Source organism: Schistocerca serialis, chromosome 2 (genome assembly GCF_023864345.2).
Source record: "Schistocerca serialis cubense isolate TAMUIC-IGC-003099 chromosome 2, iqSchSeri2.2, whole genome shotgun sequence".
Lineage (NCBI taxonomy): Eukaryota > Metazoa > Arthropoda > Insecta > Orthoptera > Acrididae > Schistocerca > Schistocerca serialis.
Genome location: NC_064639.1, coordinates 648,396,496 through 648,540,674, shown reverse-complemented (window position 1 = coordinate 648,540,674; position 144,179 = coordinate 648,396,496). Strand labels below are relative to the sequence as shown.

The window sequence follows — 144,179 nt, the reverse complement described above, 5'->3', positions numbered from 1 at the left end:
ATCGGTTCTCCCTTCTATTCCAGTCTCGTATTGTTCGTGGAAAGAAGGATTGTCGGTATGCTTCTGTGTGGGCTCTAATCTCTCTAATTTTATCCTCATGGTCACTTCGCGAGATATACGTAGGAGGGAGCAGTATACCACTTGACTCTTCGGTGAAGTTATGTCCTCGAAACTTTAACAAAACCCCGTACCGAGCTACTGAGCGTCTCTCCTGCAGAGTCTTCCACTGTAGTTTACCTATCATCTCCGTAACGCTTTCGCGATTACTAAATGATCCTGTAGCGAAGCGCGCTGCTCTCCGTTGGATCTTCTCTATCTGTTCTATCAACTCTATCTGGTACGGATCCCACACTGCTGAGCAGTATTCAAGCAGTGGGCGAACAAGCGTACTGTAACCTACTTCCATTGTTTTCAGATTGCATTTCCTTAGGATTCTTCCAATGAATCTGTCTGGCATCTGCTTTACCGACGATCAACTTTATATGATGATTCCATTTTAAATCACTCCGAATGCGTACTCACAGGTAATTTATGGAATTAACTGCTTCCAGTTGCTGACCTGCTATTTTGGAGCTAAATGATAAGGGATCTATCTTTCTATGTAGTCGCAGCACATTACACTTGTCTACGTTGAGATTCAATTGCCATTCCCTGCACCATGCGTCAATTCGCTGCAGATCCTCCTGCATTTCATTACAATTATCCATTGTTGCAACCTCTCGATATACCACAGCATCATCTGCAAAAAGCCTCAGTGAGCTTCCGATGTCATCCACAAGGTCATTTATGTATATTATGAATAGCAACTCCCCTGCGGCACACCTCAACTCACTCTTACCTCGGAAGACTTCTTTCCATTGAGAATGACATGCTGCGTTCTGTTATCTAGGAACTCTTCAATCCAATCACACAACTGGTCTGAGAGTCCATATGCTCTTACTTTGTTCATTAAACGACCGTGGGGAACTGTATCGAACGCCTTGCGGAAGTCAAGAAACACGGCATCTGTCTGTGAACCCGTGTCTATGGCCCTCTGAGTCTCGTGGACGAATAGCGCGAGCTGGGTTTCACACCCATGCTGATTCCTACAGAGTAGATTTCTAGTCTCCAGAAAACTCATTATACTCGAACATAATACGTTAGAGATACAAGTCTATAGTTCTGTACATCTGTTCGACGTCCCTTCTTGAAAACGAGGATGACCTATGCCTTTTTCCAATCCTTTGGAACGCTACGCTCAACTAGAGACCTACGGTACACCGCTGCAAGAAGGTGGGCAAGTTCCTTCGCGTACTCTGTGTAAAATCGAACTGGTATCCCATCAGGTCCAGCGGCCTTTCCTCTTTTGAGCGATTTTAATTGTTTCTGTATCCCTCTGTCGTCTATTTCGATATCTACCTTTTTGTCATCTGTGCGACAACCTAGAGAAGGAACTACAGTGCAGTCTTCCTCTGTGAAACAGCTATTGAAAAAGACATTTAGTATTTCGGCTTTTAGTCTGTCATCCTCTGTTTCAGTACCATTTTGGTCACAGAGTGTCTGGACATTTTGTTTTGATCCACCTACCGCTTTGACATAAGACCAAAATTTCTTAGGATTTTCTGCCAAGTCAGTACATAGAACTTTACTTTCAAATTCATTGAACGCCTCTCGCATAGTCCTCCTCACACTACATTTCGCTTCGCGTAATTTTTGTTTGTCTGCAAGGTTTTGGCTTTGTTTATGTTTGCTGTGAAGTTCCCTTTGCTTCCGCAGCAGTTTTCTAACTCGGTTGTTGTACCACGGTGGCTCTTTTCCATCTCTTACGATCTTGCTTGCCACATACTCATCTAACGCATATTGTACGATGGTTTTAAACTTTGTCCACTGATCCTCAACACTATCTGTACTTGAGACAAAACTTTTGTGTTGAGGCGTCAGGTACTCTGTAATCTGCTTCTCGTCACTTTTGCTAAACAAAAAAATCTTCCTACCTGTATTAATATTTCTATTTACGGCTGAAATCATCGATGCAGTAACGCTTTATCATCGCTGATTCCCTGTTCTGCGTTAACTGTTTCAAATAGTTCAGGTCTGTTTGTCACCAGAAGGTCTAATATGTTATCGCCACGAGTCGGTTCTCTGTTTAACTTCAAATGGTTCAAATGGCTCTGAGCACTATGCGACTTAACTTCTGAGGTCATCAGTCGCCTAGAACTTACAACTAATTAAACCTAACTAACCTAAGGACATCACACACATCCATGCCCGAGGCAGGATTCGAACCTGCGACCGTAGCGGTCGCTCGGTTCCAGACTGTAGCGCCCAGAACCGCACGGCCACTCCGGCCGGCTCTGTTTAACTGCTCAAGGTAGTTTTCAGATAAAGCACTTAAGAAAATTTCACTGGATTCTTTGTCCCTGCCACCCGTTATGAACGTTTGAGTCTCCCAGTCTATATCCGGCAAATTAAAATCTCAACCCAGAACTATAACATGGTGGGCAAATCTACTGGAAATATTTTCCAAATTATCCTTCAGGTGCTCAGCCACAACAGCTGCTGAGCCAGGGAGCCTATAGAGACATCCAATTACCATGTCTGACCTGCTTTAACCGTGACCTTCACCCAAATTATTTCACATTTCGGATCTCCGTCAATTTCCTTCGATACTATTGCACTTCTTGTTGCTATAAACACGCCTCCCCCTTCACTGTCCAGCCTGTCTCTGCGGTATACATTCTGATCTGAGTTTAGGATTTCATTACTGTTTACGTCTGGTTTCAGCCAACTTTCTGTCCCTAGTACTATGGGCGTTGTGACCGTTTATTAATAAGAGCAATTCTGGGACCTTTCTATAGACGCTCCTGCAGTTTACTATTAGCACATTAATATTGTTATTCCCTGTTGCATTTTGCCTACTCCTACCTTGCCGCGTCTCAGGATGCGTCTTGTCGGGCCTAGGGAGGAAATTGTCTAACCTAAAAAACCCACATGTGCACTCCACACATTCTCCGCTACCCTTGTAGCCGCTTCCGGCGTGTAGTGCACTCCTGACCTATTCAGGGGGCCCTACATTTCTCCATCCCATAGCGGAGGTCGAGAAATTTGCACCCCAGATCTCCGCAGAATCGTCTGAGCCTCTGGTTTAAGCCTTCCACTCGGCTCCAAAACAGAGGACCGTGATCGGTTCTGGGAACGATACTACAAATAGTTAGCTCTGATTCCACCCCAGGAGTGAGGCTTCCCGCCTTCACCAATTCCGCCAACCGCCTGTACAAACGGAGGATGACCTCCGAACCCAGACGGCAGAAGTCATTTGTGCCGACATGAGCAACAATTTGCAGTCGGGTGCACCCAGTGCTCTCTATCGCCGCCGGCTGGGCCTCCTCCACATCTCGGATGAGACCCCCCGGCAAGCAGCCAGAGTGAACACTGGCCTTCTTCCCCGACCTTTCCGCTATTTCCCTATGGGGCTCCATCACCCGCCTAACGTTGGAGCTCCCAATAACTAATAAACCCCTCCCCCCGTGTGCCTGCTCGGACATTGCTGAAGGAGCGGCCACATGTCCACTCACAGGCAGAGCGGGCGATGCCACACGGCCAGCCTCCACATTGACCGCAATATCTTTTCTTGCGGGAGTGCTCGTGCTGCAAGTTACACAGAAGGACTTCTGTGGAGCTTGAAAGACAGAAAATGAGGTAGAGGCGTAGGTAATGCTGTGGGGACAGGTCGCGAGTCGTGGCTGGGTCAGTCTTTAGAGCACTTGCACTTGTCCGTCAAAGGCAGATGTCCCCCGTTCCAGTCTCTGTCCGGCACACAGTTTTAACCTTCGAGTAAGTTTCATATCAGTGCACACTCCGATGTTGAGTGAATAACTCATTCTGGAAACTGTAAGTCGCTTGTGTTCTCGTACTGACACTGATTAGAGCTACTGTTTCTGCCGGAGATTTCCATCTGGATTCTCAATTTTACAGCGTGTACACACCCAAATCCCCAGCACATTTAATCGTATATTTGTTCTGTTGTATTGAATATGCAGAATAACTAAAATTACGTTATATGCTACCACAAATGGTACTGCAATCTTAATGGCCAGCGGTGTATTAATGTTTCCAGATAATCCCCAAATTTACTTCAGGAATGTGTATGTGGACGAAGAATAATTTGTAAACGCCATTCATCGCATAGAGGATTTCAAAGTGGTAGATATAGATTCCACCTTCTAACAACCCTACCACAACAAGGGTCAAAATTTTAATAACGATTGTGGTGTTGCTCACGCTCCTAAATACTGCATTTTCGGGCAACAACAGTCATATTCTGTGGTAGTTGTCATTAGAGCACAGTTAGTAAAGTCATTTCATGTAATAGTAAAAAAACTAGGCACTCATCTTTTTGTGTTTCCCAAGCTGGTCTCGTCGTAAAATCATGGCTCAATCGTTGAAAATCTTGGTGGTTATGATTCCAAGCTCGGATGCAAAGAGGCCTAGATTTTATTCTGCTATATTCAAAAGTTATGTAGATGCGCTTCACAAACCATCCTTGAAGATTACACTTTTGCTGGACAATGGTGATGAAAAAAAAATAATCAGCACTCCGAAATTAAGTTACACTTCCTTTTAATTGCTTTTATTGCAATATCACTTAAACACAAAACATCACTTGACAATACAAAACATACTTGAAAACATCTCTCTCACAGTCGCTGTTAAAGTTAACATTTTATAAGCGGACTACGTTATGCGTCTTTCCAACATGACGTCCAACACTTGACTTTCTCAAGGTGCGACGCTCTAACAACTCAACAACTAACTAACTGACTATTAATCGCTTACGCGCCCTAAAATCAGAGTTACAAGTAAGTCAAAGATCATAGTGACAAACGAAAGAATACACATAAGAATAATATCATTGCAATATAAACATATTGATGTATCACAAATGAAAGCCGGCCGCGGTGGCCGTGCGGTTCTGGCGCTGCAGTTCGGAACCGCTGGACTGCTACGGTCGCCGGTTCGAATCCTGCCTCGGGCATGGGTGTGTGTGATGTCCTTAGGTTAGTTAGGTTTAAGTAGTTCCAAGTTCTAGGGGACCTAAGATGTTGAGTCCCATAGTGCTCAGAGCCATTTGAACAATATCACAAATGAAATCAAATCTGAATGTTGTCTCAGAAATATGTTAACTACTTTACAGAAACACAGTAGAATATACCTGGTATCGAGAGCTGCCGTAATGGTTCAAGTAACATTACAAGCTTATACGCTAAACGTTGTTTTTTCTTCGTAGCCAAACATGTTTCGCCACCTCTGTGCCATAATCAGTGGATTTCGGAACATGTTTTAGGTTATAGCTAACAAAATAAGGCCTAAAGACAGTTTCTGTTCGTTTTTGTTCTTATCTCGATTTTACGTTACACGGTTTTGCAGGACGATCTATATGGTGTCCTCCACTGATAGCTTGTCCTCTGGAAACCAAACGATGTAAATGCCAGTTTTATCAGCGAGTTAACGAATCCATTGATGTTTAAAAAACTTGGTTTTGGTATGGTAAAATGTTTTGAGCATATATTTTTGGTTACTGCTCACGTTTTGTTGTGACAGATCTTTCTTCTTTCTCATTCGGAGACCACTGTGTACCCACATTAAAAACGCTTCGTATAATATTGGTTTCACAAACGCCTTTTCACTCCGCAAACCGCGGTGCAAACGATGTTGTGGTGCGTCCTATCCCCGTTGGCGTTCATTTGTTCCCGAGTGAGTTTGGCACCAAATTTTAATTTTGCTTACTTTTATCTCTCTTATTCCGTGTGCGTATGTGCGTATGTGTGTGTGTGTGTGTGTGTGTGTGTGTGTGTGTGTGTGTGAGAGAGAGAGAGAGAGAGAGAGAGAGAGAGCTGTTTCAGCTATTTGCGTTGTCTTTTCTGCAAACTTTCTTTAATATGTGAAACAGTGTGCCTTTATAGAGCGTAATGCATTCATTTAAAACTTGTTTGCCCTATGCTATTGTTTCTGTATGTGGAAGTTTTCTTCTATCTGGTGGTATGGACTGTAGCTGTATTTCAGTATTTTTAAATCTGTTGCTGTAGCAACTGGGTGGTGGTCATGAGCTATTAGGTTGTCAGCAAATGTGCTCTGGGTGCTGTTACTTTTTAGGGCTATGAGGTGTTCCGAGTATCTACTTCTAAAATTCCTACATGTTAGTCCTACGTATACTGATTGGCAAGTGCTGCATTTTGAGTTCATATATTCCTGATCTTTTTAATTTATTTGTGTGTGTCTTCTAAGTACTGAGTTTTTTCTTGTTGTGTTGTCTGTCCCGCATCCTATTTGAAGTCCTTGTTTTCTTTTTATTTTTTTAAAAATATGTTGCCTATTCCGTGCAACGTTTTGTTATTGTTAGTGAGGAGATGCCATTTTGTGTTAAACGTGTGCTGTAGCACTATTGTGTCTCATATGCTGTACTGTTTTTGTGTTGTGTTCTATGTTGTGTAAGGTTTAGTGGGTGATTAGTAAGTTCGTTTCTTTTCGGTTTACCAATTTTTTTGTTTAATTTCTATGCCATATGGTTCTTGCAACCATTTTCCACTGCTATTTGTTTTATTGTGTTGAGCTCCTGTGTGTAATTCTGTTTGCTTATGGTGTTACGTTCAATCTGTCGAGCATGAATCTGAAGTTTACTTGAGTTCCACTGTTCTTCGATAGATTGTGAATGGTGGTGCTCGTGGTTGCCGGTTTTCTAAATCTTATGAAGTCATGCTAAGTGAATATTTGGGTGTAAGTTGTTTATTTCAATGTGTAGCTGTTCTATGTGTGTGTGTGTGTTGGGGAGGGGGGGGGAGGGGTTCCCCAGTCAGACATATTATGCAATCGACATAACGGTACCAGTATATAACGTTCAGTGACGAAGCGTGAATTTTTGTAGGGTAGGTTGAGAATCACGAATTTCGAAGAAAGAAAAAATATCCTGAAACAAAAACACTGTGAAAGTGACGTAATTACCTATTTCTACTAGCATTGAAACCACTACAGAAATTGTTATAAATAAATACATTAAAATATTAAACACGTACACATTAATAAAATTGTAACACATAGTAACTCACCATTACATATTTTCTTTTTAGAAATTAGTTCTATCCTCCTGTTCTTTTTCTTCGACAACATGAAATATGAAGTCCTCCTATTTGATTGAAGATTTCACAGTTCCCTTCTCTACAGCCAAACTCAACCAGTTTGACCGTCTGTTATTTGCCACTGTGTTGTGAAAGTAGGTTTCAACTTATTTTAATACACTGGTGCTTCTTTCGCAAGACGACAACGGTTGCTGGATATGCAAGAACTAACAACAGTAATTTCATACATTTAGAGAAGATGTTTTTTAATCCATTGTTTATAAGTGATTTAATGAAGTCCTGAGGCTGTAGACGTTTATCCTGTGTGCTGTAACGAAACGTAAGTTCTCCTTCCAGTATTTTACTATCAAAGGAAGGATATTTTGAAGCAGCATTTCAACTTCACGTATGCGGAAATTGTTTGATTTATTATATCCTTAGAACTTTTACTCATTTACGATTTCTGTAAAGCTTGTTTCACGGAAGTCCTGGAACCAAGTTTCCATGTTTATTACTAAAAAACTACACTCCGCCCGAACAGGCCGTGAAGGCCCAACGGTACCGACCGCCGTGTCATCCTCAGCCCGCAGGCGTCACCGGGTGCGGATATGGTCAGCATATCGCTCTCCCGGCCGTATGTCAGTATACACAGTTACTACTACTGTGTCAATTATTTCGAATATTAGCCTTCTCAGTTTTTGTGTACTTGCTTCTGTCCGTTAAAATTAATTCCCGATACTCCTACTGTAATTATTAGGCTCTTAGCTTCACTACGTACTTCACATCTTAGTCTTTCAACAGTCTTAACGCAGTTTTTAATTTCGAGCCTACAGCGTGTTATGTCCACAGTTTTACTTTGCAAAATGTCGAACAAGATACTTGTTATGTACAGCTGCAGTATAAAGGAAAGAGTTTGATTATCCAGTATACTATTTAGTTTAGTTGCTTGATGTAAAGAATTATCATCCCACCCTTCAATGTTTATCACATCATTAGATGTTGCTCTCAGATTTTTAGTGAAGAATAATAGTTTGTACAGCGCTTGAATGAAAATTCCACGTTGTTTCACCAGGACTTGGTAGTTTAAATCCTCTTTCCCTCAGAAGTTCACTTCATTCACTGGAACGGCTAAAGAAATCCTGATAGATTTGCCTCAAAAATTTTTACGTGCGTAATTTTTTTACAGTCGCAGAGTAGGACCAAGTTCAATTGATGTGCGTAGCAGTGGATAAAGAGAGCATGAGGATATGTTCGTTACACAACAGAATGGACACCATAATTTTTCGCTGCCATTACACTGCCGCTGTCATATGTTTGCGATACTAATTTGTTTTTATTAATATTCCAACTTCTTAGAACTTGCAATGAAACAGTGGCTATGCCTTGCGCACTCCGGTCTATGGATACGTCTATCGAATGCTAAATGATCTTTCATGCATGGTTCTTCTTGTGCTAATAAATCTAAAAGTTCTAAATAATTTCCTTCATTTACTGACACATCAGATTCGTCAAGACCTTGAAGAGCTAACTCTTCCTGTGCTAAAAAGCAGATTGTCGAAATTAGCGTCCTCATAATATTTATGTTTCAATCAGCCTTCGAATTATATTTCAAATCATCCAGGAGTGTTGCTCTGAAAGAGCTTACCGAGCTGACTGCATTTAAAACTGCTGTGGTATGTGAAATGGAACATTCTTGCTCTTCAGCTGTCGAAAGGAAATTTTGAAGAATCTCTTCGTCTACTCCCCACTTACGCCTTTCAAAACCGTCATTACCCATTCCAAATAGTACAAAGTAATAAAAAAAAAGAGTGTTCCCTTCAACGCTGCCACTTAATCACGGTTTTGAATTGTACCATTGTGTTTGGAAACGTCTTACAGATTTTCTATAAGATTTTTTAATTAGACAGCCTTGGCATCGGCTTTCGTTCTTTCACAAGAGTTTATCTTCCACAGAAGGGCGAGCGAAGAATGCGGGATTTTCCATTAAAAAATTCACTGCAGGGTTTTTCTATTTAAAAATTCAATGATCTTGTGGTGAAATAACCACGTTCATGGCAGTCTGAGATTACAAGATAATGATTTCAGTATTAGACAATTTACAGTTTTCCTCTTGACTACACAATGACAAAACAAATTGTCGATGACACCTGACACGTGAAAGGTCACACCGAAACATAGTTCACAATCATTTAATCACTGCCAATGCTTACTGCAATTTACCCACAGATTTCGTATTCCTGGTTTCACCACAAGCACGTTTAGCGTTGTTGATATGAAAACCTACCGACATGTTACAGAATTACCAACGTATGAAATAAGTAAGGCTAATAAATTTTGATCTGAGAATCAACGAAGATACATAGGCTTTCTGTAATGACATCTGATATTGCTTTGTGTGACATGTGTGTGTTGACGCTGTGTTATGGTCCTTTTTCCAGTAGAATGATTTCTTGTTTGGTGAGATTAACATTAGTTAGTTTGGTGATTCTATCATGGAACTGATGTTTTTGATTATCATGACTCTTTGCAGCGGATGTGCTTGTGGTGTTTATGATTCTGTTTAGTTCTCTGATTGATCATTCCTGTTGTTCTTGCCTTATTTACTTTACCTGTGCCTTTTCTGGCTGTGTTAATTATTCAATCTGTGGTGACATTGCGAATTTACTGGCAAATTCTAATTTCGTTAGTGAGCAATTGTTTTTCAGTTGATAGTTCCTTAATTTCATATTTTAACAACATAATCTCCGCCTTGGAGCAGGTGACATGCTATTCACAGAGCTCTTTGTATAGTCTGGAAGTCCGAGTTGGACAAGTTTTATTAAACAGTATGTTGAGGTTATCTTCTGAAGTTTCATTAAGGTGTTTATTTACTGTAGAGGTTTGAGAGATAATGCATGGCTGGGCGACGAAATATTCATCTTTTGGATTTGCAGCTCTTGTACCTTATCCGTGTCTGCAGTTAAAATTATTGGATATAAGTTCCGTCTTTAATACAGTACACTGTTTTTCTTCTTATCCAAACATGTTTCGGCACCTCTGTGACACCATCAGTGGGTTTTGTTTATTGAAAAACTGTAAAAAGGGAACACATTTTAGGTTGTAACTGATTTAACGAAATGAGGCCTAAAGACAGATTTTGTTTGTTTTTGTTCTCACCTTTGTTTTTTCATTATCTGGTTTTGCAGGACCATATGTATGGTACCCGGTACTGATAGCTTGTGACCTGCAAACCAAACAATGTAAATGGGAATCCAGTCAGCGAGTTAACACATCCCTAGATTTAAAAAAAAAACGTGATTTTGGCGTGACAAAATGATTTGCGTGTATATTTTTCTTATTACTCACGTTTTGTTAAGTCACATCCTTCTTCTATCTTGTTCTGAGAGCAATGCACACACGCACGCACACACACACACACACACACACACACACACACACACACACACACACACACAGACACACACACACACACACATTAAATATACTTTGTAAAATTTTGGTTTAACAAACGCCTTTTCAATTCGCAAAACGCGCTGTAAGCGATCTTGTTGTATGTCCTGCCCCCGTCGGTGTTCACTCGTTCCTGAGTGAGTTCTCCAATAATTTTAACTGTAGACACGGAAAACGTATAAGATATTCAAACTCAAAAGATTAATAGAAGATCTCCATTTGGTTTTGTCAAGCCATATAAGACTCCGCAACCATCTCGCTCTTCGTCCTTGTCGCTGGTTTGTGTGAAAAGTAAGATTCATGGCTCTGAGGACTTTCTTTGCGATGAAATATTTTACTGTTTCCAGCTGTTACTTTTGATGCTGACGTCTTCAAATGAAAGAAAGACCACAACAGCAACGATAATTCAAATAAAATGGTACGTAGTCGAAGTTTTGATCCAGTTTCCTACATTAGCTAAACACGAAAACATAGTCCCCAAAAGCTTAACTCCGAACTTTCGACAGAGATGTTTGAAAGGTCAGACATGATGTGTCAGTTTCGCAGAGCACAATCACCGATAGTTCAGAGTGTGATTACCAGTGATTTTATGGCGATAATAACAATTTGTCCCGTGATTTCATTAGAAACTAGGGCTGAGGAGTTCGAGGTATCCGAACTAGGCTCTACGACGTACTTGGTCGTGGAAAGGCGCTGACTCTTCACGCGTTGCACTGCATGAGGCCGATTTTCGTTCACGTACTGAACCACAAGTGTTGGAGCGTTTTTATCTCCAGACTGGAATTAACAGCTCCATCTCCGACGTATGACCACTACTGCCAGAGTTCGTCGTGAAAAGACAAAGGCATGCCTTGTGATATTCGTGGCTGTGGCCGCCAGTATTTTATTTTCCTGGAAGCTCGCGTTCATGAGGCCTGATACACGTGAAGTACCATATGATACAGAAGTGAAGTGAGGTACAAGCAACAGATCGTATAATATATACCAGTCCCGTGGGAGAGCCCGCCAATTGTACTGGATTTGCTTCTGATTCGTGGCCGTGTTCGGGTACTAGGCACCAAAACGCCTAATTTCTCTAATTAATTATTTACATACTTTTCATTGTATTTAAGCCAGTTTTAGTATGACAACATCTCATTGTTACCCTACGAGTCTATCGTGTTTGTTTCTAAAATTTCGCTAGTTCTGAGCAACATAAGAGTAACGATATTGCAACCGAAGTGCTTCGGACACCTTCGGTTCGCTTCGGCGCATCTGGGAGACGAAGTACTTCGGCTGCACTAGTCACTCTGATTCGGGCGTTCTAGAGGGACGGACTGGTTGTAACTGTGTCTCGGTCGTTCTGGAGAGGCGGATATGACGTATTCTATGTCGAAAGTTGAATGGAAAAGTTACCGTACAATTAAGAAAGCTATGTCAAGTGTTGTAAAAACAATGTAAAATGTGTAAATATTTAAATAATAACCAAACAGGAAATATAAATGAGACTTGTCGCCTACTTCATTGTCAGTACTACGGATCTTGCCCTCTGTAGACAGATTAGATTAGATTAATACTAGTTCCATGGATCATGAATACGATATTTCGTAATTATGTGGAACGAGTCAAATTTTCCAATACATGACGTAATTAGGTTAATTTAACTACATACTTAAGTTAATATAACAACTTTTTTATTTTTTGTGTTTTTTTATTTTTTATTTTTTTTATTTTTTTGTTTTTTTCTTTTTTTCTTAATTTGTATCTAAAAATTCCTCTATGGAGTAGAAGGAGTTGTCATTCAGAAATTCTTTTAATTTCTTCTTAAATACTTGTTGGTTATTTGTAAGACTTTTGATACTATTTCGTAAGTGACCAAAGACTTTATTGGCAGTATAATTCACCCCTTTCTGTGCCAAAGTTAGATTTAATCTTGAATAGTGAAGATCATCCTTTCTCCTAGTATTGTAGTTATGCACACTGCTATTACTTTTGAATTGGGTTAAGCTAATTTACTAAGATGTTTATCACCAAAATTTGCAATGACCCTTATTGCATAAATAGCTGAACTCAAACGTTTCAGCAGGTCATAAATGTGTTTCTTCCAATTTAATCTCTCATCAATGGACACACCTAAAAATTTGGAATATTCTACCTTAGCTATATGCTTCTGATTAAGGTCTTTATTTATTAATGGCGTCATACCATTCACTGTACAGAACTGTATGTACTGTGTCTTATCAAAATTCAATGAGAGTCCGTTTACAAGGAACCACTTAGTAATTTTCTGAAAGACAGTATTGACAATTGCATCAGTTAATTCTTGTTTGTCAGGTGTGACTACTATACTTGTATCATCAACAAAGAGAACTAACTTTGCCTCTCCATGAATATAGAATGGCAAGTCATTAATATATATTAAGAACAACAAAGGACCCAAGACTGACCATTGTCGAACCCTATTCTTGATAGTTCCCCAGTTTGAGTAATGTGCTGATCTTTGCATATTATGAGAACTGCTTATTTCAACTTTCTGCACTCTTCCAGTTAGGTACGAATTAAACCATTTGTGCACTGTCCCACTCATACCACTGTACTTGAGCTTGTCTAGCAGAATTTCATGATTTACACAATCAAAAGCCTTTGAGAGATCACAAAAAATCCCAATGGGTGGTGTTCGGTTATTCAGATCATTCAAAATTTGATTGGTGAAAGAATATATGGCATTTTCTGTTGAAAAACCTTTCTGGAAACCAAACTGACATTTTGTTAGTACTTCACTTTTACAAATATATGAAGCTACTCTTAAATACATTACTTTCTCAAAATTTTTGGATAAAGCTGTTAGAAGGGAGATTGGACGGTAACTGTTGACATCAGATCGATCCCCCTTTTTATGCAAAGGTATAACAATAGCATATTTCGGTCTATCAGGGAAAATGCCCTGTTCCAGAGAGCTATTACACAGGTGGCTGAGAATCTTACTTATCTGTTGAGAACAAGATTTTAGTATTTTGCTGGAAATGCCATCAATTCCATGTGAGTTTTTGCTTTTAAGCATGTTTATTATTTTCCTAATTTTAGAGGGAGAAGTGGGTGAGATTTCAATTGTATCAAATTGCATAGGTATGGCCTCTTCCATTAACAGCTTAGCATCTTCTAATGAACACCTGGATCCTACTATATCCACAACATTTAGAAAATGATTATTAAAAATATTTTCAACTTCTGACTTTTTGTTCGTAATGTTTTCATTCAATTTGATGGCAACACTGTCTTCCTGTGCTCTTGGTTGAACTGTTTCTCTTTTAATAATATTCCAAATTGTTTTAATTTTATTATCAGAGTTGCTGATTTCATACATGATACACATACTTTTGGATTTTTTAATAACTTTTCTTAATATAACACAGTAGTTTTTATAATGTTTGATAGTTTCTGGGTCACTACTCTTTCTTGCTGTCAGATACATTTCCCTTTTCCGGTTACAAGATATTTTTATACCCTTAGTAAGCCATGGTTTGTTACAAGGTTTATTACGATTATATTTAACTATTTTCTTGGGGAAGTAGTTTTCAAATGCATTTACAAAAATGTCATGAAAGAAAATTATATTTTAAATTGGCATCAGGTTCACGGTACACCTCATCCCAGTCTAACTGCTGTATGCTTTCCCTGAAATTTGTAATTGTTAAATCGTTGACTGAATGTACTACTTTGGAGGACTGTTTAGTATTGCTGAATGGAGCTATGTCATATATTGTAACTAGCTGTGCACCATGATCAGAAAGACCATTCTCAACAGGCTGAGCATTTATCTGGTTAAACTTATCTTGGTCTATAAAGAAGTTGTCTATCAGTGAGCTGCTATCCTTTACCACCCGAGTAGGAAAATCAATAATGGGTGTCAAATTGAAAGAACCGTGTAATACTTCAAGGTCATTTTTCTTATTACCCTCTTTCAGAGAATCTATACTGAAGTCCCCACAAATAATAATTTACTTCCCCCTGTCTGACAGATAGCACAACAAGGAGTCCAAAGTTGTCAGAAATAGATGAAAATTTCCTGATGGGGACCTATATACTGTTACAATTATAAATGTACCTTTATTTAATTTAAGCTCACAGGCACATGCTCCTATATGTTTCTCTACACAAAACTTTTTTGTTTCTATACTTTTTGCACAATGATAACTTTTGACATACATGGCAACTCCTCCTTTCTCCATATTTTCTCTCATTACATGTGCAGAGAGCTTATATCCACTTACATTTACCTTATCCATATCAGTAACAATCAGTAAGAATACAGAGAATAACCTAAGGAAGTGGCATTCCGCAAAAAGCCCGATCACAGGTTCAAGTTACGAGCGTATCAGCCTCCACCGAAGAAGTTCCCACGGCCGACGAGCAGTCTTCTGCACTGGGGACACAACTTTAGAAGACGATAGGTTTTTGGAAAGAACAGTTAGAGAATCTTATTCAGTCTCTCCATACCCCAGATCTGACTTCCAAAGCACTCATAATTTATAGTCTGTATGTGCGTCTACCTAAGGTTGTACGATCCCAAGCAAATAAGTTTTAATGAATATATTTCTTTCTCGGCGTTGTTACACATTAATTCAGACACCTGTTCTTCACTAAATCATCATGGATCTGGAGGTTAATAAGGGAACCGCAGGAGATGATGAAGGTCCTCCGATGATCAATAATCCGGGCCTGTGGGTGGCGTCCTTGTTGTCGTGCCTTAGATACTTGACTGGCCATATAATCAATTTCTCCATAAAGAGAAATTCGCTTGAAAACTTGTGCTGACCAAGCATGAATGCTGGGCAATCAGAAAATTTTGCCAGTGGGCTGTGAATCGAACGGTATTACTTCACAGGGGCCAGAAAGGCATCCTTGTGTGTGAACGTCACTGCTGACATCTCTTCACCTTCGTAACTCGCTTCAAAAGTGGCGGCGGCAACGCAACGTAAATTTTGAACGCACTGCAACATCTTTGTGCCAATATCACGATAGGAAATGATGGTTCGCAATCGCTTTGCTGACTCTAATTCGAGGAGAGAGTATGATCGTTAAATCTGGCAACTTGCTATCTAGGTTCACCTTTTGTCGCTGTAACTTGCCATATGTCTGAAAATTCAGTTGCTGCGAAGTAATTAAATTAGTATAGCATCGGGACTGACTAAGACTGTTGATAAGCTGACCAGCCCTGTCATGGCAAAACAGGATTCGTCTTTAGCAATAGTATTCGGCAGCCACTTTTCTTCTGGCGCATGTATGGGTCGGACACATCTGGGAAGAGTTCTGTTTTCTTTCAGAGCTACAGCGATTGAAGTGCTGTTCAGCCATACAGCATTGCATCTAAATAGAACTGTGCTATGTTTATATGTTCTGTAGCACTGCTTTTTCTTTCCGCTCATGAACAATGCGTCATACGAGAATGCGCAGTTTTTCACTGCGTACGTAGCACAGCAGACACTCTTTGCTTTGCAGGAACCTCATATATCTGTCAGTCTGTGGCGCCTTGAGATATGAAGGCACCGCCAATGAGAATTTTATTTTTCTTCACCGTAATCAGTCATATCGTCACAGTCTGTCAAGTGATGTCAAACGTCTAGCGGCTGCTTTTGTTCTGATAATAAGCCCGATAAAGGAGGTGCCTCTTAATAAGTAATTCCTCTGCGTGACGTGAGTTGAGCAAGAATTTCAGACGCAGTCACGCCGGGATTTGCCATCCTTTGAAGAATTGTCTGTAAACAGTGCTTCACAGCTTCAGTATAACTAAAGAACAAATTCTCCAATTATAAGCTAACACTCAATAGCGTTGTCATTAAATTAAAATTATCACCTCTTAACGTGTCATTTAGTATAATCAACCATTTATTATTCATGTGATCAATATAAGTATTGAAAAGTTTGGGGGACAGTGGCAGCCTTGTCTCGCATCTTGATTATCATTTGCAGGTCCTGTCACCCTCTCTTTCCGGGATTATCCTTATATTGTTAAGTTCGCGGGCGGAATGACTCTATCTTCTTAATGAGATATGCTGGAACTCCCATTTTCTTTAGTGATTCGCACAGCTGTTTCCGCTCTATCTTGCAAACATCTTTTCGTAGCCGATAAAAACATAATAAGTTGTTGCCCCCCATGAACCATGGACCTTGCCGTTGGTGGGGAGGCTTGCGTGCCCCAGCGATACAGATAGCCCTACCGTAAGTGCAACCACAACGGAGGGGTATCTGTTTAGAGGCCAGACAAACGTGTGGTTCCTGAAGAGGGGCAGCAGCCTTTTCAGTAGTTGCAGGGGCAACAGTCTGGATGATTGACTGATCTGGCCTTGTAACATTAACCAAAACGGCCTTGCTCCGCTGGTACTGCGAACGGCTGAAATCAAGGGGAAACTATAGCCGTAATTTTTCCCGAGGGCATGCAGCTTTATTGTACGGTTAAATGGTGATAACGTCCTCTGGGTTAAAATATTACGGAAGTAAAATAGTCCCCCATTCGGATCTCCGAGCGGGGACTACTAAAGAGGAAGTCGTTACCAGGAGAAAGATAACTGGCGTTCTACGGAACGGAGCGTGGAATGTCAGACAAATATAAGGATGTAGATAGTTATCTCACTAGGGGTAGGATAGATACTACCTACAGGAAAATTAAATACACCTTTGGAGAAAAGTGGGCCACTTGTATGAGTATCAGGAGCTCAGATGGAAACCCAGTTCTAAGCAAAGAAGGAAAAGCAGAAAGGTGGAAGGAGTATATAGAGGGTCTAGACAAGGGCGATGTACTTGATGACAATATTATGGAAATGGAAGAGGATGTAGATGAAGATGAAATGGGAGATATGATATTGCGTGAAGAGTTTGACACAGCACTGAAAGACCTGAGTCGAAACAAGGCCCCGGGAGTAGACAACATTCCTTTAGAACTACTGACAGCCTTGGGAGAGCCAGTCCTGACAAAACTCTACCATCTGGTGAGGAAAATGTATGAGACAGGCGAAATACCCTCAGACTTCAAGAATAATATAATAATTCCAATCCCAAGGAAATCAGGTATTGACAGATGTAAAAATTACGTAACTATCAGTTTAATGAGTCACGGCTGCAAAATACTAACGCGAATTCTTTACAGACGAATGGAAAAACTAGTAGAAGCCGACCTCGGGGAAGATCAGTTTAGATTCCTTAGAAATATTGGAAAACGTGAGGCAATACTGACCCTACGGCTTATCTTAGAAGATAGGTTAAGGGAAGGCAAACCTACGTTTCTAGCATTTGTAGACGTAGAAAAAGATTTTGACTATGTTGACTGGAATACTCTCTTTCAAATTCTGAAGGTGGCAGGGGCAAAATACGGGAGCGAAAGGCTATTTACAATTTGTACAGAAACTAGATGGCAGTTATAAGAGTCGAGGGACATGAAAGGGAAGCAGTGGTTGGGTAGGGAGTGAGACAGTTTTGTAGTCTCTCCCCGATGTTATTCAAACTGTATATTGTGTAACCAGTGAAGGAAACAAAAGAAAAATTCGGAGTAGGTATTAAAATCCAGAGAGAAGAAATAAAAACTTTGAGGTTCGCCGATAACATTGTAATTCTGTCAGAGACAGCAAAGGTCTAGGAAGAGCTGTTGAACGGAATGGACAGTGTCTTGAAATGAGGATATAAAATGAACATCAGCAAAAACAAAACGAGGATAATAGAATGTAATGGAGTTAAGTCGGGTGACGCTGAGGGAATTAGATTAGGAAATGAGACACTTAAGGTAGTAAAGGAGTTTTGATATTTGGGGAGCAAAATAACTGATGATGGTCGAAGTAGATAGGATATAAAATATAGACTGGCAATGGCAAGGAAATTGTTTCTGAAGAAGAGAAATTTATTAACATCGTGTATAGATTTAAGTGTCAGGAAGTCGTTTCTCAAAGTATTTGTATCGAGTGTACCTATGCATGGAAGTGAAACATGGACGATAAATAATTTGGACAAGAAGAGAATAGACGTTTCAGAAATGTGGTGCTACAGAAAGATGATGAAAAATAGATGGGTAGATCACATAACTAATGACGAGGTACCGCATAGAATTTTGAGGAACAGAAATTTGTGGCACAATTTGACTAGAAGAAGGGATTGGTTGGTAGGACATGTTCTGAGGCATCAAGGGATCACCAATTTAGTATTGGAGGGCACCGTAGAGGGTAAAAATCGTAGAGGGAGACCAAGAGATGAATACACTAAGCAGATTCAGAAGGATGTGGGTTGCAGTAGGTGCTGGGAGATGAATAACCTTGCGCAGGATAGAGTAGCATGGAGACTGAAGACCACAACAACAACAAGTTGGTAATCTAAATTCTTTCATTTTCATAAGTACATGAGCCAAAGCGAAAAGGCAGGCACAACATGATGTACCACCGATTGAACTGCTGCAGTCGTTAGCACACTGTACTCACACTCGGGGGGATGACGGCTGAAAACCGCGTCCGGCCATCCTGGTTTTCCATGGTTCCCTAAATCGCTTAAGGCAACTGCCGGGATGATTCCTTTGAAGGGGCACGGCCAACTTCCTTCCCCATCCTTCCCTAACGCGACGGTACCGATTACCTCCCTGTTTGGTCGCTTCCTCCAAATCAACCAACCAACCCTGATCTCTCTTCTGTAAAACCGTGCTGTACCTCTAACATACGTGCTTCCACTAGTGAGATTAAACTCTTAATTATAATATTAGTATGCAGCTCTAACAGTATTTTAACAGAATTATTTCTCGGTAGCTTATGTATTGTGATGTATCACTTTACCTGAAAAAAATGTCACACCAAAGCTTTATCCACTAGTTTCGCACAAGTCTGCTCAGCCAGGAAACACTCATAAAAACTGAAAGCCTATAGTTAAGTTAATCAAATACTTACTTAATAGGCTCAAGTTTTCGTTTTTCGTTTCTTGGGTCACATTTTCAGTTCATCCAGTCTTATCAGATCTACAGAGTCAGTGGTATTGGTGTTTAATTCTGGTTGTTCTTCATTGACAGTCCGTAAGCATTTAAAGTACTTAAACCAATCAGTTTCTAATTTTATATTAACTTGTAAAATATGTTGTAGTCCGTCAAGTTACCTTCCATTAGGAATGTGGAAGCACTCAACTACTGTGACATGACTTTCAAAATGACCGAGCACAGTAGTCAGTCGTCCTTTTCTTACACGTTTTATTAAGCAAATTTAGATTTCGGTTACTGCCTAGCAATTATCAAAGCACTATTCAATCAGTGCATGTCCTAGTGTGGTGTGAAACGTTCTCGATTTTTAGCAATTTAGGTGTCCCCTGACCGCATCCAAACGCTGCGCTGGGTAAGGACAGGGGTGAAGCTGCCACAGTTTAGCTTCCCACCCAGCTCATTTTATTTCAGTCTTGTTCTGTTCTAGACATATTGCCTTTTCTACGGCTTCAAGATCTGTCCTCACCTTGTGGTAGTTTAGATCCGTCTCGGATATTTTATTTCCCCGGTAGGACATACCTCAAAGCCTTCGAGTATCGCTCACCAAAGATAATAATTCCAACATAGCATTCGGCACAGAGAGTTGGCTGAAACCAGGAATTAACGGCGTCAAAATTCTAATGTCAGATTGATATACACTCCTGGAAATGGAAAAATGGCTCTGAGCACTATGGGACTCAACTGCTGAGGTCATTCGTCCCCTAGAACTTAGAGCTAGTTAAACCTAACTGACCTAAGGACATCACAAACATCCATGCCCGAGGCGGGATTCGAACCTGCGACCGTAGCGGTCTTGCGGTTACAGACTGCAGCGCCTTTAACCGCACGGCCACTTCGGCCGGCGGAAATGGAAAAAAGAACACATTGACACCGGTGTGTCGGACCCACCATACTTGCTCCGGACACTGCGAGAGGGCTGTACAAGCAATGATCACACGCACGGCACAGCGGACACACCAGGAACCGCGGTGTTGGCCGTCGAATGGCTCTAGCTGCGCAGCATTTGTGCACCGCCGCCGTCAGTGTCAGCCAGTTTGCCGTGGCATACGGAGCTCCATCGCAGTCTTTAACACTGGTAGCATGCCGCGACAGCGTGGACGTGAACCGTATGTGCAGTTGACGGACTTTGAGCGAGGGCGTATAGTGGGCATGCGGGAGGCCGGGTGGACGTACCGCCGAATTGCTCAACACGTGGGGCGTGAGGTCTCCACAGTACATCGATGTTGTCGCCAGTGGTCGGCGGAAGGTGCACGTGCCCGTCGACCTGGGACCGGACCGCAGCGACGCACGGATGCACGCCAAGACCGTAGGATCCTACTCAGTGCCGTAGGGGACCGCACCGCCACTTCCCAGCAGATTAGGGACACTGTTGCTCCTGGGGTATCGGCGAGGACCATTCGCAACCGTCTCCATGAAGCTGGGCTACGGTCCCGCACACCGTTAGGCCGTCTCCCGCTCACGCCCCAACATCGTGCAGCCCGCCTCCAGTGGTGTCGCGACAGGCGTGAATGGAGGGACGAATGGAGACGTGTCGTCTTCAGCGATGAGAGTCGCTTCTGCCTTGGTGCCAATGATGGTCGTATGCGTGTTTGGCGCCGTGCAGGTGAGCGCCACAATCAGGACTGCATACGACCGAGGCACACAGGGCCAACACCCGGCATCATGGTGTGGGGAGCGATCTCCTACACTGGCCGTACACCACTGGTGATCGTCGAGGGGACACTGAATAGTGCACGGTACATCCAAACCGTCATCGAACCCATCGTTCTACCATTCCTAGACCGGCAAGGGAACTTGCTGTTCCAACAGGACAATGCACGTCCGCATGTATCCCGTGCCACCCAACGTGCTCTAGAAGGTGTAAGTCAACTACCCTGGCCAGCAAGATCTCCGGATCTGTCCCCCATTGAGCATGTTTGGGACTGGATGAAGCGTCGTCTCACGTGGTCTGCACGTTCAGCACGAACGCTGGTCCAACTGAGGCGCCAGGTGGAAATGGCATGGCAAGCCGTTCCACAGGACTACATCCAGCATCTCTACGATCGTCTCCATGGGAGAATAACAGCCTGCATTGCTGCGAAAGGTGGATATGCACTGTACTAGTGCCGACATTGTGCATGCTCTGTTGCCTGTGTCTATGTGCCTGTGGTTCTGTCAGTGTGATCATGTGATGTATCTGACCCCAGGAATGTGTCAATAAAGTTTCCCCTTCCTGGGGCAATGAATTCACGGTGTTCTTATTTCAATTTCCATGAGTGTATATAGGGTCTTTCACACTTCCCTGAAAGTCGTAGTCAGGAAAGAGCGACTTACGAGGTTAAGTGTTACGTAGGAACCCATATCCGAAAACGGTTCGCTTCCATGTTACAAGGAAAACAACATCTACTTAATCGTGCGTTATTATGCTCCTTACGCAGTTCGCCTGATAATGTAGGCTACCCACATTGATGAATGGTACGTTGACGCGATGTCACGTGATGTCCTCTATTCCCATCTGCCCTGTTTTCATGCTTCCTGGTTATGCGTCAGTTGACATTATTGTGACTAGTACTGCACTACGATGCTCCAAGAAAGCGGCACACTGTTGCACTGACGACGAAGTGCTTCAAGTTGAAGAGAACCCATCGACGAGTAGCCGAGCCATTGCACTAGACTTGCATGCGTCTCCCTCATCTGTCTGGCGTGTTCTGCATGAACAGCAAATCCACCGGTATCACCCTCAGGACGTACACGCCACGCTCCCGACGGCTCTTGTGACACGTGTCAATTTCTGTCCTGGTGTTTTACTCCATTGTCAGGATTGTCCAGTTTCCTAGGCAAATTTTGTTCACCAAAGAAGCACATTTCAAAACAGAAGATGTTTTGAACCCTCGCAATAGCCACATTGGGCATCAGAAAAGCCACAAAGCCACATGTACACGAAGATTTTAGCACACCTTCGCCGTCAGTGTCTGTGCGGCTATCTTCGATGGTAGCGTGATTGGCATGTACATCCTTCCTCCCCATCTGATGGCTGGTACTTGAAATTCTTACAGCAATTGCTGGTGAATTTTTCGGAAGATGTGCCACTGGACTTTCGGCAGGAACTGTGGTTTCAACATGATGAAGCGCCAGTCCATTTTCCAGTTCCTTCTGTACGTAACTTAAGCGGACTGGTGGATCGGTCGAGGTGGACCACATGCTTGACCACCAACAACTCCACGTTTAGCGCCTCTAGACTTTTTCTGGTGGGGCAAAACAAAGAGTCCCATGTCGAGTTGGTGGGAGATCAGGTTGCAAGGATCTGGCTGTGGCAGAAGTGATTAACTGTACACCACGCATGTTGGTCGGAGTTTATACGAACTTACTGCACATATTCACTGTGTGCACAAAACTTTGTGCTCGTCATATCGAACAGTACTGGTACATCACAGTAAATAGTCTTGATGCATCTGGCATTTACAAAATTACCTGCAGCCAATGTAATAAATATTATATCGGCCATACAGGCAGAAATTTCAGAACCCGATTTAAAGAACATTTAGACTCCTACAGGCTTGATAAATGTAACAAATCAGCAGTAGCAACTCACATTACAGACACAGGCCACCCTTTGAAAATCGAAGCCAACCCCGAAATTTTACACAAAATAGGAAAAAGTAAAAGAATGGATATCATGGAAGAAATGGAAATTTTCATACATAACACATGGTCAGACAGAGATTCCGAAATCAGATACTGGATTGTAAGGCGTACCCTGCAGCAGATATAGACTCAGATCACAATATAGTAGTGATGAAAAGTAGGCTGAAGTTCAAGACATTAGTCAGGAAGAATCAATACGCAAAGAAGTGGTATACGGAAGTACTAAGCAATGATGGAAATAAAAGAAAGGTTCAGGAGTGGAATTAAAATACAAGGTGAAAGGATATCAATGATACGATTCGCTGATGACATTGCTATCCTGAGTGAAAGTGAAGAAGAATTAAATGATCTGCTGAATGGAATGGACAGTCTAATGGGTACACAATATGGTTTGAGAGTAAATCGGAGAAAGGCGAAGGTAATGAGAAGTAGTAGAAATGAGAACAGCGAGGAACTTAACATCAGGATTGATGGTCACGAAGTCAATGAAATTAAGGAATTCTGCTACCTAGGCAGTAAAATAACCAATGACGGACGGAGCAAGGAGGACATCAAAAGCAGACTCGCTATGGCAAAAAAGGCATTTCTGGCCAAGTGAAGTCTACTAATATCAAATACCGGCTTTAATTTGAGGAAGAAATTTCTGAGGATGTACGTCTGGAGTACAGCATTGTATGGTAGTGAAACATGGACTGTGGGAAAACCGGAACAGAAGAGAATCGAAGCATTTGAGATGTGGTGCTATAGACGAATGTTGCAAATTAAGTGGACTGATAAGGTAAGGAATGAGGAGGTTCTACGCAGAATCGGAGAGGAAAGGAATATGTGGAAAACACTGATAAGGAGAAGGGACAGGATGATAGGACATCTGCTAAGACATGAGAGAATGACTTCCATGGTACTAGAGGGAGCTGTAGAGGGCAAAAACTGTAGAGGAAGACTGAGATTGGAATACGTCAAGCAAATAATTGAGGACGTAGGTTGCAAGTGCTACTCTGAGATGAAGAGGTTAGCACAGGAAAGGAATTAGTGGCGGGCCGCATCAAACCAGTCAGTAGACTGACGACCAAAAACACAAAGCATGGAGATAACATTCTTAATGAAATAACCGTATTCAAAAACTCAAAATTCTTCATCAGTCTTAAGCCAGTTCTAACTCACGAAGTGTCAATGTAAATAATCGGCTATAACCAAGAATATCGATACAAAACCTCGATAATCGATAGAGATTCACATGCTACAGTCCACCATCTTGTGTTGTGTGTATAACATCGAAGCAATTTGTGCAGTGGCATTCAGTGAAAAAATATAATGTGCAATAGTGTAATGTCAATCAACATCTCCGCCATTACACCAGTGATACAAGTGAAGCAGCAATAAGATGTAACTGTAAGTGGTTAACTGTCATATAAAAGCCTTTCACACTATTTTCGTAACACATAACTGATGCAAATCTATCTGCATCCGATACAGGCTGTGATATACATAGTGAACAACAAAGAAGGAAAATAGCAGAAGACATCCCTGACTTCGATTTCTAGATATACACTTATCCTTCCTCCCCCACAAATGCCACACCAGCAGCTACCATAAAAAATAAAAAACAAAGTTTTCTAGATCAATCTAATTTAAAACTGTTTAATTTTAAATAACATTTCTCGATGTATGTGCAAACGCTTGAAAATGAACAAAACATGTTCGAAACGCGTTGCATTATGTTAGACTAAGCATAAAATAAAAAGTGACTGGTAGCAGAAACTTGAATTAAAAAAATAAAAATATTTTTCGTTTCTGAGAATGGAGGATGTAAGAATGGAGGATACAAATTGCAGAAGAAACAAATGTAAGTTTGTCATGCCAGTCGTCACTGAATAATAGAGACACAAGTATGTACAATATTAATTTTAATTACCTACTATCAAGGAATACATCATTATTTTCTGTTTGGATAATTTGGGATTTGGATCTGATACCCAAAACCGGTCATCAGATAAATAAAACGAAATGAACTTCGCAACTTTGGCTGTTTTCTACATCTAAAAAATGTTCTTCGTGGTGGTACATTTCTGGCTAGAAAATCCTATTCTTCGGTGTAATCTTCGTTTAGTTTTATTGCCTTGCGCAACTTTAATGTGAAAGCCTGTATGCGTCTCTGACAAGTTTTTGCTGTATAATTGGTGCAATGCTTCCCCGTGATATTCTCCATTGGGCCAAAGGGTTCGAAGTCAGGGCGAATGAGGAAACATCGTCTACAGGCGTTTCGTGATCTCCTCTCGGGTGTGCAGACTTGTGTGCGGCCATACCGTAGAGAAGGCAACCCATGTGAATGACCAGATAGAATAGTACTGTTCTTATCATCCTGTGACCTGGCCTGTATCTTTCGAGCAGCCGCTCGGCATATCCGGATACGACCATCGATATCGTCTAACAAGAACCGTGATTCACCCAACCATGTCTAATCCCGATGATTTCGTCAACTGACAATGACGTCGGATCAGCGTGGAAACACTTGGGGGTCATCTTCTGCTTTACTTTCCAATCTCTACGTTCTTTGAACAGATGTGGACATGGAATACCTTGTCGTCTACTCGCTCTTTCACCATCTTTCATCCATTTTACAGAAAAGCTCATGACAGCAGTACTCGGCCGCATGAAACTTTGTCGGCTACTCGTGGTTTCAAAATCACGCAACCACTTTCCATACGACGGTTGCCTAAATTCTCAACTAATGGCACGCTGCGTTGCAGCATCTCTCGACTATTAAACCTACTTGCAAATTCTTGATATGAAGTGATGCGATATTTCTGCACCCGCATCCAAACATACGTCATCGAGACATCGAGATTGATTATGAGTGTCGTCTGTTTTGTTGGACATGCACAAATATCATTGCAATCCCTATGGTGTAGGAGATGTAAAGAACGAGGGACGCTGCAATGCAGCGGGCGATAAGGTGGCATCGGTCGGCAGGTTTGTCCGGGTGGCCGAGACGGTAAAGTGGACCCATCTGGTGAAGCGGAGCATACGGGTTCGAAACCGTTTCTGTCACCAGTTTTCAACTTTCGCTATTGCAGTACCGTAATGCCTTGTGCGGCTGGGAGTCATGATATCTCTACTCCCCCTTCACATCTCTTCAAGCCCTTCTTTCGCTTCCCATACAGAATGGTCGCGGAACACAATACAGAGCTACATTCCTTCCACGTCACAACAGATTTTCAGCTCGTTACAGGTGATAGAGATAGTAGCGGTCGTCATGCAGGATACACATAATCGTACTTTGGCTTATACCATGTTGGTGAGCCCCTAACCTGGAGCTCCTACTAGGGTTCATCTCCGTATACTGTAGAACCCGGTCCACCGTATCTGGTGTACGCACAGTCCACCGCCTCCCTCCCCGTTAATGTATCTGATGGACCACTGACCACACAAACGCCCAAAAAGGGCTTGAAATGCTGTGTGATGTGGCTGGTGACTGTGAGGGTACTTGTTTTGGAATAGTTGTCGTGAATCTCGACCGTTTCCATGTGCTTGGCCGTACGCAAACACTATCTCGGCCTGTTGCCGACATGAAACCGGACCATACTGCTGTTTACAGTAACCTGCATCAATCACACAGTCTGCAACACATTAGGAGAACACAGCAGGTGGTTAGAGGAACTTTCGTTGGTCAGCACCATCTACTGTGGCAAAGAAGCTTTTCCGGACACATATTCACACGAGCTTTATTCCTCCATTTCTCAGGAATACCCCCCATGCAATTTGTCGGTTTCTTTAATGTTTACCCTGTATAGAAAAATACTCATCGTGTCTTATAACTTTGTTTGCAAAAAATTGTAATATTTTATGTTAGTCACAGTTAAACTTACCTGTTATAGGTTTCCTAGTTGTATAATTGGACCACGCGTTCAAAATTGAAACACTACAGGTAGTGACGACACACTGCTGGTGACATTAAATGAAAGCCATAGCTGACTGAAAAACAATTCTTTCTTTAGAATGCTTTTTAAGATCGACTTCCCCGGTAGGTTTCTGATACGGCCTACTTAAAAAGTCAATAGTACAGCTCGGAACTCTGACAGCACAGTTATTGGGAAACAAGTGTTGTATGTAATAAATAGGGCGAAAAATAACTAGGTATACAAAATTGTGGAGTGATTAGAGGCGATAAAAGGATTACGTTACAGAAATATCACAGTTTCCTCAATCGGAATCCATGAAGGTAAATGTTGATGGTGTTAAGACAGCAACCAGCCACAAGTATATTTTAAGTTCCTTTATTCAAAAGGTACCGTTACCGGTTTCGAATCATTACGATTCATCGTCAGACTGCTTTCATGCTTTCATTATAACATGTTCTTTCTTTTTTTACCGATTAGTTATCTCAAAATATAAATAATACATAATTATAAGTATGTCACAAACATGGTTGAGGTATAGATTTGCACAGGGATGTAACTCACGCAATAGTAACCATACACTTCAATTTAGTACTAACGGAAAACCTAACACCACAGATGTCAGTACTGACAACACATTGTGCCACCCTCACCAACAAAAAATGGCATATTTCAGAGCCATGGTACATGGAATTAAAAAGTACCAATGAGTGACACAGACCAACAAAATGAAATCGATATAATTAAGAGTTGCTCATAATAATGGATATAAACCTACAATAATAGAAAAACTCCACAACAAAATGCAAACAACAAACATAGATCTACTAAACAGCAATCCACACAACATTCACTCCAAACCAAATCAGTGTGCCACAAAAGCCAAACCTAAATATGCTGCTCTCCCATACATAGGCCTACCATCATGCCAAATAGGAAACTTATATAAAAAGAATAATATCACAATCAGCTTTTCCACAAATAATAAATTACAACAAAAAGTAATCCATGATGTAAACACCTCCAAGATCACCTACAGTAAATCAGGAATATACAAGCTCAAATGTGGTACATGCTCTAAATTCTACATCGGACAGACAGGCAGAAATTTTGAAGTTAGATACAAAGAACACATTGAGGCCTTAAGGCTTGTCAACTTGAACAAATCTGCATTTGCAGCCCATATTGCTGAAGAAAACCACTCAGTGAGAAACATTGAGAACAACTTAAAAATCTTGCATCTAGCAGTAAAGGAAACCACTAGGAATATATTGGAAGAAATAGAAATACCCACACACACACACAAGAAACAGCACCCCAGACTATATCCTTGATGAAACAACTGAGCTGGCTAACACCACTTTCGTGAAAGATTTCCAAAAATTAATTTCCAACCTCTCTGCAGATCAAGTAGCAAATTTATCTGTTACTACAGTTCTCATGATGCTAAATGTAAATTAATGATGTACAGTCTTACACGCACGCACACACACACACACACACACACACACACACACACACACATATATATATATATATATATATATATATATATATATATATATATATATAAAAGAGCTTTGACATGGAACATCTTTATAATTAGTGAATTAGTGTAGCAGTATTCGCTGTAATTTTCACAAAATCAATATCTTTCTGTACTGGTGTAAAAGGCGTTTCAGTTGCATATGAAAATATATGATCTTTTTCCAGACATGTTCGATCTTTGTATTATTACGATATATCACAGCATCTTTGACACTCGTATGTTTGTAAGCACTTTGTATCAATCAAAACATGCGGTGCATGTCAGAAGTCTGTTCTGTGACTAAGCTGAAGTGCTCAGTGATACCAATTTACGTATTTAACGATAGAAATATGTTAGAAATGCAATCACTGACAAATCTGAAGTGTTCAATTATGCAAGTTTATGTGTGCAATGATGTGAATGCGGCGAAAACTACAAACGTTGTATGCTGGAGGAAAACTATGAAAACAAGTACTACAAACCCACATTTCACGTGAGTCACATCTCTACGCAAATCTGTAACTCAACCATCTTTGTGACGTGCTTATAATTATGTATTACTTATATTTTAGGATAACTAATCAGTAAAAAAACGCAGTAAATGTTGTAATGAAAGCCGTCGGACGATGGATCGTAATGATTCGAAACCGGTAACGGTATCTTTTGAATAAAGGAACTTGAAATTAATTTGTGGCTGGTTGCTGTCTCAACACCATCAACATTTGTCGACAACCGTGTCATCATATGACAAAATTGCATCTACGAAGGTATTATCGCTAGTGGTTTTGTGAGACAGTGTTCAAATTGCCGTAAGATGAATATCGTTTTAGAAATGATGATGAGCTCCTATGGATTCGTATTTGAAGCTACAAGTGCAGCATTTCGTGAACGAAACACCGACAGACATTGTAGTAGACCTGGTTGCCCGTTTGGCTGAAGATACCGCCATAATACGTGAACCAGGACGCTGTAAGCGTGGTAGACAATCATTAGCTAGCAGACACCAGCTGTATATATATGTAAACAGACGATATTCTCAGCAGCATCTCTAAGTAATATTCATCGCTCATCGCACTGCAGCTTGAACACCGTCCCTGAACATCGCTATCGTTAGCACCTTATGGATTCCTAGCGAGGAAATGGCAGACTTGCGACATTTTTGTCACATCTAAACATTATAAAATTTAGTGTACGTAGTATTTTTACACCCTGCATGTGCCTTCGGTTGTCCATTACTGAATACGAAATAGCTCTTGATGTAATTTTTAAGTGCTGATGAGAGTCATAGATTTAGTGATATGTAGTTGGATGCTACCATTTTTCACAGTAGTTGAAAAATCGTTGAGACTTTATTGCAGCTAGTCGGCTCAATGAGCAACGGAATATCACTTCTCCGATTAGTCTGGAAAATAAGTTCATCATCATGGACTGTTAAGGTCCATTATCAGGTTCACATAAAATATAATAGTCAGCTTAATATTTGTGATTTAATTATAACTTGCAGCTTCAATACTGTTCTCGATGGGAAAAGATCATCTCAGTTGTATCAGCATCTCATGTACATGACAAGAAATTTAGTCCAGTAAGTATATAATCAAGCTCGAATATCCTCTCTAAGGAAATCCACGTATCTTTTGAAAGCTTGTGAGAAACAAACTATGGATCTAAGTGCGTTAAACCTGTTTGCTGTTTTCCTCTGGTAAAGTACATCGATCGATCGATAGTTCCTAAAGATGTATTTGTTCACAAATGTCAAAGAGCAAGGAAAGGAGGACACTGGATGTTACAGTATTTATTGTCTTAGGATTTCAAGTAATGAAGAAGGATATATTCCAAAATACACTTTAAAACTGTTGCTTTTCATATTTGATCTTTCTCACTCGTATAGCTTTTATTGCTTATGTTCTCTCTATTCCATTTCTCAAAAAGGAGTTGAGCGGTTCTTGTCCGTGTCCGCTTATTTGCTGTCAAATACTGCATAACGGCAACATACATCTGGTGTGTGGACAGCGTCTTAAAAAACAATTTCTGTGTCAGATGCAAAACATCCTTCCGCCAATTTGAATGGTCCTGTTTACGCAGTTCGTCGCCGTTTCTGTGATGTTCTGAGGCGGTAAGGTTCCGGCTGTCACGTGAGCGTTCCGGGTCGTAGAGGCGCGCTCTCCCATCGTCGACGTCGCCATACATTTCGCACGGCAGGACGTGTAACCACTGCAGAACACCTGCAGTTTGGTAGTAGAGAGTGCCAGAGGCGGATTCGTTGCACCAGTAAGTCTTTTCAGTTGATTGTTAGATCTTACGGTTGTGGACCGAGGTGAGTATTTGAGTCTTCTAGTGTCTACGTTGAGGAATAGAGCGAGCAGCGAAATTGAATTGTGGGTGTAGTTTTAGACTGCTTATCCTTTACTTTTAGGATTTCAAGTAATGGAGAAAGATGTATTCCAAAATACGTTTTAAAACTGCTGCTTTTCATCTTTGATCTTTCTCTCTCGTATTACCATTGTAGTTTGCTTCTGTCCTTATTACATCGTTGAATTGAGACACGTTTCGGTGCTTTATGTTGTTTATATACGGTCAGGCTCACACAATATGTTTTTTTGCCTATATTCGTGGATGTCGTGCTGGGGAGGTTTCTGCATCGGGTAGGTGCTTTCGGCAATTGCTTCAGCTGTTAATTAAGTTGTGTCCTGTAGGCGCTGGCGCCTTTTTGCTACAAGACGGCGTAGTCCCGTTATTAACGGCAGGGTTACTAATGATGTTCTGTGCATAACGAAGTTCTGCATTAATTTATGCCCTCCTTACAGAGCGGTATAACTACGGACTAAAGTCACTATGGTTACGTATGAAATTCTCTCCAGCGACGCGCCATAGATAAGGTTGTGCATAACTTATTACTACACGACATCGCTGGTATGGAACGTTTACCTGAGCATTGGATACGCAATTTCCCCGTGCTCTGGAACAGTTCTCCTAACGTGGCTGCGAAACAATTGTCTGTAAATCGCTCCTGTGGTGGTCGCTTTAGTTCGTTGCGCCCTAGTGGACTGTTGATGCTACTTGTTTGTAATACTGCGTTTGGTGAACGATGAGTAATTTAATTTATTGTGTTCATATTGATTGCTGCCGTTATTTCACTCCAGATGGAAGTCAGTATTGATTGTGTGTGGATAAAATTTAAGACATATGTAAACAGAACATTGTTCTGGCTGCTGGCTGAGGTTAGACTACGGGTGTGCCCGAATGATGGTTTACGCTGAGATAAGAAAATTCATTCAGCAGTGATATGCACATCTACAGACGGCGGTAGTATCGCTCACACACGGTATAAAAGGGACTGCATTGGCGGAGCTGTCACTTGTATTTACGTGATTCATGAAAGGTTTTTGACGTGATCACGGCCGTTAACAGACTTTGAGCGCGGAATGGTAGTTGGAGCAAGTCTCACTATACATTCTATTTCGGAAATTGTTAGGGAATTCAATTTCCCAGATTCAGTGTCATGAGTCTTTCGAGAATACAAAAGTTCGGATATTAACTCTTACCATGGAAAACGCGGTGGCTGAAGCCCTTCGCTTAACGACGGAAAGCAGCGGAGTTTGCATGGAGCTGTCAGTGCTAACAGACAAGTAGCACTGCATGAAATAACAACAGGAATCAATGCGAGACGTAAGACGAACATATCTGTGAGGATAATGCTTCAAAATTTGGCACTAATGGACTGTGGTAGCTGACAATCGAGGGGAGTTCTTTTGCTATGCGCACGGCATCGCCTGCAGTGCCTTTCGTAGGCTCGTGACCGTATCGATTGGACCCTAGACGACTGGGTAACCGTGACTTGGTCAGGAGAGTCCTGATATCATTTAAGAGCTGACGGTGAGGTTAGCTGATGGTGGGGTTCGAGTGTGGCGTACACCCCATCAAGCTATGGACCCAAGACACTACGAAAGCTGGTGACTCCATAATGATACGGTTCGTATTTACATGAAATGGACTGGGTCCTCTTGCCCAACTGAACCGATCGCTGGCTGGAAACGGTTATGTTCGGCTATTTGGAAGCCATTTCCAGCCAGTCATGGACATTATATTCACAAAAATAGATGGAAATTTTGTGAAACACAATGCTCCACGTCAGCAGGCCATAATGTTTCCCTTTTCGAAGAAGGTTCTGGAAAATTCAAGTGAATAGTTTTTTACCCAGAGCGCCTGACATGTATCCCATCCAACATTTATGGGAGATTATCGAGAGGTCAGTTCATGCACAAGATCCTGCACCGGCAACACTTTCACAATTATGGGCGGATTCAAAGGCAGCTTGGCTCAATATTTCTGCGGAGGACTTACTGCGCCTTGTTGTGCTCATGCTAAGTCGATTTGCAGCATTATGCCGGGCAAAAGGGGGCCCGAACGAGTATAAGGATCTATCACATGACTTTTATCACCTCAGTGTAAGTCATTCTTCAGTACTGGCTACTGCGGATCTCGTTAGCACCCCGGCTTACGGTTGTTGATTTGGTTAAATGTATTAAAGCAACCATTTTTCTGGTTCTTTTGTGTAAACTACGAGTATCCTAGCCATACTTAACAGCGTCGATTCAGCTCTGTTACTCAAGGCTAAGGTTAAATAACAGTGCAAGATATGAATGGTGAATACGGCTATCCCCTGATTAGTGATTGAGGCATTGCATATTGCAGTTTTTTCGCCTTAGCATGGACAGGTTACTAATTGTTAACAGCAAGGCTACCTCCAAAAATCCAGAGCTGCTTAGTACTAAGCTATTCGTAAAGCGCGCTGTCCAGTGTAAGTAGCGCTTTAACGACGTGGCGAAGTATAATATTGGGCCAGATTAGAAAAAGTAATAGCTTGACACTGGTAAACTGGTTCTCTGTTTATTTGTGCTGCCAAATGTGTTACGACGTGGTGGTGTCTTGTATGCGTCCTTGTGGCGAACGCTGATCACCAATATATATTTTTTTAAGTTTTGATCTATTATTAATTAGATTTTCTTGTTAAGTGTAACGTCCTAAGAGATTAGAAACAATTAAAATCGTTTGGTGATCATGTTATTACACCTCTTCAAGATATAGTTCCTTTTTCGACTATCGAAACACTTATAGGCTTGGAGTTCATTATAAAGTAATATATGTTTCACTCCCAAAATTCGGATTTAAATATCGCTATCAGTTTAGAATTTTTAGGGTACTAGTGAGATGTTTTGTACTGACGAGAGACGTTGCCAGACAATCACTTTGTAAGTCACAGCGTTCTTGACAGATGGCATTAGCCTCCCTCCTGCCAGAAAATAAACCGTTGTGCGCGCTGACAGTTGAGAGCCAGTTTCGGAATCCACAGCTGGTCCTTTTCGCGATAATCTTCTACAGTTGATTTCATTTGGTGCAGTTATGCCCTCGCTGCTAGGAAGATGATCCATCAGGTGTTCCAAAATTTGTATAAACGCAGCGCTCCACTCCTTAACCATGTACTCACTACAACATATACCATCTGAGTACGCACCATTGTACAGGTTTTCCGTTGGTCCACCTTCTCCTCCGTCTGCCTCTGGCCCTTCTCCTCCCCACACTGTCTCTCTCCTCCTTTTCTCCCACCTCTCTGTTGCTCTTCTCTTTCCCCTTTCTCCAACCATCCCCTCCTCACACCTCTCCCTCCCTGTTCTCTCTCTCTCTCTCTCTCTCTCTCTCTCTCTCTCTCTCTCCTTTCCTCCCTCCCTCCCTCCCTCTATTCTCTTTGACCACTTACTCCTCTTCCCCCCATCTCTGTCCATCACCACCTTCCCTCTCCCTACCCATTTTCTCTTTCGCATCTTCTTTCACCAAATTATCAATCTCATCCCACTGGAAGCTGGTGCTTCCTTCTTATCCCCACTGTGTTCTGTGCAGATACCAGGTAATATATGGACCAAAGTTTGGTTGCAAACGATTCCGCGCTATACCAGATGCTTTTTACCCACAGCTTTGCCAGGGTACGCACGTCTCACATAGTTAACAAACATATTTACACTTATTTCAACCGTTTCTCCAGCGAATTTCACCCAGCTGTTTAGTTTTTACGCAGCTCAAACTTTCTGACGTCACCTTTCTCCAACAAGGTGTCTTGCAACGATATAATATGGAGGTACGTTCAGTGGTATATTTAGATACGACCAGTGAAATGTGCTGGGAAAAAAAGTTAGTAATAAGGACGTAATAAATGAAAATGTCATGCATGGTGCATCAGTTTTTCACGCATCTCAATGTTTATGACATCATATTTCCTGAAGTATCTGTCATACAATGATATAGTTTTGCAGATACATTCAACGGTTCATGTAACAATGTCTGAAAAACATATCGTGAATACGGTTAGTAGCAAAGAAGTAACAAATTAAAACGTTGTGCCTAATGCGGTAGTTCCACTACAGTAGGGCGAAAATCAAGTAAGCGATAAAATTTTGTGTTTTCATCATTTTGTGAAGGTTCTCAGCGAGAAAGTTTCGTAAAGATTTGAAATCGAGTATAAAGTTCGATGCAAGCCACTAAGTGCTCTCGTTCTCAAATGCTGTATGAATAAATTCAGAGTATTTGTGTCATGACTTAAACTGCTTTTTCACCCTCACCCCTTTAATAGCTACGTGGATCTTACCCCCACGGGGATTCTTTCCGTACAATGACTAATATGTGCACCAAGTTTGACTGAAATAGGTCAAGTGGCTTTAAGAGATGTGGAGCATCTGAAAAACGTTTTTATAATATACAGGTATATATAATTTTTACAAACTCCTGAAATGCTTCTTATCTTCAGCGTCAGCAATTTAATTCCTTATCTCCCCGTTATTTAAGAAAACAAGTTTACGTGTGAAGTGTAATACCTTCTACAATCGAATCTCCGCAGAAACGGAAAGTTTTTAGATTAACAGTAATTTGATATTAGTGTTATAAGAAAGGAACCCCTATACAGGTTAAGAAATTACCCATCAGCCATCAAGTTATCGAAAAACGGAAATAAAGCTAGCCGGACATTGATTTACACACTTTCAGGATTCGAAGCCAGTCTCAATATAAATGTCCTAAAAACCAGTTTCATTTCAACAGTTTAACATTTTTCGTAACGTACTGGATCTATCTACAATCTACAATACAATATTTCGGTAGTGTCACTCCTTTGTTCTCTTTGTTCTTGTGGTCTGGATATCGCTTGTTCTGGATATATTAATTCTCGTAGTCCGATGTGTGACTAGCACTGAGCCAGATGACGCAGGGATAGGACAACGTGTGATGAATGTTGTTTTGTACATTACTTAACGTGATGTTTCCGTTCATTTATGTCATCTACGTTGTATGTCATATGTAAACTTTTATATAATATTTGCATCTATATTTTCTGTTTCAGGGGGCTTTGTCCACAGAGACTAATCTGTGTGTTACATTAAGAGGAACCGACAACAGAGGGACAGTTGGGTGGTGAAGATAATTAATGGAGTTTGTTGGACTAGTTAGCGGTTGACAAGAAGGACACAAGTTTCATTAAATAATCTTAGGCATTAACTATTGGTGTGCAAAGTCGTAGGTCATGAAGTTTGAGAGGTTAGTCAGGAAGAATCAATAAGAGAGAAGTGGCATACGGAAGAACTAGGGAATGACGAGATCCGCTTGAAGTTCTATGAGGCTATAGATACAGCAGTAAGGAGTAGCTCAGTAGGCAATACAGTTGAAGAGGAATGGATACCTCTAAAAAGCATAATCACAGAAGTTATAAAGAAAAACATGGTAATTGCGAAGAAATCATAGGTAACAGAAGAAATATTTCAGTTGATCGACGAAAGAAGGAAGTACAGAAATGTTCATTGAAATTCAGGAATACAGAAATACAAGTCGCTAAGGAATGAAGTAAACACGAAGATCAGGAAGCTAAGACGAAATGGCTGGACGAAAAACGTGAAGAAGTCGGAAAAGAAATGACTGTCGTAATGGCTGTTTCAGCATATAGGAAAGTGAAAATGGCGTTCGGTGAAATCAAAAGCAAGGGTGGTAACATTAAGAATGAAACTTAAATTCCACTGTTAAATGCAGAATTTCTAAAATCATTGTGGGAAGTGGTAACAAAACGGCTGATGACGTTGGTGTATAGAATGTATGAGTCTGGCGACATACCATCTGGCTTTCGGAAAAAAATATCATCCATACCATTCCGAAGGCTTCAACAGCTCACAAGTGCGATAATTATCGCACAATCAGCTTAACAGTTCATGCATCTTAGCTACTTACAAGAATAATATAGAGAAGAATGGAAAAGAAAATTGAGTATGTGTTAGATGATGATCAGTTTGGCTTTAGCAAAAGTAAAGGCACCAGAGAGGCAATTCTGAGGTTGCAGTTGATAATGGAAGCAAGACTAAAGAAAAATCAAGACATGTTCATAGGATTTGCCGACCTGGAAAAAACGTTTGGCAACGTGAAATGCAGCAAGGTGTTGAAAATTCTGAGAAAAATAGTGGTAAGCTATAGGGAGTGACGGGTAACATAAAATGGAGGATTTGTCGACCTGTAAAAAACGTTCGGCAATGTGAAATGGTGCAAGATGTTGAAAAATCTGAGAAAATTGGCGGTGAGCTTTAGGGAGTGACGGACAATATAAAATATGTACAAGAACTAAGTGGGAAAAATAAGAGTGGACGACCAAGAACGAAGTTCTCGGATTAAAAGGGATGTAAGACAGGGATGTACTCTTTCGTCCCTACTGTTCAATGTGAATACGGAAGAAGCAGTGATGGAAATAAAAGAAAGGTTCAGGAGTGCAACTGAAATTCAAGGTGAAAGGATATCAATGATACGATTCACTGATGACATTGCTATCCTGAGTGAAAGTTAGGTAGAATTACATGATCTACCGAATGTAAGACAGAGACTGAAATACCTCCAGCAAATAATTGGGCACATGGGTTGCAAGTGCTATTCTGCGATGAAGAGGATGGTACAGGAGAGGAATTCGTTGTGGAACGCATCAAAACAGTCAGAATACAGATGACTCAAAAGAAAAGGTCATGTTGTTCTGTTTAAACATCACTGCTACAGATCGGTTTAAGTTGTGTACTACTCTTACTCATAAAAAGGATGTAACAATTTTCAAGATATTCTTTCTGAAGGTGTGAGTGAGAGAACATTAGTGAGGAGGTAAACCTTATTCAGCGTGGACAATGTCTCCAATAAATGATCTGAAATAATTTTCTGGTTTTGTCAGATTCTGAGTCTTTTTTACTGTCTTGAGACTTCCTCAAATGGAATTCCGTTTATTGATTGCAGCATACACAAATGGATCTGTTACAGCACTACATAAATCAGTTAAGTTACTTCTGAGTCTACGGAATAGCACTGCAATGCATAGCAGCATTTTTCCTGGTGCTTGTCTTGAGCGCAATCATGCTCTCAGTCTGTAGAGCTTGTCCCAGAAATCCATCCTTTCCTTGATGAGATCCTTCTCGACGCTCAGTCCATCCTTTGTCACGTTCAAGTAGCAGAGATTGTCTTTCTTGACTGGAGTCCATGTCACAGACAAAATGGGATCTTCAGGATCTGGTGTGGGATTCCTGTGAAATGGAAATCATAATGTTACGACGTACAGATAAACAAATATGCATTTAAATATAACAAGGTGGTGTGACGCTTATATTAAGTCCCATAAGATTTCACACACATTTGAACATTTTGTGACGCTAATGAGAGCAGTGGCCACTGAGAGCACTGGTCGGTAGCGAGGCACACGACTCCAAGTTTCCATTCCATGCAGTCTCGTTCTCAATGATTGTTCGACAACTGGTTGATATGGACCGGATTCACTGACAGCAGCAATTACTGTCTGTTTTCAAACCGACAGTCAGTAGTAGGTCGTAGCACATCTCTCTGGTGTAAGTCAGTTAGGACATTTATAAAACCGCTGGTCTTACAATGTGTTACATGAGTACTAGTAGAACGAGGGTGATTTGATAAGTCTGGAAAAAAGTTTGTTTCGTAAACAACTCATTTTAGTTTTCGATATAGTCTCCTTCGAGGGATATACACATGGTCCAGCGACCCTCCAGATTGTTCATCCTATAAGATATACAGATTGTGTCAAACTCTGCAAAATACTCATTTACTGCAAAAAATACCCATTGACTGCAACTGTCAATGATTTCATGAAAACTTCTTCTAATAATATTAGAAGAAGAAATACGCCGGGAAAATTTCAGAAGTCACTGATGAAAACTTATTTCCAGCAAGCCAAAGTACAGAAAGGAAGGAAGATTGATTTTAATTTCACGTCAATATCGGGGCCACTACATGCGAAGCACAAGCTCCGATTGTGTCAAGGATCTGGAAGGAGATCGGCCGTGCCCCTTCAAAGGAACCATGCCGGCAATTTCCTGAAGAAATTACGAAAAATCTAAATCTGGAAGGCCGGACGCGGGTTTGAACCGTCGTCCCGAATGCGAGGCCTGAATGATAACCATTGCGCCACCTCGCTCGGTTACTTTCAATATAGGGAACGGGAAGAAGTCACTTGGTGGTCTACTGAATATGGTGGATGAGGAACTAATTCAGAACACAATTCATGCACTTGCGCTCCTGTTATCACTGATGTCTCGGATGGTGCATTATCCTGGAAAAATAGCACTTTTTGTGTACTAACTGTGGTCTATTTTCAGCCCATGCAAGTTTCGGTCGATCCAACAATGAAACATAATAGGGCCCAGTTACTGTTCTGCCATTTTCCGTGTAATGTATAGAATTATTCCTTAGGAATCTTAGAAAGAAACAGTGGCAATCACTTTACCAGATGATGAAATGGTCTTTGCCTGCTTCTATCAACTTTCATCAGTCTTTGTCCATTGTTTCGACTGTCGTTTTGACTCTTGTGAGTAATTACGGATCTAGGTTTTACCAACAATCACAATTTGGCGCAAAGAGTCTTGCGGATTGCGATTAAGCGTCGTCAGGTATTGTGTTGAAATGTTTGCCAGACCCGCTTTTGATCGACTATGAGCAATCGCGACAGTCAGCTTGCACACATCTTTTTCATATTCGATTCTCCGCGGAGGATATTATTCACTTGTTCAGTTGCGTTGTCTACGGTCTCAGCAATTTTATTCGATGGACTTGCATTAACATATCACAGATTTTGTCAACGGTTTTCCTTGTGGTGACCACAATTGTCTACTGGCCGGAGCATGCTTCGTCTTCGGTGCTTGTCCGACCACGTCCAAATTCATTAATCCAAAATTGAATGGTCTGCTGTGATAGCGCAGAGTCCGTGTGAATTTCATCCAATTAAGTCTTTATTAGTACGGCAGAGTAACCCTTCAAATGAAAATGTTTAATACCAGCACGAAACTCGATTTTGACCATCTTTAATCGCAGTCAACACACTGGCCAATTCAGACGGCTATTAGCAATCAACTTTGCACTGAACACTATTGAAATTCTTTATATGATCCATCAACCTCACCAACCAAGAAGGCGCAACAAAAATGTTCTATTATTTCATAGTAATTTAACCGACCTATCAAACCACCCTCTTACGTTAGATAGTCCAAGGTGATACACTGACAAATTGGGCAACTTTATTCACGGTATGGTCATGGAAGGTCAGGGCTCGACAGGTTCTTTCTGCCTTCCTGTCACGTCTTCACTTTGAGCGATCTCACTGCTCAGTTCCCGAACAACTAACTGGCACAAGCGAACCACTGCACTGCCATGACTTACGTCTGTAGTGCAGGGTCACATGACCGAACAGAAAAATTGTTCAAATGGCTCTGAGCACTATGGGACTTAACATCTGTGGTCATCAGTCCCCTAGAACTTAGAACTACTTAAACCTAACTAACCTAAGGACATCACACACATCCGTGCCCGAGGCAGGATTCGAACCTGCGACCGTAGCAGTCGCGCGGTTCCGGACTGAGCGCCTTAACCGCGAGACCACCGCGGCCGGCACCGAACAGAAATAATTCTGCATCATCGAGGGCGCTCGAAAATTACCAGTGTGCTCTTTTAACGGGGTAAAAAATATTTTGTCTGATGAGTTTACATATTATCGTTACACTTATTTCTGTTCTTATGTCAACGGTTTATTCAAAACTAAAAACCTTGTCATGGCGCAAGAAGATTTTATGAAAAAGAGTCATATCTACAGCTTCGAACGACAGACATTATTATTCAACTGCAGTACTTACCCCTTAGTGGCGAAATTAGTCCACATGCGGGTCATACGCGCTATTGCTTTTCCTTCCACCGTTTCCGGTCCTTTAGGTATGTCTTTAAACATTTCTCCGGAGAATAAATAGGGGATGTCATCGCCATGAGAGGCCCCTATAAATATAACCGATTATCACTGCAGGGTATGTTACACTGTATGTTACATATTTTCTTAAAAAATTAAATGTGGTTCCTCCTGATTTGATACTATATCCTTATACCTTTTTTTTTAATAAGCTATCAAAAAGTTTCCATATGAGGGCGTTGCTGCATTCCATATGCAACGTAGCGCAATCCAATGTCGGTATATAAGCACTGAAATGCATGCAGCGGATTAATTTGGCATTCATGTCTTTGGCACGTGCGTGTGGTAAATGAGGAAGCATGAACTATGGTGACGCTATAAGCAGATGTGTCGGAACGGAACCAACGTGCTGCTATTCTTTTCTTGGTTGCCGAATGACAAACACCGATAGACATTCATTGGAGAATGAAGAATGGGGGCTTCATGCCTGTCGAAAACCACCATTATGGTTCTGTGCTGGACGCGATTCGACAAAAGATGTTGGTCGATCTGGGAAGCCGGCCCCATTCTTTAAACTTGAGACGAGCCCCCCACCCCCTGACAGTCCTGATAATTCCCAATGTGATTATAACGTCCTGGATCCTTTAAAAAGGCCCTGAAGGATCGACGATTCTGTCGGAAAACTATGTGCAGCAGGTATATGGACTTCTTCAGGAAGACGGACATGTTTTACCGAACGCGTATCTTCAGGCTGCTGTGTCGGTAGCAGAATTGCCTCAGAAGCTCACGGAGATTTTTCCAGATCGGCATACCTCTTCTGCATGTACGTTCTTCGAATGGAAACTTTTAGATAGCCCCTTATATTTCGATTAAGAATTACGTACTCACCGGCAATATCTTCTTTGGTGAAGACTTTCTTTAACATGTTAAGATTCGTGACGACGTCAAACTGATAGAAATACACCGGTTGTGCCCCGGCGACTGCAGACTGCACTCGTGCTGCCACAAGGGCGGGGTATACGAAAACCAGGTCGCCGCGCAGCTGTAACAAGAGAAAAGTCCTCAGACTGAGATTGATCAACGGCCTACATAAGTACTATTTGCAGAATAATAGCTTCATTCTCTCATTATGGCTAAAAACGCAATTTACTGATACTACATTCACTACAATATATTTCGAAAAATGTGTTGAGTTTTTTTTATATAGGCTAAACCAAATAGAACAATGGCTAGCAAAAGGGTCGTGAAACATTACTGCGAAGTGCTGACAGTGGAAGTGTCGAATTCCTATGAGTCGCGTCCCACTCAATGAAACGGACATTGAAGTTTCTTAATTGAGGCACTATTTTATACGCTACGTAGCACACATAATATACACTTGGAAGAAGTATACAGATAAACGATTTTACTGAAACGTCTTTTTAGACGCTTTCGACATCGAGGTCTATAATTGTAGGACTATCCAGCAAAATTTGCATAAAAAATGAGTTAGTACTGGTTGCTGAACATACAGAATTTCATTTACATAAACAAATTAGCTTTAATCTACTTCTCACTTCTTTGCAGAGGAAAAGAGAAAGCACTCTTTATGCCAGTTGCACTACTTAGCTTCTACAAAGCACTATTATACCAATGATGAAGTGTGCACCGGAATTGTAGTGAAGGCCACGAACAACCGATGTGTAATGAAGTGGTATGTGTACTGAAGTACTGAGGCATGGTGAGGTGCATTATAAGCTATCTCAGTCCACAGATAATTTTGTAATGAACACCACAGATGGCAAGTAAGCTGAACAAGAATGGACATCCCCTTTGAAGAGAAATCACAGAAGGTAGACAGGCAAATGTAGGTACTAGAAAGTAATTGCAACAAATCTTTGCTAACTAAAGAAATTCTTCAACTGATCGACGAAAGCAGGTGCACACAAATATTCATGAAAATGAAGGAAAGCTGCAATATAAGTCTCTTAGGAACGAAATTAATTGGCTACTGCAAAAGTGCGAAAAATTCGAAAGGTATATGGGCGTGGAAAGGATAAAATCAGCAAATAAAAGTAAAATCAGACTTAGATGAATTTTAATGGCCAGTTCGTCATCATTAAGAGATATTAAGAATCTAGGTTTTGAAGCAGAGGAGATACAGGATAGATGGAAAGAGTACATTGGAGGCTTTTACGACGGGGAGAAACTATCAGATTACACAAGTGGAGATCGATAAGGAAGTCGTAGATGATACATTATTAGCATTTAAAACTAACTTGCCCACAAATAAGGTAGAAGGAAGAAGCAAATCTTGTTGAATGTACTTTGGAGGGTTATTCTTTCAAGCAAAGCTTGTGCTTAATGTAGGTGACCTTCACCATCCCACCGTTTGCGTCTCCCTTCCACCTATGTTTTCCGTCCCGTACGACGGTTAGGTGTTTACCGTTTCTACCTCGAGACGTGATTTGAAGCTGAATCTCAGTTGGCAGCTGAACATCTTTACAAACAGGTATAAGTGGGGGTGCTGCCTTGGCCAATTGCCTTTTTATCTGTTAACGGCTTACCACAATTGTTTTGACTACGGTATCTGCGTGTAATCTGATGACTTAAGATTTTCACTCGTTTTGCTTAAAAGTTGCTTCTCTGTTCATGAGGCTACCATTGTATGCCTTGCCTTGGGGCGTGTACCCAGAGGTTGCTTAGAGAAAGGGCAGCGTATCGGGCGATGCCCTAAGTAATTTTAGGGCCGTTCGCCCCATTGTTCTTCCTTCCTTGTAGGTAAAACTGAATTATTTGTTATCTTTTGGTTACACACATTCTATAGGTGTTTATTGGCTGCCTGTTTTGAAGACTGTTTTCCTATCACGCTATAGTTGTTATAACACACTGTTTGTGGCATTCTTCAGTTTTGTATCTAATCCCTTAAGAATCTTTGAAGAGATAGTTTTATCAATTATCTAATTGTTCTGCAATTGTTTTACCTGAGGAGTGTTTACAAAAGTCTTGATACCAATGGTGTTGAATCGTTATTTTTCCCGGGCTTTCCACTCCCAGGCAACCTTATGCCAGTAGTGCGTACCATGTGGCAAATCGGAAAGGAGGGAACTCAAGCATTCCAGATGAGGTGCTATGAAAGGATGGCGAGAAATGATTGAACTCTTAAGATAAGACGTGAGGAGATTCTACGCAAAAAAGTGACAAAAAGGAAATGGAAATAGACGAATAAACGGAAGGGATTGGATGGCAGGACAATTGTAAGGACACCCCAAATAAAGAAGTTGAAGCAAGAGATAAAATTGTGGCGGTCCGAAATAAAACAAGAAGAAAACTGATGGCCCAATACTATGGATTCAATACATGCCCGTGTTAGTACTCCACGTAATACATAACTGCTTCAGTCTTTAAACTGTCAATAGAAACCCACAATCAACTACCCTGCAATTCTTGATGTTACGAATACCAGTTGTTCGTAGTTTTGGGTGAGAGTAACGACGCAAATGAGATACGCTAGAAAACTTCCTATTGTTGACGAAAAGCGAAATATGTATGTAATTGTTTGTTGTTTCATTTTTTATGTTCTTCTTTAACTGTATCGCTTCGGACAGCGAAATCAAAGGCCTAATTTCGTCGCTGCTACACGCTGCACCTATATGAGACTACATAGGAGGGCGGCCATATCAGAACCAGTGACGTCACACTGATAATCCGGAGGAGCGTGAACTGTTCGGACCGTGCCGTACTTCACTTAATGTAATCACTAACAACATGTTTCGCTAAACCTGGCTGTGAATTTTGGCCTCTCTCTCACTCTGGTTATTTCTTCGGACTGTTTACGCGGAAGTTGATTAGTCTCTGAGGTGGACACGAACTTTCGTAGTATTATCCTTCCTTGTGTAAATATCAGATACTTTTCTTTTTTTTTTCAAAAAGGCAGATACACAGGTGGTCAGCAGAGGGAGACTAGGACGCTTTCAAAGCGGTCATGTAGAGTGAAATGATCTCGCCCTGGCTCACATCGCAGCAAACTTTACAAGCCGCTTGACGTCGGCCAGGCTTTCCCTGTGCAGTCAGAATTTGTAGCGACGTCTGTGGCTGTGCGTGGCTTTTGTCGGCCAAACAGTGATGTGCTGTGTGTGTAGTCACACCGATATTCCCGCCCGGCGCTGGAGTTTTGCCGTCTACTAGGCCACCTCTTAGGCAGAAAACGTGACTGTACGCTGACGGACTGTAGGCGGAGCGTCTGCCAATGTTGTTTGTTATTTAGTGATCGCGACTGTCACTATCGCCAGTGGAGAGGAGGGAGCTAGGTACTGCGTAGAGAGGCCTCGTCTGATATGAATGTGATGCTCTATTGCTTTGGTGCATGACGGTTTCGGACACGGATTTCCATCATCAGTTCATCCTACTCCGTACACCGAAAAACATCGGAGGTTTTACAGGCGTCGAGGAAAACAGTAAACTGTGGGTGGTAGCGTCTAAAATCTCTGATATTTGTTGGTGTGCAGGAGAAAAATAAACTTTAGAAGGAAGCCAGAAATCAAGTGTTACTTCGGTAATTGCGTGGTAAAACATAGATATTTCCTTTCAAGTAAAATGTCTCCCTTGTAGGGGAATATAGGTAATGGATGTAGTAGTACAGTCTGTGGACGCCTAGTTGACGACATATGGGAATTCGATCAGGTCGTGAGTCGTGCTATGTTAAGGCGACTGCTCGCTATAAGCGGGGGATCCGGTTTCTAATTCCTGTCCTGTACAATTTTTCATTGTCGTCGTTATATGTCTGACGACTGTCTACATTCACAATTGTGAATACATTTCATGCATTTAGACAGATCATCCGCTCTGTGTTGTCGTATCGAATCAGTGAGCTCATGCAGATAGGCAACCCGGTGAACAGATTTGCAAAGCTGTCTGCATTACGGCTTGTCGTAGCTGTGACTTGAATAATCTGGACGTATGTACACTACTGGCCATAAAGTTGCTGCACCAAGAAGAAATGCAGATGCATTGGACAAATATATTATACTAGAATTGACATGTGATTACATTTTCACGCAATTTCGGTGCATAGATCCAGAGAAATCAGTACCCAGAACAACCACCTCTGGCCGTAATAACGGCCTTGATACGCCTGGGCATTGAGTCAAACAGAGCTTGGATGGCGTGTACAGGTACAGCTGCCCATGCAGCTTCAACACGATACCACAGTTCATCAAGAGTAGTGACTGGCGTATTGTGACGAGCCAGTTGCTCGGCCACCATTGACCACACGTTTTCATTTGGTAAGTGATTTGGAGAATGTGCATCCAGAAAGGCACGAACAGGACCTGCAACATGCGGTCGTGCATTATCCTCCTGAAATGTAGGGTTTCGCAGGGATCGAATAAAGTGTAGAGCCACGGGTCGTAACACATCTTAAATGTAACGTCCACTGATCAAGGTGCCGTCAGTGCGAACAAGAGGTGACCGAGACGTGTAACCAATGGAACCCCATACCATCACTCCGGGTAACACCGCCAATATGGCGATGACGAATACAAGCTTCCAATGTGTGTTCAACGCGATGTCGCCAAACACGGATGCGACCAGGATGATGCTGTAAACAGAACCTGTATTCATAAAAAAAAATGAAGTTTTGCGATTCGTGCACCCAGGTTCGTCGTTGAGTACATAAAAAATGGCTCTGAGCACTATAGGACTTAATTGCTGTGGTCATCAGTCCCCTAGAACTTAGAACTACTTAAACCTAACTAACCTAAGGACATCACACATATCCATGCCCGAGGCAGTATTCGAACCTGCGACCGTAGCGGTCCCGCGGTTCCAGACTGTAGCGCCTAGAACCGCTCGGCCACTCCGGCCGGCGTCGTTGAGTACACAATCGCTGGCGCTCCTGTCTGTGATGCAGCGTCAAGTGTAACCGCAGCCATGGTCTCCGAGCTGATAGTCCATGCTGCTGCAAGCGTCGTCGAACTGTTCGTGCAGATGGTTGTTGTCCAGCAAACGTCCCTATCTGCTGACTCAGGAATCGAGACGTGGCTGCACGATCCGTTACAGCCATGCGGATAAGATGCCTGTCATCGCGACTGACAGTGAAAAGAGGCCGTGGGATCAAGCACAGCGTTCCGTATTACCCTCCTGAACCCAACGATTCTATATTCTGCTAACAGTCATTGGATCTGGGCCAACGCGAGCAGCAGTGCCGTGATACGATAAACAGCAATCGCGATAGGCTACAATCCGCCCTTTACCAAAGTCGGAAATGTGATGGTACGCATTTCTCCTCCTTAGACGAGGCATCGCAACAACGTTTCACCAGGCAACGCCGGTCAACTGCTGTTTGTGTATGAGAAATCGATTGGAAACTCTCCTCATGTTAGTACGTTGTAGGTGTCGCCACCGGCGACAACCTTATGTGAATGCTCTGAAAAGCTAATCATTTGCGTATCACAGCATCTTCTTCCTATTGGTTAAATTTCGCGTCTGTAGCACGTCATCTTCGTGGTGTAGCAATTTTAATGTTGCAGCAGTGCCGTGATACGATAAACAGCAATCGCGATAGGCTACAATCCGCCCTTTACCAAAGTCGGAAATGTGATGGTACGCATTTCTCCTCCTTAGACGAGGCATCGCAACAACGTTTCACCAGGCAACGCCGGTCAACTGCTGTTTGTGTATGAGAAATCGATTGGAAACTCTCCTCATGTTAGTACGTTGTAGGTGTCGCCACCGGCGACAACCTTATGGGAATGCTCTGAAAAGCTAATCATTTGCGTATCACAGCATCTTCTTCCTATCGGTTAAATTTCGCGTCTGTAGCACGTCATCTTCGTGGTGTAGCAATTTTAATGTTCATTAGTGTGTAAGGGGCGCTCGAAAAGTATAGTATTGACGGCGTTGTTGCGACGTGCATGTAACGTAGCGCGACTCCGATGCAGGCGTATGAGCACCGACATGGAAGCAAGGGATTAGTGATGCATTCATGTCTTCCCGACGTGACTGCGGTAATTGTGGATACGTCAACTTTGGCGACATTATTACCAAATGCGTCCCAAAGTGATCAATACGCTGTTACTCTTTTTATCTGCTGAAGGGAAAACATCGTTAGACATGCATCTCAAAATGAAGAATATGGGGTAGCATGTCTGCCGGAAGCCACCGTTGTTGAATGTTGCTCCAAGGGATGGTGCTGCTTCATGGTAACTAACATCACCTTATCGCAAATGTCGTAAAGCAGAAGTTAAGCCAACTGAAGTGAGAGACACTCGAGCACGTGCCCTAGAGTCCTGATTACCCCTCTTCCCACCATGAGATCATCAGCATTGATCCCCTAAAGAAGACGTTTGTAGGCTCGACGATTCGTGGATTCCTTTCGGACCGGGGAGTGCGCAGGCAGGTACGGACTTCTTCACGCAGCAGGACACGGTGTTTTACCAAACGGGAATCTTCCATCTGGTGCGTCGTGAAATGTTTGCCTCAATGCTCACAACAATTTGCCCTGACTGGCATACCAGTTCTGGACTGAAAGGCCTTCGAACAGAACTTATTTTACAACCCCTTAGTTAGTCGCATCAAAATCGGCGTACGTACTGAGCACCTGTACCCTGTAGTAGAAACCTTGAGAGAAGTCCTATCACCTGCTATTTTTCTATTTTCTGTATATCTAGTAATTTTTGCAAAATTGTCTTCTAAATGAAAACTTTATAACATACGAGCTGACAAACCCGGCACTAACTCGGTATTCTTTTTGTCAATTTCCTATTAGAGAATAAAACAAAAAATGCATTGCCTTTTTGGTGTAATGTCCAAAAAATTTCATTCACTTGTATACGTGAAAACACCTTCTACAATTATGAAACAGTCTTACAAAAAAATAAGTATAATACACACATGTATAGGTACAGTAACCCGGACATTTTCTGTACACCGGTCGTAGGTGCTTCACGGGTCTACATCGCGATTTTGTAAACGTCCCTATGGACACGCTTCTTTATAGCTCTAAAGATTGCTATCTTTTTCACCTGCAACTGTTTGCGCGTAACAGTAGATAGCTGTCAAGAACGCTGTCATCTGTCAGGGATTTCTTTACGTCGACTCGACAGCAGGTTGTCTCAGTAGTAAAGAATAATTGTAAATGCATGATGCATCAGTTTTCATGCATCTCAGTGTTTATGAAGACATACCTCATCAACCTCAAATAACAGATCTGTCTAGGTACAATCAGTGGCATATGTGGATACTGTCTGTAAAATATATTGCTAGTTGAGATTGTAGCGAAGAAGTCATAAATTTAAACGTCATGAATGACGTGGCAGTTTTTTAAGTAGTTCAGTGCTGATGTCGTCGTATCCCGAGATCTGTGTGTCCTACAACGGTATAATTATGTAGGTACATTCAGCGGCGTATGGGAATACTGTCTGTAAAATGTGTTGTGAATAGAGTTCGTAGCAACGAAGTAACAGATTTAACCGACATGCAGAATGCGGTATTTTTGCATACGTCTCACTGTTTATGACGTCATATCTTCTGAAACATGCTTGGCATTATGACATACTTTAATATGTGCATTTTGTGGAATATGTGAATAGCGTCTTCTACGTTTATTGCGAGTAGAGTTAGTAGCACAGAAGTAATAAATTTAAACGTCATGCATATTGCGGCTGTTTTCACATATCTCGTTGTACACGTCATACTTCTTGAGCTATAATACGTTGGTGGTTCTTGTCCCCATAGCAATTCTTGACTGACACAAATGGCTGTGTATACCAAAACTGGTTGAAATCGGTCCAGTCGTTTAGTTTTACATTTGTACATACCTACATACACAGGTACATACACTGACGCAAAACATTATGACCACTGCCACCGCGACGTTGGGTGGCGCCTGGTGACATTGCGGGCATGTGACGCGGTAACAGAAGAATGTAAGCGGAACAGACACGGACAGCGAAGATATGGGCTGAAAATGGGAAAAATCCATTGAGATAAGCTTCATTGACAACGGGCAGATTATTATTACGCAGAGCCTCTAAACGATTATCTCTAAACAAGCGAAGCTGGTGAAATCTTCAACTGCTACTGTCATGAGCATCTACGAAAAGAGTTGAAAGGACAGTGAAACCACCACTAGGCTCTCAATGGTGGGATGTTCAGCACTCTTCACGGAATGTGGGGTTCGGAGGCTTGCCTGCTCTGTAAAGTGGGTTAGGTGCTCATCTGTGGCATCTCTGCCGAACAAGCACAACGCTTGTGCACGCACAAGTGTTTCGGAGCACACTTTTCATCTTACTTTGTTGAACGTGGAATTCCGCTGAAGACTACCCTTACGGGTTCCTATGTTGACCCAACGACATTATCAGTTACGACTGCAGCGGGCACGGAGCCATCGGGATTCGACGGTTGATCAGTTTAAACGCTTCGACTATCCGGGATAATCAAATTTTCTACACTAGATTGATCGTCGTCTCCACAAACGCCGCCATCGAAGTGAGCAATGGCTCGAAACGAGTAGCGCGGCAATGAACGCAGCTGGTGGGAGCAGTATTATGGTGTGGGAGACATTCTTCCGGGCTTGCGTGGTATCTATGATGTTAATCGAAGTCACGCTGACAGCTGCGGACCATCTGCGACCTTTGATTTTGATGTGTTCCCCGACAGCCATGTCATCTTTCGGCAGTGTAATTGTCCGTGCCTCGGAGCCATAACCGTGATACAGTGGTTTTAGTGGCATTAGGGTGAACTCACATTGATGTCTAGGCTACAGAATTCACCTGATGTAAATGCTATGGAGTCGTTATCGAGTGCCATTACTGGGTAGGTAAATGACACACTGTGATGCACGTGTTATCCGTACCGCAGCAGTACTGTGTCTACAGCAAACCCAGAACATGTATTCACTCCTAAAAATGCGTTATTCTTATTGCGAAAGCTGTTAGCGTAGGACGATATGTGTAACTTCCTTTCAGAAGATCCCTCGTAAACACAAAAGTAAGATATTGAAAGAACTGTACATTCTAAATGTAAGAAAGTCTTCAGATGAGAAGGCGGTGAGCGGAAGTAAAGAACAAATAATAAAATGAACATAATTGATGACGAGTATCCATTAGTTATGAAGCATGGAAATGGGAGTGCCATTTTTTCACAAAGTGCCTTTTTCGGTGTTGTTGTGTTCTCGGTACTTGTTGCTTGTTCCTTGACTTCATCAGGTGACAAATCAAGTAGAAAGTCTTTCAAACATGCTTTAGTAGATGGATTATGGTCTTTGGGCCGAAATATAGTTTCCTCTGATGTTCAAGAATTAAAAAAAAAGTGATTTTCGTTCATTTTAGTTCTACCAGCTAAAACCTAATGTTGTATTTCTGTTCTAATGTTGTATCTCTGTACTTGTGTTGTCACCTATGTAACGTAGTGCCTCAACAGTAATGGCAAGTTCAACAAAAACTTTCATTCTGCTTTTTTCTGAAAAACTGCTGACATTTTTCAGAGTATGTCTGTGTGCAAGATATAAGCTGATTATTACAAAGAATAAAACAGCAACCAGTCATGTTAACAATGCCATTTATTTACACAACCATCGCCGTTAACAGTTTCGAAATGACAGTTTGTCCTTAGGCGGCAGTTCACATTTACATTACAATCGTTGTTGTTTGTGTTAGTCGTTGGAAAAAAAACTGGCAGCTAATATGAACAACAAGAATTATAATGAAGGTAAACATATTTGTTTAAAACTGGTAACGGCAATAATTGTGTAAATACGAGTACATAACATGACTGTTGTTATCTTCTTTGGAAGACTCAGCTTGCAAAAACTTCGTTATTGGCGCTTAGACCCAGTCCGTTTCCTGGTGTGAGACTTAGAACGTTCTTAAAGAAGTGTATATTTTCTAATTTGTTTCGTTATTTTTTTCTCTGATGCAGCGTGCAGCCTAGTTCTGTGGCGTAAATATTCTCAATATTTTGGGTACAAATCAGCCATGTACAAACAGAGAGAAACTGTTTTTACATTCTCCTGATTGTTGACAAATATGGCATTTAAGACGTTTTCGCTTCCACTCTTTCATTGCATTAGGCTATAATGGAACACTAGACTTGTGTGTTATTTCATTCAAAAACATTTTGTTACAAATTTTCCCAAAATTTCACCGAAAAATATTGAGTGTGTTTGGCTGTAATAAAATAATACTTACATTTATATAGTATGTTTAAGGAAACTACAGAAGAAATTAACGATATTAATTAGCTTGTCACTTACATCAGCATACATTTCTACGGTTGAATCTTCCAGGGGCTGGTTTTCAAAGTAGAACCTCTTGATGTCTCGAGCAATGGTGATGCGTTCCTCCCTCTTGACTGGGATGCTAGCAGGCAGCAGCCTCTGGAAGTTTGTGTTGAGCTCCCGCATAGCTCCCTTGTTCTCCGTCAGTTCTGGTGAAAGAAATAAAAAATTCTCTTGCACTGGACCTTACAAATGACAAGAATGAAGTAATCTTTCGCAGGGGGAGAGAGGAAATGTATTTGGGAATGGTTCGGAGAGGTGGGAAGATTACAGCTGGATTACATCGTTGACAGATAGAGGTTCCGGAACCATATATATAATAGTAAAGTATGTCTCGGAGCATAATTTGGTAAAAAGAACAGTCAGGTAAGTTGGATTACAACCATAGGTACAAGAAAAGTAATTGCGAAGAACTACTTCAACATGTCGACAAAAGAAGGAAAGAGGGAAATGTAGAAAAAGAGCATACGATTGAAATAAATAGGATGTGCAGGATATCCAAGATGAAGTAGCTGCGGAAAAATGTGATGAAACCGAAAAAAGAAACGATCGTCGGAAGAACTAACTTAGAATATGGAAATGTCAAAACAATCGTTAGTGAAATTAAAGTAACGTTGAAAATGGCTCTAAGCACTATGGGACTTAACATCTGAGGTCATCAGTCCCCTAGACCTAACTAACCTAAGGACATCACACACATCCATACCCGAGGCAGGGTTCGAACTTGCGGACCATAGCCGCCGTGTGGCTCCGGACTGAAGCGCCTAGAACTGCTCGGCCACTGCGGCCGGCCTGAAGTAAGGACGGAAACATTGTGAGTGAAACGGGAATTCCACTACTAAACGCAAAGGTGAGAGTAGAAAAGTTGGAAGAGTACACTGAGCAACAGGGAGCATTTGTTTGGTTGCGTGACTGGAGAAGAAATGGGAGTCGCAAAGGAAGACATGAGTTGGGGGGACCCAATATTGGAACATAACAGAGCTTTAACTGATTTGCAAACTGGTAATGTAGAAGGGTTATATATATATTTCCATTCGAATTTGTAATATCAAGGGGGATAAGTGGCAAGCAAACGACTGTTTAAACTGATTTACGGAATTTATGAATATGTTGCCATATCATAGAATTTCGGAAAAGTATCGTGTATACTGTGCTGGTGTATGCTATCGCCAGTACACCGGTCGGAAAAGATAGAGCGCGAAGATTGATAGTACGCGCTCGATCAAAAGCCGGCACGGTAGCTCAGCGTGTTCGGTCAGAGGGTTAGCACCCCTCTGTAATAAAAAAAAAACTGAGTTAACCGATCAAAGACGAAATTAAACGGACGTCTTACGACGTCCGCCTCGAGCACATACAACGAACGGCAACGAATAAAATGAGAATTTTAAAAAAAATCAAGTGCGCCAAGAACGAGAGAAGCCACAGTCGGACTCGGAAGCAAAATGCCACCAACGTCCTCTCGACCACAAGTATTTAGATCGCCGCAGCTGACCGGAGGGCCTCAGTCACTCATTAACTCTGTCACTAGGTCAGTGACTCGACTCACTATTCCACTTGACGTCTGTCAGTGCATATCACAGATCGTGACAGTGCATAGCGGCCAGATCGAGACTAGCAGGAAGAGTAAAGAGTGTATTAGCAAGAGTATCGATATTGTCTACAAGAGAAGTACACTCCAGGAAATGGAAAAAAGAACACATTGACACCGGTGTGTCAGACCCACCATACTTGCTCCGGACACTGCGAGAGGGCTGTACAAGCAATGATCACACGCACGGCACAGCGGACACACCAGGAACCGCGGTGTTGGCCGTCGAATGGCGCTAGCTGCGCAGCATTTGTGCACCGCCGCCGTCAGTGTCAGCCAGTTTGCCGTGGCATACGGAGCTCCATCGCAGTCTTTAACACTGGTAGCATGCCGCGACAGCGTGGACGTGAACCGTATGTGCAGTTGACGGACTTTGAGCGAGGGCGTATAGTGGGCATGCGGGAGGCCGGGTGGGCGTACCGCCGAATTGCTCAACACGTGGGGCGTGAGGTCTCCACAGTACATCTATGTTGTCGCCAGTGGTCGGCGGAAGGTGCACGTGCCTGTCGACCTGGGACCGGACCGCAGCGACGCACGGATGCACGCCAAGACCGTAGGGACACTGTTGCTCCTGGGGTATCGGCGAGGACCATTCGCAACCGTCTCCATGAAGCTGGGCTACGGTCCCGCACACCGTTAGGCCGTCTTCCGCTCACGCCCCAACATCGTGCAGCCCGCCTCCAGTGGTGTCGCGACAGGCGTGAATGGAGGGATGAATGGAGACGTGTCGTCTTCAGCGATGAGAGTCGCTTCTGCCTTGGTGCCAATGACGGTCGTATGCGTGTTTGGCGCCGTGCAGGTGAGCGCCACAATCAGGACTGCATACGACCGAGGCACACAGGGCCAACACCCGGCGTCATGGTGTGGGGAGCGATCTCCTACACTGGCCGTACACCACTGGTGATCGTCGAGGGGACACTGAATAGTGCACGGTACATCCAAACCGTCATCGAACCCATCGTTCTACCATTCCTAGACCGGCAAGGGAACTTGCTGTTCCAACAGGACAATGCACGTCCGCATGTATCCCGTGCCACCCAACGTGCTCTAGAAGGTGTAAGTCAACTACCCAGGCCAGCAAGATCTCCGGATCTGTCCTCCATTGAGCATGTTTGGGACTGGATGAAGCGTCGTCTCACGCGGTCTGCACGTCCAGCACGAACGCTGGTCCAACTGAGGCGCCAGGTGGAAATGGCATGGCAAGCCGTTCCACAGGACTACATCCAGCATCTCTACGATCGTCTCCATGGGAGAATAGCAGCCTGCATTGTTGCGAAAGGTGGATATACACTGTACTAGTGCCGACATTGTGCATGCTCTGTTTCCTGTGTCTATGTGCCTGTGGTTCTGTCAGTGTGATCATGTGATGTATCTGACCCCAGGAATGTGTCAATAAAGTTTCCCCTTCCTGGGACAATGAATTCACGGTGTTCTTATTTCAATTTCCAGGAGTGTATTATGGAGGCGCTTGTACCACAACACATGGACTATTCAAGTTAAGTAGCTTCTTGTTAATGTAAATAAAGAGCCCTGTTAATCCAAGTGTGCATGTGTGTTGAACACCGGCCACCCATATCATTTCCTTTTCTTCCTTTGGTACAAGACTCTACAGTAGCGACGTGGACACTACAGTGGCGACGAGCATGCTACGAAGGCGACAAGGATAGTTCAGTAGCGATCGAAGTTAATCAACCTGGTAGAAGATTTTACTTGCTTCTCTTGTGTTTCAGCTTGAAGGAGTGATCGTGTTCCTCTTTGCTTATTTGTTGTTGTTCTCTTGAATGTATTCCAGGATGGGAGCCACGAAAATACACTACTGGCCATTAAAATTTCTACACCACGAAGATGACGTGCTACAGAAGCGAAATTTCTCCGACAGGAAGAAGATGTTGTGATATGCATATGATTAGCTTTTCACAAGATTGGCGCCGGTGGCGACACCTACAACGTGCTGACATGAGGAAAGTTTCCAACCGATTTCTCATACACAAACAGCAGTTGACTGGCGTTGACTGGTGAAACGTTTTTGTGATGCCTCGTGTAAGGTGGAGAAATGCGTACCATCACGTTTCCGACTTTAGTAAAGGTCGGATTGTAGCCAATCGCGATTGCGGTTTAACGTATCGCGACATTGCTCCTCCCGTTGGCCGAGGTCCAATGACTGTTAGCAGAATATGGAATCGGTGGGTTCAGTAGGGTAATACGGAACGCCGTGCTGGATCCCAACGGCCTCGTATGACTAGCAGTCGAGATGACAGGAATCTTATCCGCACGGCTGTAACGGATTGTGCAGCCACGTCTCGATCCCTGAGTCAACAGATGGGCACGTTTGAAAGACAATAACCATCTGCACGAACAGTTCGAAGACGTTTGCAGCAGTACGGACTATCAGCTAGAAGACCATGGCTGCTACTACCCTTGATGCTGCATCACAGACAGGAGCGCCTGCGATGGTGTAATCAACGACGAACCTGGGTGCACGAATCGCAAAACGTCATTTTTTCGGATGAATGCAGGTTCTGTTAGCATCATGATGGTCGCATCCGTGTTTGGCGACATCGCGGTGAACGCACGTTGGAAGCGTGTATTCGTCATCGCCATATTGGCGTATCACCCAGCATGATGGTATGGGATGCCATTGGTTACCCGTCTAGGGCATCTCTTTCTCGCATTGACGGCACTTTGAACAGTGGACTTTACATTTGAGATGTGTTATGACCCGTGGCTCTACCCTTCATTCGATCCCTGCGAAACCCTACCTTTCAGCAGGATAATGCACGACCGTATGTTGCTGGTCCTGTAGGGCCTTTCTGGATATAAAAAATGTTTGACTGTTGGCCTGGGCAGCACATTCTCCAGATCTCTCACCAATTGAAAACGTCTGGTCAATGGTGACTGAGCAACTGCCTCGTGACAACACGCCAGTCACTACTCTTGATGAACTGTGGTATCGTATTGAAGCTGCATGGGCAGCTGTACCTGTACACGCCATCCAAGCTCTGCTTGACTCAATGCCCAGGCATATCAAGGCCGTTATTACTGCCAGAGGTGGTTGTTCTGGAAACGGTTTTCTCAGGATCAATGCACCCAAATGGCGCGAAAATGTAATCACATGTTAGTTCTCGTATAGTATATTTGCCCAATGAATACCCGTTTATCATCTGCATTTTTCTTGGTGTAGCAATTTTAATTGCCAGTAGTGTAATTAAATTTCTCTTTTAGAGGTTTTGCTTGCTTTTTGCTACAAAGTATTTGTGTAAACCATGAATTCCCCGCCCCCTCCACCCACTGCCTCCGCGCCACTTCCGCAGACGACCAATGTGATGGATCTAACACAAGTTTTTCATTTTCAGATTCAACAAATTTCTACCCTACTGACGACTGTACAACGTCTTTTGGCTGCACAAGCTGCGTCGAAAGCACAACCGACCAACCAACCAATCAAGTGCCGCCGACCGACATACCAATATTCTGGCAGTTTAACGACACAGTGGAGGAATAGCTTGAATACCTGTCTCAGTTCCAAGCACATTGTTAAGTTCAACCTGTTAAAGGTACTGTAAATTTAAAATACTTCCTTTATATTGCGGAGTCCCCAGTATTCAGGTTAATACTAAAACTTTTGCCACCCGCATCTCCCGACGAACTAAGCTGTGACAAAGCAACCGCTGCATTAACTCAGTACTATGACCAGCAAGCTCAAGTAGTTGCAGCTAGATGTCAGTTCTCTCGTTTGCAAGAAAAGCTGGTACACAAAACTAATGGGCAAGTCTTGGAAGTGAAAACTGAAGTGTAGTTGTGGCAACTTTTACAGTGATCCCATGTTACGAGATGCAATAACATTCAGTGCTCCAGATGGTAGAATACGGGAAGACATCTTAAAGTACTCTGATCCATCACATTCGCAAGTATTGCAAATCTTAGAGCAATATGATTAACGTGTCATAGCGGCCGATCAGTTTGACCAGGCCCCGATTTGTCGGGCCGAGTCGCCCATTGTTCGTGATCACGCCAAGCAGCCAGAACGAATGGGTACACAGCCACGCGGACAGCTAAATCAACATGTAAACACTCCTGTGAATTTAGTGAAGTCTTGCCATAGATGTTTTGCTCGCCATAAAAGGCAAGGTTGCACACCACGTAATGCAACGCCATGTCAAAGAAGTTTGTTTGCAACGGCACGAAAACGCCAATTTTACACGCTCCCAGAGAAACCAGGTTCGTGCACATGCAGTGAACGGTATGTATTCAAAATCTAAAACATGTTCTGACAAAAGTAATATTAAGGTTGTGCCTCTTTCGCGCCTTAGTGCTGTGCAATGACATTCAAACAAACTACTTGTATTTGTCTCTTTACAAAATTCTTGCCGAGTCATGTGAATTTCAGTTAGGCGCAGGTGCCTCAGTAACTTTGTTTCATCGTTCCACTTGCGTACAGGCTCACCACGCCTTTCTAAATCCAGCAAGCACCTGACTGTTTACAACGGACAGAAAATTCCAGTCCCTGGACAACGTAAATGATCTGCCACTTACAAATTTCTTACTAGGACTATGAATTTTACAGTGAGAACATATTTGATTTAGATGCCTTTGACTTGTTTGGAGCCAGCTGAAGTGTCCGAGCGGTTCTAGGAGCTACAGTCTGGAACTGCGCTACCGCTACGGTCGCAGGTTTGAATACTGCCTCGGGCATGGGTGTGTGTGATGTCTTTAGGTTAGTTAGGTTTAAGTAGTTGCAAGTTCTAGGGGACTGATGACCTCAGAAGTTATGTCCATTAGTGCTCACAACCATTTACACCATTGGAACTTGTTTGAATTTAGCATTCAAGGCAATGAACTTTCAGTGTCAGTGTCACCAAACGACAGCGTAGCTAGCTTGCTTAAAGAATTTCCTGATCTATTTTCAGAAGGAAAAGCTAATAACTTTGTAGCACATTTTACATTGCAAGACAATGCACAACCTAATCTTTTCCGCGTCCACCCTGTTGTAATTGCTTTAAGAAACAAAGTAGCCAGTGAATTGAAAGACTTGCATGATAACGATGTAATTGCTCCCAGTTAAGCTAGTCAATGGGCAAGTGGTCTCATTTTGTTGCCTAAACTCAGTCACATTCGCATTTGTGTTGACTTAAAGCCTTCAGTCAACCCAAAGACAGTAGTTGAAACTTATCCGATACCTCGCCCTGAGGAACTCATGGACAGGCTTGGTGCAAGATGATACTTTTGTAATGCATTGCGTTATGCCTAACTGCAAATTCCATTGGATGAAGAATCACAGCCGGCCGGTGTGGCCGAGCGGCTCTAGGCGTTACAGTCTGGAACCGCACGACCGCTACGGTGGCAGGTTCGAATCCTGCCTCGGGCATGGATGTTTTGCAAGTCGACGCTTCTTCCTACGGAATCGGGGCTGTGCTTTTGCACAGACTTGGTGCACAAGACAGACCTATTGCTTTTGCCTCAAAGTTGTTAATTCAAATTCTGTGCAATTACTCTCAAATTGCAGAAGAGGCTCTCGTTATTGTGTATGATGTGACCAAATTCCATCACTGTTTGTGTGGTCGCAAGTTCTATTTAGTGACGGATCACGAGTCTTGGCAGGTCTTATTTCATTCGTCGACGCCGGTTCCTACACGCACTGCCCAAAAACTGTAACGTTGGGCATTGTTGCTTTCGCAGTATCAGTATGAAATTGTGTACAGACCTACGGGAAAGCAAGGCAATGCACATGCCCTATCTCGCCTTCGGACTGGCCCAGACTCTGATTCTAGTGGACAATCGCATTCGCTTATTCAGGGAGTGTTGCATAAGAATGTGTTGCGACTGACCCACTAAGGACATTGGAGACTTGTTCGCACTAAATAGTTAGCATGACGGCACTGTACCTGGCAGGGCATTTCGATGAAAACAACCGCTCGAGCATTTCCCATTTCGTGCCGCTGCTCGACGGCTGGGAAAGGCCCACGCTGCGATACGGCTGTGGCCGTCTGATGCACCATGTGGCCGGTTGTCCTCCACCTCTCGGTTATCTGTTGGACAGTCGAGCACTGCCGGGCGCTCGAGCGTACTCACAATCTCGGCCGGTGACAGTACAGCCGCCGCCGCGCTCTACAGTGCCGAATCGCATTAGAAACCGTGTGTAAACGCAGCTGACGACCTGGCTTTGAGCAGCGCAGACAGCGTTATGGACAAATCAAGTATAGGTCGTAAACTTTCCATTCATGAATCGAAGAGAAGCATTATGGAGAGAATTAGGAGCGGCTCATTATTCCTGAAGAAGAAAGACATGTCGGAAGAGGAGGCGAAAAGTGAATCTAGGAAATCGTTTGCACTTGTAGTGTATCCTGTCACGCAGGCTTCTGCTGGTTTCGTGCAATGTACCACATGTGATACCATACTTTCGTACCAGTCAAGCACAACAGGTATGATTCGGCACTGCAAAAGTAAATGCGGAGCAGATGTCTACCGGCCACTTGCAGTTCCAAGTAGCACATAGAAAGTTGTTGTTGATAGGTTGGTCGATATGAGTGGAATAGATTTGCTACCGTTAAATACTTGTGGTAAGATTGGCTTCAAGAATTATTCATCAATGTTGGCGCCGCTTACGGCAAAGTCAGTATAGAAGATGTTCTTCCGCACCCTACCACTGTATCGCGGCATATTAAAGAAAAGGCAGACAAAATAGGGTGACAATTGTGCTCAAGCTAATATGTGCATTAAAGAAAAAAATGTGCGCTTTAGACTCTGATCTGTGGTCTGTTAACTACAAGAAGAGAAATTTTTTGACTGACGTCGCATTATGTGAATGATGAGTGGCAGCTAGAAACGCTTGTTTTGATAACAACCGAGTTTCTGGACGTACCTAAGACAGGAGAGAACATACGGCACGAAATCGAACAGCGAATGCTTGCGTTAGGAATTAACAAGAATGATCTTACGAAATGTTACTTTATCACCGACCAAGTAGCTGATATGAAGAAGGCACTTGAATCTTATGACCGTTTGCCTTGCTTTGATCACTGCTTGATGACTGCGTTTCGTCACACATTTCAAGAGACGTTTTTAGAAGACGAAGCTCCTGAAATCCTGTCGTGTCTACTATCAGCAAGAGCTATAGTAGGCTATTTGAAGAGATCGGGTCACTCGGGGCGTCTGCGGCATTCTTTTTAAGCAAGAAGCTGTAACTCGGTGGAACAGTATACTGTTAATGCTCAATTCCGTCATAAGTCAAATCGACGACATTCGAAATCTACTAGAATCCCGGGGGCCATCGACGCTCTTAGAAGCCTTCCACGACGGGTGCGTACGAGACGTTGTCGCTTTTCTAACCCCATTTAAAGAAGCGAGTTTGGATTTGGAAACTGCAAAGATAACAACGCTGGAACGTGTGCTGCCGTGACACAAGAGTCTGTTACACCATTGTGAACCAATAGTGACAACGAGGCAAGAACACTTTCTATAGGTTACGATCCTTTATACAACGGTTGAATTATCAGAGTGCAGTTATGTATATGGGTTTTCCTTTTCAGCTCATGGCGAAAATAAAAAGAAGAGCAGCATACTTCATCACAGAGAAGTGCAAAATGGAGGCTATCCATTACGTTGCCACGGTTCTATGGCTATCACGGCGTGATTTGAAGAACTAACAGAAGACGGAAAGCAAGCAGCGCATGCTGAAGTTCGATGATTGTACTCGGAACTGCCCGTAAATGGTAAGGTTCATTCAATGAAACCAATTAGTAAACGAATTTTTGTTAGTCCAATCTGCCATCTTTCGTTAGATCAACATTTATTACGTCTACAATGTGATATTTGGGAAAGGTTTCGCAGCTTAAACACTCCACAATGCGTTTTGATGTAATTTGTGCGATATATATAAAATGTCACCGTAAATATAGTCGTTTACTAACCAGTAATTCTAACTACTGTGTATACATATTTGAAGGTGACAGGAATATCTTACGGATGTTTTAATTCATGTTTAGAGTCCATACAAGCAAACAGTGACCAAGTTCTTCCCATGAAAAAGTCCAGGATGGACTGGAATTCGGATGAGGACGACGAAGATGGACACACAGTTACTACCAATGAACTTGATAGGTACCTTTCGCTCTCCAAATCCGACTGTAGCTGTGCCTAAGGACAAATTTTGCAGTGGTGGAAAACGCACGCGGGGTTATTTCCAAGGCTGTCGGTAGTAGCCAGAAGAGTTCTCTGTATTCCTGCCACTAGTGCTGCCAGCGAGAGAAATTTTAGCCAGGCCGGTCACCTGCTGTCCTGTAAAAGATCTTGCCTAGAATCAGACAAGGTGGATGATCCCTTATTGATCCATCACAATTACGTAAGTATTCACAACATACCACGTAATAACAAGGAAGGAAACATTCCTCAAACTCTATAAATGTATGATTCCACTTTCATTGACTTCACAGGAAGAAGTTCAAACCGCAAACTATAGTAATAGCTGCAGGAACACAAATGACGCCTGTGTATCAGGGAGCACCAATGACGAAAAACGAATTGTATAGGCATGATTCACATGTAACGTTATTTACAGGTCATGATTTGTTCAGAAATTAGCGTTTGTGAAACAAAATTTCGTGATTATTGCTTTTAACTCCGTCATTCCTTCCCGATCCTGCATTCAATTTTAGTACAACGTATACGTGGCGATCGGCTGCCCACAGCCGGCAGAAGAGGACGCTCGGCCGCATACTCCCGAGAGCCAGAGGAGCGAGCGGGACTCGCCGGTCAAAATCGAAGATAATGCAGACCTCTAGCATGGACGCCCACATTGAACAGATGACGTCACAGTGGCGCGCATGCGCGGGAAACCAATCAGCTTGGCCACAGACGTTTTCATCTTGGCCTAAGACTCAATTGCCATGGCAACGAGTGCCTAAAGACTTTACGGGACCATTTTGGAACACTCATTGGCTAATAGTGGTAGACTGTTTTAGCAAGTTCCCATTTGCATTGCCTAAGAACTCCGCCACATTACGTAGCACTATTCAAACGCTGTCTTCCATAATTTGCATAGAAGGTTTGCCGGAAGTACTTTTGTCGGACAACATGCCACGTTTTACTTTACGTGGTTTTGAACAGTTTTGCGAACGAAATGGCAGTCGTCATCTAACAAGTGCTTCATTTCACCCCCAGTCCAACAGAGAAGCAGAACGCTTCGTACGCACATTTAAACGACAGATGGCCAAGCTTCGCACCACCCACGCATGGGAACAGGTGAACTCGCCAACTATTGCTCCCGCCCACGAGACGGACCATCACCTTCAGGGCTTCTGTATGGCCGCCGCCATGGGACGCTGCTACCCTTGCTACACCCAACGCAGTATCAGGCGCCGCTAGTGGTCCGCAAGTATCGCTGTGTCGATGGGGATGAAATGATGAAGATAGGGACAACAAAACACCTAGTCCCCGAGCGGGTAAAATCACCGACCCAGCCAGGAATCGAACCCGGGCCGTTAGGCATGACATTCCGTGCGCTGAACACTCAGCCACCTGGGTGCGGACATTTATTTGATTGGAGGTCCCGATGGTTTGCAGTGCCACCACCAGAACGAAATTCGTGAGTGTCATTTGCCCCCAATGATTCTGATGCTATTCCTCCCACATATTCACGGCCTTAAAGGACCACGCGGCCTTTGCGGCCGTCCACTGGAGCCACCAGGGCACCACAGAGGAGTGGATAGACGATGCGCCCTCTCCTCCACCATCCCCTCTTGCCAACCCGATGGACGTGGACCCTCCAACGCCGTCGCCGTCACCACCCCAGAACATGCCCTCAGGACTGGACATGTGCCCTGACAGCAGTTTTCCGGAAGATGTTCCTGTTGCCAGATGGTGGGGTATAGTCGGGAGTACACCGTACTCCATAGTCACAGCTCCTGGCTTATCTCTATGTCCAGCGTCCTGCCTCCCTCTCCGTTGTCATTCGCATCTTCCCTACATGACAGCGATGTCGCATTTTGGGGGTGAGGAAAGTACTGCCGTCAGCTGTCGCCAGCACACTGGTCGGCAAAGATATAGCGTTAAGATTGATACTAGGCCCTCTATCAATCACGCCTATCATGAGAGGGGCCAGAGAGAGACTCGCAAGCAACACGCCGCCAACGCCCTCTCGACCGCAATTATTTAGATTGCCGCCGTTTGCCGGAGGGCGTCAGTCACTCACCAACTCAGGCACTAGCTCACTGACTGGACTCAATATTCCACTTGGCGTCTGTCAGTGTACATCGCAGGTTATGACGGAGCATAGCGACCAAGTCGAGACTAGCAGTGAGACTAGGAAGTGTAATAGCAAGGTTACCGATATTATCTGCAAGAGGAGTGTCACGAAAGAGCTCTACCATAATACATGGACTCTATTCAAGATAAGTAGCTTCTTGTTCATGTAAGTAAAGAATCCTGTTAATCCACATGTGCATTTGTGTTATAGAAAGAGGATATCAGCCACCCACAATAACATCCTTTCCGTTAATTACTTATTTCTGCTACCAGTCACTTTTTATGTTTAATCTAACATAATGGACTAAACATAAAATAAAAAATGACTTGTAGCAGAAACTAGAAATAAATAACTATCCCACATATTCACGGTTCACATAAGTAGCCATTATGGCCGTAAATAATCATTTCAGGTACCTTGCATGGTACAAGACTCTACACATACAATATATGGCAGAACAGCTGATTTTCTTATGCATTTAATTTGGTGACAAAAATATGTACACAATGAAAAAAAAACCTCCGAGAGCTGTTAAGTGAAGATCAGTTTGGCTTTCAGAAAGATAAAGCCACCAGAGAGGCTTTTCTGATGTTGCTCTAACGGAACCAAGGCTTAAGAAATGACACTTTCATGGAATCTGTCGATCTAGAGAAACAATGTAAAACCGTGCAAGATATTCGAAATTATGTGTGCAAGAATCAAGAGGGAACAATAAGACTGGAAGACCACGAATGAAGTGCTTTGCTTAAAAAGGCTGTTAGACTGTGGTGCAGTCTCTCACTTCTAACATTCAATCTATTTACAGAACAAGCTAAGACAGAAATAAAAGAAATGTTCAAAAGTGAGATTAAAACACAGGATGAATGAATATAAGTGATATTATAACAGGGTGACACTGACGGCAGAAATTTATTGACGTGGACGCCGGCCGCTTATGCTCTTGTAGTCTGTAAAATTTTAGTGTAGCTGAAAGGCTGTTAACAAACAGTAATACACGGTTAATTGCTACTTATGTGCTTGAAATGATAACGAAGTCTTTGAAAAAATCTCCAACTCCAGTAACATTACTTCTGACTGAGCTGATCCCAAAAGGTGTTAATTTGTGGCATAAAATTCAAAATACAAGTCTTTTTTCCGAAGAGACAAGAGGAATGTTGGAATTCTTATCACTAAACTATATTATGTAGAATTTTGAGATACAGAAAGCGGTGTTGTTAAAACCAGAAAACCCTTCAGAGTTGGTGAATTTGCCATATAGCTCCTATTAATGTTGAAAATACTTGTCATATTAGACATGGAGAAAGGAAGTATATTCATAAGAATCAGTACCAGTGACTAGTATAGTATCAGTTTAGCTTATGTAAACTCCACGCAGATATTCATTGTGAACACACCGAATTCATCAGTGGATAGTAGTGGTAACTGAAGATAATCAACGCAGTAAGAAATCTAACACCAGAGATCACTAGTCGTTTCACGAATATTTACCTGAAATTTAATTTTTAAAATTGTGTAGAAACGAGCTTATACGCGTACACTGGAACATATTTCTAACGTTCTGTGTAAATGATTTATCAAATATGGTCAGCAGCAATACGAGATTACTCGCAGATATTGGTGTTTTCTGCAGTAAGATAAGTAAATGCAGGAAAACTTAGACAAAATTTACACTTGGTGTACCGAATGGTAGACTCTTCAATTGTGAATGGATGTTAAGTAAACCCTCCAACGAAGGGACAGAAATCGATAATAGTTGATTACGAGGTTAGTGGTGAACGGCTTGTACACTTCACATAGTGTAAGTATTTACAAGGAGTTAGATGGTCCGAGCGGCCTAGCGGCTCTAGGCGCTACAGTCTGGAACCGCGTGACCGCTACGGTCACAGGTTCGAATCCTGCCTCAGGCATGGGTTTGTGTGATTTCCTTCGGCTAATTAGGTTTAAGTAGTTCTAAGTTCTAGGGGACTGATGACCTCAGGTGTTAAGTCTCATAGTGCTCAGAGCCATTTGAACCATTTGACCAAGGGGTTATAAGAAGTGTTAACGTTTGATGTGATACGTTTCGTACTAGTTTGAGAAATACATTTTAATGAAAAGTGATGTAATTTTCCAGAAAAAGTTCGGCCATTAGTAACAATAACGTAAAATAAGTATTGGGGAGGTTACTTGAAGAGCCAGATTTTGTGGAACTAATCAATGAAACTGTAACTGATATGTAAACATAATCTCACAAAGTAGGCTAGGGCTAGCAGTTCAATGTTTCGGTGTTCCTTATGAAGTAATCATGACAACAGACTATATTCTGTATATGAGGAACGGCTATACAGGCGAGTCGCGGTTCTGCGTACAGCACCATGGAGGATGTGACCTAAGCCTCCGAGAATAATGAACGTTCCAAATGGCAACCGTCATCGTCATACGAGACCAGCACATGTATGAGTATAGTTGTGAAGCTGGATATTCAACTCTACGATCTCTGGTTCCCAAAGCCGTTAATTTGGACAGCAGCTGTTACATTTCTGGTGCATTAAAGCCGATGTTTGTCCCCTTAGTCAAGATCTCGATGACGTCACATTTCGACACGAGAACGCAAGACGGAATGTGAGTTATGTTGCCCTTATCTAGCTAGATATAAAGGTGTTCGACTGTTGCCTTGTCAGCACTTTCTTGAGATCTCTCACTCAATGAAAACATCTCGCCTTGGGTTGCCGAGCGATTGCTAAGCCACGGTCGACAGTCACTACGATTGATCGGCTATGGAATAGAGTTAAAAAAGCATAGAACGACGTAGGTATCTATACGCAGTAAGTTTTGAGGTCTGTATGTCGTCAGATCATCTGCAGACGTAATCATATCCTCCTGCCACACTGTGTCCGTAAATTATTTTTTATTTTTTATTTTTTATTTGTCATTCCTCGTGCTGCTAAATATAATGAGCAACAGCGCAGAACATAGCAACAACAAACAGAGATCGTAAACACCTGCACATTTTTCCATTCACTTGCCTACGTTCGTTGTTGGAATGACTTTCAACAAAATACGTATATTTACGTAATAAAAATAGTAAGTTAATTCCTCCCGCAGCTGCAGCTCCGCTACTGGCTGTTCAAATACTTTCCGATCATATTCTTTTCGCAATTATCCACTAAAAACGTCTACCCACTTTTCGTGTAATAACAATAATTAATCTAGTGGTGACAGATTTGTTGTACTAGATCGATGTCTAAGGGTTCATAATTGGATCCGTATGGTACTGAAGATAATTTTTGTAAAATGATTTTCGTGAAATGTAATGTGATTCTTTAGTCTTTCACAGCGTTCTGAATACATATTATTGAGGATTTCTTCGTTTTCCCAAATAACTGAGAAAAATATATTGCATTATTGGACTGTGTCGAGAGAGAAAAAAAGTCTTAATCACACAGTAGGAGTAAAATTTACCTCTTTTGTAACTTGTATAATAAATATTAGAAATTAGAGAGAAAACTCCCTCTGTTAACAGTATCAGTAACAAGAGTCGAAAATCAACGACCGAATTTCGTATTAACGTAAGATTCAGTTTTCGAATATTATAAAGATAAATCTTGAGTTCCTTATTCTTTGGACCATTTCGTTTTTCAGATCCGAAATTTAAGTTTTCTGGAGTTCTGTTGGAGGTGCCGTATGTACCTACCTCGAATGAAAAGTATTCCTTCACGAGAACAGACACCTAAGATGGTAGGCACTTTGTTGAACTTGCCACTCTTCAGGATTTCCATGGGATCCTGTGTGATGATAGCGTCCTTCACGCTGTCCGGTTCTATGGTTGGCGCAAAAGGTGCCAGCGACTGCATTCTCTGCTTTTCCTAATCGACAGAGACAGTCCACAGTAGTGCGGAATACAAACGTGTATTGTTTCATTCGTAATAACACCTGACGATTTTTGGACACATTTACCCCACCTCTTTGGTCAGGCAGTTTAGCACATTCTCGACGAGCTTCTGCACTGGCTGGTCTCTCATGAAGGCCAGTAGTTCCTCTGAACTGTCCCCCGTGAAGCCGAGGGACTGTGCCAGGCGAAACGTCCTGTCCTTAATAGGAGCCGACACCAGTTCCAAAGACGCCACGCCGCTTTGGCAGATAACCTTGTGGAATAGACCTGCCAAAAGAGAAAAAAATTAATCAAAAGATCACGTTACTGAACAGCTATTCATTAACTTATGTTTAAAACCCGAGTGACATTCTCGTGAAAGCAGTATTAGGAACAGCTGATTATCTGAAAGACACTACTGAGGCTGTTCATTTAGCATCATTTGCAAAAAACAGCATGTCATATTCTAGCGCACATAGCTAAGTCGGTAGGGCGTTTGCCAGAGAAAGACAAAGGTTTCTGGTTCGATTTCCAGTCAGGCACATAGCTTAAATCTGTCAGGTCCCTTCAAGTCAGTACACATCCCGATACAAAACGAATACTCATTCTCCAAGATACGTTCTGTCAGCCACTTTGAACACGAAAGACAACAATCTAGCAGATTTCAGGTTTGAATTTCTGGTACGTAAAGTCTTGATACAGAGAACTGCAGTACTCATGGGAAAATTCTTAAATGTGGACAAATCTACGACCTGGATGTAAGATCATCTCAGCCTCCAAAACTGCAGCTCTAAGAGTATCAAAATTGACCTGTACTTACGAGTTTCGCCACATGTTCGAACGTGCCATTTTCAGAGTATGCGAACGTTAAAAATGACTCAACGCGTATCACCAAGCTTGGTAACAGATGGCCCCTACTACATCTGCGGTCGTCGTTGTTTCATACAAGACTCAAAATTGTTGGGAGAATATCACTTTGAGTTCACTTCATTACAGTTTGTAGCTGCAGAAAATGCACAGGCAGAGTGAATATTGCGTGTTTACTGAGTACGGATGACCCAGACTAACAGTATCACGATTACTCATGACTTCATGTCTAGGTGGTACTGGAGGCGTAGATAACCTTCAGACAGCTCATAAAACTTCTTGAACGTTCCACGGCATCGCAGATAAAAATAAGTGTTAACTCCTGTGTAATGAATCGGCTGTAGGTGAGATGTTTTCAGATTTTAGCTACTGAGAAATGAAATGCTATTATGTTTCAGGAAGGTTCTTATTTTAAAATCAAGTACTTGCATCGAGTGTTAATAGAAGACAGCTTCCGTGATATATAAAGGGAATTAATTTGAATGAGGGTGCTTCGCGCATGTACCAGATGTGAGTGAGCTCAATTATTGCTGTGTGCTGCTTAACGTAACCCGTGTTTACAATTGAAGCCAGTGTTTCGGCGGAATTGCGTGAGACATGCACTGGTCCCCCCCATGAACCATGGACCTTGCCGTTGGTGGGGAGGCTTGCGTGCCTCAGCGATACAGATAGCCGTACCGTAGGTGCAACCACAACGGAGGGGTATCTGTTGAGAGGCCAGACAAACGTGTGGTTCCTGAAGAGGGGCAGCAGCCTTTTCAGTAGTTGCAAGGGCAACAGTCTGGATGATTGACTGATCTGGCCTTGTAACAATAACCAAAACAGCCTTGCTGTGCTGGTACTGCGAACGGCTGAAAGCAAGGGGAAACTACAGCCGTAATTTTTCCCGAGGGCATGCAGCTTTACTGTATGGTTACATGATGATGGCGTCCTCTTGGGTAAAATATTCCGGAGGTAAAATAGTCCCCCATTCGGATCTCCGGGCGGGGACTACTCAAGAGGATGTCGTTATCAGGAGAAAGAAAACTGGCGTTCTACGGATCGGAGCGTGGAATGTCAGATCCCTTAATCGGGCAGGTAGGTTAGAAAATTTAAAAAGGGAAATGGATAGGTTGAAGTTAGATATAGTGGGAATTAGTGAAGTTCGGTGGCAGGAGGAACAAGACTTCTGGTCAGGTGACTACAGGGTTATAAACACAAAATCAAATAGGGGTAATGCAGGAGTAGGTTTAATAATGAATAGGAAAATAGGAATGCGGGTAAGCTACTACAAACAGCATAGTGAACGCATTATTGTGGCCAAGATAGATACGAAGCCCACGCCTACTACAGTAGTACAAGTTTATATGCCAACTAGCTCTGCAGATGACGAAGAAATTGAAGAAATGTATGATGAAATAAAAGAAATTATTCAGATTGTGAAGGGAGACGAAAATTTAATAGTCATGGGTGACTGGAATTCGAGTGTAGGAAAAGGGAGAGAAGGAAACGTAGTAGGTGAATATGGATTGGGGGACAGAAATGAAAGAGGAAGCCGCCTGGTCGAATTTTGCACAGAGCACAACATAATCATAACTAACACTTGGTTTAAGAATCATGAAAGAAGGTTGTATACATGGAAGAACCCTGGAGATACTAAAAGGTATCAGATAGATTATATAATGGTAAGACAGAGATTTAGGAACCAGGTTTTAAATTGTAAGACATTTCCAGGGGCAGATGTGGACTCTGACCACAATCTATTGGTTATGACCTGTAGATTAAAACTGAAGAAACTGCAAAAAGGTGGGAATTTAAGGAGATGGGACCTGGATAAACTAAAAGAACCAGAGGTTGTACAGAGATTCAGGGAGAGCATAAGGGAGCAATTGACAGGAATGGGGGAAATAAATACAGTAGAAGAAGAATGGGTAGCTTTGAGGGATGAAGTAGTGAAGGCAGCAGAGGATCAAGTAGGTAAAAAGACTAGGGCTAGTAGAAATCCTTGGGTAACAGAAGAAATATTGAATTTAATTGATGAAAGGAGAAAATATAAAAATGCAGTAAGTGAAACAGGCAAAAAGGAATACAAACGTCTCAAAAATGAGATCGACAGGAAGTGCAAAACGGCTAAGCAGGGATGGCTAGAGGACAAATGTAAGGATGTAGAGGCCTATCTCACTAGGGGTAAGATAGATACCGCCTACAGGAAAATTAAAGAGACCTTTGGAGATAAGAGAACGACTTGTATGAATATCAAGAGCTCAGATGGAAACCCAGTTCTAAGCAAAGAAGGGAAAGCAGAAAGATGGAAGGAGTATATAGAGGGTCTATACAAGGGCGATGTACTTGAGGACAATATTATGGAAATGGAAGAGGATGTAGATGAAGATGAAATGGGAGATATGATACTGCGTGAAGAGTTTGACAGAGCACTGAAAGACCTGAGTCGAAACAAGGCCCCCGGAGTAGACAATATTCCATTGGAACTACTGACGGCCGTGGGAGAGCCAGTCCTGACAAAACTCTACCATCTGGTGAGCAAGATGTATGAAACAGGCGAAATACCCTCAGACTTCAAGAAGAATGTAATAATTCCAATCCCAAAGAAAGCAGGTGTTGACAGATGTGAAAATTACCGAACTATCAGCTTAATAAGTCACAGCTGCAAAATACTAACACGAATTCTTTACAGACGAATGGAAAAACTAGTAGAAGCCAACCTCGGGGAAGACCAGTTTGGATTCCGTAGAAACACTGGAACACGTGAGGCAATACTGACCTTACGACTTATCTTAGAAGAAAGATTAAGGAAAGGCAAACCTGCGTTTCTAGCATTTGTAGACTTAGAGAAAGCTTTTGACAATGTTGACTGGAATACTCTCTTTCAAATTCTAAAGGTGGCAGGGGTAAAATACAGGGAGCGAAAGGCTATTTACAATTTGTACAGAAACCAGATGGCAGTTATAAGAGTCGAGGGACATGAAAGGGAAGCAGTGGTTGGGAAGGGAGTAAGACAGGGTTGTAGCCTCTCCCCGATGTTGTTCAATCTGTATATTGAGCAAGCAGTAAAGGAAACAAAAGAAAAATTCGGAGTAGGTATTAAAATTCATGGAGAAGAAATAAAAACTTTGAGGTTCGCCGATGACATTGTAATTCTGTCAGAGACAGCAAAGGACTTGGAAGAGCAGTTGAATGGAATGGACAGTGTCTTGAAAGGAGGATATAAGATGAACATCAACAAAAGCAAAACAAGGATAATGGAATGTAGTCTAATTAAGTCGGGTGATGCTGAGGGAATTAGATTAGGAAATGAGGCACTTAAAGTAGTAAAGGAGTTTTGCTATTTGGGGAGCAAAATAACTGATGATGGTCGAAGTAGAGAGGATATAAAATGTAGGCTGGCAATGGCAAGGAAAGCGTTTCTGAAGAAGAGAAATTTGTTAACATCCAGTATTGATTTAGGTGTCAGGAAGTCATTTCTGAAAGTATTCGTATGGAGTGTAGCCATGTATGGAAGTGAAACATGGACGATAAATAGTTTGGACAAGAAGAGAATAGAAGCTTTCGAAATGTGGTGCTACAGAAGAATGCTGAAGATTAGATGGGTAGATCACATAACTAATGAGGAAGTGTTGAATAGGATTGGGGAGAAGAGAAGTTTGTGGCACAACTTGACCAGAAGAAGGGATCGGTTGGTAGGACATGTTCTGAGGCATCAAGGGATCACCAATTTAGTTTTGGAGGACAGCGTGGAGGGTAAAAATCGTAGAGGGAGACCAAGAGATGAATACACTAAGCAGATTCAGAAGGATGTAGGTTGCAGTAGGTACTGGGAGATGAAAAAGCTTGCACAGGATAGAGTAGCATGGAGAGCTGCATCAAACCAGTCTCACGACTGAAGACCACAACAACAACAACATGCACTGGTATAGCTAACTTTAGAAGTAAACGCTGTCTTTAAAAGTTCTTCGATATTTAATAAATACAAGTGATTCTGAGACAGACCTCCTCTCGTTAGAACTGAGAGGCGTTTCAGATGTTTGCTTTCTCCTCTGTCGAGAGTTGCGCTTTTGGTTTCCAATCATTGTCGTAACACAGATGAAACCCGCCAGTTGGCGTCAGAATCTTTACGTATGCAAAACAGTCAAAACTTTTTAACTTTGTATGAAAGCTGTACTGCCGCGTGGGATTAGGCGAGCGGTCTAGGGCACTGCAGTCATGGGCTGTGCATCTGGTCCCGGCGGAGGTTCGAGTCCTCCCTCGGGCATGGATGTGTGTGTTTGTCCGTAGGATAATTTAGGTTGAGTAGTGTGTAAGCTTAGGGACTGATGACCTTAGCAGTTGAGTCCCATAAGATTTCACACACATTTGAACATTTTGAAAGCTGTACCACTATACAAACGTGACATATAGTGGTGGGAGTTCCGAAGTATATTTCTCTAAATGTTTCAAAGTGGCACTAGGGAGTAAAACATCAGCTGGTGTCATTGTTGTTTCGTTGGTACATACTTTGACTGACGTCAAGAGACGTAGAGCCATTGTAAGATTCCAGATTCGCACTCCGGGAGGACGGAAGTTTAGTCTCCATGGAACATTTCAAATTTAGGTCTTCTATGAGCCTGTAAATAACTAAACGCAAATACCAGGATGGTTTCTTTAAAACGTATACGACTAATTGCGTTCCACGTCCTTGTGTAGCATCTTTAATGACTTCGTCATCTGTCGTCGAAGGGAAGTCAGATCCTTACCTTCCACCTTTCCGAGACCTTCTCCGTACCTGAGGGCCGACTCACGCAGCTGTCATGCAAAATGCGACTGGGTAATGTGTAACTCCTAGCACCTGGGTCGAGAGGTAGGGCTCGTTAGTGAACAATCTTTCATTAAAGTTTGTTTAAAATTCGAATGACATTCTCTCGTGCGTAACGCCCTGGTAAAGGGTAGGCCGAGGGAGGTGCGATTATCTGACCTGTTACCTTCCCAATTGTCCACTGGTCCCACTGTCTGGAGTTCGCAAGGTATGACCTCTATGGGAGCCCCTAGAAGAAAGAGATGCTGCAAATCACTGGATGTTCACCGGCAATGAGTACATCAACTCCATCTACGCAACTTTTGTGTAACATACCGAAATGGGATATAGCCAGTCATTTGACGATTGTTCCACTTGTACCCACTACCACGTGGTGACACACACAGAAGGTCAGAGCTTTCTTGCAGTGAACCCTTACGTCATTTAGAAACCTGTGGATACAACTGCAGGCCCACTAAGTTCCTGCACTCGCTTTCGCCATGGGACATTGCTTTTAGAGATAAACAGTGCTTTTCAAGCCCAAAAGCTGCTTAAAGCTACGTTACACCACGGATTAAGTGTTCGTGGTATTATATACAGTCGGTTGCTTAATGACTGAGGGAGTATTCAGCGTTACAGTGCGTAACCACTTCCAGAGGGTTATGAACAAAGTTGATGCAGAATTCGTGGCACCTCCCAGCCTTCTTTAAGTCTGATCGAGGGGGGCTCCCACAGAAGAACAAGACTGGCTATGAAGTCATCAACGTTAGACCCTACATACCGAACCCAATGCGTTGCTACTAATGTCAGCGTTATGCAGCCAAATTCGTAACTTGTGGCAAGGATGCTCGTGAGGGAGACTGCCCACCTCCTTCCCCGCACTGCATCAATTGCGCTGGTATCCACGTCGATTCGCCCCGTGAATATCATCTGTACCTCGATGAGCGGGCCGTTCAGGAGATCTGGGAGAATGAAAAATTGCTCGCAATTTGTCGTCTAGCTGAAAGCGTTGCACACCACTTTCGGCGTGGCAATTACAGTATCGTCGTTACTAAGTGATGACCTCTGAAGGATATGACCACACACATCTGCGACCTCCAGTTCAGTGCTATGGTTGCGAAAACGGCAAGTGCTAAGGTTCGTCCTCACCTCTGTCTCAATTCACCAAAAAATCTTCGCCCACTCCAGTGAAGTCACATGTGACACAGCTAGAAGAATGGAACGGTATGTCAAACCAAACACCTTCCAAATATTTAAATTTCCAAATTTTTATTTCATTGAGCTACTAGTTTTTCCGATATATTACGTCATCTTCAGCCACCGTGACTAACGTGTAGGAAGATTTCAACCTCAGTTCCAGTCAAAATAGGGGCCAGCGTTCGAAGACTGGTAGCTGTAGGTACTAGATGATGTTTGAAGTGATGCCTGTATCAAAAATCTACAGATACCCGTCTGTGAATGCTGGATCCTCTTCTGACTGGTACGGAGGTTGGAATCTTCCTACACGTTGGTCAGGGGGCCTGACGATGGGGCAAAACATCCCCGAAACTGATAGTCCAATAAAGTAACCGTTTGGAAATTTAGCCGGCTGAAAGGTGTTTGATTGGAATTCTGTACTGAACAGCCGAGATCCCGCAATCATCTCTGAAAAGATGAACATACACAGAGGAACGGAAAGTTAAATATAAATACACCTGAGACGAATTTTAGCTCATCAAGTCAGCAAACGTCCAGGTCTACATCTGGCAAACGCGAAAGTACTAAGGAGTCGAACAAAGACAAACGTTCTCCTCATTCTCCTAGTCGGGGATCCTCTACAGCAGTGGCACCACACGACACCTCTCTGTCCAGCGAATCATCAACCGATTCTCCACCGTGGATTTGGTTGATAGGCCCAAGGAGGCCACGCCCTCGACACAGCTTTGATTTCTTACACTCCTCTCCAAAATGTTTCGGCCTTCTTTCCGAGGAAAGTACTCCAGCTCACCGGAAAAGTCATGAGGCTCATTTTAGGCCATTTGATCGAACACCCAGCTGCATGCTGTTGCTATCCGTGTTTCTCTTCCCATTTATACTTTTTTTTTTGTAAGATCTACATACCGTCATCTGATCTCGCCAAGGCACACATGCCGCAGCCTACCGCTCGGATCCCTCAACCTTTTCTCAACTCGGTGACTTCAGCGACCTCCAGGCCGTTTGTGGCTCTCTGAGAACCTGCCCGAGAGTCTCTCTGCTGGCATATATTCTCAAACAGCTTACTCTCATTGCTCTTAACTATGATAAACCCACGTTTCTTTCAGATTCCACACCTATCTTCTCGCTTCAGGATGTTTTTTTTTTTGTTTTTTTTTTTTTAGTGAACTGTTTGCAAGCCGTCTAGACTGATCCATCCTCTCAGACATATACTCGAGCGAGAGACTATTCTACGTGAGTAATTCGTCTACTAACTCATGTCGGCCTTGAGAGGCATTTCTCACCCTAAGGCCAAGAGAGTGCCCTGAACCTCTGTCTGCTTCTTCGCCATCTTTCACAAGGCCGTTGGCAGAATAGGGGGGGACTTCTTATGCCGGAAGTCGTCGGCCGATAATGCTGGTTATTAATCAACATTTAAGCAGTGGCGGTTTTCGAACCCCGGGGCCGAGGACGTATTGATTACCAACTAAAAACCGCACCCCTAGATCACGGGTGCTACTGCCTCTAATGGCAGAAGAATCAACGGCATGAAAACGGCATGAGGTTACAGAAGGCAATGGAAAAGCTGCATTAAGACATATAACGTGTATCCACAGGACATATGGCCTGTAATTGAAAAAGTGTCATGATGATCTCTCCATTGACAGATTCCAGAGAGGGGACTGTCAAGGGGGAGGTGACCATGAGAAAAAGACTGAATAATCAACGATTTGATGACGTTCTATGAGTCGGGGAGTGGAATGTAAGAAGGTAGAACATGGTAGGGAAGCTAGAAAATCTGAAGAGGGAAGTGCAAAGGCTCAATCTAGAGGTAGTAGGGGTCAATGAAACGAAATGGAAAGGAGGCAAGGATTTCTGGTCTGATGAGTATAGGGCAATATAACCAGCAACAGAAAATTTTATAGAAGAGTAGGATTCGTTATGAAGAGGAAGTAGGGCAGAGAGTGTGCTTCTGGGAACAGTTCGGTGATACGGTTGTCCTTATGAAAATCGGCAGCAAACCAACACCGACATCGATAGTTCATTATACATGCCTTGGTCGCAAGCTGAAGATGAAGAGATAGAGAAAGTATATGAAGTTATTGAAAGAGTAATACAGTACATAAACGGAGATGAAAATGTAATACTCGTGGGGGACTGGAACGCGGCTGTAGGAGAAGGAGCAGGAGAAATTGTTATAGGAGAATATGGGCTTGGGACAAGTAATGAGAGAGGAGAAAGACTGAGTTCTGTAATAAATTTCAGTTAACAGTGAATACTCTCTTCAAGCGTCACAAGAGGCATACTTGTAAAAGGCTGGGGAAGATTTCAGTTTGATTACATCATGGTTCAGCAGAAATTCAGAAATAAGATACTGGATTGTAAAGCTTACCCAGGAGCAAGTACAGAATCAGATCAAAATTTAATGGCGGTGAAGAGCTAATTGAAGTTTAAGAGATTAGTCCCAAAGAATCAATATGCACAGAAGTGTAATATGGAAGTACTAAGGAATAGCGAGATACGCCTGAGCTTCTCTAAGGCTATAGATACAACAATAAGCAATAGCTCAGTAGACAGTACAGTTGAAGATGGATGGACATCTCTAAAAACAGCCGTCACAGACGCTGGAAAGAAACCATAGGTACAAGAAAATAACTGCTGAGAAACCATGGCTAATAGAAGAAATATTTTAACAGATCGATAGAAGGAGGAAACACAAAAATGTTTTGGAAAATTCAGGAAAACAAAAATTCAAGTAGCTCAAGAATGAAATAAATAGAAAATGAGGAGAAGCTAAGATGAAATGGCTGCATAAGAAAAGTGAAGAAATCTAAAAAGTAATGATCGTTGGAAGGACTGTCTCAGCATGTAGGATAGCCACGACAGCCTTCCGTGAAATTAAAAGCAAGCATGGTAACATTAATAGAGCCACATGGCCACAAAAATTAAGAAATGAAGAGTGCATTTGGAATTTCACTTTTAAATGCAGAGGAGAGAGCGGATAGGTGGAGAGAGTGCATTGAATGTCTCTATCTACATCTACATCTACATTGATACTCCGCAAGCCACCCAACGGTGTGTGGCGGAGGGCACTTTACGTGCCACTGTCATTACCTCCCCCTATCAGGGGGAAGGTCTCTTTGTTGTGATGTAAGAAGAAACAGAAGTCGATCTAGAAGAGACGGGGTACCCAGTACTGAAATCAGAGTTTAAGAGAACTCTGGATAACCTAACATCAAATAAAGCAAATAGGATAGATAACCTTCCGTCAGAATTTCTAAAACCATTGGTGTAAGTGGCAACAAAACGGCTATTCACGTTGGTGTGAATCTGGCGACATACCATCTGACTTTCGGTAAATTATCATCCAAAGAATGGAAAACAAAATTAAGGATGTGTTAGATGACAATCAGTTTGGAATTTGGAAAGGTAAAGGCCCCAGAGGATCAATTCTAATGTTATGGTTGATAATGGAAACAAGAATAAAGAAAAATCAAGGCACGTTCATAGCATCTGGAAAAAGCGTTCGACAATGTAAAATTATACGAGATGTTCGAAATTCTATATGCGGTATTACAGTCGAATATTGAAAGTTAGCTGGACTGATAAGGTAAGGAATGAAGAGGTTCTGTGCAGAATTGGAGAGGAAAGGAATATGTCGAAGACACTGACAAGAATAAGGGACAAGATGATAGGACATATGTTAAGACTTCAAGGAATAACTTACGTGGTACTAGAGGGAGCTGTAGAGCGCAAAACTGTAGAGGAAGACAGGTACTGGAATACGTCCAGCAAATAGGTTGCAAAGTCTTCTGAGATGAAGAGGTTTTCACAGGACAGAAATTCTCGGTGGACCGCAACAAACTAGTCAGAGGAATTATGACTGAAAAGAAAAAAGAAAACCTACAAAATTGCTATGACATCTCGTTAATTGTATTAATAGGGGTATCCTCAGGAAGAAGGAAAGTCGGCAGACAGTTGGGGTCTAAAAACACAGAATCGGCTTTCTTCATTCCCAGTAACGTTGATACAAAATATAGTCATAGAGAACATACCACTTATACCAAATATAACAAACTGAGCTGTATTGCATCACCTGCAAAGTTTGCCCCACATGCAAAATCGGATAAGCAGGCAGGAGCTTTAGCACCAGGTTTAATGAACATCTTAGATTTCTAACTCAGAATATCCATTGGGTACCCACTTTACTAGACTGCCTAATTTAGTTGACATAATACTCTGGATTTTCTTTACCTAATCCCCTTTGTTCCTCCTGGGCCATTCCATTTTCTTCTCCCTCACCTCCTACACCACCTCCCCACCTCGTATGCTCCCTTCTTATTGTCATAGGTTTCCCACGTCTTGGTTTCGAACATGTCTTAAAATTTTTAGAAATTTTCTTTTTATCTACTCTTAGCTACTATCAAAATTCACTGCAGTCTTGGATTCTTTTAACTACCAAAGCGAAGAATTTTTTTGAAATATTTTCACGATCAATGATATTTAGAATTTAAAACTTCTTAATTTTATTAAAAGTTTTAAAGTTTCTTCAGTTGACACTGTCGGCAGATCTGTTTCGTTGCCCTAATATATGCATATGATGTTCCTTTTTTACGCTCTAGCTTTAGCATAACATACTGGCCTTATTAATGAAAAATATGTCAAATGTCACTAGCATATTGCTATTCTATAGAGTGGTCTTTGAAACAGTACCAGCGATGGCGACGCATGACAGAATCTCTGACCAGAGAGTTATTTATCGTGTCTAGTCTGCGCTTGACCGCGCGAGAGTTCAGTTGCGAGTTGGTCTCGGTCGGAAGTAGTGTGTGTGGAGTCGGCAGAGCGAGTAGGAAGTTGCGAGCTGCAATGAGTCGGTAGTAGTCAGCCGACTGTAGTAGCGAGTGGACGGTAGTACTGAGCGGGCGTCGGCATGGGTCGGCGGCGTACGCCCATTACATCTCTGGTCAAGGTTCAGGACGAGGTATATTGTTAAATAAGGTAATGAAGCAGCATTGCGCACATCTGATAATGAATTGTATGTTAATTGTAATTAATTTGTTCAAGAAATCCCCCAATAATAATTTTGTTTTCAAAGCAATCTTTTTTAAGAAACGAATCATTCCAATTGAAACAATATTTCCTATGCTTTTCCTCCCAGAATAAATTATTGCACAGGGCCTAAGGTCAGCGATGCTCCCTATTATTGTGGGTTTAATGATTAATGTTCATTTCTCATCTTCAATTTTTTGGTCCTGTCCTCCTCAGTTGCGCGTAATACTACGGTATGTTGATGATTTTCACTTATGGACCGTCTGACAGCAACTGAATGAAACACAATGTTAGTGCCATACGCGTTTCGCCTTTATTTTCTGCAAGGCATCATCAGTGGCCTGTAATATGTACATATGTTAGCTATTTTATTTACATTTTTGTCACTGTGCCTATAGGTTATAAACAGTTCTGGTGGTTGGTATTTCCTATTAAGTAGTAATGTTTTGAACTGTACTTACAGGTTGCGTAGACAGTTTCTTACATATTACGCTCCTGTTGCATTTTTGGTCTTGTTCTTCTTCCTATGAGCGCCAATTTGCTGTTTTTTCTGCATTCCACAGCACTATGCACTGAACGCTTTTTTTAATGCAATGTTTTGGTTTCTGTTGCCGACTGTCAAATGTTTTTGCCAGAGATCGAATATTACTGCCAAACTTATGAGTGTAACTATCGAAGTATCTGTGGTCTGTTCGTTGTTCGTGTATGCATTTGTGTGTGTGTGTGTGTGTGTGTGTGTGTGTGTGTGTGTGTGTGTGTGTGTGTTTTTGGTGTCATATTAATTTAATTTAATTTTTTTGTATTTAATTATTTATTTTTGTTTATGTCCTGTGTATGTGTGTGTGTGTTTTGGTGTGATTATATATATATATATATATATATATATATATATATATAATTTTTTTTTCCTTTGTGCTGTGTATGTGTGTCTGTCTGTATTTTGGTGTTATGCATAATTTTTTTTTTTTTTTTTTTTTTTTTGGGGGGGGGGGTCGGCTGTGTGTGTGTGTGTGTGTGTGTATTTTGGTGTTATATACTTTTCTTTTATGTTATCATTTCCTTTATTAATTGTAGTAAGGAGCCTGTGCTGATGTGTGTTTGTTCATTTATCACATGTTTGTTTTCTGCTATGGCTTTCTGGATGTGGAAGTTTTCTTGCATTTGTATAAGATGTTTGTCATGGTTGCTTATTCTCATTATTTTCATTTCTTGTTCCATGTTTGTAGGATGATGGTTGTAGTGTTTTAAATGCTCTGCAAATGTGGAATGGTTTGTTTCATACTTCCAACATCTGATATGTTCTTTGTATCTTGTTTCAAAATTCCTGCATGTCATGCCTATGTATACTGCATCACAACTTTGACATTCAAGTTTATATATTCCTGATTGTTGGAATTTGTCCCTCTTGGTAGCTGGCTGGCTTAGGTGTGATTGAAGGGTTTGCCCAGGCTTATATGCTATTTTGAAGCCCTGTCTCTTTAGGATGTTTGCAACTCTGTGTGTTAGTTTATGTGTGTAGGTCATGGTGTACCATCTGGTTCTTTTCTGTGTGGTGTTGTCATTGTGTGTGTTTGTTGAGTGTGTTTGTAAGTTTTCATCTTGTGAGTTCTTTTGTATTGTGGAAATGTTGTGTTTGTTTTTTATTTGTGTTTTTATTTTTTGATTGAGCCTGTGTACCACATGTGTGTCATACCCGTTGTTCCTAGCTATTTGTATGATCGTGTTCATTTCTTGTTCATAGTTTCTCTTACTGAGTGGGATTCTGTTTAATCTATGTAACATGTGTCTTAGTGCTGCAAATTTCTGGCTTTGGGGGTGGTTGGATGTGGAATGTATTATTGTGTCCGTGGCTGTTGGTTTTCTAAAGATGTTAAATGTATGTTTTCCATTTTCTTTTTTAATTGTAATGTCAAGAAAATTTATTTGATTTTCTTTTTCTTTTTCAAGTGTGAATTTTATGTTCTTATGAGCTTTGTTTATTTCTGAATGGAGTTCATCTATTTTTTCACTTGGCTCGTCTATCAAACAAATAATGTCATCCACATATCTGTACCAATATATGATTTTGAAACTTTCATTTGTGGTTATCTTATCAAATATCTGATTTTCAAGGTGACTGATGAAAATGTTTGCTAGTGTTCCTGATATTGGGGATCCCATGGGCAGTCCATCAGTTTGTAGATAATATTCTTCCTCAAACTGAAAGTAGTTTTGTTCAGTTGTCAGTCTGAGCATATCTGTTATTTCTTTTATTGCGTCTGTGGTGAGGTTGCTGTGGGATGAGAGATTTTGTTCTATGATTTCTATTGTTTCTGTGATAGGGATGGAGGTCCGCAGTTTTCATGGCACTAGTAGAAAAAACTGAGCACAACACATACATAGCAATGAAACATTTACAAAACGAACATAAACACAAGATAATGAAACTAACAGTAAAAAAGACGCAAAAATACATTTACATTTTAAATGTGAAACCACATGAACACCAACACTCATTCCATCCACGCTTAGTTAACCTAACAGAGACAGAACTACACGAAAACGAAAAAATGCTCTTGGAAAAAGGTTTGAAACACTGCACCAATAGCAAGGTGAACAATCAATACATAGAAAATCTCATAGTAGAAACCGAACACATCCTTACACGTGAAGAACAACAAAATAATTGTGAAATAAACATAGGACTGACAAGAGAACTAGTAAAAGAAGAAATAAAAGGCATAATAAAACAAACACAGCAGACACACAATAAGAACAACCAAACAGAAGCAGCTACTATGAAAAGGTTAAAACAAAAGTTAACAAACAACAACGTATTAATAACAAGAGCAGACAAGGGAAATGTAACAGTACTCATGGATAAAGAGCAATACATCACAAAAACCAAGGAATACATAAACACCAACGCAATACAAAAACTGAAGTCAGATCCTACTACACGATTCCAGGCAAATGTGAAACGAACACTGAAAAACATTGAACACACACTTACAGACAAACAAAAATACTACTTAACGCAGAAAAACCCTCAAGCACCAACACTCCGCAGTCAACCAAAAGTACATAAAGACGGAATGCCAATGAGACCTGTTATCAACTTCAAGAAAGCCCCAACATACCGCATAGCCAAACACCTCCAAAAGTTAGTTACAAAACACTATAAAGTAGAAAACAACAGAACACTGATAAACACAGGAAACCTAATAGAAAATATACAGAACATACAGGTACCACACACAGCATCACTGATTTCATTCGATATAGAAAATATGTATACCTCCATCCTTATCACAGAAACAATAGAAATCATAGAACAAAATCTCTCATCCCACAGCAACCTCACCACAGACGCAATAAAAGAAATAACAGATATGCTCAGACTGACAACTGAACAAAACTACTTTCAGTTTGAGGAAGAATATTATCTACAAACTGATGGACTGCCCATGGGATCCCCAATATCAGGAACACTAGCAAACATTTTCATCAGTCACCTTGAAAATCAGATATTTGATAAGATAACCACAAATGAAAGTTTCAAAATCATATATTGGTACAGATATGTGGATGACATTATTTGTTTGATAGACGAGCCAAGTGAAAAAATAGATGAACTCCATTCAGAAATAAACAAAGCTCATAAGAACATAAAATTCACACTTGAAAAAGAAAAAGAAAATCAAATAAACTTTCTTGACATTACAATTAAAAAAGAAAATGGAAAACATACATTTAACATCTTTAGAAAACCAACAGCCACGGACACAATAATACATTCCACATCCAACCACCCCCAAAGCCAGAAATTTGCAGCACTAAGACACATGTTACATAGATTAAACAGAATCCCACTCAGTAAGAGAAACTATGAACAAGAAATGAACACGATCATACAAATAGCTAGGAACAACGGGTATGACACACATGTGGTACACAGGCTCAATCAAAAAATAAAAACACAAATAAAAAACAAACACAACATTTCCACAATACAAAAGAACTCACAAGATGAAAACTTACAAACACACTCAACAAACACACACAATGACAACACCACACAGAAAAGAACCAGATGGTACACCATGACCTACACACATAAACTAACACACAGAGTTGCAAACATCCTAAAGAGACAGGGCTTCAAAATAGCATATAAGCCTGGGCAAACCCTTCAATCACACCTAAGCCAGCCAGCTACCAAGAGGGACAAATTCCAACAATCAGGAATATATAAACTTGAATGTCAAAGTTGTGATGCAGTATACATAGGCATGACATGCAGGAATTTTGAAACAAGATACAAAGAACATATCAGATGTTGGAAGTATGAAACAAACCATTCCACATTTGCAGAGCATTTAAAACACTACAACCATCATCCTACAAACATGGAACAAGAAATGAAAATAATGAGAATAAGCAACCATGACAAACATCTTATACAAATGCAAGAAAACTTCCACATCCAGAAAGCCATAGCAGAAAACAAACATGTGATAAATGAACAAACACACATCAGCACAGGCTCCTTACTACAATTAATAAAGGAAATGATAACATAAAAGAAAAGTATATAACACCAAAATACACACACACACACACACACACAGCCGACCCCCCCCCCCAAAAAAAAAAAAAAAAAAAAAAAATTATGCATAACACCAAAATACAGACAGACACACATACACAGCACAAAGGAAAAAAAAAATTATATATATATATATATATATATATATATATATATATAAATAATCACACCAAAACACACACACACATACACAGGACATAAACAAAAATAAATAATTAAATACAAAAAAATTAAATTAAATTAATATGACACCAAAAACACACACACACACACACACACACACACACACACACACACACACAAATGCATACACGAACAACGAACAGACCACAGATACTTCGATAGTTACACTCATAAGTTTGGCAGTAATATTCGATCTCTGGCAAAAACATTTGACAGTCGGCAACAGAAACCAAAACATTGCATTAAAAAAAGCGTTCAGTGCATAGTGCTGTGGAATGCAGAAAAAACAGCAAATTGGCGCTCATAGGAAGAAGAACAAGACCAAAAATACAACAGGAGCGTAATATGTAAGAAACTGTCTACGCAACCTGTAAGTACAGTTCAAAACATTACTACTTAATAGGAAATACCAACCACCAGAACTGTTTATAACCTATAGGCACAGTGACAAAAATGTAAATATAATAGCTAACATATGTACATATTACAGGCCACTGATGATGCCTTGCAGAAAATAAAGGCGAAACGCGTATGGCACTAACATTGTGTTTCATTCATGTCTCAATTTTTGTGTCGAGCTTACATTTGGCCATTATTTTTCAATATTTTTGTAGCGAAGGTACAGTCGCTTTTATTTCAATTTAACGATGTTTTGTGGGAGCTCAACAACATCTGGCTCTATTCCCGTTAACATTCAAATATAGACATTTAAATTATTTGCGGGGAGGTAATTATAGTCTTTTACATTTTTTGTGGGAATGTTACACTTGGCTCTATTCATTTTAACATTTAATTATTGTCTTTACAAATTTTTGCGGGGAGGTTACACTTGGCAACATCCGGCCAGGATCGTATTTCTTTGCGAATCTTTTGAGAAGTAGCCAGATATCTGCTTTTATTTACTAAAATACACTCCTGGAAATGGAAAAAAGAACACATTGACACCGGTGTGTCAGAACCACCATACTTGCTCCGGACACTGCGAGAGGGCTGTACAAGCAATGATCACACGCACGGCACAGCGGACACACCAGGAACCGCGGTGTTGGCCGTCGAATGGCGCTAGCCGCGCAGCATTTGTGCACCGCCGCCGTCAGTGTCAGCCAGTTTGCCGTGGCATACGGAGTTCCATCGCAGTCTTTAACACTGGTAGCATGCCGCGACAGCGTGGACGTGAACCGTATGTGCAGTTGACGGACTTTGAGCGAGGGCGTATAGTGGGCATGCGGGAGGCCGGGTGGACGTACCGCCGAATTGCTCAACACGTGGGGTGTGAGGTCTCCACAGTACATCGATGTGGTCGCCAGTGGTCGGCGGAAGGTGCACGTGCCCGTCGACCTGGGACCGGACCGCAGCGACGCACGGATGCACGCCAAGACCGTAGGATCCTACGCAGTGCCGTAGGGGACTGCACCGCCACTTCCCAGCAAATTAGGGACACTGTTGCTCCTGGGGTATCGGCGAGGACCATTCGCAACCGTCTCCATGAAGCTGGGCTACGGTCCCGCACACCGTTAGGCCGTCTTCCGCTCACGCCCCAACATCGTGTAGCCCGCCTCCAGTGGTGTCGGAGGAGGAGAGGAGGAGATTAGTGTTTAACGTCCCGTCGACAACGAGGTCATTAGAGTCGGAGCGCAAGCTCGGGTGAGGGAAGGATGGGGAAGGAAATCGGCCGTGCCCTTTCAAAGGAACCATCCCGGCATTTGCCTGAAGCGATTTAGGGAAATCACGGAAAACCTAAATCAGGACGGCCGGAGACGGGATTGAACCGTCGTCCTCCCGAATGCGAGTCCAGTGTGCTAACCACTGCGCCACCTCGCTCGGTTAGTGGTGTCGCGACAGGCGTGAATGGAGGGACGAATGGAGACGTGTCGTCTTCAGCGATGAGAGTCGCTTCTGCCTTGGTGCCAATGATGGTCGTATGCGTGTTTGGCGCCGTGTAGGTGAGCGCCACAATCAGGACTGCATATGACCGAGGCACACAGGGCCAACACCCGGCATCATGGTGTGGGGAGCGATCCCCTACACTGGCCGTACACCACTGGTGATCGTCGAGAGGACACTGAATAGTGCACGGTACATCCAAACCGTCATCGAACCCATCGTTCTACCATTCCTAGACCGGCAAGGGAACTTGCTGTTCCAACAGGACAATGCACGTCCGCATGTATCCCGTGCCACCCAACGTGCTCTAAAAGGTGTAAGTCAACTACCCTGGCCAGCAAGATCTCCGGATCTGTCCCCCATTGAGCATGTTTGGGACTGGATGAAGCGTCGTCTCACGCGGTCTCCACGTCCAGCACGAACGCTGGTCCAACTGAGGCGCCAGGTGGAAATGGCAAGGCAAGCCGTTCCACAGGACTACATCCAGCATCTCTACGATCGTCTCCATGGGAGAATAGCAGCCTGCATTGCTGTGGAAGGTGGATATACACTGTACCAGTGCCGACATTGTGCATGCTCTGTTGCCTGTGTCTACATGCCTGTGGTTCTGTCAGTGTGATCATGTGATGTATCTGACCGCAGGAATGTGTCAATAAAGTTTTCCCTTCCTGGGACAATGAATTCACGGTGTTCTTATTTCAATTTCCAGGAGTGTATAATTAGCATTTGGCGCAACGCTTTTACTAATTTTGTGACTTTCTTTCCTCAGATCATCGGCAATTCGTTGCTCTTTGTTGTATTTGTATTTGTTGAATTTTGCATTGTCTTTGTTTCATTTGTGAATAATTGTGATTGGTGTTAAAATGCCGCGAAAAGCTATTAATAGTACATCGCGAGGTGTAATGAATGAAATTTCCGACTTAAACAACTTCACCGATAGCACTTGTGACACGCAGTGTAATGATGACAATCCTGCGTTCACTGACAATCAGTGCGTTCCAACCACTAATGATGATTTTTATTTTAATGATGAACAAACGAACTCAATTGTCTCCTCTGTTAATTTGATGACAGTTGATGACGCGGGGCGTTCAGTTGCAATGAGCGCTGCCCAGCTTAACACAACCGGTTTGCAAAATTCACGTGACGAACAGAAAATTGTTTTTAATGAAAATGAACAGGATACTCAAAACACGACAGACTTGTTTAATTCTGGTGTAGTGACCAACAGTGTACATCCGACTGGCAAACGTTCTTGTAAATTACAGAATGACCAAATGGTTGCACTGGGCGCGACAATTGCAGGTGCGCCGTCGAACAGCACAGAGAATAGAGTAGGTAATGTTACTTGGGATCAAATTATGGCATTTTTGCTACAAATGAATAAACAACTTAATGAAAAACTTGATGAACAGAAGAAGCAGTTTAGAGAACGGAACGAACAACTTAATGAAATAATAGACAACCATTACAAACAACTTAATGAACAAATTAATGAAAGTTTTAAACTGACGAACGAAAAACAAGACAACCTTAACGAAAGGAACAAACAAGTTAGTGAACAGATTACAGCTGTTACCGTGCAATGTCAGGACACTAAAGAACAATTACGTGAGGATACTAAGGCTTGTGCTAGTAACAGTAATGAAGAAGTTGGAACTGTTGCACAAGAATTAAGTAGTACACGTGTAGGCACAACAGAATCACATAAAGACGAAGTTAATGCAGTCACTGTACAATGTTCAGAAAACCCAACACAGATACGCAACGAGTTTAATTTAAAGTCACTGGAAGTTTCACACACTCTGAATTCGGAAGTCGATAATAAAAGTGAACTACAGAACAACCAAATTGACGAAAGTATTCAAGTAACAGAATCGAAAACTATTTCAGTCACCAATACGTCACAGAATCCGCCACGTTGCGAGCATTTGTCAGACTCACGCAGCGCGTATAATTTGGGCAATTTACAGAGACTACGCGACTTAAAATCCGAAAAACTACGCGACTTAAAATCCGAAAAGCTACGCAATTTGAAATCCGAAATGACACAGACAAACAGATTCTCACACAAACCTGAACGTGTTCTGAAATTTAGAGACGAGAACGTAGATTACGAGCAATTTTTATCCGTAAGAAAATCTAAGGAATTTAATAATGACAGAGCACAGGTACACGCTTTGAGCTGTATACGACAATTTATTTTTGTATTTTCACCGCTATTACCTGTAATGCAGAAACTAGCTTTAAACTGGATACGAAAATTTGCTATTGTATTTTCATCAGCATTGCCTATAATGCAGAAATTGGAATTACTAAGAAAACTACAATTTGCCTTTGGATTTTTACCGCCATTGCCTGCAACGCAAAAGCTAAAATTTATCTGCAGCGCGTAAATGACCTCAGGGGATTCATTACGCTTTAATGAATATGTACTGTAGCGTGCATAGGGCCCCGAGCTGCAGTAGTGCTGTTTCATCTTTAGATTTCTGCACTGCTGCCTTCTCTTCTACTATCCTTTATATCTATCAAAACAGCTCTTTAACTATCGCCATATTTAGAATTAAGTAATGAGTAATGACCTCAGGGGATTCATTACGCTTAAATGAATATGTGCCGTAGCGTGCATAGGGCCCAGAGATGTAGTAGTGCTGTTTCATCTTTAGTTTTCTGCGCTGCTGCCTTTTCTTCTACTATCCTTTATATCTATCAAAACAGCTCTTTAACTATTGCTCTATCTAGGATTAAGAATGAGTAATGAAAACCCGATGTGACAAGTTATACCGAAAGTGACAATTTTCATTAGGCACTCCAGAACTACCGCCGTAATTTTAATATCAGATAAAATTTTTAATCATCAGTATGTGTAATATTAGCAGCAACAGCGAATGCATTTTAGTAACAATAGACGTTTTCCACCACAACAGCATGAAAGTCATCCGCTTATCATACGTAACCAACAATGCAGTCTGCAAGGTCAACCAAACTTTAATGTTTCGCCGCGTGGGCGTATAGTCCGTGGTACAACAAAAAGTAACGCACGGCAGCAAAGAAACAACTACGTACAGAAAACGCAGTATTTCAATTCCTATCGCAATGCACCGTATAGAAATGACTATCACGACAGACGTAAAAACAATGAGCATAATTATCAACATACGTTTACTAACAGTCGGTCTTACCAGCAGCAAAATGATCAGCAACAACATATTCTCATGAATGAACCCGACAGTAGGTATAATCCAGAACGTAATACGACTGGAAGAAATAACAGAACAAATAGTCGAAATGCCACAGAATTGTCCTGAAAATAATAACACGTCAGATAGAATCTGACTAGATACTGTACAGGTCACATCTTCCAGTAACACAAGCACTACTTTAGACACGCAGAATGTTGTTCACGAAAATGTTATTACTTTTGACGACATCAGAGACACTCTTTTGCAGGAAAGACCAATTGTGCAAAAATCCATTTCACATCCTATCATCGAAATTGAAGTTGTTTCATCGAAATTTTCAGCAGTAATCGATTCCGGATCACCTATGTCTGTAATAAATGAAGAAATTTTCAACGAATATAACAAAGAGAATACCTATCCTACATTACCATGAGGCAAAACGAAAGTAAAAGGAGCAGTATCGAGTAAAGGAGTAGACGTTAAATTACAGACACATTTATCATTTTTTATTGCAGGTCACACATTTCACTCAAATTTTTGGATTGTTCCTTTATTGACAACAGACGTTATTTTAGGTACGAATTTTCTGGTACAACACGACGCAGTTATCGATTTTCAAAATTCCTATTTAATGTTGAAGGATGAAAATGTACAATTGGCTTTAGAATTTCAGCACTCTTTATCTGCGGAGGAACAGACAATTAATAGCACAGAGGTCATTTCCGCATCACGTAACACAGATTGTAATTCCACATTGTTCACGGATACGTGCGTACATAGCTATAATACTCCAGACGAAGCTGACTATGACGTTATACAGATGATTTCTGATAAAGTTAAGCAGAGCAGTGCAAATACAGACGACGAACGCACGCAACGACACAAAATTCTTTTACAGCAAGCTCCAGTTTTCGACAACATCACTGGTACTATGTCCGGTTTTATGTATGAATTTCAAGTCAAACAACACGACACATTTAAAGCATAGCATTATCCCATTCCATATATCCACAGAGAACAGGTCAAGAAAGAATTGCAAGCTATGCTTGACCAAGGAATTATTGAACCGGCAGTTAGTCCGTACATAAACCCGCTACATATTGTTAAGAAAAAAGATGGCTCACTTCGCCTCGTACTTGATTCGCGTCACATCAATGACATAATTATTAATGAAACAGATCGACCACAGACATTAGAGGAACTTCTACAGAAATTTCACGGTACTGCTATTTATTCTACATTAGATCTAAAATCGAGATTTTGGCAAATTCAGCTCCATACGAACTGCAGAAAGTACACAGCGTTTCTCTGTTTTGGTGACTGTTATCAATTTTGCAAATTACCATTCGGTTTAACTATTTCTTCTGCAGCTTTTATTCGCGGTTTGAACGCAATACTTCCGACAGAACTTAAAGACAGAATTACAACGTACGTAGACGACATTCTTATTGCAGAAGCTAACTGGTCTGAACACAATATGATTTTAGAACGACTATTACAAACTTTTCATGCTCAAGGACTCACAGTTCACCTCAGTAAATCGCATTTTGGCAAAACTTCTATAAAATTTCTTGGACATGTAATTTCAGCAGAAGGCATGGCGCCTGATCCGGAAAAACTTCAAGCTCTACGTGATATTACTGTTCCTACAACGAAGAAGCAACTACGCAGTTTTTTGGGTTTAATTAACTTTTTTCGTAAATTTATTCATCACTCTGCTTTAGACACACCTAGATTATGCCAATTCACAGGTAAAAACACTATTTGGTCTTGGGATAAGCAAGCACATTCTGAATTTATGAACCTGAAACATGCTTTGTTGAATGCACCACTTTTATCGCATCCAGATCTTACCAGAAATTTTTCCATTGCCACCGACAGTTCCAACACCGCTTTAGGCGTACATATTTTCTGTCACCTGCTGAACGAAATTATTCTGTTACAGAACTGGAAACGTTATGTGTTGTATGGGCTTTTACGAGATTTAGGCATTTTCTTTATGGAAGACACACCACCGTTTACACAGATCACAGAGCGATACAATTCTTACTTTCAGCTAAATTTTCACACAACAGATTAAGCAGATGGAAGCTTTATTTACAGGAATTTAATTTCACAATTGTTCACATTCCCGGCACACAAAAAGTTGTAGCAGACGCACTATCTCGTTCTCTCAGCAATAATCAGCAAGACACCGCAACCAACTTCTGCAAAGCAAATTTCAGCGTGATGTACATTCAACAAGTTGCATTCGAAAATTTTATTTCGTCGTCAATACAGGACACAGCAAAAGAGCAAAATAAAGACAACGTGTGGAAAGAAATTAAACACCACTGGCAAGATAGGAATAATGCTACGATTAGAAACCATTACACTGTACGCAATGACATTCTGTTTCGCCGCTCTCATCCTGACAACAATAGTTGGTTATTATGCATTCCTGACGAGCTTGTTAACAAATTAATCTGGTATACTCATTTAAGTTACGCACATTACAGAGCTAGAAAATGTTTTCTTATAATGAGACAGAACTGTTATTTTGCCAACATGGAGAAACGTATACGACGAGTTTTAGCGTCATGTAAAATCTGCCAGAAAGCTAAGTCAGACACAACTTCACATATTCCTCCATTATATCCCATTGTACCTCTTAAATTAAGACATATGGCCGCTGTAGACATTTTTGGTCCGATTCCCAGAACTAATAGAGGTTTTTGCTACATCTTTGTCGCTGTTGAACTCACTTCAAAAATTGTTACTTTCACTCCGTTACGCAAAGCTACTGCTAATACTGTTTCGAAAGCATTTGTAAAGCATTTTCTATTTCATGTAGGGCATGTGTTGAAAGTAATTTCCGATAATGGATCACAATTTCGTTCTGCTATATGGACACGCATGTTACGAGCTAGAAACATTTCTCCGATCTATATATCCAAGTACCATGCTTCTTCGAACCCTTGTGAACGATTAATGAAAGGAATTGGTAAACTGTGTAGAATATACTGCCACAAAAGACATATTGATTGGGACACACACATATTCTCATTCCAAGATGTAATTAATTCCATTCCAAATGAATCCACTATGCTATCTCCGTCTGTTATACTGAAAAATGTTGAACCACCTAATAAAATTAAAGAATTAGTAACATTTCCTACATCTCGTCGACTACGACACCATGAAATAATTGACATTGCGCTGAACAACATCAAACGTGCCGCAGAGCGCCGGAGAAGACAGCAAAAGCGGGTTTGTATACGCCGTGACTTTCACATTGGACAGAAGATATTAGTACGTACACACCATTTATCTAATAAAGGAAAAGGTAGGTGCAGTAAATTTGAACTTCTATACGCAGGTCCATATCGGATTCGCAGCATTCCTCACCCCAATGTTGTACACGTCGAAACTTTGAGAACCAGAAAATCCAAAGGCACTCACCACTGGTCAAACATCAAACCTTTTATTGAAGAAGACACTTTATGATTTAACATGCTATAATGCCATTTTGCTAGTTTTATGATCACTTATGCAATCATACTCACATGACTAATTACTGACGATTATTGTATTTTTTCTTGGCAAGTGCCTGGCAAGGTAAGGTTAGCAGGTCGCACTTCTTGTCGTTACATATCAGACTGTGCACATTTTTTTTTTCAGAGAAACTTACTTATCTTATGAATAATTATGCAATGTTATCTAGTGACATATTAATTTTATTAAATTTTCTCTCCATTAAAGTCTTTAATTCTCGCCTCTATTAACTACACAACATACAAGCTGAACACAACGAATGTAATATTTTTTGTCTTTCTTAGGTATATATGATTGTTTCATGTTTTGTTTGTATACACTATGAAATAGTTAAGATATAGCAAACACTAGTTGACTTTGACATTTTGCCTTATGATATCTCAACATCGTGACTACTTTACTGTTACATTGTGATACACTGAGTACATTTTTGCCTCTGAACACTATATAAGTTTTTTCACATATTACGTTTTCTGTCATGTTATGCTGTATGCTTAATTATGTTACCATAAACCAGTCATTATTTAATGAGTATATGATTTAAATGCAAGACATTAATCTCTGTTCATCAATTTCAGAAAGAAATGATGCATGAAAGAAATAAATTAAAGAGAAATGGGAATTTCACCTTCGGAATGATCGAAAGAAGATGCAATACTTTGTGATGAAGAGTAAATGGATCAGAATTAACAAGCATTAACAAGAATATACTATACACATCGTAGAATAGCAGTACTAACTAATTTTTTCTTTCAGAATACGAGGCGATTGATGCAGGCTGTCAGACAGAACTACACATCTTAGTTTTAGTGATGGAATATGCTAGAGATAAGGAATAGTTATGTAATGAGTAATGAAGTGATTTTTTGCAGATGATAATGAATGCTGATGAATAATGATGAAGAATATGCTACTATGGATAATGAAGTTTTTCTTTACAGGTGATGATAATAATGGAGTTATGATAATATAGATAATGAAGTGATGGATAATGAAGTTTTTTCTTTACAGGTGAGGATAATGTGGAAGTTATATATTCATGCTATATATTTATTTAAGTATTTGTTGCAGTTCGCTTTGACAGCAGGTGTTATATTGCATAGTATCATAAATGAAGGTTTTGGAAGGGACAGCTATGGAACACTTTTTATATACATTTCACTGCCTGTTAATTCGAGGTCACTACTTTTCGCCATAAAATGCGTTTCTTCCTTCAGATTAATAATACATTTTTTGTATATATTTTGCAGGAGAAATTATTTATGAAATTAATGTGCTATAAGCAGTTGTTCATTAAATCTATGTCATTTATGAATGTGATTACATATACTCTACTTGTTTCATAACCTTGCTGCAGCTGACTCATGATGAATGACGTTACACATTTTCATTTACAGGAACAACCCAGAAGCAAATTTTTTCTTTTTCTCTTCTTGCTTTCCCCTATAAATACCCAAAGCAATGCATTGCTAACAAAAAAATGTATTACCAGTCCCAAATAATGATACCAGTTTAAAAGAGTTCTGAGTAATTCTGATTAGCTCTGATTAGTATGTCACTTGAATAATGAATGCATAAATACTATGCACATAATTTCATTACTCCATTGAGATGACCAATGATTAATTAATAATGCTTTGTACCTGGGAATTGAATGCTACTGATTACTGTATTGGGATGACCAATGATTAATTAATAATGCTTTGTAACTGGGAATTGAATGCTACTGATTACTGTATTGAGATGACCAATGATTAATTAATAATGCTTTGTAACTGGGAAATGAATGCTACTGATTACTGTATTGAAATGATCAATGATTAATTAATAATGCTTTGTAACTGGGAAATGAATGCTACTGATTACTGTATTGGGATGACCAATGATTAATTAATAATGCTTTGTAACTGGGAAATGAATGCTACTGATTGCTGAACTGGGATGACCAATGATTAATTAATAATGCTTTGTAACTGGGAATTGAATGCTACTGATTACTGTATTGAGATGACCAATGATTAATTAATAATGCTTTGTAACTGGGAAATGAATGCTACTGATTACTGTATTGAAATGACCAATGATTAATTAATAATGCTTTGTAACTTGGAAATGAATGCTACTGATTGCTGTATTGGGATGACCAATGATTAATTAATAATGCTTTGTAACTGGGAAATGAATGCTACTGATTGCTGTATTGGGATGACCAATGATTAATTAATAATGCTTTGTAACTGGGAATTGAATGCTACTGATTACTGTATTGAGATGACCAATGATTAATTAATAATGCTTTGTAACTGGGAAATGAATGCTACTGATTACTGTATTGAAATGACCAATGATTAATTAATAATGCTTTGTAACTGGGAAATGAATGCTACTGATTACTGTATTGAGATGACCAATGATTAATTAATAATGCTTTGTAACTGGGAAATGAATGCTACTGATTGCTGTATTGGGATGACCAATGATTAATTAATAATGCTTTGTAACTGGGAATTGAATGCTACTGATTACTGTATTGAGATGACCAATGATTAATTAATAATGCTTTGTAACTGGGAAATGAATGCTACTCATTACTGTATTGGGATGACCAATGATTAATTAATAATGCTTTGTAACTGGGAATTGAATGCTACTGATTACTGTATTGAGATGACCAATGATTAATTAATAATGCTTTGTAACTGGGAAATGAATGCTACTGATTACTGTATTGAAATGACCAATGATTAATTAATAATGCTTTGTAACTGGGAAATGAATGCTACTGATTACTGTATTGGGATGACCAATGATTAATTAATAATGCTTTGTAACTGGGAAATGAATGCTACTGATTACTGTATTGAAATGACCAATGATTAATTAATAATGCTTTGTAACTTGGAAATGAATGCTACTGATTGCTGTATTGGGATGACCAATGATTAATTAATAATGCTTTGTAACTGGGAAATGAATGCTACTGATTGCTGTATTGGGATGACCAATGATTAATTAATAATGCTTTGTAACTGGGAATTGAATGCTACTGATTACTGTATTGAGATGACCAATGATTAATTAATAATGCTTTGTAACTGGGAAATGAATGCTACTGATTACTGTATTGAAATGACCAATGATTAATTAATAATGCTTTGTAACTGGGAAATGAATGCTACTGATTACTGTATTGAGATGACCAATGATTAATTAATAATGCTTTGTAACTGGGAAATGAATGCTACTGATTGCTGTATTGGGATGACCAATGATTAATTAATAATGCTTTGTAACTGGGAATTGAATGCTACTGATTACTGTATTGAGATGACCAATGATTAATTAATAATGCTTTGTAACTGGGAAATGAATGCTACTCATTACTGTATTGGGATGACCAATGATTAATTAATAATGCTTTGTAACTGGGAATTGAATGCTACTGATTACTGTATTGAGATGACCAATGATTAATTAATAATGCTTTGTAACTGGGAAATGAATGCTACTGATTACTGTATTGAAATGACCAATGATTAATTAATAATGCTTTGTAACTGGGAAATGAATGCTACTGATTACTGTATTGGGATGACCAATGATTAATTAATAATGCTTTGTAACTGGGAAATGAATGCTACTGATTGCTGTATTGGGATGACCAATGATTAATTAATAATGCTTTGTAACTGGGAAATGAATGCTACTGATTGCTGTATTGGGATGACCAATGATTAATTAATAATGCTTTGTAACTGGGAAATAAATGCTACTGATTACTGTATTGAGATGACCAATGATTAATTAATAATGCTTTGTAACTGGGAAATGAATGCTACTGATTACTGTATTGAAATGACCAATGATTAATTAATAATGCTTTGAAACTGGGAAATGAATGCTACTGATTACTGTATTGAGATGATCAATGATTAATTAATAATGCTTTGTAACTGGGAAATGAATGCTACTGATTGCTGTATTGGGATGACCAATGATTAATTTATAATGCTTTGTAACTGGGAATTGAATGCTACTGATTACTGTATTGAGATGACCAATGATTAATTAATAATGCTTTGTAACTGGGAAATGAATGCTACTGATTACTGTATTGAAATGAACAATGATTAATTAATAATGCTTTGTAACTTGGAAATGAATGCTACAGATTACTATATTGGGATGACCAATGATTAATTAATAATGCTTTGTAACTGGGAAATGAATGCTACTGATTACTGTATTGAAATGACCAATGATTAATTAATAATGCTTTGTAACTGGGAAATGAATGCTACTGACTACTGTATTGGGATGAGCAATGATTAATTATCAACATTATTCTGTAATACTATGTTATTGACTACCTCCTGTTTTAAGTAATGACTTCTGATGATTTGTAATTAGGGAATGAATGCCAATGTTCTCTGTAAAATGTTCTCTGTAAAACGAATGACTTCTATGATTTGTAATTAGGCAATGAGTGCCAATGTTCTCTGTAAAACAATTAATGAACATTTTTCTGTAATACTATATACATGGTACAGAAATGTTCAATAACAGGGCACTGAATGCCAGCAACTACTAATGTAATTCGCAATGAAGACTAGTATGTGATATAATGTCCTTCACCTTCTGACCTAACTACCCTGAATTACTGCAATATCCATTTGTCCGGTAAATCCTCTTGATCATGGAGCACTATATTTGATTTTTGCACTAATTCTACGTTGGTGTGCCTTGTAAGAGCGTGGTGTTGACACGACACGCTGTCCACCACCGTGAGCGATGGAGACGTTATTATGGTCCCACTGTTTGGTGTACCTGATATACTGCGAAAATGATAGCATGGAATATTATTACGACATTTCAGTGTCTTGGCTACGCTGATAAACACTTCTGGCAAAAGAACTTCAGATTGTCTCACTTGGTGTTGTACTTCTGTGGAAAGATATGGACTTTCAGTGCAGCTGTGTGCAACCTAAAGTGCTACAACCGTGATGCAATCCTTCCCTTTCCTATCCTAATTCTTGTAACATAATGAATATCTTTTTTTTTTTTTTTTTTGCTAACATCATTTGTATTCATGGCCTATACATTTTTTTTTTCGATTTGCTGATATATTCTGAACTACAGTGCGTGTGCACTTTTGTCATTTTTCTAACATGATTTCTACTTATTGTATATACATTTTGTGATTTGCTGATATATTCTGAATTTCAGTGCCTGTGCACTTTTGTCATTTTCTAACATGATTTCTACTCAATGTAGGTACATTTTGATTTGGTGATATGTTTTGAACTGCAGTGCATGTGCACTTATGTCACTTGTCAACATGATTTTTTGCTATTATGTTTATTTGATGTGAAAATGCTAAAGAGTTTTTCAGTGCGAGTGCACTTACGTCATTTGTTAATATGTTTTGTACTCACATTTTGTCATTGTCTAATATGTTTTGTACTTGGTGAATGTGCACCATATTTACTTCATGTTCTATATCTGTATATATGCTATAATTGTAAAGTTAATTAGTTAAGAAAAAATTTGTTGCTCATGGCAAGTCCAAATGACTCACCATCGCTGCCAAATTTTTGCCCCCCAGTGGAGGGTTATGAAACAGTACCAGCGATGGCGAGGCATGACAGAATCTCTGACCAGAGAGTTATTTATCGTGTCTAGTCTGCGCTTGACCGCGCGAGAGTGCAGTTGCGAGTTGGTCGGAAGTAGTGTGTGTGGAGTCGGCAGAGCGAGTAGGAAGTTGCGAGCTGCAATGAGTCGGTAGTAGTCAGCCGACTGTAGTAGCGAGTGGACGGTAGTACTGAGCGGGCGTCGGCATGGGTCGGCGGCGTGCGCCCATTACATCTCTGGTCAAGGTTCAGGACCAGGTATATTGTTAAATAAGGTAATGAAGCAGCATTGCGCACATCTGATAATGTAATGTATGTTAATTGTAATTAATTTGTTCAAGAAATCCCCCAATAATAATTTTGTTTTCAAAGCAATCTTTTCTAAGAAAAGAATCATTCCAATTGAACCAATATTTCATATGCTTTTCCTCCCTGAATCAATTTATCAGATAAATTATTGCACAGGGCCTGAGGTCAGCGATGCTGCCCTATTATTGTGGGTTTAATGATTAATGTTCATTTCTCAATTTTTGTGTCGAGCTTACATTGGGCCATTATTTTTCAATATTTTTGTAGCGAAGGTACAGTCGCTTTTATTTCAATTTAACGATGTTTTGTGGGAGCTCAACAACATTTGGCTCTATTCCCGTTAACATTCAAATACAGACATTTAAATTATTTGCGGGGAGGTAATTATAGTCTTTTACATTATTTGTGGGAATGTTACACTTGGCTCTATTCATTTTAACATTTAATTATTGTGTTTACAAATTTTTGCGGGGAGGTTACATCTTTAAAAAAGTTTTTGACCTTCTATCCAAATGTTTCTTGTTCTCATTCACCATTAGTGTATCCCCAAAAGACCACCAATCATTCTACATTTAATGTATTCGCAATTGCGAATAATGACAACCATCAGCTGTGGAACTGAATGACGACGGCGTAAATTTGTGATGGACCGGGCCTCGAACCGTGATTTCTCGCTTATCGCGTGCGGTTGGCTTGCCATTTCTTTTTATATATAATTTTGTTCGGCATTGGTCGATTCGTTTTGTCTGGGCAAACGTCATATCACATCTGTTGAAGTCGCTCGTTGATTCCTTCACTCAGTTTTTTTTCTGTGACTCAACACGCTCAGCTACTGTGCCGGCATTGGCTATACGTGGACGACCGACATACACACCAAAACGTCCGTATGTCGTCAACCTTGCGTCTACGACCTGGACTCGTACATCCATTATATATATTCCCTTACAGGGCAGAAGCTGTCGCCTGACCGGTATCAGCAGACAAATACGATATTGCAGTGGCTGCGTTGTTCTGTTAAGATACGAAGTTCCCTTGGACACAGAGTCTGCAATATCGTCTTTGTCTGCCGATACTGGGCAAGCAACTTTCAAGTACAACGCCTGACCTGATTGGGTCTGGGCATGAGTCGTGCACGGTTAGCCAAATGGCAGCGTGATCGCACGCGACAAGCGGGAAATCCTGGTTCGAGCCACGGTCTGGCACACATTTTCACTGTCGCCACTCCTTTCTACAACTGATGGTTGTCAATATTCGCAATTGAGAATACGTTTAATGTATTTCATAGCGGCTGCAGTCGCCGCAGTGCCTGTTCCTTTGGACATGAATGCGTTTCCAAAAGAACGTTGAGTCTAATCAGAATAACAGAGGCACTGCAATATCGTACCGGTCATTCGGTCGAGCACGCGCATCATCAGCGCATGCGCGAGCTTGTCCACAGGCAAACTGTTTACTTTCCTGCCGTCAGTATGACACAGCACGCAGCCGCGTCCCCTGTCCGCGCTTCCGTGTAGATGGGAGAGGCGGTAAGTGCAGTTTTCAGGTTCCGCTTTTCCGTCAGTAGCTATTTAACTGTTTTATTTGGTCCAGATATAACGTACCTCCATTTTGTGGCAGCCACTTCTTGGTTTTTCATTCTGGCCCAAAATTAGATCTTAATAGTTTTCATTTAATTTCTCCTTACCATTGTATCACTATGGTATGATCCACTATTCTGGAATCCGGCTGTGTCACTCTATGAAATACCGCATTCTACCGGTGTTTTATTGTGACGGATAGCGAAAGATGGTTAAAAATGATCCGAACCTATCCGCTCTAATGCTTTAGTTACGTGAGTACCAGCATTTTGATATTCTCATGTACAAGCTTTAATATTTAAAATTACTTTTCAATCTTGAAATTATTTACCATACCAGTGTATAACTCAGGGTTGTTATGCAGATGTTCACCTGAAGATATGGCTTTTAGTGCCACGAAACCGGTGATGATTCAGTGCTATAGGACTATATATAGCGTTTTATTAATACTCAAGATAGATATCTAGCTCTGATTGCCCTACCTACAGGGTCATGTGCATCTTCCATCCAGCTGCCACCCAATTTTCCTCAACAGCAGTGTCAGCAACGTGATGGAAACCATGATCAGTTATCGGCTGGTGTGAAGGTTTGAATCTCTGACTTTGCTAACAAACGTACAACGTGGATTTCATAAGAAACACTCTGCAACTCATCATCTCGTCACTCTGAAAACCCAAATTATGAACAATTTTCTGCGCAGATGCTACACTGTAGACGTGTTTTTTGATTTAGCTTATGGTAGCTGTTGGAGAACGGGCATTCTCCGTACAATGCACATCTGGGGCTTCCGAGGCCCCTTATCACATTTAATTGCAGAATTTATAAAAGAACAGTTTTGCAAAGTTCGTGAGAGTTTGGCATTGTCGAATACTTTTATTCAGGAGAAGAGGCTGCCTCAGGGCTAAGTGATGAGCGTAGCCTCATTTTCCGTAGCGGTTAACCCGATCAGGGACCGACTCCCGTCTGGCACATCACGCTCCCTTTTGGCCGATGACTTTACGATCTACTGCAGCTGTTAACAGACCTGTTTACTTGAGCGACGTCTCGACCGTCTTTAGTCGTGCATAACCGGAAACGGCTTCCACATTTCCACTGAAAAGGCTGTCTGTCTGAACTTCAAGTGGTGTAAGGAGTTTCTTCCACCGTCCTTACGTCTCGATCCTGTTGCTTTGTCGTTTGTCAAAACCACGAAATTCTTGGCGCTCTCGCTCAACAGGGAACTCCGTTGGTAGTCTCACATATCGTATCTGGCAGCACGCTGTAACCGATATGTAAATATCCTGTTTTAAACGGTTCTTCAAGTGGAGCAGATCGAAAAATCCTCCTTCACTCATACCAATTCCTTTTCCAATCAAAAATGTACAATGGGTGTCTCGTTTTCCCAACTGCACGACGATCTATTTTACCCCTTCTCAACACAGTCCACCATCGAAGCACACGTTTGGCCACTGGTACTTTCCACACTAGCTCAGTTATGGGTCTCTAAGCAGATGCTGCCAAACTACCGCTGTCATACCACGTGGTGTTCTCCTAAGCCTCCCATCGTGGTGTTCTCCGACGCTTGCCGTGTGTCCTCTGTGTCCAACCATTCATTTTACGCATCCATTTTTGGGACTCATTTGACCACCAGTACGGTGTAAGCGGAACATCTTTGTTGCCTCCCGGAGTTTGCTTTCGTATACAGCTTCGGAAACTTAACCTTACATCAGCTTCCACATTGGCGATGGTTGAGAGCCTTTCACAGTTTTGGCTCTGGGTATTGGTCTGCGTTCATCTTGGACATAGTTTGCTTCCCAAGTACTCTACTCTAGAATCAACCTATCGCTGTAAGTTTCTAGAACTTTGCATGCAACTTGGATGCCACACCTTCACCTTAAATGATGACTCTAAGACCGACTGTGCTGCCGGATGCGCCTTTCTCATTGGCAACGAAAATTTTTGACACCGATTTCTAGATCAGTGCTCGAATTTTGCTGCAGAGCTTTCCGCTTACTATTAGGCCATCCAGTACATCCGAGACACAGGCTCGTCAACTGTTCCGATTCCCTCAGTGCTCTCCAGAGTCTCTGTACACTATACTCATACAACTCCTTGTGTCGTTTTGGTCTTCAGTCCACAGACTGGTTAGATGCAGCTCTCCATACTACTCTATCCTGTGCAAGGTTCTTCATCTCCCAATATCAACAAAAACCTATATCCATCTGAATCTGTTTAGTGCATTCATCTCTTGGTCTCCCTCTACGATTTTTACCCTCCACGGTGCCCTCCAATACTAAACTGGTGATCCCTTGATGCTTCATAATATGTCCTACCAACCGATCCCTTTTTCTAGTCGAGTTGTGCCACAAATTTCTCTTCTCTTCAACTCTATTCTATACCTCCTCATTAATTATATGATCTACCCATCTAATCTTCCGCATTCTTATGTAGCACCACATTTCGAAAGCTTCTATTCTCTTCTTGTCTAAACAATTAACCGTCCACGTTTCACTTCCATACATGGCAACACTCCATACAAATACTTTCAGCAACGAAATCCTGCCCATTAAAACTATACTCGATATTACAAATTTCTCTTCCTTAGAAACACTTTCCTTGCCATTGCCAGTCTACATGTTATATATTCTCTACTTCGACCATCATAAATTATTCTGCTTCCCAAATAGCAAAACTCATTTACTACTTTAAGCTTCTCATTTCCTAATCTAATTCCCGCAGCTTCACTCGATTTAATCCGACTACATTCCACTATCCTCGTTTTGCTTTTGTTGATGTTCATCTTATATCCAGCTTTCAAGACACTGTCTATTCCGTTCAGTTGCTCTTCCAGATCCTTTGCTGTCTGTGACAAAATTACAATGTCATCAGTGAATCTCAAACATTCTCCATGGATTTTAATTCCTACTCCGAATTTTTCTTTTGTTTCCTTTACTGTTTGCTCAATATACAGATTGAATAACATCGGGGATATGCTACAAACCTGTCTCACTCCCTTCCCAACCACTGCTTCCCTTACATGCCCCTCGACTCTTATAATTGCCATCTTGTTTCTGTATAAATTGTAAATAGCCTTTCGCTCCCTGTATTTTACCCTGCCACCTTCAGAATTTGAAAGAATTCCAGTCAACATTTTTCAAAATCTTTCTCTAAGTCTACAAAAGCTACAAACTTAGGTTTGCATTTCCTTAATCTATTTTCTAAATGGTTCAAATGGCTCTGAGCACTATGGGACTCAACTGCTGAGGTCATTAGTCCCCTAGAACTTAGAACTAGTTAAACCTAACTAACCTAAGGACATCACAAACATCCATGCCCGAGGCAGGATTCGAACCTGCGACCGTAGCGGTCTTGCGGTTCCAGACTGCAGCGCCTTTAACCGCACGGCCATTTCGGCCGGCAATCTAGTTTGTAAGATAAGTCGTAGGGTGAGTATGCCTAACGTGTTCCAACCTTTCTACGGAACTCAAACTGATCTTCCCCGAGGTCAGCTTCTACCACTTTTTCCATTCGTCTGTAAATAAATTCGTGTTAGTATATTGCAGCCGTGGCCTATTAAACTGATAGTTCGCTAATAGTCACATCTGTCGGCAACTGCTTTCTTCGGGATAGGAATTATTATGTTTTTCTTGAATTCTGAGGGTATTTCTGCTGTCTCATACATCTTGCTCACTAGATGGTAGAGTACAACGAATTCACGAATGCCTCCACTCGTTCGTTGATGATGGCGACAACGGAATGGATTACCTAGGCCTTTTAGCTATTCTGTTCCATCAAATAGGAACACTGTGTCCCTCCGGCTTGGACCTTGATTTTATCTATATGGGAACAAACTGCGGGAAATTAAGCACTTCCCAACAGCTTGGACGACTTGACGTCTTTCTCTCGTTCCTCTCGTAGGGAGGAGATATTTCAGCTCTGCTGCGTACTGGGCGCTGTCGTTTCGGTCACCGTCATTTTTAAGTGGAGGCCTCGCACCACTCTGTATTTACTGCAACCAGCTATCAACAGTATGACATTTTCTGACCCTATGACTATTTTACAGTCGTTTACGTTCCAACGTATGTTTGTTAGCTGAACAATCAGATATTTTAGCAGATACAGCACGAACTGTAGATCGTGGTTTACTTTTTATTCGTTGTAGTAATATGTCGAACGAAATTTAATTATTAACCGTATCAATTTCCTCCTCAAGGGGGAAGTGATTGTTTTTAGCTGTCCCTCCATTCCAGTCGATTAGGCTCTGAGTATTATCGACTTCAACTCCATCCGTTAAGTGACCGTTTTAAGTAATGACACGAGTGCTTACGAACGCAGGTGTCTTGCACCCTAAAACAAGAAGAACAACAACAACGTGTATTATGTCGACTGACAATATTGCCTGTTTTGGTTTTGTTCGTTACAATGTGCTTAACATATTATACTGAGAAACAAACTGAAGTTACAGTGTCTAGCTCAATTTCTACAAAGCGTTGGGATTAACGACGAATATAATATATGCTAATGGCATTGCCGCAGTGATAACACCGGTTCCTGTCAATAAACCGAAGTGAAGCACTGTCGGACTTGGCAAACACTTGAATGGGTGACCGTCCGGTTTTCCCGAGCGTTGTTGGCAAGCAGGGTGCACTGAGGCCTTGTGAGGCCAATTGAGGCGCTACTTGGCTGAAAAACAGTGGCTCCGGTCGGGAGAGCGGTTTGCTGACCACATGCCGATTCATATCCGGATACAGCGACGCCTGGGTTTATCGGCTAAGGATGACAAGTCGGTCGGTCGGTACCGTTAGGCTTTCCAAGGACTGTTCGCACGGAGACGAGTTATATTGGAATATATAGCACTTGCAGCTTTATAAAATAACGTCTCAGTTCTTCTACTTTCCCCAAAGTGCCATCACTTAAACCCAAAAACCATAAATCTTGTATGCAGGCGTTAACATACTCCCAGGTCAGGAAGATAGTTCAGAAAGTAAAAAGCCAATGCGACACTGTCCACCAGTTTCTCAAAACCATTCAATGGGCACGCTACACGCAAACTGTCCGCTGGCGACAGGATCGTAACGGTCATGTTTAGCTTTCATTTCGTGTACCGCAACTTCCTACTTGTCTGCCTGAAAAACTTAATCATCATTTTTCTTGAAGGAGTAAGATTGTGAAATCAGAAAGACGTTTAGATGTTAATATTACCCACTGCAGAGCTTCGGCGTAAGATTTCCGGAGAAAAAGCTGATACTGTACTGCCGATGTATGGCATGATGTCCTTCAACGGCTATTCTATTTTGCCTAAATAACGCTTTCTTTACATAATAAATTGCTCAACAGGCAATTCCAAACTCCCATATTCCAATATAATTGTTGTGGTTATCTGTGTAATTTCACATAGTAATTTACTGTACAACTTAATTCTTTGCTAGACAGCTCTTTTGGGTTTTATTCTTTTTTGGTAATTTCTGTTTAGATTTTGGTCCATGAGCTATTTTTGATGTGCGTTACGGATTGGTAAACCTAAATCTTTTATCACATCTTTATGATGAACGCAATTGGTTTTTACTTATTTTATACTCCTTTTTGTATTTTGAAAAGTGTCTACAATTTTTTGCGTTTTTTCTCCATGGTGAAGTTACGCAGGTAAGCACTAAGTGGGCGTACGAGTATTACGCACTTAAAAGACACTGGCTTTCACACACTGATGACGAGACAGTCACGACTTACCATACTGATGAAATTCTTTTTGCAAGTATCTTTTTACGTTCACATAACTTCAACTGACAACCAATATTCATTCCTAGGAAATTTGTTATCCAGTTTATAGACGTATCACTTTCTCTCTGCAAACTAATATCCATGACAATCTTTTATTTATGTTAAATGTAACATTACTGTTCATTGACAATTAGTAAACATCCTTCAGAGGTTCATCTGCAAGGAGTTTCCTTATTTTTCGATGACTATATTATTGCTGTCATCACCAATGTGATTACTTCACCATGACGGACTACTGGGAAGGTTATTGGTGTTGAGGTAAGCTCAATTAATGCTTAAAAACCTTCCGCCGATGACAGATATTCTCCCAGTATCATTAAGTTGGAAATAATCACTCCTGCTGGGAGACAGTATAAACAAGACAAGCGCTTTTTGCTGGAGAAATGGGTAACAACTCAAGACGACAGCGTTTGAATTAAGAGTCAACAGCTCATTATTTGTTGGGTGAAAAACAGTTTACGAGGTACTTGGAGCTCTTGAGATCTGAGCGTTGATCGGACTATACTCCTTGATGTGGGGAGGTCGCTGTGGGCCGTCTTTGATGTAGGTCATAACTGGAGCTACTGACGTCATAAGTTAGTGATATACTGTAAGTGTGAAAGATCATTTCATTTCGTTACGGAATGTTTCCATGTAGCTTTGAGCTGATTTTAATTTTTAATTTTTGCAGCCGAGTGTTGTGGCTTAGAAACGAATGAAGAAATATTAGTATGTGACGACCCATCGACAACAACATCAGAGAAGAAACACAAGTAAGGAATTCCGCTGTGCACTTTCAAAGAGGCCGGCCGCGGTGGTCTAGCGGTTATAGGCGCGCAGTCCGGAACCGCGCGACTGCTACGGTCGCAGGTTCGAATCCTGCCTCGGGCATGGATGTGTGTGATGTCCTTAGGTTAGTTAGGTTTAAGTAGTTCTAAGTTCTAGGGGACTGATGGCCACAGTAGTTGAGTCCCATAGTGCTCAGAGCCATTTGAACCATTTGAACTTTCAAAGAAATCGTCCCGACATTTGCCTTAAACGACTTAGGGAAGTGATGGAAACCCTAAATATGATGGTGATCTAAACCGTTGTCCTCCAGAATATGCGTCCAATATGCGAACTCTGTGCCACACCGTTCGGTGTTGCAGCTAGGAGAGTGCGAATGTGATGGGTCCGCAGTACCTGTATTAAATCCTGGAGCTATTAACTGGAGCTGGTTTTGTCTGAAGAGACGCAACTGGTAAAAGCGAATAAACTTTCTTTCTGTGGAAACTTGACGTGTTCTGATTTTCTTGTGACGTGCTGCTCTCTTATCATGTTTTGTCTTAGTGGAGATGTCTCTGGAAGTTAGGTACCACTTCGATGTAGTACCTTGACCTTCACGGATGCACGTTTTCATATCCAGTGGTCAGACCCACTTTCTCTTAAGGGAATTAGAGTGCTGCTGCGGCTACATCATTAATTGTAGGAGCGTTAAGCCTACTCCACTTATCTCTTCGCTCAAAGTCAGATGAGATCTTTGTAAGACAATTTTACAGGTGTAGGGTGGGCGAGAATTGAGCTATATCTGTCGATAAACGATTTATTTAACTAATCAGTCGTGTAAAATGTCTTACAGTTTATCTCACAGGCAATACACCGTTGGGAGAGTGCTGAACTTGACGCCTATGCGCCACATAAAGGATATTTAGTGTGTAACAGTCCGCGAACAATGTAGTCTTCGGAGACGAAATGACAAACGAAGGGGAAGGAAATCGGAGCACCATGTCAAAGGAACCATCGGATTCGAACCACCGTCCAGTGGAGAAGCAGTCCAGTGTCTTACCACTGCACTACCTCGTAGCTAAGCACCTGAGATTTCTCGCCACTTCACATCACGACGAAGCACGTATTAATCAAATTTAAAAGATCCCAAAAAGTCAATAAATGACTGTTAGGAAAGCAGAAAACTATAGCGACAAACCTTTAGCTGCAGGAGAGATTTGTAGCAAATGACAGGACATCGCGCCAGCGCTCTCGCCAAATATTGTGACGTTCTGTGGGTCTCCTCCGAAGTTGGCTATGTTACTCTTGACCCATTTGAGGGCCATCACTTGATCTTTGAGACCAACGTTCCCGGGGATCACCTCATCTCCAGTTGATAAGAAACCTGCAGACAAACAGGTGATAAAATCATGTTATGAACCCAGAGTCGATGACTAGAACAACAGCCGTACTAAACGCCATAGCGTATACGTAGCTGACCGCAGTGGCCTCACCTAGTACACCCACACGGTAATTGAGAGTCACCAGCACAATATCGTGTTCCAGTAAGTGTTCAGGTCCGTAAAGATCCGTGTTTCCAGAGCCCATCATAAATGCACCTCCATGAATCCACACCATGACTGGAAGCAGTTTGGCACTGGCTCCTGTCGGAAGCTTAAAGACAGAAAATACGAAACTTTTGAAATGAAGCAAATGTGACACATCTAAGAAGCAGAACACGATTGTGTCACTGTGTATTTACAATTCTCCTTTCTAAAAACGAGAGGATATCAAAGTAATTATTGGAAATAATTTAAAAACGCAATGGGGTTGCTTAGAAATAGTCGACTACATTTATTGTTATGACACTTTTCAGGTTTCACACATCATCTAATGACGTATTACAAGCAAAGGTGTAAGAGGTTACGCTGTAAATTTCACTGAAACGATAATTTATTACAAAAGTCAGACTAAACGAACAATATTCAAGAACAAAATGTTCCTTGGCGCAGAGGTACGTACCATTTTAGATACAAATTTATGAGACTTTGATGTAACACATATTATTATAATGATCAATAAATGATACCAACATTAGTTGCAAAGTTTCCATCTTAACTGCTGAACTACCATACGAGAAATGGCTAGCGTTACCGTGTGTGCTGGGAGGAGGCTTGATTACGCTAGGCGGGGCAAGCGTTTCGATGCAGATTTAAACGGCGTCACACAGAGTCGTGGCCTATGAAAGTATTACCTTTAAATTTTTAGGCCACGGTTGCTGAAAGTGCTTATCAGAGTATAAAACACTTACAAAATTACTTGGCCACCCACCGGCAAAAATCCAAACATACTTATAAATATTCAAGTGACACGTTACCATAAAATCAGAGTACGAAAATCTTTACTTGCGTTTTTGTTTGGACATATATAAAATAATTATCAAGATAGGACTAAATGAAATCTGTTACGGCGTAAATTGGGTCTGTAACTTAGCATAGAAACACATTTTCATTTTTATCACAAAATAAGAATTCTTAGGTCGTTGCTCGTCCAACCCAGTTCAAACTTGTGAAGTTTTAACTTAGTCTAATGGTGTACTCATTTCCACTTGGTCGGATGAGCAACGACCCAAGAACTGATGCTACCTATTATTGTACATATTAATAATATGTGTTACATCAAAGCCTCCTATATTTGTATCTAAAATGATACGTCTTTCTGTACCAGATAAGACTTTGTTCTTGAGTACTGTTCATTTACAACTAAGTTTTATAAGAAATTTAGGTTTCTGTAAAATTTGAAAGATGACATCATATGATGGGCTTTAGACGGAAAGAGTCATGACAATTAAAGAAAACAAGTTTTTTAATCAATCACACAACCATGTTTAAATTCTTTCTGCATCTACATCCATATGATTACTTCGCAAGTTACGATTAAATTTCTCGTAAAGGGTTCATCGAACCACCTTTAAGCTGTTTCTCTAGCGTTCCACTTTAGAAAAGCGCACTGTAAAAACAAACAATCATACATTTCCGTGCGAGTTCTGGTTTCTCTTACTTTATGATGATGATCGTTCCTCCCTGTGTAAGTGGGTCACAATAGAATATTTTCACATTGCGAGGAGATATCTGGTAACTGAAATTTCAGGAGAAGGTCTTGCCGCAGCAAAAACCACCTTTGTTTTAAAGACTGTCCCCTCTGCTCCCTCCCCCCCCCCCCAAATCCATGTATCATCTCCTTGGCACAGTCTCCATTATTTCGCTACTATACAAAACGATAGGCCCTCTTCAGAAATTTTTCTTTGTCCCTCGGTCAATCCTATCCGATGCGGATCCCACACTTCACAGCTGTACTCCAGAAGAGGGTGAACAAGCAGTTCTTTAATAGATCTGTCACAGTTCGATATTGTAAGTGTTGTCCACAGTAGAGAGTCAGTAGGTGTCTATTCTGAGACGTGCAGCACCGTCTATGACTCTGTGCACAGAGATTGTGGTTATGGGAGTACGCTGCAAACACTACCCCGCTTGATGGGTGCCCTGACGTTATTGCTGCCTTCGTCCGATCGTAATGACATCTGTCGACAGTTTATACGATTATACCATGAATTAGACACTGGATGGGGAAACAGCAGTTCGTTGCTTTAATTTTTGGACACATGCGAAAATATGCCAGTGCTCAAAAGTTCATATGAGGTAAGACATGTAGATACTTCTTCGACACCGTGCCTAGCGCTCTGTGCTAATATGATTCCATTTGAACAACCATGAACTCACTGCGCAAAGTACTACAAGTAAATCAACAGCTTCCAACGTGTTCAAATACAGTAGTATGCTGTTCTAGAGATTTGAAATATGGCCTACAACAACTGTGCTGCTCCATTACAAAATAGTACGCTGTATCACGACGACAACACTGTATTATTGAACAGTGGATTTTGTTGCGTAAGCATTTCAGAACTACTTTCCTGGTGGAAAGTTACTGCCTTCCCCTATGCAAATAAAGAAAGGAATTACTGATCGTCTAGTATACCTCAGTATATCAAACTTCGTTAAATCTGTCAAAATGAAATGATAGCCGATACTGAGCGATATGTCGTATGATACATAAACTGATTTATCCTGTGAGTTATGATTGCAGAGAAGAGCATGAGAAACTTCAATGAATAACAAAAATTATGGAAACTTACCTTAGGTGTGTACACGTTTAGGTACAGGCAGTCCTCGCCTCCTTTATACTGATTACCGAAAAATACGTCCATTTGAGGTGCTACATTAGGTTCAACTGTGGCGTTTCGTATACCACTCCATTTTTCTGGTGGTTCTGGAGACTGAAAGATAAAAACACATACAGTTTTAGGACCATGAGTCCGTAATTCTGTAGTCACGCAATTGTTAATTTTCCTATCTACGTCCTTGTCGTAACTGTTGGTGGTGCGATTCAATTCAAATAACAACAAATTACTTTTGAGTATGGAAATGTATGAGAACTTCCTTGTTTCAGAAACATTCCTTGTTACAGGGCCCAACCAGTAATTAACACCATCAACTTACTTACATCCCGAAAATACGTGGGAGAATAGGTAACCATAACTAAAGATGATTTCCATTTTCTAATTAGTGCATAGTGATGTGCTGTAGATTGTGACTACTGTCGATTCTTCAAGAATTTTCTGATAAATAACGAAATTTAATCAATATTTATATTGTATTTTATGAATCTTAGGTGTGAAGCAACAATACAGGGTGGTCCATTGATCGTGACCCGGCCAAATATCTCACGAAATAAGCGTCAAACGGAAAAACTACAAAGACGAAACAAGTCTAGCTTGAAGGGGGAAATCACATGGCGCTATGGTAGGCCCACTAGATGGCGCTGCCATAGGTCAAACGGATATCAACTACGTTTTTTTTAATAGGAACCCCCATTTTTATTACATATTCGTGTAGTACATAAAGAAATATGTATGTTTTAGTCGGACCACTTTTTTCGCTTTGTGATAGATGGCGCTGTAATAGTCACAAACATATGGCTCACAATTTTCGACAAACCGTAGGTAACAGGTAGGTTTTTTTTAAAATTAAAATACAGAATGTAGGTACGTTTGAACATTTTATTTCGGTTGTTCCAATGTGATACATGTACCTTTGTGAACTTATCATTTCTGAGAACGCATGCTGCTACAGCGTTATTACCTGTAAATACCACGTTAATGCAATAAATGCTCAAAATGATGTCCGTCAACCTCATTGAATTTGGCAATACACGTAACGACAATTCTCTCAACAGCGAGTAGTTGACCTTCTGTAATTTCGCACATGCATTGACAATGCGCTGACGCATGTTGTCAGGCGTTGTCGGAAGATCACGATAGAAAATATCGTTCAACTTTCCCCACGGAAAGAAATTCGGGGACGTCAGATCCGGTGAACGTGCAGGCCATGGTATGGTGCTTTCTCTGCAACTTGCCGCTTTACCTCGGAGGACGTCTCTCGCAGTCGGAGAAGAAACGTCAGGGGAGAGGTTTATACATCGACCATGGCCTATCAGCCCGTAAGTTTTAAGTGAAGATATCTAACATAGTTTTTTCGAAATTTGACTTGATTCAGAGGACCAACGATTTTGACAAACACAACTCGAATAATTTGACCAGCGCTCAATTTACCACACAATTCCATGTCATGACGACAGCACGAGCTATGCTACATCTTTGCCTTTGAAACAGGCTACTAGTTAAAGCAGCTGTAATTCGAATTTAGTGAGTCTTAATTAAACCAAGGGCACCACATAAAAGACCACATTGTTTCGATACGACAAACTTACGAAAGCAAATCAGCTAGTATTTCATTATTTCGGAATTTATTCATGACGCGTCCATAGTCACTTTCTACTAACTTTTGCAGTAACACGTATCCTACATTATTTTGTGAAGTCGGAAAGCGGCCATAATTGGGTGGTGCTCATTTCAGATGTTTTTTGCAAGAGGATCAATGTTCCTTTACTTATGGTCATTATGACGATACTCTTGAAGCGAATGGTGACGTGACTAGTGTGCTCTAGTTTCGAACATGCTAAACCGGTGACACTACTACATCTTGTGACACTTCTTAGTCAGTCGCTTTTTGGCAGTCAGTACTGGCAGTAGCTCCTGTGGCGAGGTGGTGGTGAATTTCAGCAGCGTTGAGTAAGGAATTCATCTTAGTTTTCTGGGTGACAGCGCAGCCGCGCCATTTCAGTACTTTGAATTTAACTGATAATCGGATTTTAGAAGCAGTTGGGGCATTTTAAACATCACAGTGTTTTCGAGTTACGCATGTTTTCGCAGCTGGAGAACATTAACATGGCGGGGGAGTTAGTATATTTCATAATGGACTTTAGCTGGCGCGGAAGCAGCATCACTGACTTATGTTTAACTGTCACATATAGCTGGGACTTCAAATCTGGTTTCATTATCGAGTTGGATGTTTAAATGTGGAATCTGTGAAATGCACACTCTATCAAAATCATCCGTATACCGCAAGGTAATGCGAAAGTGACCACTAGTTGTCACGAGAAATAGACTAGCCAATATGAGAAAAAGCGCTGAGTACTGTGTTTTCAATAGAGAAAGAGTAACAGATGAATAACTCTGTCAGAAGAACTCCGTCACCTCAAGCTTGTACTATCCGTATGTCACATTGATAGCAAATCCATCAAGGTCATTTCAACCACACTAATGCAACACAAATCGACTGTTGATTATGTGATACTGAAGTAGAAACCAGAAGGAACAGTCAAGGCTGAATCAAGACTAGGCAGATCGCATGTACTGACGGATTGAGACCAACGAGCATTGCTTGTAAAACATTGCATGAAATCAGCGGCAAGAATAACATGCCAGCTCCAAAGTGTTACCAGGGGTCCAGTTGTCACAGTAATAACTACTATGCATTGTGAGTTAAAAATAGTGGGATACAATGGAGGACAGCTCCTCATAAGATACACATTTCGCTACTCACTGCCGATCAATCCTTGTTGTGGGGTAAAGAGTAACGTCACCGGACAGTGCGTGACTAGAAACGAAATATTTGGAGTGATGAATCACGGTATACCCTGTGGCAAACCGATGGAAGAGTTTGGGTTCGACGAATGCCTGTAGAATGTCACTTGTATGTTGTGTAGCTCCAACAGTGAAGTATGGACGAAGCAGTGTTACGATACGGGTACGCTTTTAGTAGTTAGGAAGTTATCCCATTATTCAGCTTAAGAAAGTACTACATCCGAAAGGAAAACATTTTCAGCATTCTGTACAGTGTACGACAGAGAAAGAGTTCGTACCAAATGATTTATTGTATGAGCATGACAACGCACCCTGTCATAAAGCAGCATCTGTGATGAGCTGACTTGTGGAGTATAACATTCCTGAAATGGACTGGTTGGGCAACCTGAACCCAATGGGGTACTTTGGGATCAGTTGGACCGTCGCTTCCACTCCTGACCCCAGCGTCCAACATCACAACCTCCTCTGGTTTCGATACTTGAGGAACAATGAGCTGTCATTCATCCACGGACGTTCATCCATACTGAAAGTGTCCGATCATAGTTCATGGCGTCATAAGGGCGAAGGATAGATTCGCCCAATATCAACGTCCTCTAACTGATGCTCGGTTAATTTTGACCAAATTTTATATTTTCTCTCTTTTCACGTAATCTTAACTACAATTAGCTACGTTTTTAATTCTTTTATTTGACGTGGAAATCTATACGCATTTGATAATTTATCTAAGACCATAATTTTATTTTGCACTTTCAATAAAAATACAGTATCCCGTATTCAACCTAACCTCACCACTGGGTTGACTACATTATTTAGCGTATTAATTCCACTCGTTTTGTTTTATTGAAATTGCTTTAGTGGTTATTTATTAGAATAATATATACTGAACTTAGTATGTGTAATCGGTGCTTGCCTGTCAGAACCTGTCATAAACATCTTGGGCTATTATTAAGTCAGCACAACACTGGACGACCCATCTCTGCGACCGTAGAGCCACATCTTGTCGTCAGGGTTGTTATCTGGCCTGAACTCCAATAATCCTAGTACTAATATGAGAGCATACACGGAAATTGTCACGATTATTATCTCAACTAAGATAAAAAGTACATAAGAAGGGTAAAAGAACGGACCCACAGAATTACCGGCCAATATCCCTAACTTGGGTGCAGAATCCTAGAACATATTCTCAGTTCGAATTTAATAAACTTTCATAGGACTGAATAGCTTTTATCTACGAATCAGCGCAGTTTTAGAAACCATCGCTCATGCCAAACTCAACTTCCCCTTTCTCATATGATATACTACGCAATATACTCGTGGTCTAGGGGTGGTGTCTTTGATTCCTAATCAAAAAGTCCTCCGTGCCGGGCTCGAAATACGCCACTGTTTAAGTTTTGACTAATAATCAGCATTGGCGCCCAAAGACTTCCGGCATAAGAAGTCAGCCTCATTATGCCAACAGCCTTGTCAAAGAGGGCGGAGGAGTGGACAGAGCTTCAGGGCACTCCCTTGCCCTTGGAGTAGGAAAGCGCCCCTGAAGGCAGAAGAATCAGCAATGGTCAATGGCATGAGGATGGAAAAACAATGGAAACTATGGCATTAAACACACATAAAGTCTATCCACACGACATGTGGCTGTAATTGAAAGATTGCCATGATTATCTCCCCATTCGCAAAAGATTCCGGAACATCTCACATCCCTTCAGACTTCCGGGAGAGGAATGCCAGTGGGGAGGTGACGATGAAAAAAGATCGAATAACCACCAAAGCGATAATGTTCTACTAGTCGAGGCGCGGAATGTCAGAAGCTTGAATGTGATAGGGAAGCTAGAAAATCTGAAAAGGTAAATGTAAAGGCTCAATCTAGAGGCAGTAGACGTCAGTGAAGTGATATGGAAAGGGGACGAGAATTTCTGGTCAGATGAGTATAGGGTAATATCAATAGCAGCATAAAATGGTATAATGGGAGTAGGATTCGTTGTGAATAGGAAGATAGGGCAGAGATATGTTACTGTGAAGAGGCCAGTGATAGGGTTATTCTTATCAGAATCGACATCAAACTAACACCGACAAGGATAAGTCACGTAAACGTGCCGACGTCACAAGTGGAAGATTAAGATATAGAGGCCGTATATGAGGATCTTAGAAGGGTAACACAATATGCAGAGGGAGGAAAATTTAATAGTAATGGGGGAATGGAATGCAGTTGTAGGGGAAGGAGTGGAACAAAAGGTTACAAGAGAATATGGGCTTGGGATAAGGAATGAGAGAGGGGAAAGATTAATTGAATTCTACAATACAGTTCAGTTAGAAATAGCGAATACTCTGTTCAAGAATCACGAGCGGAGGAGATATTCTTGGAAATGATCGGGTGATACGGGAAGATTTCGTTTGGATTTCATCATGGCCCGACAGAGATTCTGAAATGAGATTCTGGATTGTAAAGCGTACCCAAGAGCAGATATTGACTCAGATCACAATGTAGTAGTGATGAAGAGTAGGGTGAAGTTTAAGAGATTGGTCGGGAAGAGTCAATATGCAGAGAAGTAGATACCGAAGTGCTAAGGAATGGTGATATCTTCAGAAGTTCTCGAACACTGCAGGTACATGTATAAAGAATAGTCCAGTAGGCAGTACAGTTGAAAAGCACTGGACATCCGCGAAAAGGGTAATCACAGACTCTGCAAAGAAAAACATAGGTACAGAGAAGATAACTGAAAGGAAACGATGGGAAACAGAAGAAATACTTCACTGATCGATGAAAGAAGGAAGAAGAAAACAGTTCAGGGAAATTTAGGAATACAGAAAGAGAAGTCGGCAAGGAATGAAATAAACAGGAGGTGCAGAGGATCTTAGACGAAAAATGGTTCAATTGGCTCTGAGCACTGTGGGACATAACATCTGAGGTCATCAGTCTCCTAGATCTTAGAACTACTTAAACCTAACTAAGCTAAGGACATCACACACATCCATGCCTGAGGCAGGATTCGAACCTGCGACCGTAGCAGTCACTCGGTTCCGGACTGAAGCGTCTAGAACCGCTCGTCCACTAGACGAAACGGCTGCATGAAAAACGTGAAGAAATCAAAAAAAGAAACGATGGTCGGAAAGAATGACTCAGAGTGTAGGAAAGTGAAAACAACCTTCGGTGAAGTTACAAGCAAGGGTGGCAACATTAAGAGTGTAATCAGAATTCCATTGTTATGTGCAGAGGAGAGAGCGGATATGTGAAAAGAGTACGTTGAAGGCCTCTATGAGGGGAAAGTTCGTATGATGACAGAAGAGAAAAATAGGAGTCGATTTCTACATCTACATCTACATCCATACTCCGCAAGCCACCTGACGGTTTGTGGCGGAGGGTACCTTGAGTACCTCTATCGGTTCTCCCTTCTATTCCACTCTCGTAATGTTCATGGAAAGAAGGATTGTCGATATACCTCTGTGTGGGATCTAATCTCTCTGATTTTATCCTCATGGTCTCTTCGCGAGATATACGTAGGATGGAGCAATATACTGCTTGACTCTTCGGTGAAGGTATGTTCTCGAAACTTTGACAAAAGCCCGTACCGAGCTACTGAGCGTCTCTCCTGCAGAGCCTTCCACTGGAGTTTATCTATCATCTCCGTAATGCTTTCGCGATTACCAAATGATCCTGTAACGAAGCGCGCTGCTCTCCGTTGGATCTTCTCTATCTCTTCTATCAGCCCTATCTGGTACGGATCCCACACTGCTGAGCAGTATTCAAGCAGTGGGCGAGCAAGCGTGCTGTAACCTACTTCGTTTGTTTTCGGATTGCATTTCCTTAGGATTCTTCCAATGAATCTGTCTGGCATCTGCTTTACCGATGATCAACTTTATATGATCATTCCATTTTAAATCATTCCTAATGCGTACCCCCAGATAATTTATGGAATTAACTGCTTCCAGTTGCTGACCTGCTATTTTGTAGCTAAATGATAAGGGATCTATCTTTCTATGTATTCGCAGCACATTACACTTGTCTACATTGAGATTCAATTGCCATTCCCTGCACCATGCGTCAATTCGCTGCAGATCCTCCTGCATTTCAGTACAATTTTCCATTGTTACATCCTCTCGATACACCACAGCATCATCTGCAAAAAGCCTCAGTGAACTTCCGATGTCATCCACAAGGTCATTTATGTATATTGTGAATAGCAACGGTCCTATGACACTCCCCTGCGGCACACCTGAAATCATTCTTACTTAGGAAGACTTCTCTCCATTGAGAATGACATGTTGCGTTCTGTTATTTAGGAGCTCTTCAATCCTATCACACAATTGGTCTGAGAGTCCATATGCTCTTACTTTGTTCAATAAACGACTGTGGGGAACTGAATCTAACGCCTTGCGGAAGTCAAGAAACACGGCATCTACCTGTGAACCCGTGTCTATGGCCCTCTGAGTCTCGTGGACGAATAGTGCGAGCTGGGTTTCACACGACCGTCTTTTTCGAAACCCATGATGATTCCTACAGAGTAGATATCTAGTCTCCAGAAAAGTAATTATACTCGAACATAATACGTGTTCCAAAATTCTACAACTGACCGACGTTAGAGATATAGGTCTATAGTTCTGCACATCTGTTCGACATCCCTTCTTGAAAACGGGGATGACCTGTGCCCTTTTCCAATCCTTTGGAACGCTACGCTCTTCCAGAGACCTACGGTACACTGCTGCAAGAAGGGGGAAAGTTCCTTCGCGTAGTCTGTGTAAAATCGAACTGGTATCCCATCAGGTCCAGCGGCCTTTCTTCTTCCGAGGGATTTTAATTGTTTCTCTATCCCTCTGTCTTCTATTTCGATATCTACCATTTTGTCATCTGTGCGACAATCTAGAGAAGGAACGACAGTGCAGTCTTCCTCTGTGAAACAGCTTTGGAAAAAGACATTTAGTATTTCGACCTTTAGTCTGTCATCCTCTGTTTCAGTACAATTTTGGTCACAGAGTGTCTGGGCGTTTTGTTTTGATCCACCTACCGCTTTGACATAAGACCTAGATTTCTTAGGATTTTCTGCCAAGTCAGTACATAGAACTTTACTTTCGAATTCTTTGAACGCCTCTCGCATAGCCCTCCTCACACTACATTTCGCTTCGTGTAATTTTTGTTTATCTGCAAGGCTTTGGCTATGTTTGTGTTTGCTTCCGCAGCAGTTTTCTAACTCGGTTGTTGTACCACGTTGGCTCTTTTCCATCTCTTAATATCTTTCTTGGCACATACTCATCTAACACATATTGTACGATGGTTTTGAACTTTGTCCAGATATCAGAATCAGGATTTAAAGGAGCTTTGGAGGACCTAAGATCAAATAAGACAGAAGGGATTGATAACGTTCCATCAGAATTTCTAAAATCATTAGTGGAAGGGACAACAAAACCACTATTCATGTTGGTGTGTAGAATGTATAAGTCTGGCAACATATGGTGCGACTTTAGGAAAAATATCATCCACGGAATTCCGAAGACTGCAAGAGCTGAAAGTGCCAGAATAGTGCACAATCACCTTAACAGCTCATACATCCACGTTAATGATAAGAATAATATACATAGGAATGAGAAACATGATTGAGGGTGTATTAGATGACTATTCGTTTGGTTTTAGGAAAAATAATGACCCCAAGAGGCGATTCTGACGTTTCGGTTGATTGGACACAAGACTAAAGAAAAATCAAGGAACGTTCATAGGCTATGTCGACCTAGATTAATAGTGTAAAATGGAACAAGATGTTCGAAATTCTGAGAAAAATATTGGTAAGTTATAGGGAGAGAGGGCGAACACACAATAAGTGCAAGAACCAACAGCAAATAACGAGCGTGGTCGACCAAGAACGAAATACTAGGATTAAAATGGTATGTAGTCTTTCGCCCGTACTGTTCGATCTGTACATCAAGAAGCAATGAGGGAAATAAAAGAAAGATTCAGGAGTGGAAGTAAAATTCTAGGCCAAAAGGTATAAATGATACGATTCGCTGAAGACATCGCTATCCTCAGTGAAAGTGAAGAATTACATGATCTGCTGAATGGAATGGACAGCCTATTGAGTACAGATTATGGATTTAGAGTAAATCAAAGAGAGACAAAAGTAATGAGAAGTATCAGAAATGATAACAGCGAGAAACTTGACATCAGGATTGATCGTCACGAACCAAATGAAGTTAAGGAATTCTGCTACCTAGGCAGCAAAATAACCAATGACAGACGTAGCAAGGAGGACACCAAAAACAGAGTAGCACTGGCAAGAAGTTCAATTCTGGCCATGAGCAATCTACTAGTATCAAACATAGGTCATAATTTGAGGATAAAGTTTCTGAGAATGTATGTTTGGAGCACAGCATTGTATGAATGTGAAATATAGACTGTCGGAAAACTAGAAGATAATCGAAACATTTGAGATGTAGTGCTACAGATGAATGATGAAAATTAGGTGGACCGATATGGTAAGGAATGAGGAGGTTCTGCACATAATTTTAGAGGGAAGGAATATGTGGAAAACGCTAACAAGGAGAGGGCACTAGAGGGGTTTGTAGGGAGCAAAAACTGTAGATAAAGACAGAGATTGGAATACATCCAGCAGATAATTGAGTACGTAGGTTGCAAGTGCTACTTTGCTGAAGAGTTTGGCGCAGGGGAGAAATTCGTGGGAGGGGGTGGGGGGTGGGGGGTATGGGAGGCATCAAACCAGTCAGAAAACTGATGACTCAAAAAAAGTACTGCGAACAATGTTTCTAGATCTCCGGAAAGCATTTGGCACGTTACTCAATTGGAGGCTGTCAATGAAGGTACGAGGGTATACGAGAAGTTCACATATATCTGTCTCGAAGACTTCTTAAATAATAGCACCCAGTATGCTGTCCTCGACGGCGAGTGTTCATAAGAGACAAGCCTGTCGTTAGGAGTGTCTCAGAGAAGTGTGATGGGCCCGCTGTTGTTCTCTAGAAATATAAATGGTTTGGAGGACATGGTGGGCAGCAGTCTGCGGTTGCTTGTTGTTGATACCGTGGTGTACGGCAAGGTGTCGAAACTGTGTGGCTGTAGGAAGATACGACGTAGACAAAATTTCTTGTTAATGTGATAAATGGCATATAGCCCTAAATGTAGAGAAATATAAGTTAATGCAGATGAGTAGGAAACTCAACTCTGTTCTGCTTGACACAGTGAAGTCGTGTAAATACCCGGGCGAAACGTTACAAAGCGATATGAGGTGGAACGAACTTTTGAGAACTGTGGTAGGGAATGGTCGGCTTCGGTTTATTGGGAGAACTTTAGGAACGAGTGATTTGCCTGTGAAGGAGACTGCACTGGGGTGACCTATTCTAGAGTACTGCTCGAGTGTTTGGGATCCATACCAGGTCAGATTGAAGAAAGACATCAGAGCAGAGGAGGGGTGCTAGATTTGTTACCTGTGGATTCTAAGGACACGTAAGTGTAACAGAGATGCTTTGGGAACTCAAATGGCAATCCCTTGAGGGAAGGCAACGTTCCTTTAGAGAAAAGCTGTTGAGAGAATTTAGAGAATCGGCATCTGAAGCGGATTGCCGAGCGATTTTGCTGCCACCAACATGCAAAGCGTGTAAGTACCACGACGATAACGTACTAGATATTAGGGCTCATTTGGAGGCATATAGACACTTATTTTTCCCTCTATTTGTGAATGGAACAAGAAAGGAAATGACAAGTAGTGGTAAAGGTTACCCTCCGCCACGCACCGTAAGGTAGCTTATAGAGTATCTACAGAGTTGTAGAAGTAGAGAGTGAGCTTACATAGTACATTCCTTCTGAGATAATGACAAATCTTTAATGTGCTCGATATTTACGAGATTTTACACTGTAACCTTCTTAGTACCAATTTTTGATGTTTTAGTTCTCTGAGCGTTTGATACTTTAAGCGCTATCAACGCCCTTCTTATTACCCAACCAGTAGCTGAAAACAGTTTATTACTTATTGGATCCTTTACTTGACGGCTAATCGACCTCAAAAAATAAAGACTTTTTAGAAATGAAACGATTAACAAAGTTATAAACGTGAGGTGGAAAACATCGATATACTGCGACGAGGAAACTTGATGAAACTACTTCGCAGATTTCGGAGCTATATAACATGTGAATTGATAGCATATCGCAAGAATACTTAACAGGTTCGTAGCAGGAGATAGTATTATCTCTATAAATCTAATAACGAGATGAATTAAATTACATTCGATCGGAAGGTACATTCCGTTGAGACGTGCCTGACGACAGTCCTCTGGGATCACTTTAGCCTGTGTTGTGCCGCGGAGTACACTTCTGAAATAACGCTAAGAGACTGTTAATTTCCTTCAACAATGTTGATCAACTTGCTTCACATATGTGTTAATTGATATCAGAAAAAAATCAACGAAGCGGTCAGAAACATCATCTGTTACAACATAACGAATACTTGAACTTAAAGGTAGAACATCCTGCAGATGATGCGGTGTTAATGACAGAAAACTAGAATAACTGTTTTAACAAGCTTGCGTTTGAATACGATTGTTTTTTTACCTACCGTCAGTGTTAGAACAAAATATGTAATATCCTTCTACTAACTGGCTGAGGCAAAAACAGTGCTTTCCTCTGATCACGCAGTGAGACAGTGACATTACTTTTGTCTTTATGAGTATCAACTTGGAGGACAGATGTTCATTACTGGTGGTATAGGAAAAGCACCTTGTATTAAAAATAAACTTCCTAACTACATCGAAAACCTCTGAAATCTACGAGGCATTCCTTCATATGACCTGACTAACATCGAGACACTGCCAGAAAACTGAGAGAGGTCAACTGCTACACTGAGACTACAATCACATTCTCTAATCCTTTGTCGTTTTGTTTTCGAAGAGTGGTTAAATGCAGATCCTCATGCTAGTCCATCCTGTGTAAGCCTCTCCATCTATGCATATCTACGGCAACCTTCACCGAAATGCCCTGCGCTGATGTCTGCGAATTCCTTTCACGATTGTTTTAATTGTTTCATAGCCATTTATAACTTGTTTTATCGTGTTTTTTCCTTTTACCATGTCGCTGTGTGGTTCACTGTTTGTCGAAACTCCATCTTTTCTGTTGTATCAGTATTCATAATTATTTGAAGCAGTAGCATTAAGAGAACGATGAAGTATTAGAAGGAGGAAAGACGTAGGAAAATCGCTTTTCAAAAATTTGTTTCCTCATCAAAAGTGTTCTCATTGTCGTTGTGGACAATGATCTAATGTTTATCAGTTTCCTATTGAGTTGGTGAATGTAAAGCAGAGACGAAAAGTAGGAGGTTGAGAGGGAAGAGATATTTCACATCGTCTGTTCGTCTTGCACGAAATTTTTGAGAAATAAGACCTCTATTCCGGCTGCAGCTAGTCGCCTTTGCGTTGGAATTCTTTCTTCATAATGATCAAACACTGATATGATAAAACACTGCTCTCGTCAAACTTTGTACGATACGACTGGTCGTAGAACACGGAGTGGAGGCAAAACCTACGTTTACGGTAGACGTAGATTTAGGGAACGTTTCTGACGATGTTGGCTAGGTGGCAGCAAGGATGAAATATAAGAAGTGAAAGGTTATCACACAAGTTACACGGAATGCAGACTACAGTTGGAGTAATATGAAAGTGAAGCTATGGTTGAGAAGGGAGACAGAGATAGAGCTTTAGCCTATCTCTAATGTTATTCAGTCTGGATACTTTGCAAATAGTATAGGTAACCAACAAGAAATTTTGGAGGGGAATAAAAGTGCAGGGTCACTAAATTGAAACTTAGAAGTTTGTCACTGGCTTTGTAATTCTGTCAGTCTACTACGCTCTTAAAGATCGGTCGAACGGAATGGGCGGTATCTTGAAAAGAGGTAACGAGACGAACATCAGTAAAACAAGGATAAAGTAATGTACCAGAATTAAATCAAATCATGAGGTAATTAGATTAGGAAACTGAACACTGTAAAAAGTAGATGTTATGACAGTAGGACAGAAAGATAACTGAAAATAGGCTCAGTAGAAGTTATACAAAATACAGACTGACAATAGTAAGAAAAATGATTGCGAAAAAGACAAATTTGGTAACAAAGAATACAAATTAAAGTGTTGGAAAGTTTCTGATCATAAGAACTGAAGAGTAGCCTTGTAGAGAAGTGAAACTTGGTTGATAATCAGCCTAAACTATAAATAAACTGAATCTTTTGAAACGTGGTGCTACAAAACTATGGTCAAGGTTATATTGGTACGTAATGTGCTAGACGGCGAATTGGGCATCGTCGACCACCGTGTCATCCTCTGCCAAAGGCGTCATTGGAAACGGTATGTAGGTGGACAGCTCACAGTTCTCCCGGTCGTTGTAGGATCTCTTGATGAGCTCCTAAGTTGGCCTCAGGAGGCTGAGTACACGCCGACCCAGCCATCCCAGCAAGGAAAATCACTGACAACATCGGGAATCGAATCTGGATCGTTGACTAAGCAGACAGCCGCAGAGACTACTCACCTGCTGCGGCGGATTAGTTGGACAGATAAGAAGACTAACGAATAGGAGCTAAATTGGTTTGGGGAGAAAATAAATTTATGTCACAACTTGATTAAAAGGAATTATCGGCTGATATCACACATGCCGCAGCGTGAAGGGATTGTCAATTTGGTATGGCGGAGAGTGCGGTCCGTAAAAACCGTAGAGGTAATATTTATTTCAAACACAGTATGCAGTTTCGAAAGGATGTAGGTTGCAGCAGTTGTGCATGGATGAAGAGGATTGTACACGATAAACGAGCGTTGAGAGTTGTATCGTAGCAACCTTCGTCCGCAAGCGTTCCTAGAACCGACAGAGGTTTTGATAAGTGAAGGACTGGCTGCAAGGATATTTAAGAAGTATCTAAGTGTTTGAGATACGTTGTAGAAGGAGTTGAAAAAAAGGTGGACTGATTACATGAGACGGTTGTCAGGGGAAATGACGAAGAAAGTGATATTTTATAAACGTCGACCAGGAGGGACAGTAGGGTAGAATATGTTTAAACATCAAATAAAGTAGATATCTTTGATACTAAAGGGAGATGTAGAGGGAAAAGATTGTAGAAGACCGAAATATGAATGTATTCCTCAAATGACTCAGGATGTTGGGTATAAGTGCTTTCTCAGAAGATTTTGGCGCGGGAGAAAAAGTAATGGTAGGCCGCATGAATCCTGAGGACCGATGACTCACAAGTGAAATGCAGCTAGGATTAGCTTGATTAGACTACTTCGTCATAGTAAAAGTAGTTGTTACGTGTGCTCACCTTGAACCTGAGAGGACCGACGGGCGGCAGCGCGTACGGGATGGCCTGGAATGCGGTGTAGGCCCGGCCAGAGGGCGTTTTGGCCTTGCGGCCCCTGAGCGTGCCCTGCGGGATGGTCACCGTCACCGCGCCTCCTACTCGTGCCATGTCTCTCGACCGTCTGACCCGGTGGTCAGCCTGCCGCGCCCGGTGTGGGTGAGATAGCGGGACACCACTCCCGTTATCAGTGAGATATCAGCTTCTCGAAGGTTACCGCTGACATTGAAACTGAATGGTATGCATGTCGATCCCTTGCTCTCCGCCTAACCCTTTCAGACGCAAAATAACTAAAATCATTTTTTAAAGCTTTTTGTTTTATTAAGATATAACTCACACAATATTATGGAAAAATGTGAAAAAAGGCAGGTACAGAGCGGTTTCAAATGAAACCACTGCACAATAAATGCGGTGGCTTCAAATGAGACCACCACCTTAAACTTCATTACTTTCCTTGATAGAGCACAAAACAGTTCTTTTCTACTGACAAACACAAAGCATCTTGGCAGGAAGAACACGTCCATCTGCTTCTATGTGGATTACTTTTTGTGCTGCAGTGTACACATCGCCTCGATGTGCCATGTACTGGCAGATGTTTTGATTCTGTTGTGCGTTTTTCCACTGGAACAACAGTTTTACACTTTTTGGCGCATGGTTCAGGTGATGTGCTTTGGCGACCAGGACTGTCTTTGAAAACACGGGATCCTGCATGGCCAGCTACAACAAGCCGTCGAAATTCCTTTAGTTGTGCCGGCCGTTGGTGGCCGAGCGGTTCTAGGCGCTTCAGTCTGGAACCGCGCGACCGCTACGGTCGCAGGTTCGAATCCTGCCTCGGGCATGGATGTGTGTGATGTCCTTAGGTTAGTCAGGTTTAAGTAGTTCTAAGTTCTAGGGGACTAATGACCTGAGATGTTAAGTCCCATAGTGCTCAGAGCCACTTGAACCATTTGAGCCGGCCGGAGTGGTCGAGCGGTTCTAGGCGCTACAGTCTGGAACCGCGTGACCGCTACGGTCGCAGGTTCGAATCCTGCCCCGGGCAGGGATATGTGTGATGTCCTTAGGTTAGTTAGGTTTAAGTAGTTCTAAGTTCTAGGGGACTCATGACCACAGCAGTTAAGTCCCATAGTGCTCAGAGCCATTTGAACCATTTAAACCTTTAGCTGTTTCTTTTCATTCGGCTTGGTTAGTCGAAACGATACAAATGCGTTTCCAATAGAAATATGAATCATATACCAAAACAGTCTGAGCCACCAACGTCTAGATTTTCTATCAATTGCATAGACACTATTCATCATGTCCACTTTTTCTACACATCCAATGTTGGAATTATAAGGTTTCACTACCTGTGGGCAACGTATTTTTGTAATCGTGCCATCCTTTTCTTTCCTACCGACTTCTTTCAAAGTTACAGGTGAGTCAATTGTTGACACTAACGTGACAATACGTTTATCTTTCCATTTCATGCATGCAATTCCATGAGAACGAACTGACCAGTCACTTTCTCCTCTCCGCAGCTCATTGTCCCGTTTCAGAGGAGAAAGTCCTTTTCTGTGAGCTCTAATGGAACCACAGGCTAGGATACCATCAAGTTTTAGTGTCTGCAAAAGTGGAGCACTAGTAAAAAAATTGACAAAATATTTGTGATATTCTTTGCCTTCTAAGCCTTTACACAAATCTCTTACAATCCTCTCTCCCACACATTTCTCCACTGCACCATCTGATTTCCCAGTATATACCTCAAAATCGCAGATACATCCCATTTTGTCAGCTTTGACCCATATTTTGTACCCTCTCTTGATGGAATTTTGTGGCATTTACTGTCCCAATGATATTCGCCCTTGGAATTTCACCATGCATTCGTCAACAGATTGCTCCTTAGTTGGAGCATAATATTCTTTGAACCTTGTCAGTAACTGATTTATCAGTGGTCCAATTTTATACAATTTGTCGTAACATTTATTCCCTTTTTGTGGCATAAGGACATTGTCATTTACATGTATATGAGATAAATTCCAGCTCAATCTTTTCAGTGACATAAGTTAAGAAATGTACTCATCTCTGAGTCCGTTGTGTGTTGACCAGCATTCACGATATGCGCAAGGTTGTTTGATACCCATTAGAATATTTATAGCCAAAAACACCTTGAGTTCATCTTTTTCTAGAGATCTGTAATTCTTACCATTCTGAATCGCATAAAGATTAGTCTGGAATACTATGTGTTCCAGCATATTGTCCCGAAATAGGTATAAAAAGAAATCAACTAGCAGCATACCCTGACCTTCAGTTTTCAGTATTACTTTGACACGAATTTCGTCTAAAAAGTCGAAGAATGCATCGTAGTCCGCAGCTCGTGCTCGTGCGGTAGCGTTCTCGCTTCCCGTGCCCGCCTTCCCGGGTTCGATTTCCGGCGGAGTCAGGGATTTTCTCTGCCTCGTGATGACTGGGTGTTGTGTGATGTCCTTAGGTTAGTTAGGTTTAAGTAGTTCTAAGTTCTAGGGGACTGATGACCATAGATGTTAAGTCCCATAGTGCTCAGAGCCATTTGAACCAGCCATTTGCATCGTACTGTCATCCCTAGCCCATGTAAAATTGAAAGACCTTATTAGTGGAGCGTTATTTTCAGAACAGAAACTGTAATCACTGTAATTTGCAGAACTATTATACTTTCACTTTCAGAAACAACATTAGCTATCACTGGTCTTGGCACTTGTGAATCAAGATCACTGTCTTCAGCCAGAATATCACTTCCATTACCACTGATACTGTCAATCTCAGAGTCCACATCAGAAGAAATTTCTTCTAAAAGACATGCCAGAACTTCCTCATCCTTTAATTTGCGAGAACACATTTTGCGAAACTGAAATTAACAACAACATAAGCTTCTAATACTACCCCTGCAGCCGCAGTGGTTTCAAACGAAACCACCAGAGTAAGTACGGAAAAAGTACATGATTTTCATTATTGTTGCAATACATGTAACATGTACACTCGACAGCAAAAAAAGTCGGTCACGCTTGAATTCCTCCGTGTAGGCTGCACCTGAATGTATGCAACCAACATAACATACCTGTGTTGCACATCGTCGCAACCCTCCACAGTACAGTCATTGTAAGATACACAATGGGCACCGCTAGACACTACTAGAGACCACCGGTCTTTATGACAGTCCGTCCAAGTGTAAAGTAACACCACGATAGCACAGAAGAGATCAGACAGTCCTTAACGTTTGTAAACAAAATTTAATTACAATAAGTGACATTTCAAACGTTATGGGACAACTAATTTTGTCACATAAATCGTTCAGTAATCCTTAGGCACAATTAAATATTTGACACAGTGTATGGATTTATAAAGTTGTATGGCAATTGGAAACGAGTTCTTTGTTGTCCAAAAGGTTTACCTAACACTTGCTGAACGTCGTTCAGCGTTCAACGGGGAGTGGTTTCGCATCAACTTTATGTAATACTAAGCAATTAAAAGAAAACGTGCTTAACGGCGGCAAGAACTCTACGGAAATCTCAACATTATAACCGAATCACAAGTAGTATCATTGTTCACATTACTCATCAACAGTTACTTGTACACAAAGATCGGATGCAAACCCAGAACGTAAAGCCACTGTTAACCAAGCAAAGATTTTTGCCTTATCGTGACTCGATCACCAACCAGAAAGACACGTCAAATATTGACGTTGGAACCAGTATCAGTTATCAATTCTCAACTGGAACATAAAAGATGGCCGGCCGGAGTGGCCGTGAGGATCTAGGTGCTACAGTCTGGAACCGGGCGACCACTACGGTCCCAGTTTCGAATCCTGCATGGATGTGTGTGATGTCCTTAGGTTAGTTAGGTTTAATTAATTCTAAGTTGTAGGCGACTGATGTCCTCACAAGTTAAGTCGCATAGTGCTCAGAGCCAACTGAACCATAAATGACGACAATGTTTGTGCGAAACCGGGAACCCTAACATGACAATTACCTTCTTGGTAATTAACCTCGAAAGACGTATATTGTTGCACTGTCAAGGAACAAAGGATGTACATGTTTAAGTTTAGGTTTAGGTTAAGTAGTGTGTAAGCTTAGGGACTGATGACCTTAGCAGTTAAGTCGCAGAAGATTTCACATACATTTGAACATTTTTTAATTTTTACGGTCAACAATGCACCATGTCACCAGGCCACGACTGTTGATGATTGGTTTGAAGAACATTCTGGACAATTCGAGCAAATGATTTGGCAACCTATCGAACATTTATGGGACGTAATCGAGAAGCCAGTTCGTGCGCAAAATCCTGCACCGCAGCACTTTCACAACAAAGGACGGCTATAGAGGCAGCGTGGCTCAATATTTCTGCAGGGGACGTCCAACGACTTGTTGTGTAAATGTCAGTCGAACAAAAGGCGGGAAAAAGGAGACCCGACACCACATTAGTCACCGCCGTGTATAAAATATATATACACAATGATTTTTCCGAAAGTACGGTCCAATTACAGTGAAAAACAAAAAATTTATAATTGGCAACAGTTAGCTACATCTTCGAGCTACTTCCCTACACAGTCGCCGCTTCGACTTAGACAATTGCGTAGCATTGTACCAGTTTTCCAATACCCTCCTGATGGAAGGCAGCCTCCTGCGCTTGCCGCCAATCCTCTCTGCTGGTCTGCCGCTCGTTGTTGGGGTGTGGACCACAAACCGATCGGCAACACTTCCAAATACGCGAGCCGCCAGTTACGACACCACAGCCCCACGCGGGCGCTGTCACAAACTATTATGCCGTTGCAATTAAATGCAAGCATCTACTCTCTGGATCTCCAGAAGCCTGTTGCTTAAGATCAGATATTCATGCAGTAACGCCATTTTGTGCGTTTGCCTGTTGAATGACTCTTAAAAACTTACATACTTGCCAGGACTCGTCATTTGCTGAACGGTCATAGTACTGAAGACTGTCTGAACTGCAAATCATTTAGTATCGGTTTGTATTCCAATAGTCAAATCTACTGTTAGCAACTGACGCTGCAACCACTGCCACAAATTTATATATTATTTTTACTATTTGATATTAGATCTACACCTACATCTATATCTACGGGATTACTCTACTATTCACAATAAAGTGCCTGGCAGAGGGTTCAATGAACCACCTTCAAGCTCTCTCTCTCTACCGTTGCACTCTCGAACGGCACGCTGGAAAAACGAGCACTTAAATTTTTCTGTCCGATCCCTGATTCCTCTTATTTTATCGTGATTATCATTCTCCCTATGTAGGTGGGTGGCAACAGTATGTTTTCGAAATCGGAGGAGAAAATTGGTGATTGAAATTTCATGAGAAGATCCCGTCGCAACGAGAAACTCTTTTGTTTCAATGATTGCCAAACCAATTCACGTATCATGTCTGTGACACTATCTGCCCTATTTCGCGATAATGCAAAACGAGCTGCCCTTCTCTGTACTTTTCGATGTCATCCATCAGTCCCACCTGATGCGGATCCCATACCGTACAGTGATACTCCAGAATAGGGCGGACAAGCGTGTTGTAAGCAGTCTCTTTAGTAGACCTATTGCACCTAAGTGTTCTGCCAATGAATCGCAGTCTCTGGTTTTGCTCTACCGACAATATTATCTATGTGATCGTTCCAATTTAGGTTGTTTGTAATTGTAATCCCTAAGAATTTTGCTGACTTTACAGCTTTCACATTTGTGTGACTTACCGCGTAATGGAAAATTAGCTGATTTAGTACTCATGTGAAAAACTTCATACTTTTCTTTATTCAGGGTCAATTGCCACTTTTCGCACCATACAGATATCTTATCTAAATCATTTTGCAAGTCGTTTAAATCATCTGATGATTTTACAAGACAGTAAATGACAGCATCATCAGCAAACAATTTAAGACGGCTACTCAGATTGTCTCCTATGTCGTTAATATACAAGGTGTTACAGAAAGGTACGGCCAAACTTTGAGGAAACATCCCTCACACACAAAGAAAGAAAATATGTTATGTGGTCATGTGTCTGGAAACGCTTACTTTCCATGTTAGAGCTCATTTTATTACTTCCGTTCAAATCACATTAATCATACAATGGAAACTCACAGCAACAGAACGTACCAGCGTGACTTCAAACACTTTGTTACAGGAAATGTTCAAAATGTCCTCCGTTAGCGAGGATACATGCATCCACCCTCCGTCGCATGGAATCCCTGATGCGCTGACGCAGCCCTGGAGAATGGCGTATTGTATCACAGCCGTCCACAATACGAGCACGAAGAGTCTCTACATTTGGTACCGGGGTTGCGTAGACAAGAGCTTTCAAATGCCCCCATAAATGAAAGTCAAGAGGGTTGAGGTCAGGTGAGCGTGGAGGCCATGGAATTGGTCCGCCTCTACCAATCCATCGGTCACCGAATCTGTTGTTGAGAAGCGTACGAACACTTCGACAGAAATGTGCACGAGTTCCATCGAGCATGAACCACATGTTGTGTCGTACTTGTAAAGGCACGTGTTCCAGCAGCACAGGTAGAGTATCGCGTATGAAATCATGATAACGTGCGCCATTGAGCGTAGGTGGAAGAACATGGGGCCCAATCAAGACATCACCAACAATGCCTGCCCAAACGTTCACAGACAATCCGTGTTGATGACGTGATTGCACAATTGCGTGCGGATTCTCGTCAGCCCATACATGTTGATTTTGAAAATTTACAATTTGATCACGTTGGAATGAAGCCTCATCCGTAAAGAGAACATTTACACTGAAATGAGGATCGACACATTGTTGGATGAACCATTCGCAGAAGTGTACCCGTGGAGGCCAATCAGCTGCTGATAGTGCCTGCACACACTGTACATGGTACGGAAACAACTGGTTCTCCCATAGCACTCTCCGTACAGTGACGTGGTCAACGTTACCTTGTACAGCAGCAACTTCTCTGATGCTGACATTAGGGTTATCGTCAACTGCACGAAGAATTGACTCGTCCATTGCAGGTATCCTCGTCGTTCCAGGTCTTCCCCAGTCGCGAGTCAGTACATACTGACGAAACTAAAATGAGCTCTAACATGGAAATTAAGCGTTTCCGGACACATGTCCACATAACATCTTTTCTTTATTTGTGTGTGAGAAATGTTTCCTGAAAGTTTGGCCGTACCTTTTTGTAACACCCTGTAGATCAATAGAGGACCTATAACACTTCCTTGGGGAACGCCGGATATTACTTCTGTTTTACTCAATGACTTCCCGTCTATTACTGCGGACTGTGACCTTTCTGACAGGAAATCACGAATCCAGTCACACAACTGAGGTAATACTCCGTAGGCACACAGTAGAATAAATTAGTATTTCAGTTATCTGTTCATGAATGGTATTCGTTCCTTGCTCCTGTATCCACTAAAGAACAACATGGCGTGAAAAGGAAATCATAACAAACTGGCGAGGAGGATTCGATAGTGGAACAAGGAGTTTTGGACACCACAGCTGGACAATTTTTTTTTTTTAATTTTTTTCGTTCTACTGATTTCTATCCTGTGTGTGTGCATATATTAAGTTGAAATACCGAAGCTGAAATATTTAAGCTTATATATTTAAAGAATCATGGCAAATCAGAGAGAAAGACATCTAAGTGTTGAGCAGCGTCTAACTTCTCTTGCTCATATTCAGAGTCAACAAATAACATAACTGCTATCAGCATTTTCTTGCGTCGTACAGATGAAAGCAGCTCAGTAGCAAAGGGCGCCAGACGCTAAAGAAGGAATTCAGCTGCCCTTCCGGCACTTCAATGAGACGGAGGAAACATGAAAAGAATACATAACACAGCTGTATCAACATTTAGATGCCTACAAAGTCACAGTTGGATCATGTCATGAATTTTTCTTTTCGTGTGTAAGAGTGTACACCTTATAGTGAAATTTTCCTCGCCAGTGATCCCCAAACCCAGCCCTATAAGGTCACAATTGCAAGAGTAGATTAGTTTTTTGAGGGTCAAATACACATTGCTTTTGCACAGTATGAATTTTTCTGCACGTAACGTCGCAGTGAGCAGTCCTATAAAAATGGATCGTGGAACTGCAGGTCATGACTAGAGACTGCAATTCAGTTGCGTTTATGGCGGAACGTATCAGGATGAAACATTTCGCTATGCTACTATTCATATTTCATCAGATCAGAGATTGAGGACCGAAATTCTAAAGCATCGCAGCCCTCGCAAATGAGGTTTAAGATTTAGCCGAGTAATATTCCTGCCCACCCGTTATCGATTCACTTGAGACAAACAACCCCTACCCCAGCCATAGCACCACGTAAAAAAGGCCCTCTTCCTCATGCCCAGCAGAGAACCCACGTTCAATTCCAGCGACGGACAGTGGACTCCCGTGCCCGTTAATGTGATCCGTTTACAATGAGGAGTTAGGATTCAGTAACATGGAGCTCCTAGAGCTACAGTGTGCCTCGCAGAAAAGGAAGTAAGAGCCGATTTCGGTTATTTTAGTTTAGAGCCTGTTGCGTTGTCTCTTTTCCTGTTTTTTTCCCGGATCATTTTTATATTCTTGGGTATACTTTTCTCTTGGTTAAATTGTAGCCATCGAGAAGGAACTTTCAGCGGCTGAGGTTATTGGGCAATTTAGGGATCGGGTAGACAAATTACTGATAAAGGTGAATTACCTCACAGCGGCGGAGGAAGAGCAATCACATCCAAACCCACCCACCCTGCATGGCACTGCTGCGATACTGGTTACCCCGTCTTCAGGGAAACACGAGGATGATGTTTTTTATCTTTTTTGAGAATTTGGCTACAGCCGCAAAATTGGGGAAATTGAGTAAGGAGCATTTATTACATGTTGCTTGACTGAAGTTAACTGGAGATGCTAGAGCACATGTCATGAGCAATGAGAATTTGAGAAATGCTAAAGCATTTGATAATTTTCAGGAAGGGTTAATAGAGGGATATCGGAAGAAGAACACCAAGATATTGTCGGAAACTACTTACAAGGGTTTTTCGTAAGCAGGAGGAATCGATTGAAAGTTTCGTCGACAGTATTCGCAAAATCAATGTATGCGCCTATGGGCTCACGGATGATGGTAGGGTTAACCTCCTATTGTTGTGGGAAGCAGAGCAGAGGGCTCTTGATGCATTTTTGAGGCGGCTACAACCGGAAATATCAAGAAAGGTTCGTTTGGAATTTCCTATGTATTTGAGTGAAGTAATGGATATTGCATTAGCATTAGACGCAACTGATTCAATGGCTAGATCACTTGAACGTCGAATAGTGTTTAATGTACAATTGTATTCAGAGGACACACCGCAAACTGTGGATTACACTGTAAATTTGTAACCACTCAGCGTCTTTTAAACTAGATACTGGAACTTACATTCGTTGCTTAACCTAGATACATGTACAAAATTAGGCTAACCACCTTTGCAAACGTTAAGTCAACATCTCACCGCCTGTAACGGAGACAGCATTTCCGTGTTTGGAAAATGCCACTTACATGCAATATATAAGAACAAGAATAAGGAAGTACCTTTTACGGTAGGTCACTCACGCATGAGTCCAAATATTTTCGGCATTGATGCGTTTGATTTCTTCGGATCAGACATACAAAACAATGTGCAGGTCATTGACAAAAGTTTGCCCAGCCGCAATTCAACAACTCTGAGACAATTGTCAACATTTGTTTGACGGTACTCTAGGAAGTGCAAAAGATTTTCACCCTTACATAATGCTGAAAGCTAATGCACAACCCATAATTTGCCGGTTGCACCCTGTGCGGCATGCATTATGCGACGACGTTGCTACACAAATTCAGAAACTGGAATCCGCTGGTGTTTTAAAACCTGTTAAGTCAGTTGGCATGATCCATAGTCGCCTTTCGTAAGTCAAATAGGAAGGTTCGTCTTTGTGCGGATTGCAAAAGCACGGTAAATTCATAGACCGCCTTTGATTCTTATTTGCTCCCATGGAAATTTTGGATCGATTAGCGGGAGGACAGTTCTGATTTTGCAGAAGCCTACCTTCAATTACAGTTGGACGAAGAGGAAAAGAAAGCTTTTGTTGTGAATCCTCATATGGGCGTTTGAATACTGATGCATACATTTTGGAAACGATTCCGCGCCTTCGTTGTTCCAAAAATTACTCGAAAAAGTAACGTCCGGGGTACCTTATCGTTTTATCTTGACGACCTAACTGTCTCAGAACAATCACCGGAACAACACTTTAACAATTTGGACTACCTTTCTCCAATTTTAACCGAGGCGGGCTTCAAATGTAACTTGCAGAAATGCTCATTTTTCAACAAAATGACTGAATACTTAGGACATATCATCGAGCCAATGGTACTCGTCCTTCGGCGAACGATTTGCAAGCAGTTCAGGAATTATTGTCTCCTAAGAACTTCCATGAACTGCATGCTGTTATTGGAAAATTGACTTACTACATAAAGTTCATTCCTAATGCAGCGCAAATTGCCACACCTCTGAAGCACCGAAGACGTAAAAATGTTCCATTCCAATGGACGAAAGACTGACGCAGCATTTCAAAGACTGAAAAACTCATTACTTTATCAGTCTTGCCTTATGCATTATGATCCGCTCAAACCACTTCTGCTAGCAGTCCATGCCTCGTCCCATGGCGCCTAGTTTTATCCTACAAATCTGGGAAAACTCAACGCCCCATCGCATTTACTTCCAAAACTTTAACCATTGCTCAGATTAATTGTAGTCAGCTGGAGAAGGATGCCCTGGCTTTAATATATGGTGACACCAAGTTTTGTCATTACTTGTGTGGCAGAAAATTTTTCGTGGTCGTGTACCACAAGCCTTTCGCTGCACTGTTTCTTGCATCAGAACGAGTTCCCGACCGCACGCTGCAGTAGCTTCAACGTTGGTCACTACTATTGTAAAATTACCAGTACGAAATCCTATTTCGACCGACGGCGCAACACGCAAACACTGACACATTGTCTCGTTTACATGTCAGCTCAGATGCAGCATTCGACGCAACGGAACCTTCTTGTTTACATATTTATTCTTTTGATTCAGAAGCAATGGATTTCTACTTATTGATTCATCAAGGATTCCACAAGCCACGGAGCATGACTACTCGCTATGATTGCTACAAAGTTACATTCGCAAAGGTTGGCCGCGCTCTCGGAAATGTATTCCAGATACGTTAGTGCGAAGATATCTTGTGCGACGCAATAGTTTATCTCTTCTGACTGATGTGATTCTGCTTCACACGCCTAATGAACAGACAAGAGTTTTAAAGGTTCAAATGGCTCTGAGCACTATGGGACTTAACATTTGTGGTCATCAGTCCCCTAGAACTTAGAACTACTTAAACCTAACTAACCTAAGGACATCACACACATCCATGCCCGAGGCAGGATTCGAACCTGCGACCGTAGCAGTCGCGCGGTTCCGGACTGAGCGCCTAGAACCGCTAGACCACCGCGGCCGGCAGAGCTTTAATCTCCGCCTTGTTGCAACAGCTGGTGTTAAGACTTCTGCATAGAGATTGTTGGTGAACAGTTCACACTAAGCAGATGGTGCTTCAGTATTGTACATAGTTTGGTTTAGAGAAGCAAACTGAATATGTGACGGCACAATGTCTCGCTTGTGCAGACACTCAGCAGCTCCACACCAGGAATTTTTTCGTGGCCACAGTCTGATTCTCCATGGCAATGATTCTCCTGGGCAATACTACCGTATAGACATTGCTGGCCCCTTCTGGCAAACATGGTGGTTGATTATCGTGGATGGCTACAGAAAATTAACTTTTTTTTTATTATCCCCGAGCATTCAACGAATATGTCAAGGAGCTCGCTTCTGTATTTTCTCTCGATGAGTGTTCACAAAAAATTGTTTCTGACGATGTATCTCCTTATTCCTCCAAGGAATTTGCACAGTTCTGCAAACACTAGAATTCAGCATGTCAGGGCAGCTACAATCTAAGCAGCTACAATCTAACAACGTGGCAGAACGTTTGGTTCGAACGTCCAAGAAGCAAGTGTCAAAACTTCGAGCTTCACATTCACATGAAGATACCTTATTGAAATTTGTGAGTTCATATCGTACTTTGCCTGCTCCTGACATTTCTCCTACCTGGAACGCGAAGTACGCGCGCCGCCAGTTATATAGCTGTGAATCCTACAGCCGCCACCGCGATCGAGTGCGCTGCTAAGAACGATTACACCGCTGCCAATGAGATGAAAGCATCCCCTCTCAGGAGCTTAAGTGGCAGGTTTACTTAAGTAGGTGCACCACCAGTTACGCCACAGTGGATCCTACACCCGCCAGCATGGCATGAGGGCTCTGCCACGAACGATTACACTGCTCCCAATGAGATGCAAGCATCGCCTTTCTAGAACTCGAGCGGTGGGTTTGTTTAAGTATGCGCGCCGCCAATTACGCCACTGTGAAAACTACAGCAGCCACCACAACACGAGGGCGTTGCCAAGAACGATTACACCCCTGCCACTGAGATGCTAGCATCCCCTCTCCGGAGCTCAAGCAGCAGGTTTACTTAAGTATGCGCACCACCAGTTATGCCACCGTGAATCCTACAGCCGCCACCGCGGCATGATGGCGCTGCCACTGACAATGACTCCACTGCCAATGAGATGCAAGCATCCCCTCTCTGGAGCTCGAGTGGCGGGTTTACTTAAATTAGAACACTCATACACTAATGTCTACTTTGTGTGTTTGGGTGTTGAATGACATTTATAGACTTTCATATAGGTCAGGACTCATCATTTACTGAATTCCATAGTACTAAAGTCTGAATTGCAAATTATTTTGTATCCATTTATATTTCAACATTCAATTTCACTGTTAGCAACTGACGTTGCAACTATGACGACAAACTGATGTATTACTTTTATTCCTTTATATTAGATACAGGATAAACTAATATGTTAATTCTATGTTCATGAAGGGCATCTGTTCTTCGCTCCTGTATCCACTAGAGAACCACACAGCGTGCAAAGTAAGTCACGACAGTTCTCCATGCGCAAATGTTGTCGTCATAGTCAGCAGTTAATGCGAGCAGAGAGGAAATTCATGGGGAGCCAATTATGGTCAGTATTGTGGGTGATCAAACACTTCCCATCGAAGACTCTACAGGAGCATCTCCATTGCCCCTGCAGAGTGCGGCCGACAATTGTAATGAAGAAGGAAATGCAGGACAGTTTTGTTATGTAGGCTGGATGCCACCGAATGAAATCTCTCGCGAGGTCCTCATATATGGCGGGAACACCACTGATCGAGGCATCTTCACATGATCACTCAGAACTTAAAAGAGACGCAGTCGACTGGCGTACTAAAGATCCTGATCAACAAATCTGTGAGAAGTTCCGTCGGATTTTCACTGTAGTTTCCATTTCGAGACGAATCTTACCTTACTTTCTGAATAGACCCCGAGAAAACCTTACACGTCTATTTTCTGTTGCAAGAGGTTATGTCCAAAGTGGTAAGTGTCTGTAAAATGAGATGAACAGACAGCTGAAGTACATTCGAGTGGAGAGAGATGGGTAAAAAGTTTGTTGGATTAGGTGCTACAATGCAAGAGGCAAACATAACGTTTTATTAAAAGGTATTATTAATTAATTACTAGCGTGGAAAGTTGTGTAAAGTTAAAAAAACTTTCGAGGTCGTGTCGTAACATTTAGAAGAATACAGAGCGTATTTTTCACGCGTACGACAATTACTCAGAAGAAGAGCGTAACGATTTGGAAGATATTCTATACAGGGTATCCCAGGAGGAATAGTCAGTATTCAGCGATATGACAAAGACAATCATTCGAAACAAAAACATGGCCTTTAAAATTCATATCGTAAGAGCCATTACCATTTCCACATCTTCTATACAATGGAACAAATTCCTCCTGTTCTAATCTCTTTGCTTTCTACATTTTGTGTGGTAATAATATGGATCAAAACAAAAAAAGAATTGCAGATAAACATGGGCTCTAAAATACACACCTTATGAAATATGAGCACTTCCCCAGTAGAAGAAATGTTTTATAGTAGCGATGATGAACAAGTGCTAATAGCTCTTAAGTGATGCAGCCGGAAGTAGGAGAGATTTGTTTCCCAGTATCTAGGATGAAGTGCTCATATCTCTTAAGGTATTTTAGAACCTATGTTTACTAGACTTTGGTGCTTCCAATGATTTTTGCTGTCATATCACGGAATACTGACCATTTCATCTTGGGACACCCAGCATAAGTAATATGACGTTAGTACGACCAATTCCTTTTACTTAATAATAAATAAAATATCAACATATAAACTCAGTATATGATCTCACATGAAACTGGTGTCTATGAGAGTTTAGTCTCCAACCTGTCCGAACATCGAATCAAAAATGGTTCTAAGTGTCTTTGATTTCAAGAAAGTGCTATATGACAGCGATGCATCAATCAGCTAGCTTCATCAATAATCGTAACGATAAATTACATTTTACTCAGGAAAGAGGAGTCACCAATTTGAGCTTCACTGGTGTCAGGATCCCTCGCTATGTGCATACGTCATGAGGTGAGTGCAGCACAAATCTTTGATCACAGGAAATGAACAGTATAAGCGAACTAAAAGAAACCGACTCTCGTGTGCTTTCAAACTGTATCAAGAATTTATATTTTGAACCAGTGTACTTGTTAAGAACTTCTATCTCATATTTGCTGAAACAAACCATTTCAGAAGCATTTTGGAGGATGACGGAAGTTAAACATTTGTTGTATTTACCTGATGTCGCAGTAGCGCACGTTTTTCGTAATGTTACAATATACACTCCTGGAAATGGAAAAAAGAACACAACGACACCGGTGTGTCAGACCCACCATACTTGCTCCGGACACTGCGAGAGGGCTGTACAAGCAATGATCACACGCACGGCACAGCGGACACACCAGGAACCGCGGTGTTGGCCGTCGAATGGCGCTAGCTGCGCAGCATTTGTGCACCGCCGCCGTCAGTGTCAGCCAGTTTGCCGTGGCATACGGAGCTCCATCGCAGTCTTTAACACTGGTAGCATGCCGCGGCAGCGTGGACGTGAACCGTATGTGCAGTTGACGGACTTTGAGCGAGGGCGTATAGTGGGCATGCGGGAGGCCGGGTGGACGTACCGCCGAATTGCTCAACACGTGGGGCGTGAGGTCTCCACAGTACATCGATGTTGTCGCCAGTGGTCGGCGGAAGGCGCACGTGCCCGTCGACCTGGGACTGGACCGCAGCGACGCACGGATGCACGCCAACACCGTAGGATCCTACGCAGTGCCGTAGGGGACCGCACCGCCACTTCCCAGCAAATTAGGGACACTGTTGCTCCTGGGGTATCGGCGAGGACCATTCGCAACCGTCTCCATGAAGCTGGGCTACGGTCCCGCACACCGTTAGGCCGTCTTCCGCTCACGCCCCAACATCGTGCAGCCCGCCTCCAGTGGTGTCGCGACAGGCGTGAATGGAGGGACGAATGGAGACGTGTCGTCTTCAGCGATGAGAGTCGCTTCTGCCTTGGTGCCAATGATGGTCGTATGCGTGTTTGGCGCCGTGCAGGTGAGCGCCACAATCAGGACTGCATACGACCGAGGCACACAGGGCCAACACCCGGCATCATGGTGTTCGGAGCGATCTCCTACACTGGCCGTATACCACTGGTGATCGTCGAGGGGACACTGAATAGAGCACGGTACATCCAAACCGTCATCGAACCCATCGTTCTACCATTCCTAGACCGGCAAGGGAACTTGCTGTTCCAACAGGACAATGCACGTCCGCATGTATCCCGTGCCACCCAACGTGCTCTAGAAGGTGTAGGTCAACCATCCTGGCCAGCAAGATCTCCGGATCTGTCCCCCATTGAGCATGTTTGGGACTGGATGAAGCGTCGTCTCACGCGGTCTGCACGTCCAGCACGAACGCTGGTCCAACTGAGGCGCCAGGTGGAAATGGCATGGCAAGCCGTTCCACAGGACTACATCCAGCATCTCTACGATCGTCTCCATGGGAGAATAGCAGCCTGCATTGCTGCGAAAGGTGGATATACACTGTACTAGTGCCGACATTGTGCATGCTCTGTTGCCTGTGTCTATGTGCCTGTGGTTCTGTCAGTGTGATCATGTGATGTATCTGACCCCAGGAATGTGTCAATAAAGTTTCCCCTTCCTGGGACAATGAATTCACGGTGTTCTTATTTCAATTTCCAGGAGTGTATATTCGACAAAATGTTTTAGTGCTCTAGTTGAGGACTACAGGGTACGATTAAATGCTTGTAGCCAGCAATAAGGTCTTTTGTGATATGCATTGTATCGACTCTGCTAGCATAATTGTTCAAAATTATGAAAATTCTGTAGGTGTTGATGTTATGTTTTCTCATGGTAATTTGTCTGATTTGAATGAAATTCTGACACCGAAGTAAACCGTGGGAGAACATCATTGGGGAGGTAAATTAAAGTATTATACCGATACCGGTATAACAGGAGTCGGAAGGATTGAAGTTGATATCCACTTCTGGCCAGTATAATTTAGATTTCGAATGTTTTTTTCTGTGTTATTTAAGGTAAACGCTGGGATGCTTCCCTTAAAAAGTTCATGGCATTCTCCCTACCATTGCGTTTTTACTCCAACTATAATTATATAGTCGACAGGGCGCTACCCGCTAGTCTTTTCTCTTCCACTTGCCACAAGGTCAACTCATACTAGTCTGAGTCATAGAGTTTTACACAACATACGCTTTCGTATGGTGTTTTGTTTCTTGTGTGTCTATTTGCAAACTGTAGCTGTTGGCTGAACTGTTTGTTAGGTGTAAACGGGCATAGAAGACTATTAACCATGGTTCAAATGGCTCTGAGCACTATGGGATTTAACATCTGAGGTCATCAGTCCCCTAGAACTTAAAACTACTTAAACCTAACTAACCTAAGGACATCACACACATCCAAGCCCGTGGCAGTATTCTAACCTGCGACCGTAGCGGTCGCGCGGATCCAGACTGTAGCACCTAGAACCGCTCGGCCACTCCGGCCGGCCCATTAACCATGTCACAGGTTGGATGATTATTGACGTCTTCATTATGGATTCTGAGATACACGAGCTATTGTACTGCCAGAAACAATGACAGGTGGCACACCTCTGTCTCACTTTAACAACAATGTCAATCAGATTATCATTCGTATTTTAGGGCCGGCCGAGGTGGCTGAGCGGTTCTAGGCGCTACGGTCTGGAACCGTGCGACCGCTACGGTCACAGGTTCGAATCTTGCCTCGGGCATTGACGTCTGTGATGTCCTTAGGTTAGTTAGCTTTAAGTAGTTCTAAGTTCTAGGGGACTGATGACCTTGCAAGTTAAGTCCCATAGTGCTCAGAGCCATTTTGGTATTTTAGATCATGATCTCAGTGTTCCCCAGTACTACATTTGCTATGTGTGATTAATGAGTTTTTCTAAATAAGGAAATTTTGGGTAGAATTTATTGTAACTGCATGTGTATCCTGGAGTGTGGGAGCCTCCGTGGTGACAGCCAAGAACAGGGAGCAAGATGAATTGGAATCCATAAATGCCGAGCACAGCGACGACATGCGAGTGATTCTGGGAAATAGTGTTCAATGGGTCTTTCTGCAGAGGGACTTCTTGCCGCTCTCCTCCTTCTACTTACAAGTGCACCAGTTCGCAAAATACTTTACCTGGGCCAGGCGCCAGTCCATCATAGAAGGTGGCCAGATGGCTGAAAGTGGGTTGAGGAAGCTATTTAAGTGAAACTGCTGCACACTGAGCTTTTGTGTAAATGGTGGGAAGATCATAAAACTCCATGAACCACACACACACACGCAAACCTGACGCCAGGAAGTCGCTATGCTCTTCTAATGGGTGGCAAAAATATATATTTCAATAGTGCCTTGTCTGGGAAGCCTAACAGCCTTCTTTCAGAAATTGGAAATGGTCAACCTAGATAGATTACATCAACTGTGGCCCCATCTAGGTAGAAGTTTTTTTACCAAAACATGACCGTACTTACCGTGATACCGATGCCTCTTCTTTTTTCAGATCAGAGAGATCTGAAGTTGTTGACTAATTACTGTCAGGATATGCAAAGTAGAGGCTTTCTCCTCACAGCGTGGGAACCCTGGTGGTGTGTGTATTGGCTACCAGACCAACAGAACACTCAAGAGGGGAGATTCAATGAGTAGAGGACAGTGCAATTGGTTTGTGCAATGTGGGAGGAGTTTCCTTTGCTAATTTGTCTCCCATACCAAGGCTTCATGGAAGGTGGTTGTGGCTATTCGAGGGACTTCCTCTCCTGGTCCTTCCCTGGTGGAGAACGCCGGGTTTGTCCCTAGTGGGTGAGATAGTCTATATCTTGTAGCGGATTAACAGCCTGTGGCAGTATCCAAACGCACCAACAAAGGATCTGCTTATCATCTCAGGCAAATCATGTGTCACGAGGGTGAACCCTGAGTCGGCTGTCTGACGTTTGACAATTCCAGCACCCGCCGTCGTACCTGGGGGTCAAATTGGTTTGGTCAGACCAGCGAGCAGACGCATCTCACACTGAAATCTTCCAGGATTTCATGGCTCTGATGGGGAAGTTTCTAGCATTCCGATAATTAGAACGGCAGGCCGCGTAGTTTGTATATTTTCGTGTTCAGAGCAGAACGTTACAACTGTCACATTGCGCTGCTCGTCACCCACAGCAAACCGTTTCTGCTGGCGCCTGAATCAAGGTGAATAGGTAGAGTACTGCTGCACCAGCGTAGGGTAGTTAAATGATATTCACAGCTCCCTGTTCTCAGGTGAACCATAGGTTGTGGTGTAGTTGGTTGTAGTTGATTCCGTTGGAATACCGTTGGACTCGCAGTGGAGGCATGT

The 144,179-nt window shown here is 41.7% G+C and overlaps 1 protein-coding gene across 1 annotated transcript; it reads right to left on the bottom strand.

The window, feature by feature from the left end:
• Window positions 1-37,975: 37,975 nt before the first annotated feature.
• On the bottom strand, window positions 37,976-125,440 carry LOC126456306 (juvenile hormone esterase-like). The gene is made up of 10 exons (XM_050092057.1): window positions 125,294-125,440; window positions 111,162-111,302; window positions 108,487-108,646; window positions 108,192-108,377; window positions 67,843-68,039; window positions 59,544-59,766; window positions 52,050-52,222; window positions 41,705-41,858; window positions 40,770-40,905; window positions 37,976-38,144 (listed from the first exon to the last, which is right to left on the bottom strand). Exons 1-10 carry the CDS (start codon window positions 125,438-125,440, stop codon window positions 37,976-37,978), a joined length of 1,686 nt encoding a protein of 561 aa, XP_049948014.1.
• Between the last annotated feature and the right edge of the window lie 18,739 nt (window positions 125,441-144,179).

Bases quoted from the DNA above. Each gene is read 5' to 3' on its own strand.
- LOC126456306 (XM_050092057.1), bottom strand. From the start codon at position 125,440: ATGGCACGAGTAGGAGGCGCGGTGACGGTGACCATCCCGCAGGGCACG. The intron at 41,859-52,049 runs GTAAGTGACAAG...CTCTTGTTACAG, and splicing joins CCGTAGAAATGTATGCTGAT to CTGCGCGGCGACCTGGTTTT. The intron at 40,906-41,704 runs GTGAGTACGTAA...TTATATTTATAG, and splicing joins CACCAAAGAAGATATTGCCG to GGGCCTCTCATGGCGATGAC.